This window comes from Eubalaena glacialis, chromosome 9, assembly GCF_028564815.1.
Source record: "Eubalaena glacialis isolate mEubGla1 chromosome 9, mEubGla1.1.hap2.+ XY, whole genome shotgun sequence".
Taxonomy (NCBI): Eukaryota; Metazoa; Chordata; class Mammalia; order Artiodactyla; family Balaenidae; genus Eubalaena; species Eubalaena glacialis.
This window is the reverse complement of record NC_083724.1, coordinates 88,563,929-88,708,107: the sequence shown is the minus strand read 5'-3', so window position 1 is coordinate 88,708,107 and position 144,179 is coordinate 88,563,929. Positions and strand designations below refer to the sequence as shown.

The window sequence follows — 144,179 nt, the reverse complement described above, 5'->3', positions numbered from 1 at the left end:
ATACATGAATGACACATTTTGCAATGTGATAATTCTCAAAAAATAGAGGGGCTGATAATAGAAGAGTTAGGTTTGCCATCCCTGTGACTCGGTTCAATGATTCGAATTTGGGCTCTGCTGTGTGATTTGGGGCAAGTCACTCAACCTCTCTGTGCCTCAGGTGCTGCGTATGTAGAATGCAGATATTAATACCCACCACCCCCAGACTGCTGTGTTGGTGAAATGCAAAACTGTATGTAAAGATACTGAGCACAGTATTTGAGCACTGGTCCATCATAAGTGCTCAAAGTAGGTTATCATTTTTAAAAAGGAGGTTATCATTTGACTGCTATCTTTATGAACATAAATTATAACAACTGAAGGAATTTGTGTTGAATGAGATGATTGAATGAGATGACTGAATGCGTGAAAGATCCTATACATGTGTACACTTGTATACCTGGCTTCTAGTAAGTGTCCAATAAATGAATATTATCATGACTATTAATTGTATGGTGCAAATCATAATTACTGAAGGAATTTGAGTGTTCTTGTTTACTCTGTTAGTTCATATCCATTCTTCAAAACAGTCCTCAGCATACCTCCTCCTGGTACCCTTCTGGACTGGCCATATCCAGTTTCAGTGCCTTAAAGCTTTACCGGTCACTTATCTGGGTAAGCAGAATCTGTCATGTGATGTGCCTGTGTGTCCCAGACCGCCAAGTTCTATTCTGGGGCTTTTTCGTGGCATGCCCTATTTCTCCCATTTGATTGTGGCACCTCAAGAGCTGGGCTGTGGGTTTTCCTCCTTTCACACACCCCCAGGACCTAGCAGTGTGTTCTGTACCCCGTCCTGCTCCGCCCAATCCACATGCCATTCAGCCAGACACAATAACTCTGGTACACTGCCTGCTAACACAGCTGGGAGATAACTCTAGCTGGCTGGCCAGGGGGCTGCAGGGGAGGGCAGAAGGTGGAGGAAGGAACAAAAGCATACCGCTGGAAGGGCAAAGGCAAGCTGCATGGTCGCATTCAATCTTGCAGAGAGCGGTGGGAGCCATCGGTAATACCTGCTCCCACACCAAGGCCCCCCACAGGGCCATGCAGCTGAATGATGGAGATTCGAATGCGGCTCTGCCCCAGTCAGGCCACTCCGTGAGTGGTGGCCACTCCATGCTGAGGGCAGCATTTGTGAATCAAGTTGGTCCAAAGGATAGAGAAGGGCCTTGAATCAGCCAGCACAGCTCTGTTAGGAGCTGTGTGGCTTCAGGCAGTTAACTTAACTTCTCTGAGCTTCTCAGTTGTCTAAACAGCTAATACTTACTGAGCACCTCCTGTGTTCTAAGCATCATTCTTAGTATATATTATTTAATATCACAATAACCCATATGGCAGGTACTATTGTTGTATCAGTTTTACTGATGAGGAAACTGGGGCACAGGACACTGAGAAGTCTACCCAGGTTCAAATAGCCCAAATGTGGTATGGGCAGGATTTGAGTCCATAACAGACACCCACCATGGTCCTAACCTCATACATTAGTCAGGGTTCTCCAGAGAAACAGAACCAGTAGGATATGTAATAAAAGCTTTCCTGTAAGAAATCGGCTCATGCAGTTATGGAAACTGACAGCCCCAAGATCTGCAGGTAAGTCAGCAGCTGAAAACCAAGGAGAGCTGAAGGTGTGGTTCCAGGCTGAAGGCCAGCAGGCTGGAGACCCAGGAAGAGCCAATGTTTCAGTTCAAGTCTGAAGGCAGAAAAAGCTGATGTTCCAGTTTGAAGGCCATCCAGGAGAAAGAATACTTTCTTACTCAGAGAAGGGTCAGCCTTTTTGTTCTATTCAGGCTTTCAACTGACTGGATAAGGCCCACCCACATTAGGGAGGGTGATCTGCTTTACTCAGTCTACCAATTTAAATGTTCATCTCATCCAGAAACACCCTCACAGATGTCCAGGATAATGTTTGACCACATATGTAAGCACCCATGACCCGGTCAAGTGGACACATAAAATTAACCACCGTGCTTCACAAGTGTTAACTGAGAATTAAATGGGACACTATATGTAAAAGTTTTAAAAAAATAAAAAACAAGATCTGGCAAACAATGATCAATAAATGGCAGCTAAAAAGGAATATATATATATTAAATATATATATATTCATTAAGAAAAGGTGACTCAGCTTCAGTTGCTAATAAGTGGGTTTGGGGTTAAAAGTTTGGCATGACCTAAGTGTCCATCATCGGATGAATGGATAAAGAAGATGTGGCACATATATACAATGGAATATTACTCAGCCATAAAAAGAAATGAAATGGAGGTATTTGTAGTGAGGTGGATGGAGTTAGAGTCTGTCATACAGAGTGAAGTAAGTCAGAAAGAGAAAAACAAATACAGTATGCTAACACATACATATGGAATCTAAGGAAAAAAAAAAAAGGTCATGAAGAACCTAGTGGCAAGACGGGAATAAAGACACAGACCTACTAGAGAATGGACTTGAGGATATGGGGAGGAGGAGGGGTAGGATGTGACAGGGTGGGAGGGTGGCATGGACGTGTATACACTACCAAATGTAAAATGGATGGCTAGTGGGAGGCAGCCGCATGGCGCAGGGAGATCAGCTCGGTGCTTTGTGACCACCTGGAGGGGTGGGATGGGGAGGGTGGGAGGGAGGGAGACGCAAGGGGGGAGAGATATGGGAACATGTGTGTATGTATGGCTGATTCACTTTGTTGTAGAGCATAAGCTAACACACCATTGCGGAGCAATTATACTCCAATAAAGATGTTTAAAAAAAAAAAAAAAGTTTGACATGGCTTTAATAGAAACTCACTTGACTCCTTTGTTAAATGTTGTTAAAAGTACAGCTTGGGAGGCCCCCTGGACCAGAGAAATCGATGCAGGGGACAGTAGCCTTCCAGTATTTAGCACTAGAAGCTGAGAGAGAACGGACATCCATTTACTCCAACCCAGTTCAACTGGCATGTATTAAGCACTTGCTGCCTGCCAGGCGACGTGCTGGAATCATCTGTTCATCGCCTGTGATCCTCACAGGACCCCGCGCACAAGTTGCCATCACACCCATGTGGCAGATGGAAAAACTGGGGTGCAGAGAGCTGGCGTGGCTTACTCAATATCTCTCAGCTGACAAGTGATAGAGTCAATGTCAGAATTCAGAACTGCTTGCCTCAAAACAGGTGCCCTCACTTCTATGCCACAGATATCCACCTGGTTTCCAAGGATTTTGCGATGGCACCCCCAAATCACGGAGAAGTTGTCTTGTCCTGAGAGACCATTCACAAACTAACTTTGATCAAGACAAAATAAACATGCTTGGGCTCAAGTTTTGGAAATTGCCACTTTGGAGACTGCTTACTCAAGCAAAGAGGAAAACATCAGTTATTTCAGTAAAAGCCATTTTGCTCATTCGAGTCCATCAGTGTATCCTCTTGTTATGCGGGAAGGAAAACTCTCAGGGAAGTTCCATTCCCTTCCTGGGTGCCTGCTCTACTCCAGGGTCAGATGGATATGTTAGAGAATTTTATTGTCACAACAGCTGTTATTAATGGTAACTGTGCTGTCTTGCCCCATGTAAGAGCTCTCCATGGAGGAGGAGAAAACCTGCGCTCAGAGCATCCCTGGGAGGCGGCCCTCAGCAGGAGGCAGGATGTTGCCTGGCAGAGGCAGACTCCCACAAATGGGGAGGCGGAAATGGCCTGTTCCAGGGCAGAAGGTGTACACAGAGGATCTTTTGGGGGGAGGCTTAAAACCACAAGGCCTTGTAAAGCAATGGACCTTCCAGGGAAAGGGAGTGCAGATGGCCTGATCTGTGAGAGCAGCCTCCCACTGATCCCTGTGGTGTGAAGTGGTCTCAGAGGGGGGTCTGTGTAGCCCTCAGGAGCACATCAAAAGAGGCTGCAGTGGGTTTAAACATTTGGAAGCTAAGATAAGAATTGGAGGAAAACAACCAATGCTGTTCTCTTCTTCTGGGGTCAGTTCTATCTTCAGAGCCCTCCTGGGCCTAATGAATGACCTCTAACTGCCTCCAGAGAGGCCAAGACCAGGAGGGCAAGTGGTCTGGCAAAGACCATGAACTGTCTCCAGAAGGCCCAGGCCGTCTCTTGTCACTTTCACACAGCACGTGGGGTTAACGGTGATATTAAGTCGGGAGGATTCTCTAAGGATAATGAGCACAATATGAAACAGCCCCCTCTAACCGCGCTCAGGCGGGAGAGCAGCAAGGAGGGCACTCACGTTCCAGACTTCTCTGAGGAGGGCAGGAGTCCCAGAAGTTTTATTTCTTTTACTCAGCTTGGAGACATTTTCCCCCAAATCATTCTGTTCAGCCCTTCTTCAGCCACGAACTGGCAGAACCTACAACACGGGTTCTCATGAGCTTTAGAAATTCAGCTTCCTATTTTTTTCCAATTCCAAATATAAAACAAACCCAAAAAAGCATTAAAATAATTTGAACTTCAAAGACTCTAATTCCTAGTGGCCACAATGAAATTAAATAAGAATCAGTCTCTCTCTCTCTCTCTCTCTCTCTCTCTCTCTCTCTCTCTCTCTCTCTCTCTCTCTCTCTCTCTCTCTCTCTCGTCTTCTCCCTCTCTCATTTTTCTCCCTTTTTAAGGAGAGGAAAATAAAAGCAAAAAGGACATGGAGCCCATGCAACTCCAGGAAATGCTTGCACAAAGCTTCTTTAGCTTCTAAATAACATTTGTAACCAAGGATCAGCAGAGCAGCCTCTTGTAATTACCGTTGTTGCCCCATTTGCGGCTATCTCCGCGAGGCCAGTAAATCTTAAAATTACAGGCTGACCACCCCGGAGAACTGAGACAGAGTCAGCCACATCTCTCAAAGGCACTGCCCTGGGCAATTCCCACCCCCTGAGATGACTTGCTCGCCAGGGAGAAGGCCCCGCCTGGGAGCGACTCCCAGACCTCGCTGCGGCTTGGAAATAAATAAAACCAGGGTGGGTGGCCCAGGATGCCGGCACCCCTTGTGAGTAGAAGAGGAGGCCGCTGGTTCACTATCCCTGTCACACCTTCGATCACCCCAGCCCAGCTTGGGCTCCTGGTTAGGCCCCAGAGATGGACAAGAAGAGGAGAGAGCCAAGGAACAGAGAAGAGGAAAGTAGAAATGCCTTGACAAGGAGACATTTGCCTCTAGAAATACTGTTCCTCTCTGTTGAGGAGCACGACACCTGCAGAGGTCAGCTAGCTTAACACACGGGTCATTTTATGTGAATGGAGCTCAAGATTTGACTTGAGAATTAACCATGATCTGCTGACTTAACCCTGCAGATCTTGGGGCTTGTCAGTCTCCATAACCGCATGAGCCAGTTTCTTACAGGAAATCTTTTATTACATATCCTACGGATTCTGTTTCTCTGGAGAACCCTGACTAATGTATGAGGTTAGGACCATGGTGGCTGTGTGTTATGGACTCAAATCCTGCCCGTACCACATTTGTGCTATTTGAACCTGGGTAGATTTCTCAATGCCCTGTGCCTCAGTTTCCTCATCAGTAAAACAGATGCAATAATAGTACCTACCATATGGGTTATTGTGGGATGAAATAATATATGCTAAGAATGATGCTTAGTACACAGGAGGTGCTCAGTAAGTATTAGCTGTTTAGACAACTGAGAAGCTCAGAGAAGTTAAGTTAACTGCCTGAAGCCACACAGCTCCTAACAGAGCTGTGCTGATTCAAGACCCTTCTCTATCCTTTGGACCAACTTGATTCACAAATGCTGCCCAATGCCAAGACCCTAGGATAATAAAGTGCAGTCTCAGTGTTTTGTACATCACATGTGCAGTTCATGATTTTGCCCTTACGTAATGCATTTCATTCAGCTTTTTAAATTTGGCTATAGATACCTATAAATCTGTCTTATTACTGCCTTTATCAATTCTTCTATTTACAAAAGTCCAGCAGCATATGATTTTGTGGTTAATTAGTATAAATAACGCTTCTGGGTCAAACATTAAAATAATATTCCCCAAGCCATTTAGCACCTATCAATGGCCTGCTGTCTAGATGTTCTGTCTTATCTGCTTTTAGCTGGCATCCACCAACCCCTCCACTGATCAGCCTAATTCCCTACATATGTCCCTTTCAACATCTCTAGAAAAGGTGGCTCTGGGTGGCTCTGTGTGTGTGTGTGTGTGTGTGTATGTGTGTGTGTGTGTATGTATGTATGTGTGTGTCTCAGGTAGAGCATTGGTCTTTGCCTCCTGCTGAAGAGAATGACTCAGAGTTTAGGTGACTTGCTCAAAGCCGCAGAACAAAGAAACAAACAAACAGAAACTCAAAATGCTTTCTTCCTACTGTTCTTTCTGCTGCCCCGGAAGGTCAGATGTCTGAGGAGCACCGTCCAGATTTGGACACCATTGCATTTCCATTTCAGAGAAAGAGAGATCCATCAACCAAATTGGTTGCCGCAGTACAAGTTTCCTATACACAGACAAGAGGAAGTTCTGAATTAAGATTCCTACAAAATACAACAAACAAAAGAGAATTACAGAAGAGAAAAAAGGGAAGGAGGGAGGGAAAGAGGTAGGGAGAGACAGAGAGAGGAAGGAAGGGGACGTCGTGGAAAGTCAGTTTTGCAAAGGAGGTTTTAGCTGCTCCAGGGGCTGCTGGGAGGGAAAGGGTGGAAGGCGAGGAAGAATTCACTCACCAGTGGTGGTCAGTTTGGAATTGTTTACAGCGCAAGTGCCCGGAGGGGGCTTTGCTTACACAAAGCAGACTTCAAAGAGCCTGTCAGACATTAACAGACTGACCCTCTACCATTCCCACCCCCAGCCTCAGGGAGCCTGGGGTTAGGACAGCAGTCTTCAACCGGGAAACTGAGGACAAAAAAAGGAGCCAGTGAAGAAACTGGGAATGCCCCCCAAGACTCTGCCACTAAGACCCACTGCTAACATTGCCATCAAAGGTATTGCCCTCATCAGGAGCCGGCTGGCCTGCACACCTCAGTGTTTAAAGGATCCAGTTCTCTTTGCAGCCAGAGATACAGGAAGTCCCAGGTGAATTATAAAAGCCAGCATTTTCCAGGTCTCTTGCATTCGCAGCCAGCAGTCTCCGTTGATAGTGGCCCTTACTAAGTTCCTTAGGACTGGCAGCATCTAGGCATGCCCTCCCCACAACCCCCCAGATATTTGCATCCATTCAGCGCTTGGATTCTCCCTCCGTCTCCTATGCAGAAAAGGCTGCTGGAAACCCAGACACCCTGTGGAGGGGATTGGTGCCAAGTCGTCTGGGGCCCCCTCCCCCGGGAAGCAAGAAGCACAGCCAGCCTTGTCACCATGCCCTAAAGTAGGATGGATGGCCCCGGTAAACCGATCCTCGCTAATGTAACCATAGGTGCTATTTCATTTAAATACATCGACCCAGACATTTCCCATCAGTACAGCGCCTTTCCCTGAGGCCTGCCTCTGCTCCCTCCAAAGCCTCAAACCACCCGGGTTAATGACACGCCCGGGCTGGGGACCAGAGTGTGTTAAGTGTCCTTGCAATGGCAAATGAGGGGCCCGCAAAGTCTTCCCTTTCTTCATTTATCATTTTCTATAACGTACCTATCACATACCCTGCTCCTCTCGCCTTTGCCAAACTAAACAGCCTTAGTCCTGCTAATCTCTCCTCAGATGGAGACCGGGGCCATAAATCTAATCACCGTGGAAAGAAGGCCTTCCCTGACCATGCCTTGGGCGCTCGGCACAGCACATATTATAAAACACACAGCAGATAATGGCAGAACCGCTGTCACAGGGCGCGTTATAAAATGCAGATGTTGTCAGGAAGAATGCGCCTGTTGTGAAGTTTCAACTGTAAATTAGCCAGCTTGCTAAAGGGATAAAGGCCATTTAATTTGCTCATCAACTCCACCCTCTCTCCTCTTTATCCTTTGTCTCCATGGCACATTATGTTTGAATAAAATTCCAGGTAGAAATTGGAAATAGAGGACTCTGGCACTGGCTTTGCCAGGTAACATGAAATTAAATCCCACAAGTCTGTTCTCTATGTCTGTAAGTCTGTTTCTGTTTTGTAGATAAGTTCATTTGTATCATATTTTAAACCATAATGGAAAAGAATAGGAAAAAGAATCCATATATATATAACTGAATCACTTTGCTGTACAGTAGAAATTAAGATAATATTGTAAATCAACTATACTTCAAAAAAATAATTTTTTTTAGAAAATCCCATTAGCTTCTTGAATCATTTTAAAAGGTAAAAGTTAAACATGTTGTCTGTATGCATTTTTTAAGTAATAGAATCCATTCTCAGCCCCCCAGACCTGACTTAACCCCCACCCCATGACTCCCCACCATGACATATTGAGGTGGGCTGCCCACAAACCTCTTCCTTCCAACCACCCCCAAGATGTCATGAACTTATTAATGTCTTTTTCAACGAACACTAAATTTTGTGGCATTCTGCTTTCAGAAAGTGAAAGAAACGGAGTTTTTTTGTTTTTGTTTTCCTTTTTTTTACATCTTTAAAGAAGAACAGCAGTGGGCTAAATCTCTCATAGCACATTGCAGGGATGTTAATAAGGTCTTTAAGGAAGGCAGATGTACTGAGAGCATCCCTTTGGTCACCAAGAAAACTAAATTCTTCTTTTTAGCCCTCTCTTCTCCCAGTCATCCTCAAAAAAGGAGAGTGGTTCAAAGAGACGGGAGATACTAGAAAGAGGAAATATTAAGACCTTTGTTACTACTTATGCTTTAAATGTCTGCCTTGGAGAAAAGAGCTGAGTGTGAGACTTGGGAGCAGTCAGTTATACGCCCATGCCAGTGCCCAAGAAGCAAATCACCTGGCTCAGCTCTCCCCAGGTGGGGCCAGACTGGAACTACGAAACCCCATTGTTCCTCAGGTTGGGTCTGGCCTGGCCCTCATCTGGGGCAGTAAGTAGCCTAGGAAAGACCTAGGTCCCAAGTTACCCCGTGATCCATGCTACTTCAACAGGTCAAGATAAGAATCTGGAGAACTACCAGAAAATCAGTTCCGAGAATAAGCATGGACCATCTTATTGAGCCATCAATGTTATCCAATGATAAGCAATTGAAAATATTAATGTGTACATTAAGACAAGCATATTTTTTAAAGGCACATTTATTTGTGTTAAATGCAAGACTCATATCAACATTTAGGGGGAGAGGGAACAGGCAATGAATTTTGAGCTTGTGACTAGCACCTTCAGAAGTCCCATAGCCCTCAGGGGTCTATTCCCTCCTCTGCAAGTCAAGTTTGAGAAGCACCTTAGTGGGCCATAGCCCATCTCCTAAGAACACAGAGCTGGGAAGGAGGACTCAAAGAACGGAATTAATGCCAATATTGCAGAGGTCTCGGGGGGAAACACAACAGCGAGCTGCTCAGAGGGCCATGGGGCCCAGGATTGGAGTCCAGGTGTTCTAAGGACCATCCCTATGAGGTTCAGGAACCAGGGCAAGACAAATATTGGAAATTGGGACCCTTCTTGTCATAGACCAGGGAACCTTCCTCTCTCTCTTAATTTGAGTTCTCCCAGAAGCAGACCCTTAGACAAGAATTCACATGTAAGTAGTTCATTTCATACGGGATCCTAGGAAACACCAGTGGGAGTGGGGAAGTGAGATGGGGTAAGATAGGCCTCCAATTAGGGATGCATCATCCAGAAAGTTATCACTGTGGATAATTGGAGCTTGATCCCTCTGAGGAATTCTGGAAAATACATAGAACATTTGCCTCAGAAGCATCCCACCAATGGCCAAGGGCACTGGGGTACTTATACACCAACTCCCTACATACTGATGGGGTGTTGCTGGGGGAGGGGAGAGGTCATGAATTTCCCGCACTTCTGCCTTGAATAGAGCTCACCCCAGTAGACAAAGAAAGCCCTTCAGTAAAGAGATGCAGGGGCTAGCCGCTGGAAATCAACATGCACTGAAAGGGTAAGGGTGAGAGGGTATTGACTAGGTACACGTACCTCTGCACCAAAGGCTCTAGTCCTCTTCACCGAGGGTTAAGCACCAGACATGGTGGCTGACCTCAACCTTTAGATAAAAATGACACGCTACCACCACTAAAAGCTTAGGTATAGGCAGTGTGCTAGATGCTCCTTATTTGCTCCTCCCAACAAGCCAATGGGTAGATATTGTGATCACAGAGAAGATAACTGGCTGTCACAATTGGAGTAGCTTCTGTAGAGACTTGCCACTGGTAAGGCTGGGACTTGAACCTAGAGTCCATCGGCATAACCTCTGCCTATGTGGTCAGTACAGAATTCCTGTCCAGCCACACCCCTGCCGCAGGTAACTGCCCTACCCACGCCCCCTCCCCCAGGAGGCACAGTGAGGTTTTTGTAATATGCGATTGAGCTCTCCCATCTTGCCACAGCTTTGGGGACCAAGAGATGGGAAGTTGACCATTTGACAACCCAGGCCCCTGTGTGGCTTGAAAAGGTGATCTAAATAAATCAACTCCTGTCCTGGGATTTGGAACTGGTAACTGGAGACCTAGGAGTCAGCCAAGTAAACTGGGGGGGGGGGGGAGGGGGGGGAGTGCAATGGAGTTACACGTGAAGTGAACAGTCCTTGTTTTTGCCCTGTCATTCCCCTTTCTTCTGGTCTCCTCACTTCTTCACTTCCTTTTTCATTTTTTAAGAACTGCCTTCTCTATTATGCAAGTATGGTGTTAAGAGGTCAAGATACCCTGTCACCTGTGGCTCAAGACACCATTGACCCATGCTAGGATAACTGGACTCCTTCCCTCTCGGGAACTTGACTCTTGAGTGGAGTGACACTAGGATAAAAAGCAGCTGAGATCAATGCTCTGAAGTGATTGTCCACTCTTTCTGAGGCCTAGACATTAGCTTTTTCTTTCACTCCATGTGCTGCCCTGCAGCCATACTGCTGCTATCCTGCCATACCCGCTGGCACCCACTGCTCCCTTACTCACTGTTCCAGTTATCTGGTGTTGCTTAACAAACCACCCCAAAACTTAGCAGAGTAAAACAATAATTTATTATTACTGTGGGGGTTGATGGGATCAGCTGGGTTGTTCTCACTTGGGGTCTCTCTCTCATATCGTTGCAGCCAGTCTAAGGCCAAGGCCAAGTTCATCTGAAGGCTTCTTCACTCACCTATGTGGTATCAGTCTGGGATGTCTGGAGTGTCTTGGGGCTGGCAGGGCATCTCTCCATGTGGCCTCTTCATATGGCTAGTTTGGGCTTCCTCACAGCATGGTGGTCTTGAAGTAGCTGGATTTCTTCGACAGGTGCTGGTTTCTCCCAGAGTAAGTGTTTCAAGAGACTCAGGCATAAGCTGCAAGGCATCGCTTTCACAGTATTCTACTTCTCAAAAGTCACCAGCCCACCCAGATTCAAGAGGACAGAGGAATAGAGTCCTTCTTTCAACAGGGGGATAGCTTGTGCATACGTGGAAGGAAGGAATTGATGAATGGTAGCCATCTTGGAGTCAGAGCCAATAGCCAGTGGCTCTTTACTTCAGGTGCATGCAAGTCTGCCTGAGGACGTTCTCTGGCTGGAAGTGTACTATGCCTGCCTATGGAAGACAGAATTCCAGAGAATTAACACCCCCGGGAGCAGTTCTTAACTACAGATGAATGGGAGTATAAATGCCCCAGCTTCCTCAAATCTGGGTGGATTAAATCACAGGTGACATCTGTATGGTTTCCCAGAGGTCCCCAAAGTGATTGAGCCCTGACTGCCCAGAGTGGAAACCTGCTTCTTGTTATACCCTCAGTGGCTGCCTTCCTTTCCCCAACTTACTTCTCCAGTCCTCTACTTGGGCCTACTGATATCTCCTCTCAAAAAAACAAAAACAAAAAGCAAACAAACAACACCTCCCCGAAAGACAACTTGCACCCAAAGCCTTTTCTCGAAGTCTGCTTCTGAGGGAACCTACTGCACACATACCCCATTATTTTCCCAAAATATTTCTTCCTCGGGTAGGTTAACCAGAGTTGGTTTCTTTCACTTTCAACCAAAGAACAGTAAATGATAGAATGTAGAAAGGGGCCAGAGAGAGGGTGGGGAGCCACAATGTCCAAGTGCCACCCAGGTCACGGCCCTCCAGGACAGTGGAGCCAAACAGCCAGCTGCTCTGCGGAGGAGGATGGAGCAAGCCCACACGGAGAGAAATGCCTCCGCAGAGGCCAGCTCTCTTCAGTCCTCCCCTGTGATCCCACTCTCCGCGGAAGTTCTTGCCCTTGGAAGAATGTGGCTGAGCCCCTTCCATGGAAGCAAGTGATTCACAGGTTTGAAGGGCCAGGTAGAACCATGGAGACGACTCCTGTCAGCAGTCAGGGGTTTCCACAGAAATCTTTTTCCCCTCCCTCTGCCTCTTCACTCACGCCCTACCCCACAGGGCCTGGCCTTACCTGTGAGCTCTGTGGTTCAAATAGCATATGAGATGTCCTCTTGCCCAGAACACCCCCCATTAACGAGGCTTAGGAAGATTACCGGAAATGAGGGCATTCAGTTGCTTTCCTAAAATGCATCTGAGGACCATAAAATAGAGAAAATTTGAACTTTGATGGGATGTAGTGAGAAATATAGTGAGGGCTGATGCCAGAGACTGTAGGAACCCAGAGAACAATCTGAGGGCACTGTATGCCTGGGGACAAGAAGAGACAGTACCTGAGGGAAGGAGAGGGAGGGAAGTGCAAAGGTACCCAAGACCTGCATCCCTGCTTGGGGTGGCTGAGGAAACCATACTTAACTTTGGAGTAAGACCCAATTTGTAGGATTTCTGGTTAGAACTAACGGATAAAGAATTTCGTGGATATCTAATCAATGCTTTCACTCTACATTGAGTATTTATACCTGAGGACCTGAAAACTCTCTAAAAACAAACATTCCTCTCCCATGCAGGAAAACAGTGATTTGAAAAACATAGGAGGCCCCTGGTATGAAAAGGTTCAATGACTTATCCAAATAAAACCAGCAAAATTTGACCCTTTTAGACTGGGTTCATAGTAGATTATCCAGATAATTTATCATCTAAACTAGAACACCTTTGAGAGTAAAATGGAGCACTATTAATAGTTAAGCCAGGATGTCCCAGGTAAACCGTGATATGAGTTCAGGAGCCCCAGGGCATGTTCTACTTTCCTCTACTGGGAGGCATCCTTGGCTAGTGAGTGAAAGTCTTCCATATGCACCTAAATAAAACCTGTAATTCACGTATTCCTCCTTGGTGGATATGGACAGTGGAAAATGCCCTAATCTTAGAACTAAAAGACTTGAACTGGGCTTCCCTGGTGGCGCAGTGGTTGAGAGTCCGCCTGCCAATGCAGGGGACACGGGTTCGAGCCCTGGTCCGGGAGGATCCCACATGCCGCGAAGCAACTAGGCCCGTGTGCCACAACTGCTGAGCCTGCGCTCTAGAGCCTGTGAGCCACAACTACTGAGCCCGCGTGCCACAACTACTGAAGCCCATGCACCTAGAGACCGTGCTCCACAACAAGAGAAGCCACCGCAATGAGAAGCCCACACACCGCAACAAAGAGTAGCCCCCGCTCTCCGCAACTAGAGAAAACCCAGGCAGCAACGAAGACCCAGCGCAGCCAAAAAATAAATAAATGAATACATGTTAAAAAAAAAAAAAAAAAGACTTGAACTCAAGTCCAGCTCCGTCCCTTCCTAACTGAGAGAACTTGAGTGGATCTCTTAACCTCAATCAGCCCAATTTCCTCCTCTATAGAATGGGGAGGATTCCACTCCATTCACAGGTTGTTGTGAAGATTAAAGATTAATATATGAAAAAGCACTTTGTAGGCCCTTGTTCAATAAATGTGTGGTATTATTTGTACATTCGGTGGTAAATCTGGACAACCTCTGGACAATGCATAAAAAAGCTTAAGCCTGATACACGATTTCTTGGAAAACTATGAAAAGAATTGCTCCATGTTTCCATTCTGGCCTCAATATGAATAAATTCTGTTTATTTCATGTTGAGGTATTTCAGCCCACCAGGCCCCTCCTTTCATTTCAACTTGAAGGCGGCTTTTCACCCCTGAACTTTTAGCACCTTTCTCATTGGGGAGAAAGAACAGTTCCACATTTAAGTGAAAACGCATGTATATTCCTTGACTCTCTGCCTGAAGCCACTGAGTTTCACCAAGAACAGGCAATAGGAGTAACTTGTATTCAGCACTTGAACGTCTTCATGGTCAGCTTGAGGGGTAACATGGAAAAACTTATAGGGGCATGAGAATAATAATATGGAGGTTTTCAACTGTAAAAAGAAGACCACACACATGGTCCCATGTGGATTGCACCCTGGACCATCTTCAAAAACATGGAAGTTGCATTCTCCACAGCCATGTGTAGGCCTGGTTTAATTAAATGTAGGCCACAAATGGGCTGCCAAACATGATGCCGAAACGCTGTTGATTTCTGTGGTAGAAATTTCCCATTGCTCTGTGTTCCTGATAAGATAGTACATGTGGAGAGTACAACCTGAACGCTTGGCAGATGGTCCCATCTGTTTTTCCATCATTTTGAATTTAGCAGGAAAACCTCAAGATGTGTTTTGACACAAGCATGCTTTTTTCCTTTCTGCATTTTGAAATGGTTGTGTTTGGAGCCTAATTAAATCCATATGCTTCTGATTCATTTACACTTAACTCATCAAAATGTTGTTTTGTAATAGCCATTTGAAGTCCAAGGCGCCTCTCTTGAGCCTTTTTTCTGAAAACCAGGAAGCTATGGTGTGCCAGCCAGCCAGCAGGGTTCTCATACCAAAAGGTTCAAATATGGTTCAAGACAAGATTTCACAGCCAGGAGATTCTGGTGGTTAGGAATTGTCCTAAAGCATCACTGTCAAGTGTGGGGTGTGACTTTGAATCTTCTGTTACTATCCAAAGATACTCAGTGTTCAGAATAGTAGAAAACAATTTATGAGAGAAAAAAAAATAATGCTAGAATCACTGGACCCAACGGGAAATTTTAGTTTAAATGGCAATTGGGTGGTTTTCCCTTTTTTTTGTTTGTTTGTTTTGGTTTTTAAAGAAGAGTTTTTATTAGACATAACTAGAATTCATAACTGAAGGTTTCATGCCAACTCCTACCCAGAATAAGTAGCCTCTATGTCATATATTCTCATTATCAGATCCTATGTAGGCTTTAAAAAAAATTATCCATAACTTGGACTTAAAACAAAAGTATAACTCCTGCTCTTTCAATGTCATACTAGAACCTTGTCTAAAAAGCCCCCCTAAGAGTCTAGAGTTTGTGATCTTTGTTTGACTCACTATTTACTACTGTTTAGGGCCAAGACTTTGTAAAGTAAGTTATTAAATTGTAGAGTTAACAATTATTTTCATCCACTAAAAGAGCAAATTGTTTCTATCTAGGAAAAAAGATAACTCCAAAGGTTACAGTTTTGTTGTGCTGTAGGATATTAACCAATTTTGTATCTAACTTAGCAATATTATTTCAGCATTTTTTCTTTGATTGACTATATATACCAGTCTTCCCAATCCTCACTCAAACCTGCTTTACCATCCATCAGTTCTCTCATTAATACATTAAATATATGTTTGATACACAATCACTAAATATGTGTTTGAGAGTCATTTAACTTTTTGAAAATTATCCTTTGGAACTGAACAAGTCCTAAGCCTGGCTTACCTGATCTTTCCTCCCACTGGTGTTCATTTGAGTTTTATAACTATGTAAAGCAAATGGGCATTCGAAGAGCTGAAAATTGAGTAGATGCAACACCAGAAAAGGCCCAAGACTCAGCCAAGCAGGGAGAAAAGGGAACTGTTTTGAACACTGAATGAGTTTACATTCATCATCTCCTTTCATCCATGTAACAACTCTGGGAGGGAGGCATCACCCCACTTCCCAGGTGAGAAAAGTGAGGTGGGAAGTGATTAAGTAACTTGCCCAGAATCACACAGCTTGGAAGTGGCAGTACCCAGACTTGAACAGAGACCTGTCAATTCCAAACCCACGTGTTCTTCTCACTGCACCTCCCCCTTTCCTGTATGGTTAAAGGCTTCATGGAGTGAGGCAGTAGAAAACCATAGAAGTGGAGAGAAGGAGCAGACCCAGCAGGGCCAGGACAGAGAGCAAGGCAGGCAGGGCTTGTTCCACAGAGATGTAAGTCAACTCATGTTCACGCTGACATGAAATATGCCAAAACTTCCCTGTGATAGGTCAGTGACTCAGAATAAATGCTTTAAAAAGGTCTTACAAACCCAATGCCAACCTAAATTACTTTTATTGCATTACATAAATAAGTATAAGCATAAAACAAGGGACTGATGGGGGGAAAACATTTATTCCCCTCTTCCCACGATTCCAGGTGGAGGAACATTCATCAACCTAACACTCATAGCCCTGGCTGCCAGATCCTCCCTGGGGAGGAGAAGGACTTATCTGATTGGTGAGCTGGGAAAGAGCAACTGGGCATGCTCAGTGCGGCCCCTCCCTGTGCTGGGGCTGCCCTCCATAGGGGTCAGGATTCTGCTCTGATGTCTGCCTTGGCTCAGTGAAGCTCTTCAGCTCAAAGGCCAGTTGACCAAGTTTCATTCTGGAGTGACATGTAACACATCTAAGCCATGACCCCCAGTCTACCTTTTATCAGTTACAGAGCTGACATTTTGATCATCTGTCTGATTCTTGCATCTCTGATTCCAAACACAGCCAAAGAAAAGAAGTGTAACCACCACTAAAACCCAAGTATAAATAAACTTGATGCTATAGAAATCCCACACAAATTAACAAATTATATGTTTAAAAATCTGCAAAAATAATAGAATTCAAGCTAGCAACACTAATCAAGGTGACGTGACAGATGGATTCTGTTATTTCTTATCTATTAAGCCACTGATGTTCTCATGAGAGTGGCCCCCCAGCCAGCCATGTGACTGCTCATTTCCACCCACCCCCTTTCTTCTCTTTCACACTGATTTGAAACTTTCCTTTAAAGGAGAGCCTTGGTGTTATTTTGTCTTCATTGAGTACAAATTCATTATTACATAAGAAGCCTGCCTCAATTCTTCCCCCATTAACTCAAGATAATTAAAATATTTCTACTTGACATGAATAGGATCCTAAAACCAAATGCAGACACAGGCTTGCACTTACGTAGAGGTTCTTGGGGTATTAGTTATTCATCTAGGTCAGTGTTTCTCAGTTTTTTTCATTATTATCCTCTTGACGAGCATTTTAAGACTTTTTTGTTTTTACGAATCCCCCCCTGCCGTGAAATTTTAATACCATAGGCATACTATATATCTGTTTACATGTTATATGTATATCTGTTATTTAATATATTAAAAGATTACAAATTTTCACCACATTTCCCCCAAGAATCAATTTTTTGCCCCACAAGGCGCAATGTCATCCCCTTTGAGAATGCATAATCTAGACCAGTGCTGTCCAATAGAAATATGATGCAAGCCACATATATGATTTTAAATTTTCAAGTAGCCACACTAAAGAGTGAAAAGAGCAGGCAAAATTAATTTTCATATCATATTTTATTTAACTCAATCTATCCAAAATGTTATCATTTCAGCAGGTAATGAGTATAAAAATTTACTGAGATATTTTATATTCTTTTTTTCTCACTAAGATTTCAAAATCCAGTGTGCATTTTAAGTTTAAAGTACAATTCAGTTTCGACTAGCCACATCTCAATGCTCAACAGCCACATGTGGCCAGGGGCTACCGTATTGGACAGTGTAGTCATTCTAAATGATTCAGAATGTGACTGTATTAATCACTTTAGCCTACCTAAAAGCCAGGCTTATTCTCAGACCACTTGCAAACAGCAGAGACTACGTCTGCGGACCTCCGGAGATCTATAGATTGAAGTTGGAGAAGCCCTGAGTTAGGCATTTCCCACATAATCAGATTGCTTAGTCTGAGGGAAGTTTACTGTGAGCATGAACAGGGAAGTGAGGAAAAACAACCCATCTCGTCAAACCTCATTGAGAAATGGAATGCTATTCCTTGCCAGTCAGCATTTACAGTAGCTCTAGTGGTCAAGGGAGCCTCTCAAAGCTACTTGTCACCTCGCTCAGCCCCTGAGTCCCTGCTTCTTTCTACTCTCTGTCCTCCATCTCTGCACCTCATAGCTTCTGCTGTCTCGTGGCTTCTCATTCTTCTTTCCAGGTGTGAGTCTGCTTCTGCAACTCTCCACCAGATGCCTTCTCTCATCCTAGCCACCCGGGCTGTATACCTCCCATCCCAGCCACCCAGGTGATGGGATCAGATCAGTGGCTCCAGTTTATGGCACCTCTTTGAGGTGGAGCCTCAAAGAGGCTCATCACAACCAACTCCAGGCAGGAAGAAGATGTGAGGGAAGAGCCTGCCTACCCTGCCTACACGATGCCTCCTTTCCACGCAGCTCCACCCCAGCCCCTTCTAGCTTTCCAGGCTGAAGTTCTCTCCAAAGTCTTACCAACAGCCACACTGAGAGGAAAGAGAGACGGGGGAAGAAAGAGAACAAAGAAACATCCATTTCAATCTTTCAAAATTTGCAACTCAAAACTCCACTCCCTCCACAGTGGTCCCATTTTTCATAGGACTCTAGTTTGCGGCCTATTTTCAGAATGCTTCCTACTTGAACATGGAGTTGGGTGGAAAGAGGGAAGAGAAGGGAGCCTGAGCTCACCCTAGAAATAAGAGAACTTCCAAGCATCTGGCGCTGGATTGCACTATAGAGCTCTTTGTGTGGCACCCCTCCCTCCGCGTGCACACATACACATACATACCACCACTCTTTGTCTTTAGGGTAACATTAGAAGCATGTTGCGTTCCTTTAGGACAGTGGTTCTCAATCAGGAAAGATTTTGCTCCCCCTTCCCAAGGGGATATTTGCAACGTCAGGAGGCATTTTCAGTTGTCATAGCTGGGGCTAAGTGTGCTACTAGCATCTAGTGAGTAGAGGCCAGGCACACTGCTAAGTATCCTGCAAGGCACAGAACAGCCTCCATAACAAGGAATTATCTGATCCAAAATGTCAATAGCGCCAAGGTTGAGAAGCCCTGAGCTTTAGGGAAATATTTTTTTCCACTGGTGACGGAACAGGGGAGGACTGAGGCAGAAGAGATAGGAGTGAAAGGTGAAGCAATCTAGAAGCATGTTGGACAATTAGGAGAAAGTAGTCTGTGATTGAACGCATAATCTCCACTTGAATGTTTGAGAGATCTTTTTATTATGTTATTGCAACAAGGTGAAGATGTGGATCGTCAGGATGACTTGGAAGAGACAGCAAAATCTATGCCTCAGATTGTCTGGGTGCCAAGCCCGGCCAGAACCATGACTTATTGAAAGATGAGAGCTTGTCTACACCTCTGATGTACCATAGAAGAAACGTAAAATATTGCGGTGAAGTGGTGGCCAGGGCATAAAAGACAGCTTTTGTTAAACCTCTGACCCAATCCCAGTGAAAACACGGGGTTCTCCTTCTCCTCCCGGGGTGGGTTTGCCCAAAATGTGTGCACAGACCCTTGTAGAGACAGGAGTTCACTGATCCCTGGTCGTTTCCCCAGTCATTCTTCTATGAGCAAGACTTCTCCTATGATCTTTTCAATTCATGATGGGGAAGGCCCTCCTGTCATTCTTGTTTTACAGACGGGAAGTCTAAAGCACAGAGAGGCTAAGTAGCCAACGGCTTTACAGCTGGTAATGTGAAGAGGCAGGATGCAAACCAGGTCTGTCTGACGTGGCCTAACTCAGCACTTGACCGCCAGGCCATGCTGCTGCTCAGCACAGGGACCTCGGTTCCTAGAGGCTGACACCTTCAGATGGTTGAAGTGGGCACATGCAGATGTTTCCACTTGCTGAGCATCTCCTCTAAACCATAGCACTGACCCTTCACTTGACTGGAGAGAGCACAAGAAGAGACCAAGTTCTCACAGGTTGCTGTTCTTCCTTTCTTCCTTTTCCCTGTCTCCAAGGCGCCTCTGAACTGGAAAACCCAGGCACCACACAGGAGGAAACAAACTGAAAGGTACAAGGAGGCGAGCTTGTTCTCGAAGACTCTCTCAGTTGTTATAAGGAGTAACTGAAACTCGTAGTTGACCCCAACCCCGCAGAGTTGGCACCAGGAGGAACACAAGCATTTTATAAATGCTCTTCCAGGAGGGGAGGTGAGCTCACTTCCTGAGGGAATTACTGCAGGGGGTGTCTGGGGGGGCCAGCCAGGCCTGGCTTTCAAACATCTGAAACGGCCCACGGTGTAATCAGGCATGAATATTGATTCAAATAAATTATGCATGTTTATACACTCGTTTATTATTTTATTCACACGCTCGCTCCATGAAGTTAGCCTGGGCAACTGTCATGGGGCTAGTCAGCTCTTGGATGCTGTAAAAACCAGTTGCTTTGAAATATTTGGTGGCCAAAGGGAAATCCAAGTTATTAGTGAAAATTATAACCAAAATGACAGCAACTTTCTATCATCTGGAAGGGCCTTGGTGAGTGCAAGTTGTCAGGGTCAGATGTTGCCCCATTCCTCAGGCTTTCATGTGAAGTAGAAGAGCAAATATGGATGGCTCCAGAGCATTCTAGCAATTATCATTTTAACAAATAGAGCTCTTTTCTAATATTCACATTCCTTTCGCATGGCCTCATGAAAACACAAACATTCACTCCATCCTCAAAAAATGCAGGCGCTCTGGGAGGAAAGAGCTACCCTCTCAGCCCCATAGTCAGGCTGGAGGAAGCAGAGACTGATATCAGATCCTGGGTTATAAAGTTGATTGCTTCTGACTCAGCTGATAAACTAGATCATACCTCTGGGGGCTTGGTTGTGCCCTGTTCTGGGGGCCATTCAGGGGAGGGCATGTATCTTCTGGAAGAGACCCTTGGAGGCACCCGTCCAGAAGACCTGACTTGCATGATTGGTGACAGTAGGGGAAAGTCAGCAGACCTGCCTGTCTGCTCCCAGGTGGGAAGTAAACTGGGCAGAGCCCAGGCCCTAACAGCTCTCTGTGTCTTGATGTGACAGGCTGGGAGTGGGTGCAGACCCTCCATGCAGGAGGCTGGGTTACAATGGTCCAGCTTTGCCCTGCAGATGGAGCTTCCCCCCAAGATCCACATTTTGGAGAGGAAAGAGAGGTAATCCTGAAGCCCTCTGTTTTGAGGACTAAAGCTGATACTCTCCTTTCATCTTCAGCTGATTTCTGGTGTCTTTGTCACTTAGACACCAACCCCAAAGGGAAATAGAATAAAGAATTTGGATTTCCTTAATACATGATCAAAGGAGCCTTATGTACTTTACTGAAAATTGAAATTAACCTCAGTGTGCTATTTTCTCTCTTGATAATTGTTTAAGGAGATACTCATGCCCTGGAAACTTGCATTAAGAGTTATGAATGTTTAAATTAATACATGAATTTACCTCTGTATTTTTATGGGTTATTTTCAAATTTCATTGTCTGAATGAAATGAAAGTAGAGGAAGACCCAAGAACAACAAACTCATATCTGAAAGAGATATAGGGCTTTTCACTTTCTATAGTATGTGTTTCTACAATTTTTTAAAACAATGAGGTGAATTATATGTAATATGAGAAAAACATTTTAAAGAAAGAAAAAAAGCAATACATGAAATTTTAAATACTTAAATTCTTAGGGAAAAGACACAGTACTCCAAAGTTAGGAAGGAAGGAAGAAATGAAAGTTTAAAAATTGTGTGACCATAATCCCAAAGCACAATTCTTACTAGTCTTTCCACTGAAAAGATAGATCATTCTGGTACCATAATGGACCTGACCTCAGAGTTACAATCCTAAGAGCCCAAGATGGTGAGCATCTTCAAGTAGCTGCTCTGCAGCAGCCCATGGGCTAAGCTGCAGCCTCCATACACTAAATATTAATGGAACAAGCATCTGGTCATTTCTGGACACCAGTGGAAAGGAAATTTACTAACAGAAAACTCAAGGTGCTAATAGAAGGTAAAATTGTAACTATGAACCAAATTGAGAAAAAAAATCAATGTTGGGCTGTTTACATCAATGGAGTAGATCCTTCTGATCACAGAAAACAAAGCAGCCAGAAGACTTTGAAGCCAAGTGTCCAAGCAATAGATTAGAGTAAAATTAATCACCAAAATTCATTCACAAACTATGTGTTGAGCAGCATTTCCTCTAAGGATAACTCCTAGCAAGAGTTTCCCCAAGCTTTCCCCACAGGGAGATTCTGTATTTGCAGATTCATCAGATCATGTTCATTGTCCTTGCAGAACCCTCTACACAGAAGGGGAAATACTTGTTCATTAAGTTCTGCATACATTCTGGACTTGGAAATAATTGGTACAAGAGAGATAAAACAGAGTGAGTCAGGACCGATGTCCCTTTACTGCTCCACTCCTTGAGTAAACCTCCTTCTCTTGGTACTCCTGCCATCACATGAATGGGCCAGTGGGCCAGTGCAGAGGAGTGGGCTGGTGTCTACATACACACACACACACACACACACACACACACACACCACACTCTCTACACAAACACCACACATTACGCATACACACAACACATACACATATGCCACACACACACCACACTACACACGCACAGTACACAACACACACACAATGCACACACAAACACCCTACACATACCACACAAACACCACACATACACACACAACACACATACCACACGACACACTATACACAATACACACAATGCACACACACTCTACACATACCACACAAACACCACACGTACACACATATAACACACATACACACACCACATATCACACCTACACATCCCCCACACACTGCACACAACACATACACAGACCGTGCACACACATACGCACCACCCACACAACACATACACACAGACCACACATATACACACATTCAGACACACCACACATACACACATGCACCTGTAAGCCTTGACCGCACAGGTAGCAATCCCATTGTGCCAATCTGTGGTCAGTATCTGAAGAGCAAACAAGGGCTTAACTAGCGCGGGGCCTTACCTAGCGCAAGACCATTGTACAACTGGGTAGCCAAGTGTAACAACATCCTGTGCCCCTTCCAAGTGCACAATAGACTGGGCCTCTGTCAGCTGAGAGGGGAGACATTGTGAGTCACTAATTTTACCAAAACAAAACGGACTGCATTCCTCATTCTAGAAAGTGTGAGTGGCACTGATTATACAAGTTCGAGAAAAGAAGCAGTAAACCTCAACACGAAATGAACACTCTTCTTGAGCATTTCTTAAAAAGCAAAAGCAAGCTGTGATTTGCAATTTTTCTGGGTGCTCCCCATATTTCCATCAGTAAGGGAAGAGTTAAAGGATGGTAAAGACTATAAAGTTCTTAAATAGAATGAGGCTGGTCTCCAAGATGTAGAGTCTAGCAGCAAAAAAATTGAGTGACAAAACGATGCACAGAGTATGATGCCACTTATGTGGAAAAAGAATTTTATTCCCTGGCCGCATACCTGTGTGTGAGTACATAGAAGAAGGACTTGAGGGATCCACTCCAAACTTAACAATTGTTACCTCTGAGGAAGAAAACAGAATTGCTCAGTGAGGAGAAGCAAGCGGTGAAGAGGCCTTTCACATTTTACTCTATGTATTCCTAATTCATCTGTATCGCTGAGAAAGAAGAACGCACTTTGGTATTACTTGCATAATAAAAAAAAAGCAACAAAAATAACAGAAGAGCGAAAAAAGAAATTGGATTTACATCCATAAGTAAGAATCACAATTTTTTTAAAATACCATGCCTCAGTTGGCAGGACACCCTGGATTTTGGGTTTTTTTTTTTTAAGCTGAAGACTTCCAAGATTACTAGTAGAAAGCACTATTTAAGACACCGAGAGCTGCATCTTAAGTCTCTTGCAGGTTCCTAATGCCTGTGCCAAGCAGAGGAGCTCCAGGGACTCCATGGCAGCAGGTGTCATTGCAGGCAGAAGGGCTGGGACCAGATCGTCCAGGTTCCAACTCCACTGTGGCCACTTACTCGCTGGGTGGCCTAGGCCATTCCCTCTGCCTCTCTAAGCCTCAGTTTCCTAGTCTATAGAACAGAGTTAAAAGTAATATCTACCTAGCTGGTTGAAAAGAGCGACAGAGACAAACACCTGTGTCGTACTTAAGCACTTAATGGGACACTGATATATGATAATTATTCTAGAAATATTGACTACTGTGATTAATGAAGCACCACTAGGAATTCTCACCGGAATGCATAATATTATCCTAAACCCAGAATGAATGAGAAGATTCTAACAGCTGAGCCAAGTTTCAAGCTCACACATTCAACACTGAACAAGAAGTTATTGAGCATTTTCTACGTGTCAAACACTGAGGGCACTGTGCTCCAGGAGTCTCCACTCAAAAAAATTAGCAGTGATTACAACAAAGCAGAAAAACAGTAGCTGCCCTGAGAGCACGTGTGTGTGGGTGTCAGGGAACTCAGTCCCATCCTAGGGAGAGGGAATCAGGTCAGGCTTCTCAGAGGAAGCAACATCTCAGACTCAGAAAAAGTCAAGTAGAATGAGAACATGTCCCAGACAGAACTCAGGAGCAAAACTTAGCGGTGAGAGGTAAAACGGCAGGCGCCCAGCAATGCAGGTAATTTAGGTGGAGCTGGAGGTGGGGAGAGTTGGGGGAGAGCTTGTGAGTTAAGCAAGAAATCAAAGACCATTCATGCCTAATAAATTTTCTTCCCCTGTCACATCACACACCCCATAATAGGTTCCCCCAGGTGTGCTGAACACAGCAGCCTGACTCACTGCACCCTCAATGGGAAAACTGTGTCCGGTTGGGGGGCCTTTATAGCACCAAAAGGGCAGGCCAGGGCTGGGGGATAGTGGGAAAAAGTTAATGCCCACAGATAAGGAGAAACACCATCAAGTGTTCATGAACCTCATTGCACAAGCCCCAGACAGGCCAGGGTAACTAAAACGCCCACTGCACTCTCCCTTCATAGACACTTGCAGGTCAAGATTTCCCAGGCCTGGGTCTCAGGGGTTTTCTAATGCACTGTCCTCAGCTAGGCCAACGTAGTAGCAAAGTGCCAAGGTGACATGTAGCAGGGGAAGGTTTTCAGCTCCTTTAATGGTGAATTTGTCGAGCTCTTCAATAGGGAAAGAAATAGACCTACACTTAGAGCTTGGCCGGGTGGACATGGAGGTGGGTGAATTCCTGGTACTAGAATGAAGTTCAGTAAAGTGAAAAGGCAGGTTAACAGACAGAGCTTACCATAAATTCTCTAGAATAGGGAATAAGGCAATCAGTAATCATACCTTACCTTGTTTCCTTTTTGATTAGGTTGGAAAATTATTGTTTTCAGTCTAGCTTTCCTTTCTGTCACAAAGAATGGTCCATGGATTGTTAGGGATTCAGCTCAGAAGAAATAATGGATTGAGGAATCCCAGGGCCCAGCACTCCCACAGGCCCCACTGTCTTCAAAGAGCTAGGCAGCTATGCATTATCACAGGACCTTGGCCTGCCTAAATGATTAGACCCAGGTGTAGCCACTCCACGGACTAACCAAACGGGAATGAGCTGGGCCAATGGGTTCTCACTCTTGGGAACTTGGCTTGAGGAAGGAGAGAATCGGGCTGTGGGAACCCAAGCTGAAGGGATGCAGAAAGAGGAGACACGTGAAGTACAGAAGAAGCCACAAGAGGCCATAAACAAGCTGAAGTTTTAAGGAAACCACGTTATGAGGAAGAAGAGGATATGAGCAGGATGGAGAGGAGCCGGTTAATAAAGATAAGAGAAGCAAGAAGACACAGACAGAAGAAGGTGAGGCCGAGAGAGAGGCCAAGCCGAGGTGGAGGTGGGACACTGGAGAGAAGATGCTGGTGCTCTCAGGAGCTGTGAAGCATCAGGGAAGGAGCCCCAAATGCCCCAGCTCTTAATCTTTCACCCCCAAGAGGCTGGCTCTTTTCCTGACATAGTAAGCTCAATACACCTCACCTCTTGAGCCAGCCTGAGATCGCCTCTGTTCCTGGGATCCAAAGAACCTGGGAAACACAGCTGAGATACCTGAACGAAAAACGTACACACTAGGAACTGGGAGAAAATGGGTATTTTTCACCAGATCTCTGCTGGTTTCTGCGGAACTGTGAATCACAGGCGTGGTGCAAAAAAGATGGATGTGGGGAATTTTGCCTGAGTTTTATAAAAGTGGGCAGGTGGTAGATTCCACCACATCGTGAACTTTGACTCCATGTTGTGCAGGATTCTAGGATAGAAAAATCAGACCAAAGGAGGTGGTCACAAGAGCCAGGAATGGATTCTGAAGAACATTTGCAGCAGATTAAGCACATTTGCTTTTCTAAAAGTGGTGTGGAGGTTCAAAAATCTCCTAGTAGAATATGTTTTTATAAGAGTTGACTTTCTTCACCTTTGCTATAATGTGAAAACCATTCTTTAAAATAAACTTGAAAATCAAACACATCATCAAAGGTGGTGAATTAGGCACTTTGAAGTAAACCTTCTCCTCGGTCCTTGAGCATTGTCTCCTTTGAAGTTGACTTTCTCCAACAATAATGTGTGATTTGTCTGCTTTCCTAAATTCTTCCTGCCCAATTACCACCACTTTCTATTACCAAGACGAGCCAAATCGCTCTCCCAGATAGCGGTAATTGTATTAGCAGTTTGCTAATGGCATCTTCATTCTCTGCTTCCTCCTCCTCCTCCTCTTTCTCCTTTTTAATAGGAAGCAGCTTTTATCAATAGTCTATTTCCAGAAGCCAAAAAGCCTACATATACACTTTCAACTACCCCGTATCCCCAGGATGCCCATTCCCCCAAGCAGAGAGAGGTTACAAGTTGTCGTACTGTTTTCAAGAGGCCCAGTCTTGTCCCCCTCCTCCACACGCATCCCGACTAAGAAACCCAGCAGCAGTTCTGGTTTTTCCATCAACACCTGCTGCAGCTCTTTAGTGAAACCGGTTTAGGGTTGGAGGGGGTATATCAGAGCTCAGGTTTTATTAGAAGCTGAACGATGAGGAAGACATAGGAAGACAGGGACCTAGACTAGCAAAGGTCTCTGTTTTCAGTCTCAGTAGTTTGGATCTTCACTGGTTTCATTGTTCTTTAGGTTTCTAAATCAGATCCAGGCTTTCCACTGCCAGCCATGGGCCCAGCCCTGGAGCCATAAACTTGAGCAGGTTCCTGGTTCAAAAGTTTGAAGTGATCAGTTGGACATTTGCTCTGATCCTATCTACCTCAGGGAATGCAGTTTCTGGTGCAGCGCTGGGATATGTGGTGAGATTGTCATACTAGACATCAGATCATCCTTGAGGAAATCATGGAGGTATTAATATTTTCAGCTATCAAGATCTTTCCATGTTGGACTCCAATTATTGAAACCAATCATTACCCGTGTAATATTGTTCTCTTCATGTCAAATGAGGGATTGCTGGTTCTCCTTGAACCACTGCATCCACAGCTGCAGGCAACACTGTGGTCTCTGAAACAAGGGACTGGTACTTCAGCCACCATCTTGGATCCAAGAATTATTTTTAACTCTGTTAAAATAAAATTCTGTTTTGATCTCTAGCATCTCTTTTTGGTTCTTAGGATTTCCTTCTCTTTGCTTTCATTGCCCATCTGTTTTTGCATGCTGTCTATCTATCCATTAGAGCCCTTAGCATATTAATCATAATTGTTTTAAATCCCAGGCTGCTAATTCCAACATCCCTGCCATGTCTGGTTCTAAAGCTTGCTCTTTCTCTTCAAATTCTATGGGGGTTTTTTTCCCCTTTGGTTTGCCTTGTAATTTTTTTCTTGATAGCTGGACATAGTGTACCGGGTAAAAGGAACTGCTGTAAATAGACCTTTAGTAAGGAGGTGGTGAGGAGAGGAAGCATTCTATAGTCCTATGATTAAGTCTCAGCATTTAATGAGCCTGTGCGTCTAGACTATGAACTTCACACGTGTTTCTCAGTTTTTTTCTCCCCCACCCGCCATTAGATAGGACACGATGGCTAGAGCCTGCTATGTAGGGGGCACTCCTATGGCTGGGTCCCTCTGGAGTTTTTAACTCTCAGAGTCATCTACACTGAACCTCCATCAATTCATCAATTACCATTCCAATTTTCCTGCCTCCCTGTTTCCCACAGTGGTTTCTACTTGTGGATCTCTGCTCCTGCGAGCCACAGCTCCCTGTGTTCACCTGTCTGTCTCTTCAATCTTGAGGGCAGCCGTTTCCCCTGTGTCTTCACTCCTTTTACAGATCCTAGAAGAATTGTTGATTTTTCAGTCTGTTCAACTTTTTACTTGTTGTTAGGACAAAGTGGTGACTGCTAATCTCCTTACATATGGAAATGGAAACAGAAAGTCCCCCCAAAATTTTTTAAGCCATTTTGTCCCCACCACTATCCCGTGAAACAAGAAAGTGAACAGTGTCACCACTATTCACGTTTTATGCTTCTTGTAGTACACTCTTACAGATAAGAACTGCTCTCTAATCCATCAGTTGACCTGAATCAAAAAACCTAACAGAAATCAGGGAAAAGCAAGGCCACTGACCTGAAAGTGACTGCTTGACTGTTTGGTGCCCAAGGGCCTTCCATGGAAAGGAGGGTCCTCAAGTCTACTGGCTTTAGATGGATGCTTAGTTGGGTGCTCTGTGCACAGTAATGTTGAACCAGTTCTGAAAGAGGAAGTGCCTGAAATGACAATGTTTGGGAAATGTAGGCAAGACCCAGGTAATTGTTTCTTCTGAATGGAATTAGTGCTGGGAGGCAGAGACCAGTGATTTGGGGTGATCCTTTCTTTGGGTGATTTTGTTAATTATCTGTGGCAGATACTGCAAAATATTTCAACATCATTTCCAACACTGTCTAGAACGTGTCCCTGCTCTGTAGAGGCTGAAAAGGGAAAGACCACCCTTCCCAGACTCCCCTAAAAACCAATTATTAGACTCAGTTGGAACTGCATTCTCAAGGGAGTGGGCAAGTGTTCTAGACTGTACCAAATAGATGCATCCATGAGAGACTTGGAAATCAGCAGTGAGCAATGGCAGGTGGCATAGTGAGGGGAAGTGGGATCTCCTAGCAAGCACTTGTTGGAATGCTTTTGTTCTATGACAGCCTTGGCCAAGTTTCTCTCTGTGGTCCCAGCAGCATATGATCTGGATAGTTGGCAGTGAGGACAGTGAGGTTTCTGCTAAAAAAACCATTTCATTGTGTGGTTGGTTTTCTTCTGGTTGCTTATTCCTGACTATTTAATATCCAAGCTTAGTTCCCTGGTACTTGTGGAAATTCTGTACTAAATGCTTCACTAGCTGGACTCTTATGGTTGAGAAAGCCTGGCCTCTTCATTGTTTCCAGGCGATGGAGTGGCAGCTGGATGGCCGCATGGTCAGTTCAGTTCACTTCCTTCTCTCTTCTCCAGTGCTCCCAAGCAATCAGACTCCAGGGAATGGAAAGGGATTCTGAAGGACCAGCCAAGAGACCAAAACCTAATTTTAAAAATATACTAGATGAACAATCTGAAAAGTTAGGAATTTCCTCACAAACTCTAAACCAAAAACACTTCTGCTATGTTTATGTTCAAAGGTACAGATCTCAAAGAAATTGATTATATCTTGTATTTTATATAGGAAGCCCACTTCAAATGGCCTTAATATAGTTAAAATTCTTTTAAGAAAAAGAAATTTGAAAAGAAAATGTTGTTAGTCCAATTTATTATTGGAAAGAAGAGTTTGAAGTAAGTTTTTTTTTTTCTGTCACTTCTTTTACATTTCTGAATTTAGAACTTTTTATTGGGTTTTAACATCATATTTCAATGTTTCATAACTGTACTCCTCAAAAGATAATTTTTAAGCAAGTGCACTTTTTCTGAGAATCATGTTTAGATCTGCTATTTTCCCTATCAGGGCAGCCTACCCATATTTAGAATCTGGAGGTTGACTTGGGTCTGTAGGTTTATGTAATAAAAAGAACTCATTCACTAATTCACACCTTAAAACTATGGCCCAGAAGATTTGGACACCATAAGCATACAAATAAACACTTAATAAATAAGTAATAATGGTGGAAGAGGGTAGAAGAAAGACTGTTAAGCTCTTCGTATAAGTGGCAGTCTCTGAAAATAGTTTGCTATTCACTTGACTCGGAAAACTCCACAAAATCATGTAACTCAAGAGGTTCAAATTGTTGTGTTCACTTTAAGAACACCCAGGAAACTGCCCAGAGCCATCAAGGTTATGCATATCTGAAAAGATGTCATTTTACAGAATCAATGTGTGCCATTCCATCCTTACAATGGCAGAGTTGGTGAGTGTGCCAGGCCCAAGAGTGGAGCTGGATATAGGGTCAGTGGCCCAAAAAGAGTGCTGAATTTTTGCTGCACATGCTTAAAAAGGCAGAGAGTAATGGTGAACTTAAGGGTTTAGATGTAGATTCTCTGGTCATTGAGGACATCCAGGTGAACGAAGGCCCCAAGATGCACCACTGAACTTACAGATCTATGTGAGCTCCTACTGCCACATTGAGATGATCCTTACTAAAAAAGAGCAGATTGTTCCTAAACCAGAGGAGGAAGTTGAACAGAAGAAAAAGATATCCCAGAAGAAACAAAAACTTAAGGCCAGAATAAATTCAGCACAAAATAAATACAAATAAAAGTTGTTTTTTTTTTAAGTTTGTTAACAAAAGCTAGGAGACTTCTTTCATTTTGGCATCGAATGTAGAAAGACATTGGAACTACAGGAGGATGTAGGCAGGTCTTAAGTGCTATAAAAGGAATTTGATGTCCATAGAAGAGATTTCCCCATCTTGGTAAACTCCTCTCACCCAGTTTCACAGGCCAGACCTGGGAGTCATTCTTCTTGCTTGTCCCTCCCTCTCTCCTCACCAGACTTCTTAGTTCCAGTTCTAGCACGTTTCTTGAATTCATCCACATCTTCCAAGTCTCCTGGCAGCGTCCTAGTCCAGCTAAACATCTTCTGGCCTAACATCATCATCCTAACTGGCCTCCCTGCTCCCTCACCTGGCCTCCTATAACCCATTCTCTTCACAGTAGCCAGAGCCATCCTTTTGCGCCGCTCAGCAGACCACACCCATGCCTCCACACTCATGCCTGGGTCCTGCCTTCCTCACCAGGCTCACTCTGCCTACCCTCCTCTGCCGTAATCCATCATAATCCATCATTATCCTTCCAGTTCTTCAGCGCACCAAGCTCCTCTCTCTGTAAGAGCCCACACAAGAGAACGGCTTATCTGCCTGGAACATCCTCCACTGACTCTTCACAGATTCACCCAGATCTGAGCTGTCACTTTTCAAGCTAAGCTCTCTCCCGCTCCCTCCCTGAACCTTCATATCTAGGTGGTGCCACCCCTCCCCACAGCCCCTCCTTCTCCCCCAGCACCCTGTTATTTTTCTATGGAACATCTCACAATTTATAATTATATATTTACATGTGTCTTTTCTCATTTATGTCTCTCCCTCATTAGACTTTAAGCTTCTCCAAGGCCAAGATCTTCCCTGTCTTGTTCACCATTGTGTTTCTAGAGCCTAGCACTGTGCCTGGCACATAGCAGGTTCTTATGCATATCTGTTTTAATTTCTGGACAGATCAAGAAATCACTTAGGAGGAGTGATTTAGCAGTAATCAGCAAAAGAGAAATCCAACTTATCAACAAAACTCCAGTTGAAAACAAATCTAGCCATTACCTCCATAAATTGAGGAGAAGGAAATGACAATTAATTACACATAAAGCTCACTCCGTGGTTGTTTCCACCTACCAGTCTGCAAAAAAATATAGATAAAGGTTCTTAAAATTGGACCTGCAGTCACCAGTTTGCAAAACAGCTTGCATTACCTACTACCATTGAAGATAAGCATACCCAGTAATCCCACCCTTACTGTATAACCAACAGAAATGTGTGCAAGAATGCTCAGAGCTGCATTATTCATAACAGTCCCAAACTGGAAACCACCCAGTGTCCACCAACAGTAGACTAAATAAGTAAATTGTGGTTTAGTCATACAGTAGAACACAACTACAACCACAGGATGAATTTCACAAACATAATGGTGAGAAGGAAAAAAGAAAAGAAAAGCAGATGCCAAAGCTATATACTATATGATTTCACTTATATAGAACTTGAAAAACCAGACAAAACCAATGTATTCTTAAATGTAAATGCAAAGGGACAGCAGAAAACTGATTGCCATAAAATCAGGATAATAGTTACCTTTGGGGAAAGGAAGAGACATAAGGGGGTCTCTGTATTGCTGATAAAGTTCTATTTCTTGATCAGGGTGATAGCTACATAAGTGTCCACTTTCAGGCAAATATCGAACTGTTTTTTAAAAAACTAAATATGCGTAAGAATTAGATGTTGAAAATACAGGTTCTTGGTCCCACATCTAAGATAGTCTGATCCAATGAGTGTGACTCAGGCTCAGGAAGCTACACTTTTAATAAAGAACTTGAGAGATTCTAACATATGTGGTCCTCAGGCCAGGCTTGGGGAAATGAAGATTGACAACCTCATAGCTGGAAAGAGATTTAAAGGATGGTCAGAAAGCTTACCCTGATTCCCAATCTAGTGCTCTAGCTTGATCAGCTGAGGGTCTTCAGGTTCATTCCTTCAAGTCCTCTTTTGATTTGGCATGGTACCCATCATAAGGAAGAGAGATACAAAGACAGCTCAAAACCAGAAACAGTTTAGGTAACCTTCAAAACAAACTGAGGGTGAAGTTCAGAATTGCATTTCTGTCTAAGGTCATAGCTGTGTCTCATAAGATTGACCATTACAAAATTTCTTAACTACCTTTGATCACTTTTCTTAGCTTTTAAAAGTGTAGCTATACGATCATTGTTGGGATCATTGTTGGTTATTTGTCATCATAAAGGCCATCATTTTGCAATGTGCAATACAGAACACAAGGCCCCATGCTGACGCTGGCATTAAATCTGCAAGAGCTCGTGTCCAGTACAACTGGGGCCTGAAAAGGCTCTGGTTTTCTAGGGAGACACACCCAAGCGATGCAAGAGGGTGGAATGAGCAGGTCCAATATTTCCTTGACTTTTTGACAATAAGCTTGGCAGAGCTTTCTCTCCAGGCAGTGGCAGCTCCCAGGCCCTAAGCTTCTCCCAGGTGCCCCCACCCCGACCCTCCCCCAGGGCTCTGTGCTTGACTAACTGGTAAAACAAAGCAGCTGTGACACCAGGTGGCTGCAGCTCAGCTTTGCAGCGCTCTAGGCTGAAGTCACCATTGAAAACCACTTAGCCGGAACTAGCCAAATATACCCATTCATCAGAACAATTTTCCTCTCAAAGTTAGGTCCTAATCCCTAATGCTACCCGCCAAAGAAGCCTGTGCTGCGTTTTGTTGTGTTCAAACTCTCCTGGAGACTTGTGATTCTGCAGGCAGCAGGGGCTTCCCTTTCTCTCTTTTCAGCCTGCTCTCCCCCTCAGATTCTATGCATTTTTGAGAACCTACGCTGAGGATTCCTCCAATGTTGACCGAAACCAGACGTGTTTGGGGCACATCTGGAATCCCTATCTTTCTTTTCCTGGACCCAGCAGGCAGCTTTCCCTGAAAACCCCCTACTCTGCTGATCCCACCTGCCACCCGGAATTCACCCACGGCCCATCTCCAGCCCCAAGCTGCCCAAGCCCTGTGGTTTCCTCTATCCTGTGTTTTAACCTTCACCCTCTGTCCACAGCCCACGGGAACAAGCGTGTTTTGGAGCTGGAGCATTAAAATCAGGGAAAATCAGAGGATTGCTGGCTTTGAGGGAAACGATCAGGGGGCACTTCCCTTCCATTACTTTATTGAATTTGGAAAGTCTGTGGAGGAAAAAGAATTATATGTATGCAGGCATAACCTCTTAACACATTTTCCAAGGATCTCAAATGAAAAATTCTTAATACACAAAATGGGAAGAACTGCAACTTTGTGGGTGGTATTGTGGAAAAAGCTTTGGGCCAGGAGGAGAGAGAAAAGGATTCTCATCTCGTCTCTGCCAATAAATAGTTTTGGGCCTTAAGCAAATTGCTTGGTTTTCAGTTTCCTCATTTCTACAAGAAAATATTTGGATTTACCAACAATTTCTCTCAGCTCAAAAATTCTATAAACTTACAGATACATATTCTTCATATTATACTATAAGTAATGACTATATGAGCAAAAACTTGACTTCAGGATTTGACTGTGCTCCTTGTCTCCACCCATCTTTTTCCTCTCTGTCCAAGGCAGTATTAAATTTCCAACAGTGCCTGCCGGGCCAGAGTCCCACCCGCTCATGCCAGGGGTGCGGTCAATCCAGGAGTCTCGCTTTCACCATGCCTGTGGATTCATCTGTGCCCCCAATAATTAGCTTATTTCTCTCCCACCTCATCCCTGGATTACAAAAAGGAACAAACTATAGCATATAACACAGCGTAACAGGAACAATCTGGGGTGGGGAAATGTAAATAAGTCTGGAAAATCCCAACCAGAAAGAAAGACATTCAAGTCTTACAAAGTTGTTATAGTTCAGTCTCGAATTTGGCCCCAAACTTCCTGGAAGCCAAAGAGAAAAAGGCAGCCCTGCAGATACTCAATTAGCACCTTGGAATAGAAAGTTCACAAAGACACAGGCCAGTGCTTTCAGGGATGTGCAGCTTCCCTGTGTCCAGCTTCCAAAAGGCATGTCTGTGGGGCTCTTCATACAGGAACAGAACTCAACACAGTGGACCCTGCACTCAGTAGACATCCCACAGTGAAGTCAGTGGGAGAAAGCATCTAGCTTGTTTTTGTACCGTTTCTCACAAAACCTGTTGTAGTCTATCTGTGACTGCAGAGTCAGGAGATAATCAGAGGAAAATGAAGCAAGGTGGGCAGTGAGTGGTGGGGTTGGCTGGGGGTGCTGCTGGTGTAGAACAGTCAGGGAAGTCCTTTCTGGTTAGGTAGCCTCTGAGCAGAGATCCGGAAGAAGTAAGCAAGTGAACCTCCTGGATCCCTGGCGGAAGAGTGTTGCAGGCAGAGAGGATGGCAAGTTTGCAAAGGGCCTGAGATAGACCACGCTTGGCATGCTTAAGGAAAAGGAAGGAGACCCGTGTGACTGGGGTGGGGTGAGCACCGGGAATACCGATGGGGAGCTGGATCAGAGAGGAAGAGTCCCTGGGGCAGGGTGGAGGGCAGACCGTGTGTGACCAGCAGGGATGTTGGCTTACACCGTAGATGAGATAGAAAGACATCGGAGGGCTTCAAGTCAGACTTGATCTGACTTACTGATGTACAAAGCCAGAAATAAGTGCTGCAGCTTCTTCCTCCTCTGGAAACACCTAGAAGCCACACGTAGAGGGAGCCAGGGCCCCTCCTCCACCATTGATGGGGGTCTTCACCACCCAAACAGCAACTTTCTTAAGGTGTGCATAGCCCTGAGCGTGAGTGCCTCCTTAAATGTGCCACGATTGCCTTGCCCTGGTCCCCACCTTGGCCCCCAGGCCAGACCCCAAGAGGGCTGAGATAGTGGTTTCGATGTGTCTTTGTTCCTTGCAGCCTGTGGGTTGTTCAGAGAGATCCTAGGAGAAGTAGTCAGTGGGCTCTAAGCACCCCACCCCTGCCTGCTTCAACAAGTGCAGTGCTGTTTCCGACTGCGTCATAGCTTATATTTCCTGTCTGAGTCAGTTATCGCCTGGAAAGAAGGATTGGGAGCTATTCAGCAGACTGTTCTTGGTTAGCAGTGGTTACCGTAGGTACATATGGGAAGTTGCATGGAGGAAAGTAGCAGGTGAAGGCAGAACTTATTCTTCTAAATTGTTTCAACTGTGTACAATAACCAGGTGCAAATTTTGTTCACTTTAAAAGAAGCATGATATGAAAAAATTAAAACCTGTAAAAGAAGAGGCTAGGATGTGACCACTGTGAGATGGCTATTGATGGGTGCTGTATAGTCTGGATAGACAGGAGAAGGCTGGAAGGGAGAGAGGAAGAGGGGTGTGTTGCCCTAGTAGATACCCCAAAATTTTCTAGATGTAATAATAAGATAAGGCAAAACTTGGTAAGTTCAGTAAGCAAGTCCAGAGGAAGCATGTTAAATTGGATGGTTGTCTGCTACAGATACAACCAAGCAAAAAGCAGGGTACTGAGATGGTATCTCTGTTAGTCTCCTCAAGCTACCATAGCAAATTGCCACAAACTGGGTGGACTAAAACAAAAGAGATATATTCTCTCACAGTTCTGGAGGCTCGAGGTCTGAAATCAAGGTAGCAGTAGGGTATCTCCAAAGGCTCATGGGGAGAATCCTGCCTTGCCTCTTCCAGCTTCTGGTAGCTCTGGACATTCCTTGGTTTGTGGTTCCGGTCTCTGCCTCTGTCCTCATGTGGCATTCCCCTCCTTCTCCCTGTGTATCTCTCATAAGGATCACTTGTCAATGGATTTAGGGCCCACCCTAAATCCAGGATGATCTCCTCTGGAGAACTTTCACTTAATTACATTTGCAAAGACTGTCTTTACAAATAAGGTCACATTCCAGGACACAACATAGCTTTTGGGGAGCCACCATTGAAACCACCCAAGGAGCACTTCTGGAGACAGTAAAGGCCCACAATAAATGGTGAGTGTTCAGCCCCCACCTCTGGGGAGAAGCAAGGATGCAGCCATTCAGAAACAGGAAAGGCCACCAAGCCAGAAAGCAAGCAGCTAGATGGGGGCTGATGAAGCAGTGGGAGCAGATGTGACATGACCAGCAGATCAAGGATGTAGCTGGCAGGGGGGAGGCAACAGCAAAGTACAGCACAGCAGTTTGGGACCTTGGCTGCACATTAGAATCACCTGAGAACTTTTTAAAAAATATTAACACCCAAGCCCCTACCTCAGAGATTTTGATCTAATGGGTTTGGGTTGGTACCAGGGCATTAGTATTTTTTAAAGATCCCCGGGGGATTCTAATGTGCAGCGAAGGTGGAGAAACACTGGTAGCTGGAAGAGTGCTGATCGGAGAAGTCAGAGACCTGGGTTCTCCTTCAGGCTCTGATGCTCACATTGGACAAGTAAATTCACATCTCCTGTGGAGGTGTGGGCATGGGCTCAGAGATAACAGCCAAGGTGTCCTTTTATTGTGCTAGTTAGTTAAGTACCTCCTTCACATGTTTATCTTAGCTTTGCTACTGCTGCCAGGCCAGTTCTGAGACCCTCCATGAATACACACTGTTCTGACTTTGCTTTCCATCTGCTTCTGCACAACTTGAGTGGTCACGCTATACTCAGGACTCAGGCATAACTAATTGTTCAAATTATTACAAGGTCTTATACAGATCACCAACAGGAACATGAAAAGATGCTCAACATTGCTAATTGTTAGAGAAATGCAAATCAAAACTGCAATGAGCTATCACCTCACACCGGTCAGAATGGCCATCATCCAAAGGTCTACAAATAAATGCTGGAGAGGGTTTGGAGAAAAGGGAACCCTCCTACACTGTTGGTGGGAATGTAAATTGGTGCAGCCACTATGGAGAACAGTATGGAGGTTCCTTAAAAAGCTAAAAATAAAGCTACCATGTGATCCAGCAATCCTACTCTTGGGCATATATCTGAAAAACATGAAAACTCTAATTTGAAAAGCTACATGCACCCCAATGTTCACAGCATCACTACTTACAATAGTTAAGACATGGAAGCAACCTAAATGTCCATTGACAGATGAATGGATAAATAAGATGTGGTATATATATATATACAGTGGAATACTAGCCATAAAAAGAATGAAAATTATGCTATTTGCAGCAATATAGATGGACCCAAAGATTATCATGCTAAGTGAAGTAAGTCAGACAAAGAAAAATATCATATGATATCACTTATATATGGAATCTAAAAAAAATGATACAAGTGAACTTATGTACAAAACAGAAATAGACTCACAGACATAGAAAACAAACTCATGGTTACCAAAGGGGAAAGGGGAGGATAAATTAGGACTTTGGGATTAACAGATACACACCACTATATATAAAATAGATGAACAACAAGGTCTTACTGTATAGCACAGGGAACTATATCCAATATCTTGTAATAACCTATAAAGGAAAAGAATATATATATATATATATTCGTTTTCAGATATATATATACCTGAATCGCTTTGCTGTACACCAAAAACTAACACAACATTGTAAATCAACTATACTTCAATAAAAAAGTATTACAAGTTCTTAACAATTTAAGCAGCTTGTCATGGGTCCTCAGCAGAGCCATGAGTCCATTTGATGTGCATATCTAAGACTTGCGTTCTCTCAAAGCACTCTCCAAATGTCTGCTAAAGGTATTTAAAAAATCACCTCTCCATCCATGGCCAGGGACCATGGTCCTCTGCTTTATCTCTCTACTCTGAGCACTTGCTCCTCTGGGGCCTGAACACTGCTGCAGTGAGAGAAACTCTCATTCTCTTCTTGTTTTTTGAAAGGAAGAAGACACTAACTTAACAGCGCTTTCCATGTTACAATAGTTACTCACCCCTAGGCCTCAGAGTTTTATTACCTACCGAAAGTGTTATGTCAATATCTTGAGACACTAAGTTAAGTGCCCTTTTTAAATTCTCTTCCCCTACTCTAGCAGGTGACCAGTTCTGTGTTCATCATCACAGACGTGCCCTGGCTCCTCAGAGAGCTGCTCAAACATGGCACAGTCTGGAGCATGGCCTCTGTGTCCTCACGAGAAGCAAGTACAACGAGCAACGTCCAGCCCCCTCTGCTCCTAGGTGACCCACTGAGTGCGGCCAAGGAGGTTGTCTATTAGAAATTGGCCATGCCATCTTATTTAGACATTCTAAACACCAAACCTTAACTGAAAAACCGAGCTCCTTTGTGAATGGGATAAATAATCTGTCAGGGATTGAGAATCTACTGAAGACTGAAAATGAAGAATAAATGAAACCATCTTGAGATAGAGAAGTGGTAGAAGTAGGGGTTTTCTGGAATTGGTATTGGCCTAAGATTTGGGTGACTTTTTTTTAAACTTTTTTATTATGGAAAATTTCAAACATACACTAAGGTGGAAGGAGTAGTGTAATAAATCCCAATGAATCCATCCATTAGCTTCAAGAATTACCAACACATGGCCAATCTCATCTCATCTGTATCATTCTCTTGTGAGTGACATTTTTAAAACCATTCTGAGACTCCACAGTGAAATCTCCAGGTTTAAAGATAACACTAAACCCTACTGAGAATGCAAGTAAAAGAGACAGAGAACAAACAAATCTCTTAAATTACTGTGATGTGGTAGAAAAGCATTGAACTGAGAATTGAGATAGCTGGCATTCAGGGCTGATTTCACATTAACTAGTTATGCAACCTTGGGTAAGATATGTAGGCCCCAATTTTTTCACCTATAAATGAGGACGATGAATTACAGGGTTATTCAAATGGCTTTCTACATAAACCATAATTTAAATCCACAGGAGTGAACTAAAAATTAAAAGAGAACTAATATTTATTTTTAGATACTAAGGGCTAGACATTGAGCTGCATGTTCAATGAGATATATTATCTCAATAAATTTTACAAGGTATAATGACCTAGGTAGTTTCCGCACTCTCTCTACCACTTCTACAGCTGAGAAAACTGAGGTTCCTTAGCTTAAATATTTTTTTCCAAAGTCACACAACTAGGAGTGGGTGAAGTTGGGATTGCCCACCTGGCTTTATTTAACTCCACAATTCACTGAAACATGATTCCTCTATAGCTGCAATTTTATTTTTGTGTTTTCATCATTAGTTGGAACCTAGCCATGAAAAACAGTAGGTGCTCAATGCATGGTTTTTGGATGAGTGAATGTTGAATATAAAATTCATTATCAAACTTGCTCACCACAAATCCACAGCACCTAGAATAGCACCTGGCACATAGTAGGTGCTCAATAAACATTTGTTATAGTAGACTACTCTCTAAACACATTAGTCCAATATGCTGATACAGCTAGGAAGACCAACCAGCTCAAATGTTTGATCTGGAAGTATACTGGGAACCAAAGTAAAGGTAGCATATTCCTAACATACCAACAGGCTATGTGCTGTTCACTGTGCCGTGTGGCTGTCTCCGCAAGGTTTTATCTACCTCTGCTCTATGTACCTACATAGAGAGGTGAAGGAGCTGGAGAAAATTCAGAGTGTAAAGTGCTTTTGTGAGTAAACAACCTTAAAACTGACGACTCTTTCTTGTCCAGTGCTCTTTTCAGCCCTCATTTTCTCAGCCAATCAACAGGGTTGCCTACTCTCTCAATCCATGGTCTCCCAGGCAGAAAACAACCAGTCTCCAAGGCAATGTTCATGTTCATGTTCATGTTCAAACATTCCAAAAATCTAAGCTGAAAAAGACAATTGTACTTGATGTGGCACTTAAACTGATTCAAAGTTACACTGAATTAGATCATCACAATCTAATTTTAGAACATTTTATGTCCCCAAAAGAGATTGAAGAGATTTCTTTTGAAATTTCTTCAGAAGAAATTTTAGAACATTTTATGTCCCCTGTACATCCTAGCAGTCTTCCTGGTTCCTGCATATCCATCCCCTACTCCAGGCAAGAAGTATACATAGATGATAGATGATTGATAGATAGGTAGATAGATAGATAGATAGATAATGTTTATTACATATATGTAATACAGATGAGATATATAGATATAGATATACAGTTGACCCTTGAACAACACAGGTTTGAACTGTGCAGGCACACTTTTATTGATACATGGATTTTTTCCAGTAAATATATTGGAAATTTTTTTGGAGATTTGCAACAATTTGAAAACACTCACGGATGAACCATACAGCCTAGAAATATCCAAAAAAATTAAAAAGTTAGGTATGTCATAAAATATATGTAGATATACATTTATGATACAAAATATGTATTAATTGACTGTTTATGCTATAAGGCTTCTAGTCAATGGTAGGCTATTAGTAGTTAAGTTTTGGGGGAGTCAAAAATCATACAGGAATTTTTGACTTTTAGGGGGGTTGGCACCCATAACTCCCATGTTGTTCAGGTGTCAACTACATGTATGTATATATATATATATGGATGGATGTGCATTATACGATATATACTAGGATATGTATCTCCTGTTGGTTCTGTTTCTCTGAAGAACTCTAATACACCAATCTTTTTTCCCTGAATTGATTCATTGTTGAATATCTTATGTCTTAGGTTGGATTTCCTGGGAAAGATTTCTAGGACTCTGATACATGTGGGCAAGAGGTTTATGCAGTAGTGTTCACAGGAGTAACACCCAAGTGAGTGAGGCAGAGTGAGAAATTGGACTGTGGGGAGTCCTGGAGCTGACATGGCCCTAGAAAGTTGTCCCAAATTCAGGCTAGCAGGCCAGGCTTTTGTAAATTGCCCCCTCTTGCAATAGAGCAAGGAAGCATCATCCTTGTGTCAGGTAGCTTTCTTGGGCTGAAGTCAATTCCCAAAGAGGGACTTTTAGCTGTGGGTTGTTACAGCCAATGTTCCCAGCAGATTAGAGAATAAGTATCCCTATCTTGAAGGGGGAATCTGGGCAGCACACTACAGCATCCACTATACCTTGAATGTTTCCACCTTCACCAAATCAATTTGTAATTGTGTTGTTTTTTTGTTTGTTTGCTTACAAAATCAATCAAGAGACAAAATCATTCTTTTTGGTCTGTAGAGATGTCTTCTTTAGCTGTTTACGAGCTTTAGCAAGCCAAGCTGAATAAAAACAAAAAAGAAAATTTGCCCTTGCTAAAGTGATGAAAGAATTCTATAGCAATTGGCAAGAACACTGAGGAGCTAGTGTTTAGATATTAAAACAAAACCTCTCAGGTACTTACACAAAACACTGGCATTCAAAATGGAGAGTCTCACTCACGTAGACAGGCGGGCTGACAGACTGACAGAAAAACCAATAGTTCTCAAGGCGAACATCTTAAGTTACAGCAGCTCTTGGTTTATTTATTTTTCCCATTAGGTACTGCATTCAAAGGACCTTCATGTGGTACACTGAAGATCAAAGTACATTTTTTCAAAGAACCAAAAAAAAAAAAAAAAAAAGCAGAAAGAGCTAACTATTCCAAATATACATATGTTCTGAGTTGTGAATATTTTCCATCCTTTGTTGTAGGAAAATAAGTTTAAGACAGGAAAGAACTAGGTGATAGAATCAATTGTGTACATAGCATTGTCAAGAGAGGATGCCAAATTCAACACAGTGTTAGCCTGTCTGTAAGCTGAAAGTTTTAGAATTTAAAATAATCAGTGACTCCCTTGCTTGGTATATCTTTTACTATATTACACTTGAGACACTTGTAAAAGACAATTTCTTTTAGGAAAAAACTACAGTATACTGAGTGAGTCTCAATATACTGAGAATTTTCATGGTGAGTCTCACTTTTTTCCTGCAGGAAAGAGCTTTTCTCTGCAGAAAGTTATATTTCCCCTTCTATTTCAAGCATACTTTAGATTAAAGGACTCCTACAACATTATCCTAGTACCTCTAAGAAAAGAAAAATCATACACCACGTTCTTGAAATTTCCCCGATAGAGAAGTATTCTAAATAGGACATATTCAGCAACACCGTTCAACACATATTGATTGTTGGCCTTCTATGTGGCAGATATTGTGGCAGGCACTGAGGCTACATCCATGACTAAGACACAGTTCCTACTTTCAAAATGTGAGGAAGACAGGCAATTTCAATGTTAAGCAGGAAATTTCAAGACAACATGTAAAGGAACTATCACACGATGCCCTGGAGATCACCTGGTCCTGTGGAGGGAGTTAGAGAATGAGGGATGGTTTCATGGAAGAAATGTCGCATGACCCTAGACTTAGAAGATGAGCAGGAGTGGCTGGCTGAGGAGTCCTGGGGAGGACCCTCCATGTTTGGGGAATGGGAACTACAGGTGACTCAGTGTTGTTGTATATGAGAGAAAGGAGAGGATGGGAGGAGATGAACTGGAGAGGTGGGCAGAGGACAGTCACAGAAGGCTTTCAATGGCATGTTAATGAGTTTCAGTCATTAAAGAGGAACATGGCCAGTTTTGCTTTTAGACCAGTCATTCTGGCAGCTGCATAGAGGAGGGATTTAAAGGAAACAATACAGGATTGGGGGAAACTAGGAAGGTGGTTCTTACAGCAGTCCAGGCAAGAGATGGTGAGAGCCAACTTTATTAGGCAGGGTCACTTGGGAATTAGATGAGGGGACAGGTGTGAGAACTATTTTAGAAACAATAGGAAGACTGGGTTACTGATAGGATTTAGGAGTGAGAGAGAAGGAGAAATTAAGTATGATTCCCAGTTCTTTGGATTCGGCAGTTGGGTAGGTGGATGGATGCACGGTCTGTTGGACAAACAAGGAATTCAGGAGAGCAAGTATAGAACAAAAGGATAGGAGTTTGGTTTTAGATATCTTGAGTTTGAGTGACCCAAGGAATAATTAAATATAGGTGTGTCTAAATCGCTGAAAAGAGGGCTGAGCTAAACATGGACTTGGGAATCATTAGCACATTCAAGCATTATAAGAGTATGAATTTTTTGTTATTGTTTTTATGTGTTTTGTTCACTGCTTTATATCCAGCATCTAGAACAGTACACACCATAAATATCTGTTAGATAAAGAGTAATTTAACTCATGGGAGTGAAGAAATTGTCCAGGTAGAAATGCAGAATAAGAAGGAGAAGTGGTCAGAGGACACTCAATCACATAGAAGAGATAATTCGTTGGACATCTCCGCTGCTCTCACTGCCAGCACCAAACACCAACTCTCTATATTTCAAGTTTAACAGAAATTATGAAGAATTCCCAAGTTCTACACATCAAAGTTTCAGACTTACCTTCATGCAATTATCTCCAAATTAATAGGAGATAAGAAGAGGATTTTCTTAATCTCCTATGGTGGGGAGAAAAATCCATTTTACGTATTTTCAAAAATTTTTATGAGCTAAAGTGAATACTGTAAAGGGATGAGAAACACACATATGCACTTACAAACATAAACCCTGCATATTTCATCTAATTTTTAAAATCTTTGAAAGAACAAATTATATAATAATGAAAAAGAACATCTTGGTCTCCAGATCTATATACTGCCAGCTCAACCTCTCCATTTAGAAGACTCAAAGGCACTTCAAAATTATTATGTTGAAAAGCGAACTTATATTCTCCCCCCAACTCATGGTGAACACACGACTCTCCATGCAGAGACACAAGTCAGAAAACTAAGAGTCATCTTTGACACCTCCTTCTCTCTTGCTTTCCATAGCTACACCATCCCCAAGCCCTGTCAACTTTACACCCTACATACCTCTAGAATCTAGTCACTTTCTCTCCCCGTCACCCCACTCTATTCCAAGGCACTGTCGTCTCTCCACTGGACTTCTGCTACAGCTTACTAATTATCCATCCCGCCCCTTATTCCCTCTGGCCCTGCCCCCAATGGATTTGATGCCAATCTGAGTTTTTTTGTTTTTTCAAAACACAGACCTGATCACAATTCCCTTCTATATAATGCCCTTCTTCGTCTACCTATGGCTCGCAGGATAGACATCTCCTTAAATGATCTAGAAAGCCTTCATGACATGGCCTCAATCTCGCTCCCCAGTCTCATCTGGCCCTCTGTCTTCTGAGCTATCTGTGCTCAGACCTTCCTTTAGATCCTCATGTAGGCTGTCTCCTTCCCACCCCAGGGTCTTTGCACTTGCTATTCCCTCCTCCTGGAACATTCTTATCATCAACTCCCCACTCTCCAATCCAATGCATTGGGCCTAGGTAACCCCACTTATCCTTCATATCACAGCAGAAACATTGTTTCCTCAGCTTAGGTCAGATTCCACTTTTAGGTGAGTTCATGGAACTCACTGCTACCCCTCAGAGCACAGTCTCACTTTATAATTATATACATTTTTCACTGTATAATTATACATTCACTTGTGCAATTAAATAAATAATGTCTGTTTGCTGGACCATAAGTCCTATATATGTGTTTTGATCACTATTACATCCCCAGCTCCTAGGTCTGTGCCAGGGCACATAGTAGGTACTCAATAAATATCTGCTGAAGTAATGAATGCATGAATGAGTGTGTATATCCATTTTTCTCTAAAATACTTATTTTGTATATTTGGAAGGCTTTGGAATTATTAACCAAAAAATATCTCCCAAAGCATAAGCACTACATGCTTTTGCTCCCACCTCTTAGTTACTACACAAGATTAAACAACATATGCGTATACATAATCCTTGACAAAATGTTTATTTGTTGCTCATTCATCTGATGTAACTATACAAGTTGAACTGAAAAACTAAAACAGTACTCATGTAAAAATGTCAAAGTCCCTTTCCTTAGACACACCTCCACTAAAAAAAGGAATCAGCTAGAAATGTCTAGTCAAAAGCTACTTCATCATTTTACCCTTTACCATAACACATAATATGGACACTTTTTGAAATTGAAATAAAACAAAAATATTTTTAAAATATTACTTTGAACACTCCATATAACTTTGTGGAAAGTTCATCAGGATGTTGCTAATGAAATATTATAGAATTTGAAAAGTGTTAGACAAACTTTGTAAATATATTTCAAACTCACATCTCTATTTTAGTTAGTTTTTCACATGGCTGTTTCCTCAGCCATAGCAGGAGCAGGACTTCCTGTCTTTTTATTGCCGAGGCTCAGGCCCACATGCTCACCACCCACTAGCAATAAAGGCTCCTGGAATAAATAACTGCCAGCTTCAAAACTTTCATTAAATGTTTCCTCTTTTTTCAAAAATAACTAGAAGGCATCCAGTTCAAAATAATCCAAAGATTGAATATCCACTGTTTATACGTATTAGTGTTGGTTTTGCCTCAAAAAAAAGATACCAAAACTCAAAAAGAGTTTTGATGTCTTTGCACAACCTTCTAAAATGAAACCTCTGTTGAAAGGTGAAAAAAACGGCAAATGGAACATCAGGAATTACTGCTGCAAAAGAAACAAATCTGTTTGAAAGTTATTTAGCCTTTTTATTGCAGCAGCTCCTAGAGAGTTTTCCTTTGGGTCAATTGTGCGGCTTAAGAAAAAAAATCATTTGGGAATTCCCTGGCAGTCCAGTGGTTAGGACTCTACGCTTTCACTGATGAGGGCCTGGGTTCAATCACTGGTTGGGGAACTAAGATCCCACAAGCCATGCAGTGCAGCCAAAAAAATTTTTTAAAAAAGATAAAAAAGAAAAAAACCATTTATGACTCAGTTGGTTAAAAGGTCTCAAATCTTACTTGCAAGAAGATTCCTTGTAGGAATTTTGAGACCTGGACGCATATGTATACGCATGACTGAGTCCAACTGAAAATTCTTTCCTCGTGTTGAAGGTGATTGTCTTAATGTATGTTTCCCCAAAAGTGACCTGAGGAAGGACCTGAGTGCGAGTGGTTTATTTGGGAGTGGCAAGTGGGGGTGTGCAGTAGGGAGAAAGGGAAGGTAGCCAATAAAAGTCCATTATTATGAAAGTCATCCCTGCGGATAAATGGAACTCAATCCCACTGGGGAATTCCAGAGTCAGACTTATTCCAACCAAGAGGCAGGAGAGCTGGGGTATTTATACACCAGTCAATCCTTGCTTGAAGGCTATTTCCAGACATATTCATTCTTCAGCTCCTCCAGCCAGCTGTATGAGGACAGCAGAAATGGTTTGGTGGCCAGAGAAAGCCCTCTGGCAAGGAAAATCAGCAAGGAAAAAAAAGCAGCAAGGAAAAACAAGCAGCAAGGAAAAGTTGGGCTGATACAGGCTGTAGTGGTAGGGACAAGGGAATATAGCAGGAGCACCAATAGCATCTACCACAGTGATAGATAGTACAGAATTAATTCCCATTTATTGAGTGCTTGCTCTGTTCAGAGCCCTCTACATTTGTGATTTCATTTTTCAACTCATAACAGCACTGGGAGGTAGGTACTATTATTGAGATTTTACAACCGAAGAGGGAGGGTATTTAACTTCTCCAAGGTCATGCACTAATGTGCAGCACAAGATATCTGGCTCCAAAGTCTAAGTTCTGAACCACTACCCTATACTGGAAGGACTTTCCCTGCACCTCAATAAATACATACGTACCACCAACTCCATACACAGTGGAATTCATGCAAGACCAGCATATCCTTCCTAACTGTCGGGCATTGCACTATTTGCCTTTACTGCTTCTTTCACGTTGGCATCAAGAGCTGTGCCAATTATTCAACAGTCAGTTGACCAAATACAGGACAACTTTGTGCAGAGTAGTGGGGCTCTATGGGCCTTTGACTGAAACTTCCAAATGAACATTCCGTGTGGCCAAGTGCTCAGTGAAAAAGAAGGTCTAATGAATCTCCATGGTGTATGACTAAAAGCAGCACCCGAACCACCCGAGCTTGAATACAATTATAAGGGGGTTGTCCCAGTGCTCCGGGGCACAAAGTAACTCTTATCTGAAGTTGGAAAGGAATTTCCTGAAATAGCTGGTAATTGTACAATGAAGCACACTATAAAAGCTGCTATCCCCCATCATGTGGGCAAAATTGGACCAGTTAGATAGAGCACTGATCTAGACCATGAAATTATTTTCAGAGACTTTCCCTCCAACTGAGAAAAACCTACCTACCTAAAATAACCTCCCTTTAATAGGCTGTTGCAGTAATAAAGGGATTTATTTGATGAACCTTGCTATGTGTACTCAAAGCAAATTTGAACCAACCAAATTCCCATCCTTCTGAGAAATTATAGCAATGACCTCCTATATATTCCTACATTAAAGTCACAACACTTTAATTTAATCTTGAAAAAACCCTGAGTTCTTTATAAGTTATATTTGTAACTTCTCAGGGTTCTCATTTTTTGTTTTATAATTGTTCAAAGAATCTCCCTAAGTTCTTTGTTTCTATGGAAAGCCCACTACAAAGAAAAATAATCATTTGTCCCTAATCCATTTTAAAACTACAAAACTATTCAAAGATACTCGAGAGACAATTATACAAAATACAAGATCATATGTTTAGGAGGAGAAGCAGAAGCTAGGAGCTCAGCTGACACAAAACTTCCAGGTTCTGCCTGATGCTGGTTATCTCTATCATCCAAAGTTATCTACTACAGTTTACACACTCTGGATGCAAAAAAAAAAAATGTGTGAGCAGAGTCCACTGTCTGCGACAATTAATTTAAAAGAGTGTTGCTGCAGAAAGGCATCTGGAACAACTTGAAAATCAAACTGGAGCATGAAACATAAGGGTCTTCCGTATTGCAGCCAATAAGGAATCCCCTGACATCATCTCTTCTAGAGGGAATTTTGTTCCCTTAACATAGACATTGTAAAAGGGCCAATTTATAGTAGATGAAAGAACATTTAAGGAACCCCTGAGAGGAAACCACCAAAAAATGGCCCTGGGAATGATGGTTTTGTTATCCCAGCCACAGGGACCTCTAAGGTTTCTGCAGTGTCCTCCCCCATTTAAAAGGCCACAATCTCCTTTTCTCCAGGTCACAGTGGGCTTCCTTTAGATACATGCTCTTCTGAAGTCTGACTCAAATGCACTGTGGTTTGTACTCATTTTTAAAGGATCCCCTTCTCTACTAAAGCATTCTCATCCATAAAGCAAAAGAATAGCTATAACTGTGAGATGAACTAGGCAGAGTTTACATTAAATAGTAAGACTCCTGAAGACTCAGTCAGAATAAATGAATGTGCATAAAGAGTTTGTGCTGTGAGGAAAAACCCACAGTATTGCCATCCCCATATCAATGTTATCATTTTAATTATGAATTGTGCCTACCAAATTACATCACCTGCTCAGATCAGCACGGATTTGGTGAAAAAGCACTAAGCTGTGCTAAAAAGATGCCAAGAAGTAAACAATTCTGTGTTTTAAAAAAAGGGGGGTGAGGGTTAAGCTGCGGTTTTAAGTAGAAGATAGAGCAGTAGTTTGATAATGCTACCTCTTATATGTCTATAGGCTTAATTACATGCACAATAATCCTAAGAGGTAAACAAAATCACATAATTATGGTTGTCTCTGGAGAAGATAATGGAGGATTTGAAGTCAAGAGTAGAACTAGGATACTTACTCTTCGTTCCATACCCTTTAGCACTGTGTGGCTTTTTATTATGGAAGTGTATTTCTTCTTTTAAGTACTGAATATTTGAAAATGTATGGCCTGCATAGAAAGCAGGAGCAGAGAAACAGAAAATCCAAATGTGTAATCATGGGCAGTGAGGAGAGAATGAAGCTTAATCCTGCAGGGAAACTCTGGGCACAACGCAAGCCTCAGAATTATCCAACCCAGGCTGAGGGAGCTGGGGTATTGATGCACCAACCTCTTCGAGTCCACCTTCTGCAACGGTTATTCTCCACTGTGAGCTGCTGGGGGCCGGGAGGTTGTTGATTCCCAAGCACTAAAGGGCAGTGTGGATTTGGCTGTTGGGAGGGACAAGAATCCTCAGGCACAGTACTATGATCTGGTTCTACTCACTACACTTCTGACACCAAATGTGTGGGTTTTCCACACCAAGCAGTTCTCCACTTCTCTGTAAACACCAACTGGGTGTCCTACAATTTAATTCAATTCTGATACCAACTCCCCAGAGTTAGCACAGACCCCACAGGTTAAATGTGCAGATTGTCCCTCTACCTCAGGAGCCAGTCACAAGTAGTGGGTGCCCAGGTTATCCACACCTCTGTGTGACTGATTACAAATTGGATGGTCCCCACAACCCCTTCCTCAGGTGTGATAATCTGTTATAATGGCTCACAGACACTGCTTTACTTACTATTTCCAGTTCATTGTAAAGGGATCAAATGAACAGCCAGAGGAAATGGTACATAGGGAGAGGTCCAGAAGGGTCCCAAGTGCCGGAGTTTCTATCCCCATGGAGTTGGAGGGTACACTCTCCTGGCACATGTGTTCACCAACCCAGAAGCTCCCCAAACCCTAGCATTTAGGGATTTTGTGCAGGTGTCATTATGTAGCCAATGATTGAATCACTGACCATTGGTGATTGAGCTCAATCCCCAGCCCCTCTCCCCTCCCTGGAGATCAGGACAGGGGTTGGGGGGAGGGGAAGGGGGTTGGGAGGGAGGAGCTGTTTTTGGAAGTTCCAACCCTCTAATCACATGGTTGGTTCCTCTGGCAACCAGCCCCAATCCTAAGCTCTCTAGGGGCTCACCAAGAATCACCTCATTAACACAAACAGGTATGAATGAAAGGGGCTTATTATAAGACATTCCTCTCAACCCTATCACTCAGGAAATTCCAAGGTTTTAGAAGCTCTTGTGGAAGGAACTAGAGACAAAGACCAAATATATACTTCTTATTATATCATCATACCACACACAGAGACACAGATTCTAGCAGCTGGAAACCTGAAGAGCACTCCTTGCTCACAGATGAGTCTGGAAGGTATGGAGAAGCACTGACAACACCCACTGTAGGCCTGATTTTTTGAGGTCAATATAGTGACCTGCCAACCATCACTGAGTATCTCTAGCAGGTACCCTTGGAACAGTTCCCAACATTCCTGGGGCTTGAATTTGCCCGGGTAGAGCTTTGCTTGTGAGTCATTACAGGGCGCCCTGTGGAAAACAACAAAGGAAATGAAAGGATTAGAAAAGAGAGTGAACGGCAGCGCCAGAATAGAAGTGGAAAGCACAAGTTCCACGTGCTGTCTCCCACCCACGGCAGACACAACTAGTCAGTCCTGTCCCTTTCCCTTTGACTTGCACTGGCTCAGAATCCTCTTCAACATAAGATGATTGGCAGCCACTTTCAGGCTATCAAGATTGGCTCTCAAAATTTCAACTATTTGTCATGTCTTTACTAGAGGGTACAAATGGTTCAGCCAGACTATTCAGCATATTCAGCCAGAGAACATAAATAACATTTTTAAAAATGTTTTCTTTCTAAGCTCTTGCGTGTGGTCTCAGGGAACAAGAGGGCAAGTGGGGAAGAAAAAGATAAAGTCCCCGTATGAGTTTCCTGTTGCTGCTGTAACAAATTACTACAAACTTAGTGGCTTAAGACAACACAAATGTGTTATCTTACTGTTGTGTAAGTTAGAGGTCTGACATGGGTCTCGCTGTGTTGGGTCTGACATGGGTCTCACTGTCTCAAGGTGTTGTCAGGGTTTTGTTCCTTTCTGCAGACTCTAGGGAAAATCTGTTACAGCTGGCCACAGTCTTTGGCTTGTGGCCCCTTCCTCCATTAAAGCCAGCAATGGCAGGTGGAGTCTTTCTTACATGGCATTCGGGCTCCCCTCCTGCCTCCCTCTCCTACTTTTAAGAACTCTAGTTTGGATCCTCCCATCCAAATAATCTAGGGTAAACAACCCATGTTTCGAGATCCTTAACCCAATTACATTGGCAAAGTCTCTTTTTCCAGGTAATGTAACATATTCACAGGTTCTTGGGATTAGGACATGGATATCTCTGGGGGACCATTATTCTGCCTACCAGAGGCTCCCAAAAATCATCAATTTTATCAATGCCTTAATTTTTCCTAAAATGTATCCTGATTCCATGCCATCTCACTTATTCTTTTTAATCTGTTTAATTTTTGGAACTCTAACATCCACAAAATGGCATAAAATTCCTACCAAAAGCTGTTTCTGGATAAGTAGGCAGAAGTATTCTAAAGGTTTGATTGGCTATATGTTGTGAAGACTAACTCTAATCACAAAGTCATCTAAGTGTTCAAAGTAAATAGAACTTCCTTGAATATGCAGATTCAGTCAGAATCTATCATCTTCTAAAATTGGATTTATTATGGAGGAGCTGATACCAGCAAACAGTGTCCTAACCAGAAAAAGAAAATAGATAAACCCATAAAATATCTTTGAGCCTACAAAGAGATATTTGCACTTTTACGTTTATAGAGGTGTTACTCACAAAATAGCCAAAAAAGTAAAGGTAACCCAAGTGTCCATCAATGGATGAAAGGATAAATAAAATGTGGTATATCCATACAATAGAATACTATTCAGCCTTAAAAAGGAAGGAACTTATCACACATGCTTGCAATGTAGATGAACCTTGAGGATATTGTGTCAGTGAAATAAGCCAATCACAAAAGAACAAATAATGTATGATTCTACTTGGATGAGATACCTAGAGTAGTCAAATTCATAGAGACAAAAAGTAGAATGGTGGTGATTAGGGACTTAAAGGAGAGGGGAAAGGCCAGTTAGTTAGTGTTTCATGGGTACAGAGTCTCAGTTTCACAAGATGAAAGAGTTCTGTGGATGGGTGGTGGTGATGGTTGTACAACAATGTGTATGTATTTACTGCCACTGAACTGAACACTTAAAATGGTTAAAATGGTAACTTTTATGTTAAGTGTATTTTATCACAATGTTAAAAATTGATTAAAAGAAGTATTTAATATTTAAATATCTTTGAACCTAATTGTTTTAAAAATTATTTGCGCAACTGTTGCATATGACAATATGATAACATAGGAAAATTCTTTCCTGCAAGGAGACACGTTTCAACAACACAGAAACCAGAAAGTGAGGTTCACATACACTTCCGATGCTTAACAGTCTGGAGAGAAGCTACTATTAGCATTGTCTACACTAGCTCCTTTGTCCTTTGCATGAGGAGATTGAGGAAGCCCCAGAAAGTCTTAGAGTTTTTTTTTAACTTCTAGGTTGTGGTGAAATACTTAGGTGGTGATTATTAGTTTCTGTTGTATCCCTCTGTCATGGATTAAATGTCCGTAAAATGGGGTCAAGAAAAGCAGAGAGAAGTCCAGGAAAGAGTTATCAATAGGTAACTAATTCAATAAAAAATATTTATTGAGCACCTTTTTGAGCAAGATATTTTATCATTGGTGATATAAACAAGATGGTCCCTATCTTCAAGGAACTTGCAGGCTAACAGAAGATTAACATGTTATTCTAGATTTTTTTTAGATTGCAAATATCAGAAAGTCCACTTCTAACTAATTTAAACAAAAAAGGGGAATGTAATGGGCCATGTAAATAAAAAGTCAATGCCTGATCCAGAAACAGAAACTGTAATCAGGATGGAATTTCTCTCCATTCCTCTGCTCTGTCGTCCATGATATTGGCTTTAATTTATTATCAGGCCCCAGCTGGTGTTTCTAGCAAAATCCAGATATAGTAATTTTTATAGTTAGAGAAGCTCAGTGGGAAAGTAAGATTATTTCTCTCTCAATGGTCCCAGAGAAAATCTCACTGTGTTTCATTAACTGATTGGTTCACATGCCCTTTTCTGAACCAATCACCGTGGCCAGGGAAATGAGATGCTCCAATTAGCTGGGCCAGTCTAAGGACCTGTGCAGGGGTGTGGGAGAAAGTCAATTCATCCTGAAGCCCTTAGGTGGGGATAGGAGTTCAACAGGGAGAAACTGAGGTGATGCAAGCTGAAGAAAGGGTAAGTGGAGGCTGGGTATCAAAAGTAACAGCTGTGCACTCTGGTCTGTATAAAAGAGAATAGAGGGTTGGATAAGGTAAGTATTGTGGGATGTAAGAGATAAGAAAGCTTATTTCAGTGAGGGACCAGGGAAGTCTTCTTGGGGCAAGTGACAAGTGAACTGAGTGAGTGATAGGAGGTGGGGTATAGAATGTTTTACATAAAAGAAATAGCATAAGCACAGGTGAGAAAGTAGATCACCTAGGAGACAGAGCACCTCAGCTGGGTGCTTCATACTGAGAGCAGAGGAGCTGAGGTTGAGAAGGCTGAGGATATTGGTGGGAGGGTGCTGGTGGCCAGGCTGAGCATTCACCCTTCATTCAGTTAGTGATGGGGAAGTATCGAAGGTTTCTGGCCCAGGAGTTGGTTGAAAAGACCTGTTCCTTAGGAATGGGACTTTGCCATCATGGATGGGATGGACTAGAATGGTTGAGGTGGGAAGCAGGGAACCAGTTTGAAAACTATAACAATAGTCCACATGAGAAGTCCTGAGTATCTAGGGCCAGGGCCCCCATGAGTATAAGGAATGTGAAGGAGTATAAGAGAAATGACAGTGGGAAAAGATGTGGGACAGAAACAGCAGTGGTGACAGCTTGAATTGGAGTAGGGAGTGAGCTGGGCAAGAGAAGAAAATGAAAAATATACATTTACATAAAGTGCCAAGCATGAATGGATGTTGATGTCTCTGTGTGTGTGTGGGTGTATGTGTGTGGGGTGTGTGTGTGTGTGTGTGTGTGTGTGTGTGTGTGTGTGTGAAGAGAGAAAGAGGGAGAGGAACAATATTTTGGTGAGACAATGATAATTTTTATTTTGACATTTTGAGTTTGGGACACCAGTAGACAACTCAGGTAGAAATTATAAACTTTCTGAGTATAAGGGGATTTAAGGACAAGAACATCTGGCTGCACTGTGCCCACAGCCCCACATGGCAACAATGCGTCTGCTGGAGCTAAGTAGTTGCTGGCGTCTTAGGACAGGACTCTGCATTCGCCATACTGTCCATCACTCCCTAGTGTTTCCCCTATATGAAGCTTGTATTTTTCTGGTTACTTAATTTTTTTAATATTTTTTTACCATTCAAAAATGGTTAATTTGTTTTTGCTTAAAATATTTCTTTTCTCTTATAGACAATTAACTTCCTACCTCTGTTAAAAAGGTTTCTCCAATCCGTGGTCATGCTAAATTATATGATTTTTATTATTTTACTTTTTACATGTAAACACTCCATCGAGAACTAATTTTTGCAAATGTTTGAGATTGGGATCTAACTACATTTTCTTCCAGGAGATATCCATTTAGGTCAGCACCATCAAATTTCCCATTAAATCTTTCCCATTGAATTAAATCGCCTTTGTCAGATATTAAGTTCCTGTATTTACTGGGGATCTATTCCTATGTTCTCTATTCCAGTTTACTAACCTCTTTTACTTTCCTTATGACTAGGAGAAGCACGACAAAGCACTAAAAGCAAGTTGGAGGATAAGCATGAACCCGGGTTCTGCCTAGAGAACCTGTCTTGAGGTCCTTTATAGGAAGATAAGCAGAACAAAGGAGGACAGACATATATGAATAGTTTGGAGGTTGGAAAATACGGGCAGTTTTGGTGACATTGAGTTTTGTATTCTTGGGAAGCAGTCATATGGTACTGGCTAGTTTGCCATTGAATGAGAAATCATGAAAGGCAATTGAGGCTGATAATTTGAAACAGAGAAAGCCCTAGCAAAGAAATGAAAAAGAAAAAGATGAAGATTGTGGGCCATAAACACCAACACTCTGATACTGAGACCAATTTCGTTCCATTCAGGGAGCATTTTTGAGTCTTTCTGCTGGGTAAGAAACCAACTGAATATGCATTAAGTCGGTTAGATGAGTGACTGTACCTTGGAGAGAGAGGAGAGAGGTGCAGGTCTTGGCCAAGGGAAGCCCCATTTAGCTACCTACAGAGGCCAAATTCACAATGCAATTGCATCTTCCCTTTCCTTTTTGGCCAGATCTAGACTAATAGAGCTCAAATTTTAACTGTCACCAGAACCACCTGGAAGACTTGTTAGAGCACAGATTGCTGGGCCCCATCCCAGAGCTTCTGATTTAGTAGGTCTGGGGTGGAGCCTGGGAATTCACGTTTCTAACAAATTCCCAGGTGATGCTGATGCTTCTGATTGAGGGACCCCATCCCATATGACTGGTGTCCTTAGAAGAAGACAAGGGACACAGAGGCACACACAGAGGGAGAACACCATGGGAAGATGGAGCAGAAATTGGAGGGATACATCTACAAACCAAGGAATGCCAAGAATTGCTGGCCATCACCAGAAGCTAGGAGAAGCCTGAAACTGATTCTCCCTCAGAGCTCTCAGAAGGAACCAACCCTGCCAATACCTTGACTTTGGATTTCTAGCTTCCAGAACTGTGAGAGAATACATTTCTGTTATTTTAAGCCACCTTTTGTATGATATGTTGTTATAACAGCCCTAGAAAACAAACACATGGAAAATTAGAAATCCATTTATATTATCATAAGACATTTCAATATGAAATTTGTCAAAGCAAGAAAAGTTTGCCTAACAAAGAATTTGTTAGATTCTTTGACTATAATTTCAACAGGTGTAAATTTGGGTTTTTTCATCTTTATTAAGGTACAATTGACAAATAAGATAGTAAGATATTTAAAGGGTACAACATGATATTTTGATATACATATACATTGTGAATATATTGAGTTAATTACCACATCCATGATCTCACATATTTACTTTTTTTTTGTGGTGAGAATGTTTAAGTTCTACTTTCTTAGCAAATGTCAGTTATATAACACAGTGTTATCAACTATACTCACTATATTATACCCTAGATCCTCAGACCTTATTTATCATTGGAAATTTATACCCTTTTACCAGCCTCTCCCTGTTTTCCCCACCTCCAACCCCTGATGACCACTTTTCTATTCTCTGGTTCTTTAGTTTGACTTTTAAAAACATTCTCCATATAAGTGATACTATACAGTATTTGTCTTTCTCTGCCTGGCATATCTCATTTAGCATAATGCTTTCCAGGTTCACCCATGTTGTTGCAAATTTCAGGATTTCCTTCTTTTTAAGGATGAATAATACTCCATTGTAATATTCCATTTATTTATTTATCTCATAATTTTATAATATAAAGAAGATGTAAAATTTCCACTAATTCCCACAGATAGGTGCCTTCCAATCTCCTCCAGTTTATTCCATTGTGTTGTACCAATATTAATTTTTCTATGTGTACCATGACATAAAAAGTTGGAAAGAACGAGAAGCACTAAAGTAGAGGGTATCAAGAAGCATTAGTGGAGTCTGGGGGAGGAGCTTCAAGATGGCAGAGGAGTAATATGTGGAGATCACCTTCCTCCCCACAAATACATCAGATATACATCTACATGTGGAACAACTCCTACAGAACACCTACTGAACGCTGGCAGAAGACCTCAGACCTCCCAAAAGGCAAGAAACTCCCCACGTGCCTGGGTAGGGCAAAAGAAAAAAGAAACAACAGAGACAAAAGAATAGGGACGGGACCTGCACGAGTGGGAGGGAGCCGTGAAGGAGGAAAGGTTTCCACACACTAGGAAGCCCCTTCGCAGGCGGAGACTGCGGGTGGCATAGTGGGGAAGCTTCGGAGACACGGAGTAGAGCGCAGCCACAGGGGTGCGGAGGGCAAAGCGGAGAGATTCCCGCACAGAAGATAGGTGCCGACCAGCACTCACCAGCCCAAGAGGCTTGTCTGCTCACCCGCCGGGGCGGGCGGGGGCTGGGAGCTGAGGCTCGGGCTTCGGTCGGATCGCAGGAAGAGGACTGGGGTTGGCGGCGTGAACACTGCCTAAAGGGGGCTAGTGCGCCATGGCTACCCGGGAGGGAGTCCGGGAAAAAGTCTGGAGCTGTCGAAGAGACAAGAGACTTTTTCTTGCCTCTTTGTTTCCTGGTGCGCGAGGAGAGGGGATTAATAGCGCCGCTTAAAGGAGCTCCAGAGACGGGCGCGAGCTGCGGCTATCAGCACGGACCCCAGACATGGGCATGAGACGCTAAGGCTGCTGCCGCTGCCACCAAGAAGCCTGTGTGCGAGCACAGGTCACTATCCACACCGCCCCTCCCGGGAGCCTGCGCAGCCCGCCACTGCCAGGGTCCCGTGATCCAGGGACAACTTCCCCGGGAGAACACACGGCGCACCTCAGGCTGGTGCAACGTCACACTGGCCTCTGCCGCCACAGGCTTGCCCTGCATCCGTACCCCTCCCTCCCCTCGGCCTGAGTGAGCCAGAGCCCCTGAATCAGCTGCTCCTTTAACCCCGTCCTGTCTGAGCAAAGAACAGACGCCCTCAGGGGACCTACATGCAGAGGCGGGTCCAAATCCAAAGCTGAACCCCGGGAGCGGTGCGAACAAAGAAGAAAAAGGGTAATTTCTCCCTGCGGCCTCAGGAGCAGCAGATTAAATCTCCACAATCAACTAGATGTACCCTGCATCTCTGGAGTACCTGAACAGACAACGAATCATCCCAAATTGAGGAGGTGGACTTGGGAGCAATGATGTATATCTATTTTTTAACTTTTTCTCTTTTTGAGAGTGTGTATGTGTACGCTTCTGTGTGTGATTTTGTCTGTATAGCTTTGCTTTTATCATTTGTCCTAGGGTTCTGTTTTGCTTTTTTTTTTTTTAATTACTTAAAAAAATTTCTTTTCCTTAGTATTTTTTATTTTAATAACTTTATTTTATTTATTTTACTTTATTTTGTTTTATTTTATCTTCTTCTTTCTTTCTTTCTTTCTTTTTTTTCTCCCTTTTATTCTGAGCCATGTGGAGGACAGGCTCTTGGTGCTCCAGCCAGGCATCAGGGCTCTGCCACTGAGGTGGGAGAGCCAAGTTCAGGACACTGGCCCACAAGAGACCTCCCAGCTCCACGTAATATCAAATGGCGAAAATCTCCCAGAGATCTCCATCTCAACGCCAAGACCCAGCTCCACTCAATGACCAGCAAGCTACAGTGCTGGACACCCTATGCCAATCAACTAGCAAGACAGGAACACAACCCCATCCGTTTGCACAGAGGCTGCCTAAAATTATAATAAGGCCACAGACACTCCAAAACACACCACCAGACGTGGACGTGCCCACCAGAAAGACAAGATCCAGCCTCATTCACCAGAACACAGGCACCAGTCCCCTCCACCAGGAAGCCTACACAACCCACTGAACCAACCTTAGCCACTGGGGACAGATACCAAAAACAACGGAAACTACGAACCTGCAGCCTGCGAAAAGGAGACCCCAAACACAGTAAGTTAAGCAAAATGAGAAGACAGAGAAACACAGAGCAGATGAGGAGCAAGGCAAAAACCCACCAGACCTAACAAATGAAGAGGAAATAGGCAGTCTACCTGAAAAAGAATTCAGAATAATGATAGTAAAGATGATCCAAAATCTTGGAAATAGAATGGAGAAAATACAAGAAACGTTTAACAAGGACTTAGAAGAATTAAAGAGCAAACAAACAGTGATGAACAACACAGTAAATGAAATTAAAAATTCTCTAGAAGGGATCAATAGCAGAATAACTGAGGCAGAAGAACGGAGAAGTGACCTGGAAGATAAAACAGTGGAAATAAATACTGCAGAGCAGAATAAAGAAAAAAGAATGAAAAGAATTGAGGACAGTGTCAGAGACATCTGGGACAACATTAAACACACCAACATTCGAATTATGGGGGTCCCAGAAGAAAAAGAGGGAAAAAAAGGGACTGAGAAAATATTTGAAGAGATTATAGTTGAAAACTTCCCTAATATGGGAAAGGAAATAGTTAATGAAGTCCAGGAAGCACAGAGAGTCCCATACAGGATAAATCCAAGGAGAAACACGCCAAGACACATATTAATCAAACTATCAAAAATTAAATATAAAGAAAACATATTAAAAGCAGCAAGGGAAAAACAACAAATAACACCCAAGGGAATCCCCATAAGGTTAACAGCTGATCTGTCAGCAGAAAGTCTGCAAGCCAGAAGGGAGTGGCAGGACATATTTAAAGTGATGAAGGAGAAAAACCTACAACCAAGATTACTCTACCCAGCAAAGATCTCATTCAGATTTGATGGAGAAATTAAAACCTTTACAGACAAGCAAAAGCTGAGAGAGTTCAGCACCTCCAAACCAGCTTTACAACAAATGCTAAAGGAACTTCTCTAGGCAGAAAACACAAGAGAAGGAAAAGACCTACAATAATAAACCCAAAACACTTAAGAAAATGGTAATAGGAACATACGTATCGATAATTTCCTTAAATGTAAACGGATTAAATGCTCCAACCAAAAGACACAGACTGGCTGAATGGATACAAAAACAAGACCCGTATATATGCTGTCTACAAGAGACCCACTTCAGACCTAGGGACACATACAGACTAAAAGTGAGTGGCTGGAAAAAGATATTCCATGCAAATGGAAATCAAAAGAAAGCTGGAGTAGCAATTCTCATATCAGACAAAATAGACTTTAAAACAAAGACTATTACAAGAGACAAAGAAGGACACTACATAATGATCAAAGGAATCAACAGTAACACAATCATAGTAGGGGACTTTAACACCCCATTTTCACCAATGGACAGATCATCCAAAATGAAAATAAATAAGGAAACACAAGCTTTAAATGATACATTAAACAAGATGGACTTAATTGATATTTATAGGACATTCCATCCAAAAACAACAGAATACACATTCTTCTCAAGTACTTATGGAACATTCTCCAGGATAGATCATATCTTGGGTCACAAATCAAGCCTTGGTAAATTTAAGAAAATTGAAATCGTATCAAGTATCTTTTCCAACCACAATGCTATGAGACTAGATATCAATGACAGGAAAAAATCTGTAAGAAATACAAACACATGGAGGCTAAACAACACGCTACTTAATAACCAAGAGATCACTGAGGAAATCAAAAAATACCTAGAAAAAAGTGACAATGAAAACACAACGACCCAAAACCTATGGGATGCAGCAAAAGCAGTTCTAAGACGGAAGTTTATAGCAATAAAATCCTACCTTAAGAAACAAGAAACATCTCAAATAAACAACCTAACCTTACACCTAAAGCAATTAGAGAAAGAACGAAATAACCCCAAAGTTAGCAGAAGGAAAGAAATCATAAAGATCAGATCAGAAATAAATGAAAAAGAAACGAAGGAAACGATAGCAAAGATCAATAAAACTAAAAGCTGGTTCTTTGAGAAGATAAACAAAATTGATAAACCATTAGCCAGACTTATCAAGAAAAAAGGGAGAAGACTCAAATCAATAGAATTAGAAATGAAAAAGGAGAAGTAACAACTGACACTGCAGAAATACAAAGGATCATGAGAGATTACTGCAAGCAACTCTATGCCAATAAAATGGACAACCTGGAAGAAATGGACAAATTCCTAGAAATGCACAACCTTCTGAGACTGAACCAGGAAGAAATAGAAAATATGAACAGACCAATCACAAGCACTGAAATTGAAACCATGATTAAAAATCTTCCAACAAACGAAAACCCAGGACCAGATGGCTTCTCAGGTGAATTCTATCAAACATTTAGAGAAGAGCTAACACCTATCCTTCTCAAAATCTTCTAAAATATAGCAGAGGGAGGAACACTCCCAAACTCATTCTACGAGGCCGCCATCACCCTGTTACCAAAACCAGACAAAGATGTCACAAAAAAAGAAAACTACAGGCCAATATCACTGATGAACATAGATGCAAAAATCCTCAACAAAATACTAGCAAACAGAATCCAACAGCACATTAAAAGGATCATACACTATGATCAAGTGGGGTTTATCCCAGGAATGCAAGGATTCTTCAATATACACAAATCAATCAACATGATACACCATATTAACAAACTGAAGGAGAAAAACCATATGATCATCTCAATAGATGCAGAGAAAGCTTTGGACAAAATTCAACACCCATTTGTGATAAAAACCCTCCAGAAAGTAGGCATAGAGGGAACTTTCCTCAACATAATAAAGGTCATATATGACAAACCCACAGCCAACATCGTCCTCAATGGTGAAAAACTGAAACCATTTCCACTAAGATCAGGAACAAGACAAGGTTGCCCACTCTCACCACTATTATTCAACATAGTTTTGGAGTTTTAGCCACAGCAATTAGAGAAGAAAAAGAAATAAAAGGAATCCAAATTGGAAAAGAAGAAGTAAAGCTGTCACTGTTTACAGATGACATGATACTATACATAGAGACTCCTAAAGATGCTACCAGAAAACTACTAGAGCTAATCAATGAATTTCGTAAAGTAGCAGGATACAAAATTAATGCACTGAAATCTCTTGCATTCCTATACACTAATGATGAAAAATCTGAAAGTGAAATTAAGAAAACACTCCCATTTACCATTGCAACAAAAAGAATAAAATATCTAGGTTTAAACCTACCTAAGGAGACAAAAGACCTGTATGCAGAAAATTATAAACACTGATGAAAGAAATTAAAGATGATACAAATAGATGGAGAGATATACCATGTTCTTGGATTGGAAGAATCAACATTGTGAAAATGACTCTACTACCCAAAGCAATCTACAGATTCAATGCAATCCCTATCAAACTACCACTGTCATTTTTCACAGCACTAGAACAAAAAATTTCACAATTTCTATGGAAACACAAAAGACCCCGAATAGCCAAAGAAATCTTGAGAAAGAAAAACGGAGGTGGAGGAATCAGGCTCCCTGGCTTCAGACTATACTACAAAGCTACAGTAATCAAGACAGTATGGTACTGGCACAAAAACAGAAATATAGATCAATGGAACAGGATAGAAAGCCCAGAGATAAAACCACACACATATGGTCACCTTATCTTTGATAAAGGAGGCAAGCATATACCGTGGAGAAAAGACAGCCTCTTCAATAAGTGGTGCTGGGAAAACTGGACAGCTACATGTAAAAGAATGAAATTAGAACACTCCCTAACACCATACACAAAAATAAACTCAAAATGGATTAAAGACCTAAATGTAACGCCAGACACCATCAAACTCTTAGAGGAAAACATAGGCAGAACACTCTATGACATAAATCACAGCAAGATCTTTTTTGACCCACCTCCTAGAGAAATGGAAATAAAAACAAAAATAAACAAATGTGACCTAATGAAGCTTAAAAGCTTTTGCACAGCAAAGGAAACCATAAACAAGACGAAAAGACAACCCTCAGAATGGGAGAAAATATTTGCAAATGAAGCAACTGCGAAAGGATTAATCTCCAAAACATACAAGCAGCCCATGCAGCTCAATATCAAAAAAACAAACAACCCAATCCAAAAATGAGCAGAAGACCTAAATAGACATTTCTCCAAAGAAGATATGCAGATTGCCAACAAACACATGAAAGAATGCTCAACATCATTAATCATTAGAGAAATGCAAATCAAAACTACAATGAGATATCATCTCATACCTGGCAGAATGGACATCATCAAAAAATCTACAAACAATAAATGCTGGAAAGGGTGTGGAGAGAAGGGAACCCTCTTGCACTGTTGGTGGGAATGTAAACTGATACAGCCACTATGGAGAACAGTATGGAGTTTCCTTAAAAAACTAAAAATATTTTTTAAAAAAACAAAAACACTAAAAATAGAACTACCATACGACCTAGCAATCCCACTACTGGGCATATACCCTGAGAAAACCATAATTCAAAAAGAGTCATGTACCAAAATGTTCATTGCAGCTCTATTTACAATAGCCAGGACATGGAAGCAACCTAAGTGTCCATCAACAGATGAATGGATAAAGAAGATGTGGCACATATATCAATGGAATATTACTCAGCCATAAAAAGGAATGAAAGTGAGTTATTTGTAGTGAGGTGGATGGACCTAGAGACTGTCATACAGAGTGAAGTAAGTCAGAAAGAAAAAAACAAATACCGTATGCTAACACATATATATGGAATCTAAAAAAAAAAGAAAAGAAAAAAATGTGGTCAGAAGAACGTAGGGGCAAGACGGGAATAAAGAGGCAGACCTACTAGAGAATGGACTTGAGGATGTGCGGAGGGGGAAGGGTAAGCTGGGACAAAGTGAGCGAGTGGCATGGACATATATACACTACCAAACGTAAAATAGATAACTAGTGGGAAGCAGCCGCATAGCAGTGCGAGATCAGCTCCGTGCTTTGTGACCACCTAGAGGGGTGGGATAGGGAGTGTGGGGGGGAGGGAGATGCAATAGGGAAGAGATATGGGAACATATGTATATGTATAACTGATTCACTTTGTTATAAAGCAGAAACTAACACACCATTGTAAAGCAATTATACTCTAATAAAGATGTTAAAAAAAATGAAAAGAAAAAAAAAAAAGAAGTGTTAGTGGAGCCAATTGGAATTAATTGTATGTCTGCAGAAGTGGGGGCATGGAAATGGGTGGGCCACTCAGTGAAGGGTAGGCTGGTAGCCTGTTTCAATCCATGAAGGTTAAACAGAAGTGTTCTTCTGTAAAAGTAAATAATGAGCTGCAATTTGTAAGCTGCCTTCTCCTTCACTTCCTCCAGGTCAATGCTTGTTTGTAACTGAATATTTCTTAAGCAGTCTGTCTGTCACTTTATCCATAGGTGAGTGACTTCATAATAAAACATCCTATCAACATGCAAATTCACTATTTTATGGATTTTTACTATTACTCACATTTATAGCGCCTAATAATATTTACAGTAAATAAATGTTATCACCTTATACACAAAGAACCACTGAAATGTCATTATAATATGACCCCATGGAAGGGTTATATATTGACTTAGATAATACAGATTTTTTTAAACCCAGGTTTGGGCCCATAAAGTAACAGTGCATTTGCACAACATTTTCTGACTTGACTTTAAGCTTATATATCCTCATTCCCTAGGAAAAGATTATGTGGGGTTCTAGTCTGTACCTAGGGCATTGTCTTGATATAGAGAAAGCATGAAGGCGGTCGCTCACAGGTTTGACAGGATCAGGTCCAGAACTAGGGGCCTGGGTTCTAACAACAGGATTTGCTCTGGGGTGCCTCTGGCTTTCCCCTGTCCCTTTCCAAGGAGCTCACTTTCTCTCTCCCTTTGATCTGGTCAGCAATCCCTCTTCCTTTCTTCAGTGTCCCCCTCCCCCTTCCCTGCCCTCTCAGGAGGTGGGGCTCAGGCACACACTCCCTGTACACTGTGGCTCCTGCACCTGTCACATATTCTACAGTTATTTGTTCTTCTTCACACCCCACCAGGCCACCAGTTTTTCTAGGGCTACAATGGTGTCTTTTAAAAAAATGTTTCTACTATGAAATAGATCATACATTCAAAAGTATATTTATCACCTGTATGTACATTTTAAAGAACAATAAAATGAATTGTTTTTGAACTCCCCAATCCCTTCACCTCCTGTACCCCTAGAGGTAACTGTCCTTGAATTGGTTATTCACAAGGTATGGGTTATTCACAAGTATTGATTTTGAACTTTATAAAAATGGGATTTATATATGCATTCTCATGGTGCTTGCTTCTGACCTAGGTATTTCACCCAAGATAATGTTCATCCATATTGTTACAAAGTAGCTATTGCTCATTTATTTTCACCTCTTGGTAGAATGTCATTGTATGTATTCTCCACAGTTTATCTTTTCTACTTTGATTGACATTTTGGTCATGTCTAGTGTTATGCCATCACAAACAATGCTGATGTGAACATTCTTGAATGCACATCTTGGACCTTGTGTTTCTCTTAGAGATAAATCTAGGAATGGGATTCACCCTTTCTAGATAATGCCAAATTATTTTCCGAAAGCAATGAACCCAATCTACACTCCAACCAGCAGTGCCCCAAATTTCCCACTGTTTCAGTCTTGCTCACACTTGCTATGGTCAGACTTTTAAACGTTGCCAATCTGATGGGTATAAAATGAAATTTCATGATGTTTTTAAAGAAGACTTCTTTTTCATTCCCCAATTCCTAGCACCTAACAGAGGATTATGCAAGTTAGTGGAAGCTCACAGATCTTTATTTGGTGAATGAACAGCAATAATGCAATGTGACAAGTACAATTATAGAGAAGAATGTTAAGAATATATTTGTAAATTAACCATGTGTCCCTTAGGTCTTCCAATCTAGTTGCACAATGGAATCACCTGGGTATCCTTTTATTTTATCATTGTCATTTCATTATGAAAAAACTTCAAACATACAGTAAGGTTGGGAGGATTTTACAGTGAAAGCATGCACCTAGATCCTCCCATTAGCATTTTACTATACTTGCTCTAGGGGGATTCTTTTGAAAAATGTCATGCTCCAAGGCTGGGATTCTGATTCTATAGCTCTGAAATGGAAGAAAAGAATCTATCTTTGTTTCTTTGTTTTTGTTTTTGTTTTTAAACTCCCCAGGTGATTTTGAGGAGCAGCCTGCCTTGGAAACCACAGCCTGAAGGAACTTGCTGCAATGAATGAAAAAGACAGATTTATAATTAGCCCAACAGTGTTCATCCTTTGTGGTGGGGAAAAAGTTCTGCTGGTTGCCTAAAGCCATTTTCTCAGCTCACCAGCATTCCTGGGAAATGTGTCACCCAGCATCAGTTTTGCAAAGGTGTGGACAGGTTCTTGGGAGGTGGCAGGCCAGGTCCTCTCAGCACTAGAAGCCAAGAAGGATCCGGCTCCGGTCCATCTTGACTCTTCCCTCTGAACATCACAGGCAGAGAGAGGAACTCGCCCTTCAGATGCAAGCCAGCTCCTGTCAACATTTGGGTGCTGTTATGGGCTGAACTGTATCCCCCCCAAATTCATATGTTGAAGCCCCAGTATCTCAAGAATATAACCGTATTTCGAGATAAGGTCTTTAAAGAGGTAATTAAGTTAAAATGAGATCATATGATGGGTTCCAACCCAATAAGACCAGTGTCCTTACAAGAAGAGGAAATCTGGACACAGACACACAGAGTGAAGACCATGTGAAGACCTAGAAGGTGGCCATCTGCAAGCTAAGGAGAGAGGCCCCAGTAGAAACCAACCCTGAGAACACCTTGATCTTGGACTTCTAGCCTCCAGGACTGTTAGAAAGTTAATTTCTGTTGTTTAAGCCACGCTGTTTGTGGAACATTGTTATGGTAACCCTGGCAAACAAATACAGGTGTGGAGGGGAAGGCACCAAGCCTAGAGTCGGGCAATAGGACAGGCAGACCCAGGCTCCTGCCTCCCCAGCTCCCCACAGAGCAGGCCTCCATCCACAACTGGTCAGAGTTGCCAGAGAAGGCGCCACTGCCCAGTGCCCTCCCCATGGGGGCTGCAAGGAAACAGAAACACACATCCTCTCAAGGCCCTTGTTCCTCAGAGGGTCCGTTTCACAAGCCCAAGGAGTGCTGCTGTCTATATACATGAGGGGTCCTCAGAGCCATCAGCAGGCCCACCTGCAGCCGAGCGGCCTCAGAACGCAACGTAATGACAGGCTCAGGGAGGCTTCAGCCTCCCCCTCACACCTCAAACCTTCCCCCACAATCCCACCTGCACCGAGCCTCGCCTTCACACAGCCTCTTTCACTCACAGAGTGGAAATGAAATTTGGCTCACTGCTCCAAATTTTGAATCATGTGGCTCAAGTAAATAAAGTTTGGTTCTGCACATTTTCCCACCAGTCTTAAGACACATGATGAATTCTGAGAAGCAACAACGCTAATTGTGTAAAACAGCACTTTTTGTCAGACAGAAGCTATTTTTTTCAGAGACAGCCAACTTTAATATTTTCATATTTAAATAAAAATATAAATTATACAAGTATATATGAATACATATATTTTCCAAGGACATAGCTTTGTTTTGTATCCCTGTGGCGATAGTGCCATTACCATTACATGCAAAACTGGAATTGTAAGCATTGCCATTTTTTTAAATGGAAGTATAGTTGATTTACAATAATGTGTTTGTTTCAGGTGTACAGCATAGTGATTCAGTTTTTTTTTTCAGATTATGTTCCATTATAGGTTACTACAAGATATTGAATATAATTCCCTGTGCTATATAGTAAATCCTTGTTGCTTATCTATTTTGTGTAAAGTGGTTTGTATCTGTTAATCCCATACTCCTAATTTCTCCCACCCTTTCCCCTTTGGCAACCATAAATTTGTCTTCTATGTCTGTGAGTCTGTTTCTGTTTTGTATATAGAATTCATTTGTATTTTTTTTTAGATTCTACAGATAAGTGATATCATATGGTATTTATCTTTCTCTGTCTGACTTACTTGACTAATTATAATATTCTCTTGGTCCAACCATGTTGCTGCAAATGGCAATATTTCATTTTTTTAAATGGCTGAGTTATATATATATACACACATATATATACATATACACATATTTATACATATACACATTATACATATATAATTATATATATGTGTGTATATATATGTGTGTGTGTGTATATATATATATATATATATATATATATATATATATATATATATCACATCTTCTTAAGCCAATCATCTGTTGATGGGCACTTGGGTTGTTTCCATGTCTTGGTTATTGTAAATAGTGCTGCTATGAACATTGGGGTGCATGTATCTTTTTGAATTAGAGTTTTTTTCTTTTCCAGATATATGCCCAGGAGTGGGATTGCTGGATCATATGGTAGCTCTATTTTTAGTTTTTTAAGGAACCTCCATACTGTGCTCCATAGTGGCTGCAAAAATTTACATTCCCACCAACAGTGTAGGAGGGTTCTCTTTTCTCCATACCCTCTCCAGCATTTATTTGTAGACTTTTTGATGATGGCTATTCTGAGTGGTGTGAGGTGATACTTCATTGTAGTTTTGATTTGCATTTCTCTAATAATTAGTGATGTTGAGAATCTTTTCATGTGCCTGTTGGCCATCTGTATGTTGTCTTTGGAAAAATATCCATTTAGGGCTTCTGCCCATTTTTTGATTGAGTTGTTTGTTTTTTCAATATTGAGTTGTATGAGCTGTTTGTGTATTTTGGATATCAACCCCTGTTGGTTGCATCGTTTGTAAATATTTTCTCCCATTCTGTAGGTTGTCTTTTCATTTTGTTGATAGTTTACTTTCCTGTGCAAAAAGCTTTTAAGTTTGATTAGTTTCCATTTGTTTATTTTTACTTTTATTTTCCTTTGCCTTGGGAGACTGAAACTGCTATGATTTATATCAGAGAATGTCTGCCTATGTTCTCTTCTAGGAGTTTTATGATGTCATGTCTTATATTTAGGTCTTTAAACCATTTTGAGTTTATTTTTGTATATGACGTGAGGCAGTCAATCTAATTTCATTGATTTGCAAGTAGCTGTTCAGCTTTCCCAACACCACTTGTTGAAGAGACTCTTTTCTCCATTGTGTATTCTTGTGTCTTTTGTCATAGATTAATTGACATAGGTGCGTGGGTTTATATCCGGGCTTTCTATTCTGTTACGTTGATCTATATGTCTGTTTTTGTGCCAATACCATGCTGTTTTTATTATTGTAGCTTTATAGTATGGTCTGAAGTCTGGAAGGATTATATTTCCAGCTTTGTTCTTTTTCCAGACAGAGGCTATTTTTTATATTTACCACATTTAATATCTTTTTCAGTCCTCTTAGATATAATTTGAAACTTTTGATTATTTTTCTGACCTGCTTGATTGCAATAAGCTATTTCTCCTGGCCCTGATCTGCTACCATCACCATCACCATCATCACCAGCCAGCCTGGGCACACCTGCCTCCCACAGTTTAAAAATCTCCTTTGGCATTTCATTTCTTACCACATTCTTCGTTTGCAAGGCTGCCCCTGCAGGTCTCCATAGAGGGAATCCTCTGATCAGAGGGAGTCCTATGTGGACATCCATTACAAGAGTAAGCAACTTGGATCAGTTTCATGTTTTGAGGTAGGGGGTTTCACAAGTATCTCTCTCCCTGCTTCTTCCTCTCCTGAGATTATTGAATTATTAAATTATCTTTGATTACTATAACTCCTCCATGTGCCTCCCTACTTGGTAATTTTGTCCCTTAAAGACTTTGGTTTATTACATTCCATGTCTCACTCCACCTCTTTTGTTTCCAAGCTGTCTGTGCAGGTTTTTCTGTTCTTCAATCCTGTTTTACTTCTTGCTGTTGTTTACACAGTTCTTCTTTTTGTGTTTCAGTGTTGCAGTTAGCACTGTAATTCAGTTGTTCATTCAGTCTCCTAATTCCAACCAACTACCTTCAAATATTTCTTACCCTTCAGTCCTCAAAGCCCCAATTCTACAAGTTGGTTTGGCTTGGGGTATCTTCCTGACAGGAAGGGGGGAGGGTAGTCATTTTAGAATGGAAATCCCTACATTGGGCAAAATTGCTTTTTATGAAAGCTTCGTCTGTCTGATCCAGTATTAAAGAATGGCCACACCTAGGGTGACTGACCGAGTATGAGAATGGCATTCATCCTGAGATGGAGAGTTTCTCAAATGTGGACAAATGTTTCTTCTGAACCCTCAGTTATTCATTTGAAGCCCCCCAGCTGCTGGAGGCTGCTCTTAGGGAGGGGATGAGTAAAAGTGCCTAGGCACCCACTTTTACTGGACAGGGAAGAGGGGAGCATAGAATGAAAAATGTACGTGCATGCATGTGCCTTTGTGTGTGTGTGTGTGTGTGAGACAAGGGTAACAGCTGTATCTCAAGTAGCAGCAGATATTCAGAAACAAACAGAGCCAGGGATGATCTTGCCCATCAACAGAGTTGATCATGCCCATGTGGTCTGTTTTCAGACCTGTTTCGAAAGGTCCCTCCATTGTCCCCTCCTCAGATGCCCCACATGTCTCCATTGGGTCCTGCCTTAATGCCCTGAAATCTCCAACTTGGGAATTATCCCTCTGGGCATGGCTGTAAAAGTCCAAGTTAACTTGCAAAAGTATTGTCTAGTAGCCCCTTAAGCCACTAACAAACATCTTGATGCAAATTGGCTTATCAGATTGGGCAGGCTACAACTGAGCTCTGCTGCCTGGAAGCCTTGACAGTCATTGACACCTCCACGCCAAGTGGATTATCAGACTGGGCAGCACTGGAGCTGGCTTTGCAGGAAGGGGAAACACAAGCAACTTTAGAATGGTGGACACAACTGTTTGATGAGAAAGAGCCCACCCACCCTGGCAGAGAGTCTCAGAGAAATGCCAGAAGGTAACAACGTATGGGGTTCTGGGCCCTGGAGAACACATGTCTCAGAATTGATGATTTAACGTTTCTAACATCTAGGAACAGAGGGAAGAGAGGGCATAGCACTGAGATAATTTTCAAAGCCTGATTTCAGAGGAAGGAAAGGAAAGACAAGCTGCTATTGAGCGAGAGCTCTTCAAGTGTGTTCCACTCCTTCCTGAGCTTTTAGGTTCCTACACCAAAGGTTTTATCTCCCTGATTCACTAAACCACCACTGTCCAACTCCAATAATTCACACCCAAACCAAGCTCGTCTTTGCTCCCAATTATAAAGCATTTGACTGAAATATGACATTAATACTTTCAGTCTTAACTAATGGAGACCACAAAATCTGGGAAGCTCTGTAACCTTCCTGTTCTGTACTATAAAGGGGGCAATTTGACAGGAAGCTCATGCAGCTTCAGGGCCCCATATCGCACAATCCCCCTTCCATGTCCCTGTAGTTGATTTTGTTTGTAATTTTGACTTCCTAAAGAAGCCCCCCCCCAAAAAAACTGCATATGCCTGAGACCCCACCAAACCTTGGCCATACTCAAGGAGCACATAGCCAAGTGTGCTTGCATGAGGGTCTTCTTTTTAATTGGGAAAAGCAAACTCCACAAATTCTGCTGGAATTTCCCCACAAAACTAGCTTACCAAACAACTTTATATTATGGGCCGTTTAAATGTCCTTTGCTAAGCTGTTTCCTCTTTTTTCTTATCCCTCTTTCTCTGTCATATTCTAGACCACTCTATTTGGAGATGTACTTATACCTTCCTCTTCCTTGCCCCACCCAAGTTTATAACAGGATATGAACAGAGTCCTTTGATATGACACCAAAATGTAGTGTTTCAGAGGGAAATATTGGTGAGTCTATTTTTCCAATTATTATTACTCTTAGGATCCATGCTCAGCTAATATCCATTTGAGACCATTTTACACTAAAGTCAATTGGTATGAAACGGCTTTCTGGACCAGCCTAATTCATAGGGCTGCGCAGCATTCCAATGTTAAATTACTTAATGTGTTTCAAACACAAACACCCTGTAAACTCAAATGACACTGTTAAAGAATGGTATGTCGTCTTTGGGATAAGGAGATGAATTGTGACTCTTAGGTTTTGTTTTGTTTTATTTTGTTTTAATAACCACGGGTACACACACGCGCACACTGTCAGCCCAGAATGAGGTGAGGAAAGTCTGGCTTTTCTTGAAGATCTGCTAGGTAACTCTCGGTAGTTTCAGTAAATTATCTTACCCCTTCCCCCTGTATCTGTAATTCATCTTTATTCAAAACGGGGTCCATTTAAAATAGCACCTTTCAGTTGTCTGTGTGTGAAACAGTCTACCCTGCAAGTTTGAGTAGATAAAATGTTAAACATTGTAGCAGGGTCTCCTGAATAGGACTTTCCATTTAGGGTAAGAGCCTGAGAGCCACAGCACTTCCGTCTAGCCCAATCACCCAAGCTGGCCTCATTTGGGAAGGCAGCGTGGGTGGGAGTGTTTGGGTGGCATACCCCCAAAACCACAGTAATTGTAAGGGAAAAGAGCAAATATAAATTAGTGATTCCTCAGCCAGCTACCAATCTTGGTTTCCAAGGGACTCCACCTAAGTCTCTTCAGAAGAATCAGCTTCCCAGGGACCTCCGACAGAAGCTGCACGAATCCACATACATCTTAGTACATTGAACATTTCCCCCCCGGGAGGCTCTTGTTATCTGCCCGGCTCCCCTGGCTCTCTGCCTCCCTGTCAGCCTGTGGGCCTGTCAACCAGAATGCTCCCAGCTTCTCGGGGCTTCCGTGGGAATGCGAGCAGGAAAGGGCTTTGAGAACTGCGGACAGGAAGGTGGTGTTCCTCTGCAGAGCTCTGGGCACCCCACATTTCCCGGAGTGCTGGGGATGCTGAAATGAGCTTCCCTGCTCCCCCAGCACCCCCCACCCGGGGGTTCGGGCAAGTGACTAAACGTCAGCAAATAACGTGTGTAGGGTGGGGGAGCAGTAGATGGGGAAGGCGAGGTGGCGAGCGGAGACCCCCCGCCCGGTGGCCCCCCGCAGACAGGGCCGCGGGGGACGGGGAGGGGCGGCCGGGGCTCGCAGGAGCTCGCTCGGCGGGGCGCCTCCCAGGAAGGAGGGGAGGGGAGCGCCTGTTTACCCAGGAGGGCTGTGCTGATAGCAAGTTCCTCGAGTTTACTTTGCTTTCCTTGAGTTTATTGTAAAGGGGTAAAGTTTTCGGATCTGTCACGTGACCCTGACAGGTCCTGCCTATGGCGCGGCAGACCACCCACGCCGAGGGCCATGGAACTGCTTAATAGAAACAGGCTTGTAATTGTGAGTCCGCGCTGCACTCCGCCGAAAGCCTCCGGCGGCCCAGCGCGCCGGGGTTTTTACACTTTCCGTTCCTTTTGTAAAGACGGAGGAGGAGGAGGAGAAGACGAAGACGAAGAAAAAGACGACGACAGGGAAGACAAAGAGATCCGCGGCGACAAGGCTAGGGGGAGACCAGGGAAGACGGGGAGAAGACAGAGGAGCGGAGGACCAGGAAAGGGGGGCACGGGGGAAAAAACGAATTGATGTGAAATCCAAGCGCAGCGTCCGCGCCATCGGCACCCGCGCTCCGGGCAGGGCTTGACGGCCGGCTATGGTGAGTGCAGCCGTCTTGGCCGCCGCCGCCACCTCGCCCTCGCGCGGCGTGCGCCCCGGGGACGCGGGATTGCGGGGCCGAGGCGCCCCGCGCGGCGGCCGGAGGGCCAGGCGGGCCGGGCGGGCGGCGCGCCGGGGCCGCGGGGCTGGGTGGGCTGCGCCGGCGGGGCGCGGGGGCGCTGGCTCGCGTCTCCCAGCTCGCTCGCTCTCTCGCACGCTCCGGGCCCCCGCCCCCCGAGGCCGGCCCAGCGGGGCGGGGAGGGGGCTGGCTGCGGGGCCCGGCCGAGGAACGGCTCCGAGGGGAATTCTCACGGAGGGGGTCGCCTGGGATCCCATTTTCACGCTTGAAAGGGTCGCCACCTTGGCTTCCGCTCATCAGCCTGGTGGTGGCTACTGACTGCCAGCGGAGGCAGAGCTGGGGATGGAGGGCTGGTGCGGAGAGTGACAGCGCCGGGGGGAGGGTGCGGGCCGAGAGCGCGCGCGCACCCGGGCGAGTTCTCTCGTCTCCCGGGAGCTCGGGGAGGTCTGCCCGAGGGGCTGGGCACATGCTCTCGCACCCACACCCGGTGCTCTCGGCACCCGGGCCGGGACGCTAAATGAGTGGGACGCCCAGGGCTAGGAGAGAAGCACCTTATCAAAACCCGGAGCGCAAACATCCCTCTCCTGGCCGCAGTTGGTGGGAAGAAGAGCCAAAGGGGCTTTCCTGAGTTCAGGAAGGGGCCACGGGTAGGAGAGCTATGTGTTGACCCTTGCACCCACGGAATCGGGCATTCTGGTGCCTGCCAACCATTAAAGAGGTGGGCGGCTAGCCCAATGCTGAGAGGGCTAAGTGTGGCCTGAGGAGAGCCCTGAGGTGGGCCAGACTGATCCAAACCGATTTAGACCCGGTGCCAACACTGGGACCACAGGACTTCCAGAGACTGTACCTTGGGGGTGACATATACTATGTCTCTAGGTATTTAAGTCCATGTTAAAAATTACCCCTCCTTGGTGGGTGAAAAATAACCTCAAAGTTTTCAGATCTCAATTTCCATCACCTAAGAAGAACTATATGGATTGATGTCTATGGAAGACACCTAGAGACCTCTATTTTCCTAGACATGGGAGAGAAGACCATCTTCTTCCCTTTCTATACTTCCTTCCTCCCTAGGGAGGAAAAATATAAAAGAACCAGAGGTAAATTATAAAGACCCACCATGGGTGGCTCTAAGTATTTAATAATTAGATAACTGAGGTCTTGAACTACTACAATAATCCTTTTTCAGCATTCTGTGTGTTCGATTTTTTTTTTTTTTTTTTGGCTCTAGTAGTTCAACATGCAATTAATTGCCTCCACAAAGAAAGACAATGCTTTTTGATATTACCCTTTGTCACTGTCACTTATTATTTCTGGGTGGTACCTCAGGATGAATTATTGCCTCAGGTGCATTGTGTACCCATGTTGTAAAACAAGGGCTTTCAATTGTGAGTTTGTGTGTGTTCCAGTTGTCACCCAGCTTCCTTCCACAAGGCTATAAAACACCTTTGAGTCCAAGATCTTTTTATATTAAAATGTTGAATCAAGGTAGACACCAATGGGCCCATTCTGAATTTGGGGTATTAGCTTCATTTCAAACTCACTGAGAAGTGTATCTAATTCCTGGTTATAATCTTGTCATAATGTAACAAGCTATTGGAATAGGAGTTAGCACCATTTGGAATTATTTTGTGAAAAAAAAAAAAGGCTGTTTTTTTACAAATTATCTTCAACTTTCTAAAGATAGAAAAACTAATGAGGCAAATCAATATGTATGGAATGGATTAAAATATCTGTCTTCCCTATTTTATCCTCCTCTCCCTCTCTCTCTCTCTCTCTCTCTCTCACACACACACACACACAAACACACACACACCTTTTATTTTCTCCCGCCTCTGCCACAGTGTATAAAGCCCTATTGAGACGTGTAGGCGTGATGTGTAAACCGGATTAGCAGTATGAAAGAAAGACACACAATAAGCTGGAATTGTTTTACTTCCCTTTCATTTCTCATGCCTATATCTCTAATAAATTTGTTGCTCCAGCAGTGGGTCAAAGGGATCATGTTGCTCAGCTTCTTTTTCATGTAAGTCCCGATGGCAGAGATCACGGAAGTGAATGGTGTGCCTTCTGCCAAATGCAGAGCTTGATATGGATATATTAGATGGGGAGACAGAGACGAGGAGAGAGATGCAGGGAAAAATGTTCAAAGTCTAGGTCTTTCCAGATACATCTCTATTGCTTAAAGTAATGTGGCTAAGAAGATATACAGACAAGGGAGGAAATCAATATAAGGGTCAATGCTGTTCTCTTTCAAGTTCATTGTAGACTGAACATTTTCTCTGCAGTTGGTGACATTCCCAGCAAAAGAATACCAATAGCTTTGGCACTGCATAAAGTCTAATTCCCTTTTTCAAACTAGTATGTGAACCTGGAGTAATAAATGTGGAGATTTCTGGGAGCTTCTCAGGACATCTTCCCTCTACCACCCCCTCCCCCCACCAAGCTCACTGTAAGCTCAAAAAATGCCAGTGCTCCCGGGTTTGTGCTGTAGACCCCTCATTTACTCTTTTGTAGAATTGGGAGCAGCTTCCCATTAAAGGAGATCAGGGGTAATTAGCAGCATTATTTTGACAAGTTGGCTAGAGCTGTTCCCTTTCCTCCAGTTCTGGGCAGGGGGGATAGGGGAGGAAACAGAAGATGGAAGGGAGAAGAGGAGGGGAGTCATGCTTAAGGGGGTTACATTCTGTGACTGCTGAATCGTTTTTTTCCCTCCCCCTTTTAGACTCATTTTCTACCATCACCTTTAAGCAAATACAAAAGCTGCCAATGAGAAAATAATAAGGCATTCTTAGGGAGCCAAGAAATGGCTTGAATTGAGTCAACTCTTATCCAAGGTACCTGCTTTGAACTGCTCAGGCTCTGGGCCATCACTCATATCCTGTACCCTGGGCTCTCCATCCATAAATAGAATATTACATCAAATCCCCAATTCTTCTCCCCATCATAGCCTCTCAACAGGAATACTTGTGGCACTTAACGTAATGTTTGCAATTCTTTGCATTTGTGGAAAATAGTATTAAACTCAGTAGACAAAATTATAACATGGCCCAAGGGTCAAATTACTAGATATATTTACTCCTTCATTCATTTGTACTCTGCAAATATTAGCTAACTTACATTACATTTTAAAGACCCAATTAGTTGGATCTGGGAAACCAGTGAAAAGTCAAGTCCTATCGTGGTTTTTCATTACTCCAAGTGCAGCTCCCACAATTGCTTATCACTGGAATGTCCAAACACAAAGGGCAGATGTTTTATTTCAGTGTCATCATTTGGATAATCAGATGTCATTTCTGAGATGTGTGTAGCGTGGCCATGGCTGTTTGACTATTGGAGCAGAGAGAAGATATGAGGGAGTCATATTTTAAGAGTTTAAGGAATGTGTTTTGAAACTACAAATTCCAATGAAGTCTTGGATCATGATGGGGAGACCAAAATGACAATTAATGCGTTGAGATGGACTTTACTTGGAAAGGGGAAATGGGATACTCAAGAAAGAGGGCCAGCAACTCCTGCTGGTTGAAAAGGCTACAAGCTTCTCACTTGTTGGGTAACTCTCACGGGGGAGCCATGCTGCAGAAAGACCATTAAAGGGACTTTTCCCAGCAGACACCTTCACAGCCCTGGCTCCTCCGGTCAGCCTCATCTCAGGTCTAGAGAATACTAGTTGAAGTTAACAAACCCGGTGTGGCGCAGCGGTCCCCTGCACAGGGCATGCATATTAAAGCCGACAATGCTTACAAATGTAAATAAGGGCAGATTGATTAGGAACAACATTATCACTGGGAATGTCGAACTCACATGCATCAGCAATGAGGCAAATTGGGGGCAGGCTCAGCCCTGACCACCCAAGTCGAGCAGGCTTTTACACTGGCTCCTCTTCCCTTTCTTAAAACGTTACAGAAACAAGGCCAATTAGATCCTCAAAGTAATTCATCTCTGTGTATGAAAAAAGCAGACCACAGGGGAAGCGGCGGGTGGGGGTGGGGAGATTAAGATAGCGCTTGTTAGAGCCCAGGCTGGGGATTGCGTCCTGGAACCGATGGGTAGAATTTACAGGCCGAGACCATTGTCTGAAATGCTGAAAAGTTAACCTATCAAACAGCGGGTGAGGGAGCTCAGGGAGCTGAAAACCCCAGAGATCAATGTTCAAAACGTTTAGGAATTAAGTCAAACCCAGGGAAATGAGCCCGAGTGGAAGAGGCTTTGCCATTGAAATGGTGCACATGTAGCAGCGCCAAAACAAGAGGATATGCAGCTGCGTGCGGAGAGTAATAGGGAACCATTATGTGTACATAGCCTATAATTTCATTTTAGAATTCCATAATCTAAGTAGCTATACTGAAATTGCTATAAATAAAAGATTGGGTGGAAAAACTAATATTTTGGTCTAAAACGTTGTAAAGAATTTTGTACAGACACAGCACCCTGCCTATAGCTACATGGTTACCTTTGCTATACAGCACGCCTCAACTATAAAAAGACTGACGTGTCTTTTTAGGGGTTCCACCCCCAATCTTTAAAAATTAATTTCCAGCTGCAAGCACAAAATGGTTTGACTTGAAACGTCTGTAGAACCTTTCAGTGAGAAAAACTAGAATAATAAGTCACGTTTCCTGATTTATACTATTTACCAAACATAATAAAGAGCAGGATATTGCTCAAAGATTAAGCTTGCTCTGTGTCGAGCCCAATATTCCTGGGATATTATTTATTAACCTACTGTCATTTGAAATGCACGCTGCTTGTCTTCCCTTCTGCATTTTCACAGCCCTTCCCAGAGCCGCGCACAAAATCACGTGCTCCTTCGGAGTTTGAGTTTTGAATTTCTGCGCTGGCCTGGTACTCCGGTCCTCCTCCTGATCTCGTGAACACCCCCAGACACTTCTATTCTCTTTGTCTCTTTATTCTGCAGGACACCCTACCCTGCCCAGGGTACTGCACACGTTTTGCCGGTTTGGGATTCAGAGGGCAGGGCCTCCCAGTGAAACCAGGAAGGAGAAAAAGCTAGAGGGAAGGTGGCGAGGCTGGTAGGGAGAAGAGAGATGGGGGAGAAAAGGGGTGAAAGAGGAAGGAGAAAGGAAAGGGGAGATTGAAAGAAGGAGGCAGGGGGAAGCCGCCGAAGAGAAAGTAAGGCGGCGGGGAGGGCTGGCCAACAGACCCACTGCGGGAGCCGCGTGGGTCGCCCGGGTGGCCGGCGCGCCCGGCTGCAGTCCCTTTCGGTAGAGGGCAGCTAAATGGTAAGGGACCCGAGCGCTCAGCGATTGGCCGGCCGCGGGGAGGCCGCGCAGGCATTGGGTAACGTAAGGGGGCCGACCGCCTTCAGGAATGTACTACGGCGCGTTCGGCACGTCCGTCCGCGGCGGCGGGGAGTGCGCCTCGCCTGGGCTCTCAGGAGCCAGAGCTGGAGACTTGGAGCCCGCCTGGCGCTAGCCGAGCGCAACGACTTCCCTACCTGGTTGACCAGGGCTGAGCGGGCGTGGGGAGTCCGGAGCTCCAGCGCGCGCGCAAGCTGGCGCACTCGGACACGCGCGCGCGCGCGTAATAGGCCTCCGTCCCCTAGAGCGCGCGCCGGCCGGGCCCTGGGTCATGTGGTCGCGTGGGCTCCGCCTTCTCCCCCGCTCCTCCCCCTTTCCCTCCATCTGGGTTTCTTTCTTTCCTTTCTTTCGTTTTTTTTCAATGAACACACACCGTGTGCATCTTAAAGCCACACTGCCCCATTTCACGGCTTCAGTCGGCTACTTGCTGCCGAGAGTCCCTCTGCAGTTCAACCCAATTTTTAAAAAAGAAAAAAAGGAAAAAAACAAATACTAAAACGAGACAGAATCGAGGGTTTGTGGATCTGGTCCCCATCTCAGGGAGGGACTTAACTTGCAAAAGAAAAATACTCTCAACAAAAAATTTTTTTACGTAAAAATCGGAGCTGTGTAAACAGTTTAATTTGTCTCTGGCCCCAGGATCCACCTCAGAGTCGCGTGTTTTCTTCTCCAGGGGAAGCGAATCCCCGGCATGTCTCGGTGACACTGGCTGCAGTGTCCGGACAAGTCCTAGCAATCAGCGCACAATTTGTTTCAAATGAATCCAGCATCAAAGCCTTTATTCTCCTTTATGTCACGCTACTATTAAATATAACAGGATGCGTACCAGTTTGGGGGGGGGAACGTTTAAAACAGACTTTAAATAAATAGGGACTTGTGGTTAATTAAAAGGGGGGGGGTCCAAATGAATCCAAAATAATAACTTTTCTCTCTTTCTAAAGAAAACATTTCTGTTTCTCCGGGTTGTTAAAAGGATTCTGTTGTTTCTCCTTTACCTATGTCGCATTAAAGATTCAAATAAAAACTCCTCTGCCTCCATGAGACTACTTCGGTGTCTGGATTCCACGTTTATAAAACACTGACTCCTTCAAACCAGTACTGTGCTGCCGAGGGGTTTTGAGAGGGAAAGGGGCGGGGCGGGGGGGGAGCGAACTTTAAGAAAGGTGGCTTTTCCCAATGTCCCTACTTTCCTCTTTAACTTTCCATTTTGTTTATCTTAATGCGAGGCGTTGTTCCCTGCAAGAGCCTAAGTCTTCTCTTTGGTTATAAAAGAAAAGAGAGAAGGGGAAAAAAAAAAATCTGGCACACACTGGCGCACTATCCACCACCCTGTCATTATTGGTGCAGGCCTGGGAATTCAAGCCGGACCTCCCAGTATTTGCTGCAGCTTGAGGCCAAGGTGCCTCTGAAAGGGTTTTCTTTGAGGAATTTCTGAAATTGTTTAAGTGCTTAAAAAAATATTACATTTTCCCCCGTGTCTATCGCGAGGCAAATGCTCGTGGGTGTCTGTGTGTGTGTGTGCGCGCGCAAAAAGCATCTTACAAAAAGAAGACACTGTTGAAAAGAAAAGGAATAAGAAAGAAAGGGAGGGGGAGCATTCCTTAATGGAAGTATTGCATGCGAGAAGGTTGGCGCTCTCGGAGGCTCCCCCCGAAGCCGGGGATGCACACACTGGGGTTGCCTACCTGGGTGGTCTCTCTACTTTGGTGAGCTGTTGCTAAGCAGCTAATAATAGTCATGTTTGCTGAGTAATTTCTGCCCTCCGCGAGCCAATCATGTTGCAGAAACCCAAGCCATCTGACAGCCCCGGGGGCGGGAGCTCCAGCCTTTTTCTCTTTCGCTCTCTCTCTCCCCCTCCACCCCCTCCCCTCCTCCTCCTCTTTCTCCAAATGGAGAGAGTTCTTTTTTTTCTTCTTCCATCTCATCTATTGAATCAAGGAGCTGCTGCGGCCGCTGCCCGCTGCACACACACAGAGCGGAGTCCCCAGGTCCCGGGAGCGAGAGAGGCGCGCTGCAGTGGGGCAGAATGGTCCAGCGGGTCAGCGAGGAGCACAAGAAAGCAGAGTCCGGGACCAAGCAGCCACCGAGAACCCAGCAGCCAGAGCCCAAGCAGCCCGAGCAGTCCGAGCAGCAGCTTCAGGAGCCGCCACCGCCAGCAGCAGCTGCCGCAGGAGCAGCGGCGGCGGCGGCGGCTGCCCCGGCCCGGCAGCGCTGAGACCCACCGGGCGCCCACGGACCCCGCGGCGGCGGCTCTGCGCTTACCTTCCGCGGCCGCTCGGGCGACCCGTGAGACGCCGAGAGAGTCAGCGAGGCCGGCGGGAGCGGCGGGGATTTGCTGGCGCTTTCTGCAGTGAAGGGGTCGCGGCGCGGGGCGGGGGACGGGTAGGGGGAGTTGGGGACAGCGAGGAGCGCCGCGCGAGCGCCCGAAGGACAGGCTGGCTCCACGCGCCGGCTCTCGCTCTCCGGAGAACTGGATGTGGGCAGCGGCAGCCGCAGAGACCTCGGGACCCCCGCGCAATGTGGCAATGGAAGGCGCAGGGTCTGACTCCCCGGCAGCGGCCGCGGCCGCAGCGGCAGCAGCGCCCGCAGTGTGAGCAGCAGCGGCGGCGGCAGCAGCAGCAGCAGCAGCAGCAGCAGCAGGTCTGTCAACCGGAGCCCCAGCCCGAACAGCCGGCGGCCAGCAGCGTTCTCGCAAGCCGAGCGCCCAGGCGAGCCAGGAGCCCGCAGCGGCGGCAGGAGCGCGCCGGGCCGCCCGGGAAGCCTCGGTTCCCGCGGCGGCGGCGGCGGCAACATGGCCTCGGCTGGTAACGCTGCCGAGCCCCAGGACCGCGGCGGCGACGGCAGCTGCAGCGGGGCCCCGGGCCGGCCGGCCGGTGGCGGGAGGCGTAGAAGGACCGGGGGGCTGCGCCGCAACGCCGCGCCGGACTGGGACTATCTGCACCGGCCCAGCTACTGCGACGCCGCCTTCGCTCTGGAGCAGATTTCCAAGGTGCATTTCAGACTCTCTCCTCTCCTCCCACTCTCTCTTCCCTCCTCTTCCTCTTTGGGATCGTCCCCGCCACACACACACACACACACACACACACACACACACACACACCCTTTCCAGGAAAAAAAACCAGACAAGTGGGGATTGAAAAATTCAAACCCTCCCTCCGGTCCTGGGAGGAAAGGGCTGTCTGAAGTCCGCAGGGGGTGGAGGGTGTGTGTGTGTGTGTGTGTGTGCACGCGCCCTCCCCGGCGTGCCTTTGCCGGAGCACTGGAAAGCGGTCCACAGTGGACCACCTCCAGGGCCGCCGCAGCGCGGCACTGCCCTGTACCCCCTGCCCCTGAGCCCCCTACTCCCGCGCCCCTGCCCCTATTTGCAGCCTAAACCCCTGTAATACTGCCACATTTCTTAACCTCTTGGAGGGGGAGGCGGAGTGGAGAGAGGCGGGGGGGGGGAGGGAGCCGAAATAAAGGTGGTTTCCCTTTTTGGCAGCCGGTTTTGCTTTTGTTGAGCATGAAATCTCTGCTCCCTTAAAAATTATCCTCGCAAGAGGGTATCTCCCCTCTTCTTTTCCAGCTTTTGAGCTACTTCTTCTCAGAGCCTGTGGGGAAAGGGAAAGTTGTAAACAAATTGCCACCTTAAATCCGCGGTGCGGGTCTGCCGAGCGGCCGGGTTCATTGTGTTTACGAGGTTCGCTGAAATGTGTGGAATCCGGGGAAGGCGAGCACCCAGACAGGGGCCGGCCGGGGCCGCGGCCAGCGCCGGGGAAACGCCACCGCCGGGAGCAGCCAGCGCCCAGTCAGGACCCCCGCCTGCGTCGGCCCAGGCTCTTCCCCTGTGCATTCTGCTGCTTTTCACGTTTAACCAGAAGGGAAGGGAGAGGAGGGAAAGATCCATGTGGCTGCCCTCTTCCGATCACAAATATTGTCGTAAGTTGCAGATGGCTGCCCCACTTCCTAATTCAGCTCACACGGCGTCTCCCAACGCTATGGAAATACGTCGCGAGTGAGCTCCGGCGCCCACGCTCACCACGTGGATCCCAATTTACTACCACGTCGGGCGGGGGATCAGGATGCGGGAGCCCGCCAAACATTGTTCCCAAAGTGCTCTCGTCCCCCAGCCTCTGTCCTCGCCGGAGCACCCCGAGAAGGGTGAAGGCTGGGGCAGGACTTGCGGGGAAGGGCGCTGTGGTTGGCTGGTTCTTAAACATTGGGCTCCATCGCGGGGTTTACGCAGACCCTCCCTTCCCAGGTTGGTGTGAATATTGCCTGTGTTGAATGGTGTCTCTCCTCTTTGCCTCGGCTTCCCCTTGTTCTTGCAGCCCCTCCCTTCCCAGGTTGGTGTGAATATTGCCTGTGTTGAATGGTGTCTCTCCTCTTTGCCTCGGCTTCCCCTTGTTCTTGCAGCCCCTCTTCCCAGACCTCCAAGTCACACTCGGGGAAGCTACGAAGGCCGCGCGTGGGGGCGCCCCTGCTGTGACCAAGGTGCAGCTGCCACGCTGCAGCCTGACTTTGATTTATCACCAGGCCCCCCAACGCCGCTCGTGTTTCCTTGGGCCGACCTGGGTTCCAGCCCGAAGGGCACCCCTCACGGCTGTCGCGGGATGCCGGGCGGGTGCGCGGAAGCTGGCGTGGGCGCGCGGGCCGCGACTCCCCGGCGCTCACTCCTCCTTTCTGCTTCATCCTCAGGGGAAAGCTACTGGCCGGAAAGCGCCGCTGTGGCTGAGAGCGAAGTTTCAGAGACTCCTATTTAAACTGGGTTGTTACATTCAAAAAAACTGCGGCAAGTTCTTGGTTGTAGGCCTCCTCATATTTGGGGCCTTCGCTGTGGGATTAAAGGCAGCTAATCTCGAGACCAACGTGGAGGAGCTGTGGGTGGAAGGTAAGAGATCCAGCGCCCGCCGCAGCGCCCTCTCGTCCCCCACCCCGGGCCCCCTGCCCTTCCTTCCAATTGATAAAGATATTTGCCAGTATACACCTAGATCCTTTCTGTGAAGAGCGAAAACCCCCTGCCCGCACCAGGGGGAATTGTTTATTGTTTGGGCGCCTGGCCGGGAGCCAGGCCCGCCCGACAAAGGCCGCGCTGTAATCTACGCGGGGCGCTGCGCTCTGCGAGGTGTTGTGGGAGAGAGTGGCGAGGGCGGGCCGGCGGGGGCGCGGGGGCCCCTCCGCGGGACAGACCACTCCGCACGGCCGGGGGGCCCCCAGGTCCCGCCGCCACCGCCGCTCGCTTCCGCCGCGCGCCGAGACGCGGCCAGAGGAAGGCCTCTCGGCTCCGGACTGTACTCCTCGGTTTCCTTCCCTCCCCCACCCCCACCCACCGCGTCCAAAGAGAAAGGAGGGCGTGGGGGGGGGGCAGAGAGAGGCCACCCCTCCGGCTGGAGGGAGTGTGCGCGCCCCCGGCGGCCACGACCGCCGCGCGGAGGGCGGGGGGCGGGCACAGCGCGGGCCTGCGGAGGCGGCGGCGTGTGTGGTCCTGTTTTTGGACAGCTTTCAACTCTTGGGGAAAAAAACATTTGTCTCAAGGTACAAAAAGAGGGGGGGGGGTGGAGGGAAAGGAGTTGGAAAAAAAGCAGTAAAGCACAGACTAGAACGCTTGTTTGCAAAGTAGATTAATGTTTCCTCGCGGGTGGGGGCTTTTAAAATGGAATTATGCTGGGGGAAGGCTGCGTTTTGGAGGCTGAAAGAATAAATGTGTTTTAAGAAAGCGGGTTTGGACGGAGGGGCCGCAGGAGCTCTCCTAGGGGTTATGCCAGTCTTTTATCCACATTCCTCAATTTGGGGGTTCTTGAAGCCTTTTTTTAAGTGATTGTAAATTTAAAATAGATCACACCTCCCACCCCCGACACCCCAGACGGAAACATTTTACATTTTTTTTTTTGTAACTCTCTTGATTCAGGGGTTTTGTTTTGGGACCGGTTGTTTTTATTTTCTGTTCGTTGTTTTTTTATTCTTTTTGGAAAGTAACAGAGTTGCTGTTTGGAAACATTTTAACCCCTAAACACTGCTTAGGGAATCTCTTACAATGAGCTGGGAAAGAAGGATTGCCGTAATTATGTAGATATTTCACACCAGAATATCTGAGGCATTCCTAGTGAAAGCTATCTAAGACAAAATCTGGAAGCCTAAGAGTTACATGCATAATTGCATAATTGATCCCTTTCAGAATGCTGCTGGAGAAATAACCTTGGAGAATATTTTGTTAATCTTGCCTTGTTTGTGAAGATTCAGCTTTCAGTGTTTTGCAAGAATATGGTGGTGTCTTCCGTTGAGTAGTGACAAAATAATAGTCCAAATAATTAAGACCAGAAAACATTCTTGCCTTAAGAAGCTTGGTAATTAATACAAGTGTTCTTTGGATTGAATCCATGGGGTAATTTACCTCAACTCGGCACCTCATTGTCATTGATAGATAAAGAAGGGTTTTAATAAGCACCTATGATGTCCTAGCAGCAAGTTTACTGAGCATCTATAATGGCCCTAGCACTGTCTAGGCACTGTAAGTGACACTAAAGATGTGAGACACTCCAAGTGCACAAATTCATGCACTTAAAACTACTAGAGTTGAATGTCAAACTTGCACTAAATTTGAGCTCACAATTGCAGTAGGCCATGAAAGTTAAATGGAAAAAGGAAAAAGCTTCCATGGAGGTGGTGAGGCAAATTAGAGCGACCTAGAGAGTGGAGGAGGGAGGGAGTTCTAGGCAAGAGCTCAGAAAGGGGGTCAAGCAAAGGCCCAAGCTTTAGTGGACAGCCGGCAGTGGGAGACCCCCAGTGTGGCGGGGATAGGGTGCAGTGGTTCCATTGGGCCCTGGGCAGCAGGTTGGGCCCTGGACCGCAGGACTGCAGTTTGGAAATGATGTGATTGGCTAGACTGTGGGGAGCTACCACAGGTTCTAACATAGAGCAAGTGATGAGCAAAGGGGGCTCCCAGCTCTGTCCAAATATTCACTTTCTGCTACTTGGGCCAACAGATTTGTTGGGTGTCATGATGATGACAAAAGACTATATCTTGTTGTTTTGAGCAAGACTTTTCAATAGATTGTTAATAAGTTTAAAGAGAACTAATGTAAAAAAATAAAGAGCTAATGTAACTTATTTATGTAACATTTTATAAATATTTCTAGAATTAACTATGTTTTTGCATTACACAACTCATGTCAAGTCCTGGGAGGAGAAACATGCTTATTAGCTTTCTCACTTGGGCTCTAGCTTAGTGACAGAGTGTTGGGGAGTGACACACCTGAGATAAGACTCATTTTGCCTACTTTGGGCCTCTGAGCTATTTTCCTTCCCGTTCTGTTTTGGCAGTTTCAGTGTGGCGCACTGGTTCTTTGGTCAAGTATTATTTACTCAATACTATCACTTGTTGAGCAACTACCCTTACCATTTATTATATATTATTACATGCTTTATCACTCAGTAAAGTAGCTGTCTATTATTATCTTTATTTTTATAACCTGATAACCTATGTAATATTTTTAACATGTAAGTGAATTATTGTCCCATTTTACAAATGAGAAACTATGGATCCTCTATATCTCCATGTCCACTTTGCCTACTAGTGACTTAAGTCAACCTGGTCTCCTGTTGCCTTGACCTTGATTTCTCATTCATTCATTGCATGCTAGATTCTTCCCCTGTAGAAGAAGCAACAGTTTCATAAATGCAAGTAAACCCAACCAGGGAGGCCACCATACCATTTTATAATTTTAATTTAAATTCAAAGTAGAGGTAACAATGAGGAAGTCTTGTTCCTGACATAGTGAGCTTAGTGTTCATGTCAACAGCAAGTAGTGGAAGCATTTACTTTTCAGAGTAAGAATGCTCTGCTATCCTAGACTTTAGTAGAGTAGAATGAGAAGCAACGTGGAATTTAGGTTAATTGTGTACTTTAATGTCTTAGATAAATTCTTCGTCACTATCAGCAAAGAAGTCTGTTAGATGGTCTTTTCTTAATAGAGACTGCAAATGTTCTGGACATAAACAAGTGTGGTTGCTACACTAAATAAACCAAATGAATAGAGGTTGCATATTTCCTTAGTTAAAAAGCAACAGAAGAAAGGAAAGCATAAGAGATTTTAAGGGGAGAGAATGCTGAGGGACAGTTTGGAAAATGCTGTTTCTCCTGTGGGTAAAAAATTGACATACATATACACAAACACAAAGGCAACTGTGTACATCTATACTCAGATACATTCAGAGGACTTCCACCCAGCAGACACACAGATAAGTGGCAGGATGGCAGGGTCACCTTCCAGGACAGCCCTGAGGGAGAGTGACTGAGTCAGGACCAGGGCTGGAGAGGTGAGGGTGGTGGGGCATTCCAGGCCAAAGGAACAGCCTGGGCAAAGGCACAGAGGACAGGGGTGTGGCCTCTGGGAGAACTCCCAGTGCTTGCCTTTGGTTGGGGCATCAGGTTTGATGTGGAAAGCCTTGAGACTTGGAAGGTCCAGGAAGGTCTCTGATGTGTGCAGGGTGTTTGGCTGAGGGGGCTGCCAGCTCTTCCTTTTAGCCATTCTTTGCCTGCCTCAAGATTTACACTGGTGTATTTGGCCTCCAGCGCCCTCCCTGGTACCAGAGTGCTTCTCATCCTTTCGGGCACAGAAGGGAAATGCCTTCTTTTTAACCTTGCCCATTTCTCTGTTGGCTTTTCATTTTTGCTTAGCACTTTTATGCTTCTGTCTCACTTAATATCTACCCCCCACTCCAGCCCTCTCTCAGACACAAGTTTGTTGTCATGATTCTCCAGTGACAGAAAGTTCATTTATCTTTTTGAGCTTTTTGGTTTTTTTCTCAAAGCTTGCCCAGCCCCCAGCCTCCTTTACTGCAAAAAATAACAGCCTTGAAATGAATCCATATTGCCTTGTGTTTGGTTATTAACATCTCTGGAGGCCAGTATCAAGAGAGGACACAAATTGTGACTGATTTTTTTTTTAAGGGAAATGGAAAGTTTTTTTAAAAAATGCTTGCTTGATGTTTCTAAGTGCTCTCGAGTTTGTAGCTAGAGTTTGTAGTTGCTAACATAAGCCTTCGGTGTTCTTGGCTGTTCTTGGCTCTAAGTCAGGCAGTTAGAGGAGATAATTGAGCTTCACCATCCTTTTCAGTTTAGAGCAAGGTTTCTCACTATTGACATTTTGGGCTGGATAATTCTCTGTTTTGGGAGCTGTCCTGTGCATTGTAGGATGTTTAGTAGCATCCCTGGATTCTACCCACTAGATGCCAGTAGCACTCTCCCAGTTGTGACAACATGTTTCTAGTCATTGTCAAACGTGTGTGTGTGGGGGGGGAGGCAGTGCAAAATTGCCCCAATTGAGAACCACTGGTTTAGATAATAGATTTCAATTGGAAGCCCCATGCTGTGCAGATGGAAGGCTTTTATTATGACAGAGTTGTGGCTGCTAAAGCATTGCTATAAATGCAAAAGTTTTATTTTCAAGATAACCCTCCCTCCCCATCCCGGTATTTACTGACCCAGGTAACTAACTTTTTTCATGCAAATAATTTAAATTTTTGATTATTCTTAAAATTACATTACATAGCAAATAAAAACATCATGAAGTTGAGAGAGAGTGGGTGGGGGTAGGCATAGAAGAAAGAAGAAGTGTTATATTCAAATACTTTTTTTTCCTTTTCCTTCAGGTAACTTAATTTTGCAGATAGACCTCGGTGCATTTCAAACACAGTAGGCTGAAGGTTTTTAGCATGAACGTGACTTTGTAAAAAACAATAAAAGACACCACTGGACTTTGTTCATACTGCAATAACAGCTCCTTTCCGAAGCCCACGTAGCACATTGGCTCTTTGGTGGTCTAGTTCTCCAGATGTTCCTGTCACACACCACTTTTCCCCAGGTGCTCTTATGCAGCAGAACCAAAGAGACAGCGAGGGACTGAGGCACGTCAGCCAGACAGGCAGTGCGTGGGCTCTGCTCTTACTGCCCTTTCCAAGGTTATCACCCAGTTTCTGCTTTCTGGGGCTGTCAGTTTGGGGTTTTGGGCATTTCACAAGGGACAAAAAGAATGAGATGCAGAAGCTCCTTTCTACTCCTTGGTCGCCTAGGCACTTTTTAAAATCAAGAATATGTTTTTTAGATAGGTATTGATTAGATTCTGATAGTGGACACATACATACAGGTGGAAGCAATTGTGGCATATCTTTCATACCTGGAGAAAAATGATCAAAAAATTAATGCCCAACAATAATTGCTTTAAAAATAACAAATAACCTCAGATGCCTTCCTCCCAGGGTAGTTGACCCTGTGAATCATCGTATCTCTTTGCTGCCTGCCGACAAGTTTAGAAGTCAGGTTGGGTGATGGGGTGTTTCAGATACACGGAACGCTGCTTGGAGGCTCCAGAAGATGACAGTTTCCAGATGTATGAACCGCCGGATCGGTTTGTTTGGATTATGCGCCACAGCTGATGGCGAGATTAACGCAGGCTGGACAAGCTATGGGAGATTTGTCTGGTTTCCACAATGCCATGTTTATATTTCATTGGGATTTCTCCTTCAAAGTTGACCTCCCTGTGACCCCTGGAGCTCTGTCCACTCGGGCTGAGCTGTAACTTGTCTGCCCTCCTTCTCTTATTGGGGGGGGTCACAATTATGCAGTGGAAGGGGCCATTTATATGGCTCCCCCCCTCCCACACACTTTGTCCATGCCAGCAATCTGCCCAGATTTAGCCCCAGAGGAGTAGTCTGTTCAGCTGGTTGAGAGGAGGGGGTTGCTTTATTTAAAAAAAATTTTTTTTGGCTTTTAAAACAAGTATGGAAATATTTAAAATTATTTGAAAGGAGACCAGATTTAATAGAAGCCACTTTGCAGAAATACAGTATTTTAACTTAGCACTGTTTTGACACTATTTTGAAAAAAAAAAGTTGAGGGAATTCCTGCTACGTGAGACATCCCTAAATAATCGCCATACCTGTATGATTCTATTATTATGATACTGTTATCTCCTTTGCTGCTCATCTGTTCCCAGAACCTTTTCTCCATTCTCCTTCTCTCCTCCCTCCTTCCTCACCTATATCCCTTTGCTCACCTCCCCTCCTCTCTTCTCTCCCTCTGCCTCCCACCCTTCCCTCTACCCACCTATTCATAAACTGCCCAAATCATTTCCTCGCAGTGGATCTCTGGAGTTACTAGTGTGAAATCTGAAATGGTAGTAAATCTGGTTAATCACAAACTGACAGGAAGAAATTAGTAAATGTATTATTTCAAATCAGCTGTAGGAGATTCTAGATGCAGAGCTGCCATTTGCATCCTTGGGGTTCTTAGGTTGGTGAGGGTTTGTTTCAAGACCATACTCTTTGATGGGGTCTTATCAGCAGATGTGCTTCCCCTATTGAAGAGTCATGGCATTTTAATGAGCTTTTGAGGTAACTTTAGAATCCATTGACATGTGGACTGTGAAACAAGTCTCGGTCCCCTGTGCTTAATGTGCCATATGAAATGTGGAAGAATTGGGCCCCATAGCATTTCTGAGATGGTAAGTGAAACGTGCACCATGACATTCCAGCCCAGGTGTTCCACCTTCAGGCTTTCCCTGGGTGAAACCCACATCAAGACCTAAGGGAACATGGAGCTTAGATCGAGATGGAAGAGGACAGGTTTCCACATCCAAATTTTGGCAGATGCCACAGTATTAGATGGTCCATCCACATGAGAAATCTTGGTTGACATCCCAGAAAGCAGACAGCTTTGCTCATGAAGGCGTTTCTGGCAGTCCAGGAGGAAGGAAGCTCCTTGGGATTTCCTCAGTGGAAACCTCCCTTGACTACAGAGATATCATCAGGGTCACCAAAATATAAACACTTTTATTACTCTTTGCTTCCAAACTCTGAATTTAGGTGCTTTATGGTAATACTTCTTAGATTTTTTTCCCCTCTTAAACTGGATTTAGGATTGTTGTTTCCTTTACACTGCAATATCTCAGTTTTTCTACATGTATCTTTAAGTTTGACAGAAGAAATAAGCTTTTCAAATCATTAGAATGCTGCCATTGAGAAACTGCTTGACCATTATGGAGATTTTTAGGAGTTGTGTGTACAGAAATATGCATCCTGTCCTCAGTTCCTTCAAGACTGTGACCATTTTGTTGTATTGGGGGTTTAGAGCATAGTTGGAAAAACAGCTGTCATGTGTTAAGGAAACTGTATTGTTGGTGGGCAGTCACGTACCTGCTAATGAGTGACAAGTTTGTTGTTGGAGAGATTTATAATGTGGAGGCAGGGCCTTATTACTAATCCCGAAACCCAGGTGTGAGTTGGCCCAAATAATCCACACTGCCTGTGGGTCCCAAAACTGGCTATGAAGGCAAGGCTAGTGAGAAGCAAGTCTCTATACCGCAACACAAGCTTTATTTATTATAGTTAAAATAAATGAAAAACAGTAGACTTCCCCAGTTTATCAACCAAGATAGTCTTCAGTTATTGATGAAACATGTATGAAAGTAAGCAAAAGGAACTGGAAGTGGGCTTTGTTAAGTAAATATGCATGATTTTTTCCCCTTAAATCATTGCTTAAGGGCTTCTGGCCCCTAGCTCAGGAATCCTGCCCAAAAATGCCAGATGTATTACACAGTCAAGTACTGCAATGTAAACACTGCTCTGTGCCATGAGGCAGGGTGGTCCATCTTCTGTTTAAGAAGAGCAGGAGATTGAGAGGGAATGAGAGGGGTAAGCCCTCTGCATTGAGCCCAGTAGTGATCGTGTCATTTGTATTTTTGGCTGCATAGTCAAGATTTGAAACTACAAAAACCCAGTTGAATTAATACTTTGGACGGGCAAAGAAAAGCAACTTGAATTGGGATGCCAAAGAGAGCAAGATGTGGCTTGGATAATGTTGCTTCATTGGGTCAGATAAGTTTATAAAATGTAGAACAGAATGGTGGGGTGAGCTGACAGAAAGAAAGCTGTTGTCTTCATAGCGGCATCTTCAAGTTACTATGAGCATCACCCTTTTTATCAGCTGTGAGTTAAATTGAAAGCTGAGTGAAGCAAGGCAAGTAGAGGCCAGCTTCTTTCACAGTCCCTTCCTGCTGGGTCCGTACACCTTCTGTGTGTAAACCTGAGATTTATCACAAAGCTGCTCTGGTGTTTTGTAGCATTGGGGGGAGGGTGACCCAAGTTACGCTGCAAAATGAATGGCCTTCCAGTTTGCTTCCAGTTTCTAAATTTAAATAAAGAATCTAATGATGATCATTTGGAGGTGAGAAAGTAACTAAGCACTTTGGGCCATCCCTCCAGCAGAATGTGTCTTATGTGCTGTGGAAATTGGAATGCCTAGACATATCTGTACACCCAAATAATCAAATACTAAGCATTCCTTACGATGACTAGATTCAGGGTTTTTAAAAATTAATAGGGAAGTATTTTGTGAGTTAGGAGGAAATGGGGTTTCAGTTTGGACTTGGGGAATTGTTAAAACAACCTGTAATAATATTATCTTGATTTTAGAAATCCATTCTATAGAATGATCTGAGAAAATTGCTTTAAGAAACATTGATGATAAAACAGGAATTTTGAGGTTAAGGAAAATGTAGACTTTTTTACTCTCTCTCCCTCCCTCCCTCCCTCCCTCCATCCCTCCCCAACCACTTTTTTTCTTATTTTGAATTCTCCCATCTTCCCCACCCCTATTCCCTTGATTTCTTTTGCTCCTTTAGTGGAGAAGCCAGAAAACTTCACAAAATAGATGTAAATATCACACAGTGTCTTTTTAAGTAGAAGCTTTCTGAAAGATAAAGTAACGAAATAATTTTCCCAGACTACCTAAGACATTATTTCTTTCCTCTTACCTGATTTTTTTCCCCATGAGGTTCATACAGTGTTGTAATAAGTTAAGAAACGATACCATCATTTTTGTCACACATGATCCAGAAAAAAACTGCACATGTTTAATACCTTGCTTAATTGCAAACAAAGCTTGCAATTTGAGAGAATTGGGATTAGGGCTAAATATCTATTAACTGCTCTTTCTAGAGATTTGGGGAATAGGATGACCCTTTTTTTTTTCTTTTTTTTTTTTTAAATAGGCTACAGTTTCACATGGCTCCCAAAAGAAATCTCTCTCCCTTTTTGTTTCCCACACCAATTGATTTATCATTTTGCTTGCAAGCAGATCCAGAATGTTAGGGCAAGAACACACTCACTTTTTTCTCGTAACTTTTTTGTTGCGGACCGAAACCAGTTGACTTGAATAAATTTTTCTGAGGCCTGAATGTAGCCAGCAACGTGGAAAAATCTTGCCATTCAGGGCCGTCTGAATGTACATTTCAGCCACACAGTAAGCTGCATTGGTAGGCACTGGACTGCTAAATACAACCATTTTTCGCAGCAGCGAGTTAGACAGGTGATTAGCATAATTAGCACCGAGCAGCTATACATATGGTAATGCTGAGTGTGTAAATGCCAGCTGCGGTGTAAAATTTATGTCAGGGGTCGGCAGGGCTGTGCGAAAGTATTGTGTTCCAGCTGCAGGTCAGGGCCGCCAAAGCTTACCTCCTTTTCTCTTGTTGGTGAATACGCCAAACAGAAGAGAAAGACAGAAATATAACAGATACGGCTTTGATGGAACAGCCCGGTTCTGTGCAAGAGGGACTATTCTATAAAACACACACACACACACACACACACACACACACTCACTCACACACACTTGCAGAAATCCCATTACTTTCTCTACAAATTGTGTTTACTTCATGCAGGGTCCACATGAGTGGCGGCCAGGATGGGAGGTTTGGGTAGGTGAATGGGCCAAATGATTTCCTGGGAGGAAAACTTTCAGTTGGTGAATTTTTAAAAGGAGTTAAGAGTTGTGCCTCTGGTTTTCTCCCCATCCTCTTGTTCCCCCTGTCCCCCTCCCATTCCTTCCACTACTCCTGTCCATATTGTTTTCCTTTTAATTAAACAGGGGAATCCCCCTTAGGTGAGCTAGTGCAAGCATCTTTAGAAGAATGAGAATTGACCATTGTGCAGGTGTTAGTTCGCCTCGAACATAATAAGGTTCCAACAGTTTGACTCTCTTCCCAAACTGCTTGACTGGTTTTAGCAAAGGGCTAGAATAGAAGTTCCCTTGTGTCTTATGGCAGCTATGCTTACCATTCCACCTACCGCCACTCTCAGACCCATGAAATTCTTTATGGGTAAGAAAAGAATCCTGTAGGTTTCTTGTTTAAAAGGGAGACAGTCTTCAATCGTTCATGTCCTTCGAAATGCATGATGGGAGAATTTATTGCTATGAGGAGTTCATGCATTTTTGCTCTGGAACCATTTTTTCTGCCACCCTCCCCCCAGCCCCACTTTTCTTCGGTTGGTGGCCATAAGGAGTGGTGGTGGTGACAGAACATAGTTCACACCATGCTGACCTAGTAACGAAACTTCCTCACAGCACCAGGGGGTCCTTATGCATCAGCCCCTAATCCAGCTAATCCTGATGGCCACACAATCATGAAAGTGGCCCCAAGTGACCAGTGACGTGCGTCTCCCCACACAGATGCAGAGGGAAGGGTCGGTGCGGGAGATAAATGGGGCCAGCATGGAGTTCCGCAGGGGCCAGGGAACCTGTATGCGAAGGTGGGGACTCACATTGTCTCCCCGCTCCCCAGGCCACTCAGGTAGGAGGCCAGTGAAAAGAGGCCCAGGCTGGATCATGGCAAGAAGACTGTTCAGAGCAGAGAGGTGATATCCGCCCCACAGAAGCTGGGAGAAGGGAACCGGGGTTAATGTCATGCAACAGCCTGACTACTAGATAGAGAGCCCACAGCCTTGCAAGCATTTGGTTTTGTTGTTGTTCAGTTGCTTTGTGTCCTTATGAAGACATTAGGAGGTCTTCACTAAGAACTTAGAACTTGATAACAACATGCTGTCTTTGGTCCCTGGGTTCTGCTTCCTGGTCCAGCATTGCCTCTGAGCAAGCATGCTGCTCTGTGTCAGACCCTCCTGGGCTTGCTCAGCTCCTGCTGAAGGACAGGACTGGGGTTTGCGTCTGCTTGCCCATAGCACTTGAGCAATTGGGTGAAATCACGGTAGGACCTGGGACAGTTCACAGCTGGGCAAGAATGCAGTTAGGGATAGAGCCGAGCTCTACGCTGCCACATTCTGCTGGAAACCAGGAACATCCTGGGGTCTGCAGGCTCGACTTCACTCAGCCTGTCATAGGTGGGGTTGACCCCAGCCCTGATTTGCCACAGTAGCAAGTGACCAGTGAAGAATGGGCCTCCTGACAGATGCAGTGTCATGTTGGGAGCTGGTGGCCCTGTGAGAAATACTGGGTCGGGGGAGCTGTGGCAGGCAGCAGGTCCAGTGTGGGCAGAGTGCTGGGCTGACCTGATCGTGTCCGACGGGGCGAGCGGGCGGCTTCAGGGAACGCCGTTCAGAGGAAGCAGCCCGGGTGGGAACAGATGGTACCGCAAACAGCTGGTGCGGGGGCTAGTAGCAGGCACATGCTCAGAGCCGCTACTGCCACTGCACTTGGCCCTCCTCCTCCCCCCTCACAGTCCCTGGGGAGGCGTCACAGTGTGTCTGTCCTGCTCTTGTTTTTGCTGTCTTCATCGCGCTGGGCTCACTTCATGAAGACAGATTCTCTTTGGGCTATATGATTCTAGCATTTTCCCATGGCAACGCCCAAGGGCACAATCCCACCAGGAGAAAAACAGCCCAGAAGCTTAAGCAGCAGTTGGCTAGTCATGAATAAAAGAGATGGGTGGAAGAGTGACTAAAACTCACAGCCCAGGAGTTCTCAGCCAATTGCCCAAATTACTGAATCTTCATTTTTTTCAGTTTAGAAAATGAGCTGGTGCTAATAATTTTACAGTTACACCCTTTTAGAGATTTGCACTTTTTCATGCTCACAATAACTAATCACAAGATTGAAAGAAGGACCTGAAGCAACTAAAGGGGGGGGAAAATCTGTCTAGAGGCTGTTAGATAATTCATGGGATTAATCAAATGCAAATGCCCCACTTGCATATACACAGACCCCATTTTCCTAATTGGACTCTGAGTGGGTACTTTTCAGGCTGAAAGGGTCATTTGTTTTGACTGATTGACTTTTGAGGCTTTGGGGAGAATTAATATCTTATACAGATGACTGCCTGTTCCCAAGGCTCTGTATTGAGGCTGTTCATTCATTTATTCATCCGACACACTGAGTGTGCACCGAGGTGAGTGGGCAGCGGACAGTGCCTCCCTGAAAGGACTTGGAATTTATTGTGAAAAACACTTTGGTTGGTCCTTCAGAACATCTTTATGTGAATCACAATAAGCTTTTGCCAAAAGCTTTTTGCATGAATGCCACAGATGTTTATTAAGCTCTGTGTGAAAGGCCGTGCTGAGGAACAATCCAGCAGAACATCATGGGGACCGTCTGGTGTCTACCATGGATTGGAATGTCATTGGCCTGGGGGTATGGACCCCTGAGCGGAATGGTTTCCTATGTTGGCCCCTCTTCACCTTGGAAAACTATACTTGGTTTGATTTGCGGAGGAAAGGATCAGCAGAACTTGATCAAGAGCTTTTTTGCAGAAGTGATGCTTTTTACTCTGCCTCTTTCAAAGAATTGGTTTAAGCCTCAGATTTCTGGAAAACAAAATGGCAGAATTTGTAGGTAAAGAGGCTTAGGGCTGCTTGTTCTCTGTGTGCTCTCATCTGTCTGCCCCCTCTAATACAGTCACCTCTGAGGACCAGAGGGAAATGGGGCCTGTCTACTACTGCCCATGGGGCCCTATGGGAAAAAAAAACTATCTTTTCAGTGGTGGTGAAAAATCTGAGAGGCAACATTGTTGTCCTTTAAATAAAGATACCAGTTATTTGTCCTGTGCAGTACTTTTGTGCATTCTGAAAACTCTTTATCTGTGAGCTTACGGTAGTCTGGTATGTGTAATTTGGCGCCCCTGAACTCATAATCTCAGCTGGTGCACAGAAGCCCTGAGGCTTGCAGGACAGTTGGGCTCAGAGTTAAAGGTTGATTCCACCTCGTATCAGCTGGTAACCTTGGGCAAGTCACCCAAACTCTGCAGCTCTGTTTCCTGCTCTGTAAAATAAGGGTGATGATACATGCCCTGCGATAAACAAATAAATGAATGGATGCCTGCTCAGCTCCTGGTTAAGGGTTTGGGAAATTTCATATAATTGTCAGTGCTAACACCATCCTATGAGGTTAGTAGTATCATTTTTATTCCACTTTACAGAGAAGGTTACTGAGACTCAACTGTATCCCAAATTTCAGTGCCTCGGGTGGCAAGACTGGAACTCAGAACCCAGGTCTTCTGATCTCTGTTCCCGTTGCCTGTCCATTCCACCTTGCCCCATCTTGACTGGGGAGTAGCAGTAAGCAAAATGTTTAAAAATAAGTAAATAATGAGTGTGAAGGGCTTTGCAAGTGGAAAGCACCACACACATATAAACGTTTATTTTGTGTCCGGGATCCTAAGTAACAGTTTTCCTGAGTGTTGTTCAGAAAGCTTGGTTGTTATTTTGTTGTTACAGTTGTTCAGTTTGGAAGAAGGAAAAGAATATCAGAGGACTTCAGAATATGATAGAGACGTATAATATTTTTGCATTGAGTTTGTTTTTAATTCAGATGACTGTCAAGTAGCTTTTGTATTTTTCTCTTTTTGTCACATGGTAGTCTTTAATTATACGTGTTTACTGCAGAAGGATTAAGAAATAGAGATAAACCCCAAAAAGGAAAGTGGGTAAATATTATTCATAAACCACTGCACAGTAATAACCACTGTTCACATGGCTGTATACCTACATCTATATCACAAATGCTGGATCTTATGGGTCATTCTGCTCAGTAGTCAAAAATGACTATGCAGTATTTCATAAATATGAGATTATTTTTAAATTAAAAAAGAAGGAATTTGACCTTGAAAATGGTAAAGAGAAGGGAGCAAACCATTTCCCCCAAACCACACCTGTAATTTCAGTACTTGAAAGGGCTTCCTGAGACCATAGCTTCACACTCCTGCATGGTAAGGAAGACAGCAAGATAAGGAACAGCTCGGGGCCGTCACTCAGCTGTGATGTAGGATAGGCATTTGCTAGAGTCACAAAAGTCAGTGAATCTGTAAAATTACCGTGTCCAAAAGGATTTCTGTTCCTGGTAACTTGTTCTAGAGTGACTTGGGTGAATACTGATGTAGGACCATATGAATGCTGTGCAGTTTATGACACAGGTACACCTGAGAAGGAGCTAAGTCTACCAGTGCAACCAAGTGAATGACATGATTATGGTCTCACCAAGCTCCAGCCACTCTTGCCTTCTTTCTCTCCCTGTGGCAAGCCAAACCTGAGGACTTTGTGGTTGCTAGTTCCTCTGGCCAGAATGCTGTTTCCCCAGCTCTTCAGAGTCAACATAAGTATCTCTTCCTTTTAGGTCTTCCCTGGCAACTCCATTTGAAGTGGGCTTTCCCCTGCCCCACCACCCAGTAACTCACATGGCATCGCCACCTTGATTTCCTCCATAGCACTTGTCATGCCATGAAACTACCACATTGGTTTGCTTGTGTACTGCCTGTTTGCTTCACTGGCCAGCGAGCCTCTTGGAGCTGTCTTATCTACCACACACCCCAATACACAGCACATAGCATGAACCCCACAAATGCTTGCTGGCTGAATGAGTCATGTTACAACTATTTATCAAAGAAAGTGGATATCAACTAAACTTTTAAAAAAGTTACTGAATAGTTTTGCAGAAACATTCATATTTGTTTATAAAAGATGAAGTGTTAAGTAAAATATGGTCATGTAATATGGAAAAGTAAATCTAATTTAACAGTACTCAAAAGTAGGATACAGCATAGCTGGTTGTGGAAACTAGAATTCAGGGTCCTTCAACTCTAGTTGCTAAATCTACCAATGATAATAGTCTTGTCTTGGTTGAAACTGGTTGTCACGTTAGCAAAATATTCATATTTATCACTAGCGTAAAAAGGGGGAAGAGCAAAAAGATTTTCAATTCTAGAGATGTGAAAAATGTACCCCTTTATTAAAATATAGGTGTTTATTTAAATATACATCTTAAAAACTCTAAAAAGTTGACATTATGGAATCCCTGAGGTACATTTTATATCTTGTAGGAAATAACATCATTTCTGAAACCCCCTGAGGTAAATTAATCGAACCATTATGAGATTGGTCTAGAAGAGTTTAGTTAGTTCTTAGCAGCATGAACCTTGCGTTTGGTTTTTATTTCTGTGTGCACTCCTCTCCTGGGTCATCACCTTATTGGTTATAGTTGTAGGCAGCTGCTCTGCTGGGCAGGGCCGGGGGGTCAGTGGGCCGCGGGGAGGTCTATGGTCCTGCTTTGTTGGTGGTGGTTTCTACCTCATGGTCTTAATTCACCTGGCGTTACGACTTTGTCAGCAGCATGAGAAGTCACGTGCTATGCCAGTGCTTAAGGAGGCAGGTACAGATGATTGATAGGCACGGGGCATTGATGTCTGATAGCCAGAAAAAAGGAGCGGTTGAGCTTTTCTTCGAAAAGCCTATTTGGAGCTCCTTGGTGTGCAACTGTGTAGCTTTTCAGGAGTGACCTCTGGACTAATAATTGCTTTTTTTGAGGGGGGGGCCTCAAACAGCTTTTCTGTCTCTAGAGAATGTGGATTGAGTATAATTCAGTTCACTACTTGGTTGACATAATACATAGTGATTCCTGCCAGAAGGAGCCAGACCCTGCCTGCAGGCAGCTTTTATGGAGCATCCTGAGAAGGCCTATGGCGTTATGTAAATTCATGCTCTGTTGCAAGTTGTTTCCTATTTTTTCCTATGGTCTTTAACTTCAAACTGATTACAGGGGCCTCAGCAGTTCCCTGGGCTATTTGCCAAAGTTTTCTGCAGCATCTAAATAGTTTTTATAGCCAATGATCATTTCCCTCTCTCTTCTCCTACACCTCCCTTCCCCTCCCCCCCCCCGCCCTCCCTCTTCCTCTTCTCTCTCCAACACACCACAGTATGTTCAACCTCACCTCACAGTTCCACGGTGGCCTTGGCCATCTGTGTGAACCTGCACAGATGACTCTGCCAGTCTGCGAATCTGGACTAGTTTTCCTAATGAGGGCATTATTTGCTTTTTAGCTTGCTCCCTTGTTTATAAAATATGCCAAGAGAACTAAACAACCCGCTGTTCCCAGTACTTATTTACTTGCTCAAACCAAATGTTTATGTCCTTGAATACTAAACTTGAAGAAAAAGGATTTCTCCTCGTGGGAAAGCTAAGATGATCCCTGAGGGTTCTTTCTAAAAGATAGAGCTGAAGGCCTGCTTTTCAGTAAACATTCAGCTTACATTGCCTTTTGGAACTTTTGGAGTGTGTAGGGGTGAGGGTGCTCAAGGATTCTCTTCTGTTAGCTGTCCCTGCAGGCCTTCCCTCAAAGCCCTTACCCTTCGCTGTGTTGAATCAAAGCAGCCTCTCCAGAGCTTCATTTCACAGCTCCCATCAGGGCCCTGTTGAGAAGTAAAACTCCTGTCCCTCCATATGTCCCAGACAGTGCAGCATCCTGAGCTTGGCGTGTTCTAAAACCCTAATTGAAATACAGCCTAGAACCCGAAGAAGAAGACAAAAAAGCAGTTTTTAGTAACAGCATTACTCGTGCTTTGTTGTGCTGGCTTCTCTCATGCCCAGCTTTGGCTGCCTGCTGGAGAAGCTGGGGCAGCGGTTCAGAATCACCAGGAGAGCTTCCAGAACACAGGCAGCCCGCCCCCAGGTGACTCAGAACCTGGCACCTGTGCTTTCTGGATGCTGACCAGGTGAGTCTGAGAGAGTAGGTTCCAGGGCCTCCCAAGACAGCCATGGCTGATACATTTGGTTCTTCTCAAGTGGGATTTCCCCTTGTGCATCTGACATAAATCACATTATTTATCTTCTCCTGGCAAGTTTTGTGCTAAATACACATTTGCCACCTTTCCTTGTTTCTTTTTCCAACAAGGAGAAACATTTCCTTGTTACCTTTGCCAGATTATTTAGGAGAAGAGTGTAAATTGAAGCCATTTATCTTGAAATGTGCTGCAGGGGCACATTGTTTATACAAGTGAAAGAAATTGTAACAGGGGTATTTGGTCTGGTCTGCAAGGAAAAGTGTCTCAAGTTTTCCTTCCCCCTCCCCCTTTATACATATGGTGTGTTAGTTAGAAGGTGCACAAAGCACTCACGCATTAGGTTTGCGTGTGTGACAGGTAGGACCATTGTTAATAGGTTTAGTGAGTATTTTTTATATGTTTGTTATTGGTAGAGTTAACATTGCCAATCATAATAAAGTGTGAATGTTACCCCTTAAACATCAGCCATACATTTCCGTGACCAGAGTTCATTTATTGTGTACCCTGCTCCTGTTAGTGAGATAACAGAATGTGAATTTGCGGGGATTTTGATGTTCTAATTGAAACCTGTACATGTTTACCAGTTGGTGGGCGAGTAAGTCGTGAATTAAATTACACTCGCCAGAAGATTGGAGAAGAGGCTATGTTTAATCCTCAACTCATGATTCAGACCCCCAAGGAAGACGGTGCTAATGTCCTGACCACGGAGGCACTCCGACAGCACCTGGACTCGGCGCTCCAGGCCAGCCGGGTCCATGTATATATGTATAACAGGTAAGGTGGTGGGGAGAGGCTGCTGGTTTAGACCCCTTTGTTTTAGCAAATAAAGTTGCCCTGGAAATACAGCGGAAGTGTTAATTCAAACAGTTTTCTCGTGAAATGATTTTTAAAATCTTGATTTGTCTCTAAAGTTTAGTAACATATGAACTACATTACTTTATAATGTATTTTCAGTGAGTATCTTGGCACTATACCCAAATGAGTATGGTCCTTCAAGCAGCCATTTGGATGGCTGTCCACCCGTTCTGAAGATGTTTCACTGCTTAACCTGTTTTTGGAACAGTTACATTTTGAATTGCCTTTAGTCACCTCACAAAGAATAAGAAAGAAAAAGAAGTTACTTCTCATTACTTTGTATTCATTACAGATGTTAATGGTTGGTATGTGTCACCAAAAAATAGGGGGTTGAGCCACGGTGGTGAATTCCTGGTGACAGGTAGGCAGAGTAAGGTGGATTCACACACCTTCACCAAATACTACCCTTTAGCTTTGTAGCTAATTTAGCAATGCTGTGGATGTAGTAAAAGCATAGGAAGAGTTCTGGAATGAAACCACCACAGCCTAAGTTAGGGAGAGGAAAGACAATACAGAGAAGCATGTACAAAGCCAAAACACAGGCGGTCCCTCCTACAGGTGCTCCAGTGTCAAGAAGGAGAGCCGACCAGCATTGCTTTGGGGTTCAAGAGAAAGGGGTCACTTTCAACAGCACTGATCAAAGAAAGCTTAGCAAAAAGGTGGCATTTCAGTGGGGCACTGAGGGATGGATGGGAAGGTTCCACAAGGAAGAGGGCGAAGTCCAGAACGTTCTTTTGGGTGACTAATAAAAGAAAAAAGAGACCAATGAAACAGAGCAGTCTAGAAGGAATTTTATATTTTTTCTTTTCCTGGAGTTCCCATCCCCACCTTTTCCTAATTTTCTCTTTTTTCAAATTAGACTCATTTCCCTAATACACTTGGGAAGGCCTGGGCTTATATAGCACTCTTCTAGGGATAACAAAACGCTATAATAATAGATGATGGATAGTAGAGGTAATTGTTGATCAGTATATTTGATATAATTTCTGTAGGACAAGAATAGACGAATATAAAATGGGAAACAAATCTACCTGGTAATGTTCTTTATAGCATTTGTGGTTAAGAGCAGGAAAGTTCATTTTGAACACTATCTGTTAATAAGGACATAATCTACCAGTAAAAAAAGTAATATTTTCCCACCTCAATATATGTTAATACATTATAAACCTTACTAATTTAGTCCCCACCTATTTTGAATTTGTGATAATTCAACTCTGAATTATCTGCTCTGAAGTTGTTTAATGTATGTGGAAAAGCAGATTAATGGTGTAAACAAGATTATTGGGAGAACACTTAAGAAAACAAGACTTTTCAAGTACTTTGGTAGCATTCATTTACATAAACACCCCACATGTTAATTACAGTTGAGTATTATCTATTCATTAAAGCAAGCTTGTTGAATCTATTTGGCAAAGCTCTGCTCATTTTGACAGATACTGAAAAGTGATCAAAATTGCAGTTCTCTATGTTCTGTAGTTCTGATTTTCACACATTTCCTTTATTACAATAAGAAACTTTTGTCTCTGCTTTTTATTTTAATAGGCAATGGAAATTGGAACATTTGTGTTATAAATCTGGAGAACTTATCACAGAAACAGGTTACATGGATCAGGTATATTTTCTTTTTGTTTGCAAAAAATTCTCAGAAATTCTCAAATAGCCCAGTGGTATACATTAGCCTAATGCGTGGCCTATTCTTTTCAACTTTGACAGATAATAGAATATCTTTACCCTTGTTTAATTATTACACCTTTGGACTGCTTCTGGGAAGGGGCGAAGCTACAGTCTGGGACAGCATACCTACTGTAAGTGTGTGATCTTGTTTTCTGACGTCTGTGATTTCTAAACTCTAGAATGTTTCTGATGTTACCTTATCATTGTTTATTCTATTTCAGTTTTGAACAAGAAATAAAAACATTGAAATTCCATGTGCATGTTTTGAGTGAATAGTTGGGGGAGAAGGCACTTCGGCAGAATGTTTCTCCTCTTTTCAAAAAAAGTTCTGTAGGCATTAAATTTCATTCACTTTTACCAGCCTATTTATATGCAAATAAAATGCAAATTATTTCAGAGTATGTGTGATTTTTAACTCTTTAAAATATTTGCAGTTTTGCAGACCAAGCACTTAACGTAGGTTTAGCTTATTTTTTAAGGAGAGAATTTATTAGTGGGTACATGTTGAAGTTCAAGATCTTCCTGTTAAGTGAAATGCTAACCTTTCTTTGGATCACATTAATGGCATTTAAGAGGGAAATCCACTGTCTTTGAAGGTCATGGTAGGGGATGCTTCACAGTTTAGCAGTTGAATATTATGTATACCGCATCATTTAAAGAATAATTGTTAATCAGTGTAGACATTTTCAGTTAATTATGCAAGAGTTAGTGCTTGGGTTATTGTTTCTCTCCTAGCTTGCACATATCTGCAAAAGCAATTTGCAGTGGCCATACCCTGACCTTCAGTGTACAGTTTTAGGTGGGAAATAAGGGGTTTTGTGTTTTCTGGTTGGGAGATTCTGAATAATGACTTCAGCCTGGTTAAGCAGCTACAGTGTGGTTTGAACCACATAACAGGCAGCCAAAAGCCTTTCTGGTCTGTCAGCAGCACAAATTCAAAAGTGAGTGTGGGGGGAAGTGGCCTTGATGGCGGTGATGGCAGAGGCAGCAGGGGGCTTGTGGGGTTGACTGCCAGGCTGTCAGAGAGAGCTCATAAGTATGGGATTATTAAAGGTAATGGAGATCAAATATTTTGATTGATGACATTTACAAAGCATTTATTAGGCTGGCAAGTGCTAATTTGACATTGTGATTTCCTCTGCGCCCCCCCCCCCTTAATTTTGGGTCTCAGTTTTCTGCTTAGAAGCACCCATTTGGTTGATTTTGGTTTTAGGTATTAAATATACTATATCAGCAAGTTAAGATTCTTTGGTACTTTTGTTAATTTATAAGCTCTCTGTTTGCCATATTCATTCATGAATTATTTTCCTGACTTAAGTTTGCATATAGGTATACTGGAAAGGAGCATTTGGTTTTTGTGCCAAGGTCCCAGAATTAACAGTTGTATCCCCAAAAAGCATCATACAATCCAGATGCAATAGATTCAGTCTTGTTATTTTACTAAGGGCTTAGAAGCCTCTTTTTCATTGTCTTGCCTCCTAATTTCTTTCACAGAGGTAAGCCTCCTTTGCAGTGGACAAACTTTGACCCTTTGGAATTCCTAGAAGAGTTAAAGAAAATAAACTATCAAGTGGACAGCTGGGAGGAAATGCTGAATAAGGCTGAAGTTGGTCATGGTTACATGGACCGGCCCTGCCTCAATCCGGCTGATCCAGACTGCCCTGCCACAGCCCCCAACAAAAATGCAACCAAAGTAAGTACAGCCATTGATTGCTCCTCAGGAGGGGAAGGGAGAAAAGCTTGATATTTGCCCCCATTTTTAGTTCTATTATTTTTATTTTTTAAGATTTCATTCTCAATGACTTTTTTGGTCTATGGAACTAAGTTTGTTTAAAGAGCTAAATTTTGCTGTAAGATTTGCCATACGCCTCTCATTAGCCTTGTTATTAATGTTCTCACTGAAACAAACAAGCCCTTAATGCACTGGATTTTAACAAGGCATGTGACCTGCCTACTAATTCCTGTAATTATGAGGCTGTCTTTTTATTTTTAGCCTCTTGATATGGCCCTTGTTTTGAATGGTGGGTGTCATGGATTATCCAGAAAGTATATGCACTGGCAGGAGGAACTGATTGTGGGTGGCACAGTCAAGAACAGCACTGGAAAGCTTGTCAGGTAATCCAGCACACGGAGGAAAATCCAAGCCATCTATTTTTTGTCCTTGCCTCAGAAACCACTTCCCTTCTGACGTCTGCAAGTGTATTTGTATTAATACGTAACTGTTATCCTAGCTAGCTGTCTGGTGTAATAGAACATTAGGAAATATTAGTGGACTAGGCCAGCTCAAAAAAAGCACCTTATGGGGAATTTTTCAAGAGCAGATTTATCATTTTCATCGAGACTGTAGTTAGTGATTGTAGGATTTTAGAAGATCTACCCATGATGTAGAAAATTGGGGCAACTGTAAAGTAGGCAAGAGGAATTGGTCATACCATGTGGAGTTAAATGATATGAGCTGAACTCCCATCACAGACTGTTAACGGGAAAGACCAACGACTGACGGCTAAATAAGAATTATCCTCTGTGCACTTGTGGACTCCTCTCCGTCAAGTGTCAGGCACTCCGTCTGAGATTTCTCCCTCGGGAGAGCTGTCGTCTGGGATTTCTGCACAAGCAGGCGTGCAGCGCTGAGCCCAGCATATCTGATCAGGCTATCTACTCCACTACCCTTCCTGTTTCGTTGACTAGAAACTGAGAAAGGAAATTGCCTATTAATTTAATTTGGGGGTGTATCTGTAAAAGGTTTGTAAGGTTACACCTTTAGTATGGTACATCAATCTATTAAATAAAATAACCATCCAGGTCCCATTTTAATGGAAACATGTGCTCATGTAGGACAGAATGGCTGCGAGTGAGTCGGGGGTGCTCGGTGGGGATTTTGCACAGTGAGAGCTGCTTCCTGGGGATGCTGATGTTGTGCCTTTTCCACCCCATCACAGTGCCCACGCCTTGCAGACCATGTTTCAGTTAATGACTCCCAAGCAAATGTACGAACACTTCAAGGGTTATGAGTATGTCTCGCACATCAACTGGAACGAACACAAGGCAGCAGCCATCCTGGAGGCTTGGCAGAGGACGTATGTGGAGGTAAGTGGGTGGCGTTCTGACGCCCTTTGAATCTGAGTACAAACCCCTTAGTTACTAAATACTTCATTTTAACGTTTTAAAGCATTGTTTTCATTAGAATTTATTTTCAGAACTGATTGTAATTCTGGGAACTTGGTGGGATGAAAACTTTTTCCTTTTCTTTATATTGAAAATCTCATTATCTGGGTGATGCTAATTCTAATTGTGATGCCCTGAAACATTTTGAGTAACCAATTGTGAACCCCAGAGCTAAGGCATAACAGTGTTTAAAAAAACACTTGGTTAGCAAGAAAAGGTGTCTGGAAAACATTAGCAAGGCATAGAATCTGTTCACAGCTGCAGTCCCCTTGGTTAGGTCATGTGACAGGAGCTGGCCTTTGTTTCCCAAGCAGTGACCTCTACTGAGCTGCATGTGACCTTTTAAAAGTGGCCAGCAAATGAAGAGGGGGAGGAGTGCCCATAAGAATGAGTTGTTTTGGATTAGGGGGGAACTGATGGGCCCGCAAATCAGTTGTAGAGTTACGGAGAGGAGAATAGTAGTCTTGGACATAGCATAAATAAGGCTGTCGGAGTAAACTTCAATTACACAGGCTGACCGGCTCACCACAGCACCACATTCTCACTTGATTAGCAATAGCCTTCATTGTCCCAGGCTCAGGTCCTTCAACGTTAGTCCAAGTTCAAACCCCAGTCATGTAGAGCTCTTTTTCGAGGCATCAGAAAAAAGTGGGGCTTGGGTAAAGGGGACATGTCACCTGAGGTCTGTGCTCCTGAAGCTCATTGTAGCTTTAATCCCATCTGGGAATTTATCCTTGCGTTGTGACCGCAGGTAGTTCATCAAAGCGTCGCTCAGAACTCCACCCAGAAGGTGCTTTCCTTTACCACGACGACCCTGGACGACATCCTCAAGTCCTTCTCCGATGTCAGCGTCATCCGAGTGGCCAGTGGCTATTTACTGATGGTAACAATCAATTCAGTTCTCTCAGGGGGCGTCTTTGTTTTGTTTTTTAGTTTTTACCTTTCCATGACTGCCCCTGCTTTTTAACTGCTCTTAACACACACGTGCATCCAAGACAGAGAGAGCTCGGCTTCGTAACGGTTTAAAAAGTGGTCGTGTAAAGCATTTATTACCATTTGCAGTTTGCCCATCTTTGACTCGTATCATTTCGTATGATGTCTGTAATGTAAATTTTTGTCGTTGTTGGATTTAATAAGTTCTACCTTTTGATTTGGGGTGATGGGTGGGGGAAAACATTAGAATCTTTACACATTCTAATGTTTGGCTTTTGTTTTGTGTCTCCCCCTTCCTCCTCTCCCCCCTCCTCCAATTCCCCTTCATTCCTTCACCTCCCTACCACCCTGCCCAACTGTTCTGCTTGCAGCTTGCCTATGCCTGTTTAACCATGCTGCGCTGGGACTGCTCCAAGTCCCAGGGTGCCGTGGGGCTGGCTGGTGTCCTGTTGGTTGCACTGTCAGTGGCTGCAGGATTGGGCCTGTGCTCATTGATCGGGATTTCCTTTAATGCTGCAACAACTCAGGTACTAAAGGAGCCATCCGTCTGCTGTTCATTGACAAACACCCCTCTCCGGGCTTGCCCAGTTGGCCTCCAGTGTGTCCATGTCACCTAAAGGGTCTTCCAGCCTTTTCCACTAAGATGCCCCATTTCTCAGGGGGTTGCTGTCTCTAAATGGACCACTTGACAGTGGGCAGGTCTGAATGGGCTTGTTGATTAGTTAGAGATGCTTCATTTATCAGTGGAATTTAGATCATTTATTCGAGCAGTGGTTCTTAACCTTGAGTGTGCATTAGCATCACCTGGCGGGCTTGTGAAAACTGATTGCTGGGCCCCATCCCCGGAGTTTCTAATGCAGTCCATCTGGGGTGAGGGTGGAGAATTTGTATTTTTAGCCAGGTCCTAACACTGCTGGTCTAGGCATCACGCTCTGAGAACCACTGCTTTAAATGAGTTAGATTCCTTCTCATTTTTTTTTTTTTAACATCTTTATTGGAGTATAATTCCTTCTCATTTATTAACTTAAAAAAATTATTGTATGTGGAGCTTAGAAATAGTAATGGACAAGATCTACTGTGAGCTACAACTGCTAGACTTTGGGGTCTAACTATCAGATAAAACTAAATTCTTCACATGAGTTCATGTAAGCCATCCTTTGGGTAAGCTACTTGGGGTGCTGGTGGCAATGTTTTAAATAGCTTTGTAGAATTCTCAGAATTGGACCTCATGTGTCTAATGTCACTGTGCTGTGTTTTCACTACAGGTTTTGCCATTTCTTGCTCTTGGCGTTGGTGTGGATGATGTTTTCCTTCTGGCGCATGCATTTAGTGAAACAGGACAGAATAAAAGAATCCCTTTTGAGGTAATAGAAAAACGAAAGAAGAAACCTTTGAGGACAGCAGAAGCCCCTCTCTGTTCCTGAGAGTTTGTCCTTTCACTTTTCTCAATCTGGCCCAGTAAATATTTCAGTCCCAAGTCAGATGACACGTTACTGACTCTAAATAAGTAAAGTAAGTTAAAAGCATCTCAGGACACTTGTTCCAAAGTGCACATTTGTTTCTTTGGGTTTTTTGGTTACTTTGTTCTCATTTCTCCTTGCCCCTTTTTAATCATATTAAAAATTGACTTAAATCATTATCTTGCAGCTTTGTGCTTTGGGTAGTAATAACCATGAACAACACATGACTGTATAGATAGCACTGAAAACTTGAATTTCAGTGTTGGTGTTAGAGGGAAAGGCAGAGATATCACTTTCTTATCCCCTCACGTCAGCATTGTAAACTACCAGTTGTCTTATTTTGCCACGTATTTGAATTGTTCACACAGTCTGTGGTCTGAGGGGACTCCGCCCTGTGCAGCTCTCAGCACTGTGGTTTCTCATCCTTAGGACAGGACCGGGGAGTGTCTCAAGCGCACGGGAGCCAGCGTGGCCCTCACATCCATCAGCAACGTCACAGCCTTCTTTATGGCTGCGTTGATCCCGATTCCCGCTCTGCGGGCATTCTCCCTGCAGGTGAGTTTCCAGTGACTAGATCTGGGGGGATCTGTGAGCGCTGCACTCAGCAGCGAGCCTTCCAGGTCTGCTTTTCTCCAGTGATGTGCTTGCAGTACTACCACCATGAAGTAAAGCAGCATGCCAGCTTTTGGGACTCTTTCTTCTGGGTAGATGCTTCTTGAAGCAATAACCTTGACACTCCCTCTGAAAGAAAGTTCTAGGGTTCTTTCTTTCCTTTAAAACCCTATAGCTCAGAAGCCTGAGGCCTGGGTATCCTCATGACCCAGTGCCTTGGGAGTTGCCCTTTCCTTTATAGTTAAACTAAAATGGTACCGGGGCCACTCCATGTGGGATGCCTATAAGCCCGTACTCCAGATAATCAGGAGTCCTTTGGATTGGGGCCTGGTGCAGCCAGCTCTTGTTCGTCCCTGCTTCTAAACTCCACTCTCAGTTTCTGTGCTCACCCCCTTCCCCTGCTGGCTACCACCTCTTGATTTCCCTAAAGCAGCCCCCAGCACAAAGCCGCTGCACAGAGCAGACTTCACTGATATGAGGGTGAGGTTGCAGTGTAGCCCAGGCCATAACTTAAAATTGAGCGTTAGATTCCTCACTGTGTGAGGAGGGATTGGCCAGCCCTTACTTGCCACCTCTCCTTCCTTGTTCTTCCTGGCCCCTCTTCTCTTTCCTTTTGGTTCCCTACCGGACTCTCAAGCTGCCCAAGAAAACACAGAATTCCTCTCCCTTTCTTATGCAGAGCAATTTGGTCCATCATTGTTCTGTTCTGTCCTTCCAAACCAGGCCCTTTCACATCTAGAGGCCTCTGAGATATTTTTCCAAAGAGCCAGCTAACATGAATTGTAAGAATGGAGAGTTCCCGCGACTGGGGATGTAGCTATGGTCAGTTCTATCCTTGGTGTTAAAGTACTGGCATTGCTCTTCAGCTGCTTGAAACTCATGGGAAATCCTGAAATTGGTCAACGCAGCAGATAAAGAAGGCTACTTGCCCAGTTTGTGGCGTGGTCTTCCTAAGCCTGAAATGGTTTAGGGTTTTGATTTCTCAAGGATATTATTGAGGTTTTGTGAATTAAATTCAAATTTTAAAGCTCCAACTGTTTTCCAAGGAAGATTAAAGGAGCAGTGGCTTTCCCTTTTCCTTCTCTCTTACAATGTGATAGTGATTCATGAGATGGCCAGGTTTTTAAAGGAAACTATTTTTGGTGTCACTTTTTAAACTGTTGTTACATCCATCCAGCTTATTCATACTGCTTTACTCCTTTTAATCACCAAAAGGTTCTAAGGATTGTGACCAGGAAGAGAAATTGACAAATCATAGATTAGGTTTCTATTTATATTTTTGTCAACACACTCAGCTCTTTTTTTAGCCTTCAGATATGAATCTTATTTCACTAATTACCGATAAAGGCCTAAGCAGCTAGTGATCTTACTGCATTTGGGACACTAGACTTGTGTACTATTTGGTGTAAGATTTTGTACCCATCACTATGACCACCAGGCCCCCCAAAAGAAAAATACTAAAAAAAAAGCTTATTTTCATTTTATTATAAACATATAGAAAATAGAAATAGAAGTAGTGAGTGAATAAATGAATAAATTAAATCTGAAAGTGGGACCAAAGTTCAAGGAAAATGAAAATATATCTAACTGCTCAGTAATATGGAAGGTAAATAAAAGATGCCCACTAATTTATTGGTACAACTGAAGTTTTAGGATGCCTTTTGCACAGGCATGCATGTGTGCAGCACCCTTTGATAGCCTGCTCTTGTCTCGTATACAGCAGATTCTGGTACTGAGAAACTGTCCTAGAGTCTTTTAACAGTGGGACTCTCCCTCCTGCCTCTGTCCTTCTCTGCCTGCCTTTTCCCTCGCAGTTCTTTATCTGCTTTACCTCACACTCCTTCTTTTCTTGTCCCTCTCTCTCATTTTCTCCTCTCCTCTCTCAGTACAAACTGATGATTCATCAAGGCATACTCTCCTTTAATGATATCCTATGGTGTGGTGGTCTGAAAAGCTACATGAGTTTTCCTTACGCCTTTTAGAAAATCCAGTACGCTAAGTTCTCCCAAGGTAAGCACCTTACTGAGATGAAATGAATACTGTTGGTTTTGCATTTCTATTCCAAGGCACTGGAGTATCACTTTAGAAATTGCATCTACAGCTTCTAGAAGTTCTCATTTATTAGAGAATGGCTTCCTGTGATACTGGTTCATTCTCTGTCAACAAACAAACAAAAACAAAAAGTAAAAAAAAAAGAATAGAAAATTTAAGAAAAAAGAGCATGCCATGATTTTTGCAGTAGCCATCAGAAATTTTACACTTGGTTCCCTTTAAAAGGTATTGACATTTGAAATTGACCATTATATAGTTTCTCTTTACTTTAGTAACTGTGTCAAGTTGTAACTTTGGGTATTCATTTGTATTTGTATTTTCAGGATACTATAGATTAAGCATCAGAAGGACATATCCAAAATGGTTCTGTCCAGTAATAAACCCACGTTTAGAACTTTTCCTTGTGGAGCCTTTCCAATTTTGTAACCTTTGTAGCCAAAATAAATAGAATTTTTTCCCAAAGAAATCTCCTTGTCAATCTTTATCCATCTGTCCAAATGCCACCTCTATACCAGAAAGCAGTGGCACTGTCTATAATTCTTTGAGAACGAATGCCCTACACTGGGGCTTTGCTGGTAACTGAATGGTATTTGTTCTTCAATGAAAAGTCCCAGAACAGAATGCCTTATTGTTCCAAATGGTAAGAGGGTTTAGACGAGGGCCCCTCTAGGCAGGGCCAGTTCCTCTTTGCTCTGCAAGTGTCTCAGTGGGGCCACCCATAGACACTTTGCAGGGGAATGGGACATTTCCTTTAAGCACAGCAATTAGAATTGATTGACGGTGCAGGATCATCCCCGTCATCTTTTCAGATTTACTTGAAATTTCTTAAAGTGCTCTTTGCTCTAGCAGCGACACTTCTCTCTAACTGAGAAATCCTTGCTGTTTGTTTTTATTATTTCAGTGCACTTTAGAGGATGTTGAAGTTCTACTACTTTCTCATCAGTAAATGTCCTACCTATATATGTAATAAACTGTTGGACAGTAAGTTTAGATGGGAAGCTACCTTGGGTTTCTTCTTTCATTTCTCCATTTCCACCACAAACAGACCAAGCAAGATGCCCATCAGATTTCTCTGATGGATGAGGCTGGTATCGGATACATTCCCCAGCCACGGCAGAAAGCATCAGTGTTGTTTTGGCCACAACATCTGGGCCACCTGTATACACCTGCATGGCTTATCTTTTCACAGTCTCTGTCCTCATCCCCAGGAACTTCTGTTCAAAGTGAGATGCCCAGAGTTTCTTGTCTGCATTACACTCCTGAATTCTAAGCATGACTGTAATAAAAAGAAAAGCTGACAGGATTCCACCCCCCAAGATTATGTTTTCCTGGAAAACCCTTGAGGATCAGACGCATTCTCCCCTATGTTCTGATTGGTCAGGAATCCTAACCCTGCCCCCGTGTCTGTCCCTTCCGGAGGTGATCAGATCTAACAAGAACTCCCAGGTCCCAGCTGGGCTGGGGGCTTAGGCATCAAGCCTGTGTTTGAATCCGATTTACTGGGAACCTCAGGCAGGTGACCTTCCTCTGCACCACGGGTCTTTATTAGGTAAAGGGTCGACAGCAGGACTAACGTCTGCCTCCTGGTTGCTGTAAGAATCGAACGGATCGTGTGTAACTTAACTACCTGACCTCCCATCACTCCTCCTCCTCCTTTCTCTTCCCTCAACAGAATTTTAAACCCAGCAGTGCTGCATAGCTTTTAAACTCAGACACGGCCTATCGGATTTCCTCCATGCATCCTTCCTCCCTGGTCCTCCCCAAATCCTTTTTTGTCTTCTCCATCTCCCAAGAAACCTTTTCTGACCACTCTCCCCACCCCCATGTGTACCCCCACCTGCATGCTCCTCCTCCTCTGAGCCACTCTGGAACCCTGGCATGCTTCTCTTACTACATTTGTCAGCCTAGATTGTAATTTGTTTATAGTTCTGGCTGTGTCTTTCCTTGATTTTGTCTTATTTGTGTCTTCCGTACCCAATACGCTGCCCTGACTTTTCTTTTTTGTATTTGCCTCTTAGATAAATCCTCTAGTCAAAATAGTGATTTGCTTATAACATGTTATGCAGGTCTTTAAAGTACCTCATATACATTAGAGTGGCCAGTTAACATGTTTCATATATTTTGAATTGATGAGGAATTTTCAAGGCAGACTAAGAAGAGAGGGGTTGGGTCATTTTTAGGAGACTCTTGGTTATTTTTTGATTTTGTAGACTTGACAGGGAATTAATTATCGAAAAAAGCATCTCTCCAGAACTTGGGCTTGCTATTTCACCTCAAGCATAAATTCACAAATTACTATCCAGAGACCTTTGCAAGGTTCTCCTCTGGTATTGTTTGGTACCAGTTGTAATCAGGTTTTCTTTTCTCACCCTGAAATGTTTACCCAGTTTGAGAAGGTTTTAGAACTAAGCAGTTCTTTGAAAAACCTTGTAAGAGTTTTTATTTTTCAAAAAAACTTTCTGATGATTTCTTGGTTACTTAGCATTCCAGTTGCATTTTTCATCATGCTGCTTCTTTCCATGCCTTTCTGTACGGGAGAGCCCTTTCAACTGTCCTCTGTTGACTTTCCCCTATTAACAGCCCAATTGTGTAATTTTTACTAGGTCAGCAGGAGATTTGCCAAAGCGCTACAGAATCTAGCCCTGTGTTTATTCTAGGTTATGGAGTGACTTTTGAATCCGTACTTATTTATTCTGCATGCTAGAATCACACACAGGAATTTCTGCTTAACTCTCCTTGACCTTTTATGTTACTGCGCTCGCACACCCCACAGGCTACTCCAGAGGCTATTTGGAATGTGCCTATTAAAAACCTCAGGGGACGTGTTTGAATTTTTATTTTGTGTTTTAAAGGTGACATTTGGATATACTCGATCCACTTTATATATAAATTTTCTAAGTGTAAAATCAGGGCTACGTGAACTCTTAGAAATGTTCTAAGAGGGAAATGTTTCTTTTTATCTTAAAGTAAAACATCTCAAGCATATTCTCTGTTCTGCTTTTGTCAGTTTGGTTTAGTTTAGTTCCTGTGTTTGTACCCTGTGGGCTCATGGAATTATTAGAGATGGAAAGGAATGATGGGAGCCTCTATTCTAGTCAAATGGTCTCTTAATGAAGGACGAGAAGCAAAGTGATGAGAAACTCCAGCATCTATTTCAGGCTTAAACACCTCAGTTAGGAAAGTGAAAGAAAGATTTTGTTTAAAGCATCTTTATTTTCAAAGCAGTCCTCTGACTGGGAGGAAATGTATTAGTGACCTCTACATTTTTTTTTCTCCCAGGCGGCTGTAGTAGTGGTATTCAATTTTGCTATGGTTCTGCTGATTTTTCCTGCAATTCTCAGCATGGATTTGTATCGACGTGAGGACAGGAGATTGGATATTTTCTGCTGTTTTACAAGGTACATTTTCTGTCCCCTGTGGCCTTTATTTGTTGGGAACAGAGTGGTAATGTTTAGAGAAATTTTCAGTCTGTGAACTTAGAAGGAAGCGTAGTTAACAGTGTGATGAACGCAGGGGAGATAATGGACAGAGGATGCTTCCTCTGGGGGACATCGGAGTCACTGGGGTTCTCCCCTCCCTCGACTGAACATTCTTACAGCCCCGAGGTTGTGATACACATGATCATAGTTTACCACACACCAATATTGCTGATTGTTGGGAATGTGTTGTATCTCTATGGATTAGGGCAGAACAAAGGTTGAAAACCACCATCTGGAAAACATATCACCCTTTGGGTGGTTTGGTTTTGGGTTTTTTTAAAGGAATTATGCATTAAGAGGTTCATCAGCATGTAACTTGATTTTTGTCAGCCAAATTCAGGATCAACCATCCATTTGGCCTCCTTTGATTGACTCATGTCTGTGTCCAGATAGATAAACCGGATGGTGTTTGTGGAGTTCAGTGCTATGTTTTGCTCCTAAATCAGAGCTGTGTAAAGTGGATAATATCAGTCATTGGCAAAAATGAAAGCGCCGTTTCCCTGTTTCGGTATACCATTACAACATATTTCCCCCTCTTTCAGCCCCTGTGTCAGCAGAGTGATTCAGGTTGAACCCCAGGCCTACACGGAGACTCACAATAACACCCGCTACAGCCCCCCGCCCCCCTACAGCAGCCACAGCTTCGCCCACGAAACCCAGATCACCATGCAATCCACGGTGCAGCTTCGCACGGAGTACGACCCACACACGCACGTGTACTACACCACTGCCGAGCCGCGCTCCGAGATCTCCGTGCAGCCCGTCACCGTGGCCCAGGACACGCTCAGCTGCCAGAGCCCCGAGAGCACCAGCTCCACGAGGGACCTGCTCTCCCAGTTCTCTGACTCTAGCCTCCACTGCCTTGAGCCCCCCTGCAGCAAGTGGACTCTCTCATCTTTTGCCAAGAAGCACTATGCCCCTTTCCTCTTGAAACCAAAAGCCAAGGTAATTACCAAAACAGAAGACTCGTACTGTCTGCAAAAAATAACAGAGCAGGCACCTTTGGAATTCATCAGATTACTTCCTCAGATGTGATGTATTTCAGGCCTCCTAACGAGTCAGTCCATTTAGAGCTTGAGGCCATTGTAATGAGCTCATCTTCTACAGGAGTGCATCTCTATGTGGCAAATGTTTCTTTCAGTTTACATCAACTCCTTGCATTTTAAAGATTTTATTCTAAATGAGCTGGTTTAAAAAATACGATTACCATGATTTTATGTTTTTTCCTCTGGGAAAACGACCCCTACACTGTACATCTGGACAGTGTGATGGTAAGAGTGAGGTATAAACCAAACTGCCCATCTTTGTCAAGGGAGAGTCGGTTATGTTCCTCCGGGTCTGACCTCGGGCCCCTTATTCTGTTGCAGGTGGTGGTGATCTTCCTTTTCCTGGGCCTGCTGGGGGTCAGTCTTTATGGGACCACCCGAGTGCGTGATGGGCTGGACCTTACAGACATTGTGCCTCGGGAAACTAGAGAATATGACTTTATTGCTGCACAGTTCAAATACTTCTCTTTCTACAACATGTATATAGTCACTCAGAAAGCAGACTACCCGAATATCCAGCACTTACTTTACGACCTTCATAAGAGTTTCAGTAATGTGAAGTATGTCATGTTGGAAGAAAATAAACAGCTTCCCAAAATGTGGCTGCACTACTTCAGAGACTGGCTCCAAGGTAAGATGCTGCTGGAGGGCCCTTGTCCTTTGTAAACATTCACCATTTGGTCTTTGGTGTGTTCAGCTTCTACAAGTTCCCTTTGTTCACTTTATTAAAGTGTTAGATTATAATGTAACACTGACATGTTTCATTGACTTCTAAGTGTTGCTTAAAATTCTTATATAGACTCTTTCTGGGGCAGCTCCCAAATCTGGTTTTTACCTATAAAACGATGCAAACAGTTCAAATGGCTGATTCAGGAACTTCTGTAAGAATTTATGAGTACACAGAATAAATGAACAGATGTTCTTAGAATCACTGAATACATCCATATTCAGTCAGCAGTTAGGAGCAAGTTTAGGCCCTCTTTCTCTCCAGTTGACTACTATTTCCTAGAAATGTTTCTAAGAGCAAGGTAAGAAGCTGAGAAAGGCATTTTAAAGCAGGAAATGGGAAAGTAGGTTATAAAATATGGAGCTGGATGCTTCTAGTACTCTTTTTTTTTTTAATAGTGGCTAGTTTGGTGACCAAGTGAAATCCAAGTGTTAATGGAATTTCTAGGCTGACTCACTGCCAAATTGTAACTTACTACATCAGTAGTTTTGCATCATTGGTGAATATAATTTAAAATTCCATATTTTGACCATCTTTTGACTTAACATATGGAGTAAGCTTAATTGCTTGATCACATCGCATAGTATATCATAAATAATCAATTTGTGCTTTAAAATGCCTTTCTTAGCTTCTTACCTTGCTCTTAGAAACATTTCTAGGAAATAGTAGTCAACTGGAGAGAAAGAGGGCCTAAACTTGCTCCTAACTGCTGACTGAATATGAATGTATTCAGTGATTCTAAGAACATCTGTTCATTTATTCTGTGTTGACACATGCAAAGTAAAGTGGAGAATCAAGATAATTATCCACACAATTCAAGCAAAAATACTCTTACTGAAATACCCAAATAATTATGGCCCCAACATTTTTTGGCTTAAGTTATCCAAATGATTGTCTTAATTTCCCACTTAATTAGGCTTGTTTAAACACAGATTTAAGTGCCTTTTTTGGTCTTAAGTCAATACACTTGTATGTAAAAATTAAGCAGCCAATTTCCCTGTGAGTTTGCATGAAATGGTAAACAACTTGAATTTGATTGAAAATTCTTCAGTACAGTTTCTGTCTTTGACTCGTGTTCCTAGAATTTTGTTCGTGCATGTATACCAGATTTGACCTCTTTTTCTGAGGAAGGCAAAGAGAACTACATGACATTAACATTATTTTTTAACATGCTCGTGAGATTAACTTGAATTTGTTCCCAGTCTTATTTTTTACAGTAGTTTGGGAAGCAGTGGGTTTTTTTTTGTTCGGATAATGAATCAAAAGAGGAAGAGAAAGTTGAGAGATTCCCTGCTTTTCATTTTTCCCCCTTTGGCCAAAGACATGCAAATAACTTGCCACAAATAACAAAGAGATCTGCAGAGCACTGCCAGTATCTGAGCAAAGGAGGGTTATCCTGGAATTGATTTCAATGTCTTCGGCCATTCCTTTGGATGTTCAATATGGCATGTTAGGCGGAGCTTCGGAAGAGGGTAGAGGGGCATTGTCTCCAGGCAGTGCAGAGGGCTAACCTTTTTATAGCCTATTGTAAATTATCCCCATGCTTTCATCCCTTTAAAGACCTAAAGCAGTTGGACTTGGGAATCTTTTTAAAAGGTGCGTTTGAATCATGTTTTGATTGCTAAGTGAACAGCACCCACCTAGACCAAGTAAGATCCATTCATGCCCACTGGTCGGCGTCCCAGCCAGCCCTAGACCTCTGCATCTGACTCTGCCAAGGTCCAGCAGAGCAGTGTACACGGAATGGCCATATACTGGGACCACCAGCTGCCTAGACATTTTTCAGGCCTATTGAGTGGTTGATTTGGTCTTTGAACATTTCCTCTTAGGAAGTAGTTATCCTTGAGTCAGCTTTCCTTCAAAGCACTTTGTGTGGTTGCTAAGTGATGGGACCCTCATTAGTTTTTAATGGAATGACCATTACAAACCATGTCATCCCATTGGTCTTTAGCAACATTCCAGTAGTTTTGGGGGGAGGAGGGATTTACTCATAAAAATGTATAATGGTAATACAGAAATTACCTCAAATGTCACCTTTAAACATACATGCAAATAAGGTGACCTTGGAGATAAAAACCACACTGTACAAGTGGTAGTTGTTTATATTTCACACTGAAATATGCAAATAAAATTTAGATTAGCATTTTCTTTTTAGTGTCCTGTATCAAAGAAAAATTGGCAATTGAGATAATTAACTCAGAACTTCACACTAGAAAATCATTTCTAGTATAAAATATTTTAAATGAAAAAGGTCTAGCTAAAACTTTCATGTTTTGCCATAAAATAAGTGAAACGTCACAGTTCTTTCCTACAGTATGCATGTGTTGGAATGTGAAATATTTGGCCAAGGGAAGAAGCAAATCCTTGTTCCTTGTTTTGTGTCAAGACTGTATAGTGTGCGTGCACTTAGGCCAAACCATTGTTACTTGAGCCTTTTGATAATTAATCAGAAAATAATACACTAATTATAAAAGAACTTAACTTTTCTGTGAAGTCAGTGATTATTTCTCATTCATCGTGAAGCCCCAGCAGAGTGAATGGCAAGTAGGGGGCCAGCAGCGTAGGTGATGAGTTGAGTGGAATTGCCAACAGGGTTGACCTCCCCAAATCAGATCTTTCTTTCCTTGTTTCACTCTAGGGTGTCCCCAGAGTCTTAGAGTATAAATATCTTAAAACCACACTCAGATTTTTGGGGCCCCCTATTTGCCACCAGATGTCATTGGTGCCCACGTTAACTCTGCTATCTTATTCTCGTGCCTTCAGCAGATGTTTGTTTCCTGGGCACCATAGTGCATTCAGGGCAATTTAGAGCATCTGTGGTTCCAGCTGACTCTGGAAGAGGCTGCCTGGGTTCAAAGCTTAGCTCCAGCACTTACCTGCTGGGTGGCTTTCCTCAAGTTACTTCACGTTCCCAAGCCTCATCTGTAAAGTGGGAACCATAATACTAGTAGGCTATCTCCTGAGGTCGTTTTAAGAATTCAACGAGGGGTAATCAATGTAAAATGGTTAGACAGCCCCACACTCACAATAAGCATGAGCTGCCCCTCAGGATTAGCAGGTCAAGAGGAAAGGGTTAAAGTGCCATACAAGCCACAAAGTGATGGAAATTCTATTATGGTGAGGAAAACAAAACAGGCCTCTTTTCTGGTAGGGGTTGTTTTTTTCTCTCCTGTTTATTTTTTTCAAAAACAGAAAAAAAAGGCTTTAGGTAATAAAATAACATCTGTTCAATACTGATGGTTGTATGCATGCCTCGCTATGAAAAACCGTCTGTGTGAGAGGGGAGCGCAGCCATCCCGGTGGTCTCCCCGCCCGGCCCCGCGGCCACTCCACGTTCCCCAAACAGGGCCTTCTTTCACCACCGAGCCCAAGGCCCTCATCCCCAAATTGTTCCTGTGAAAACAAAGCCCACAGCAATGTCGGAAGGAAGGCTTAGTTGGGACAGAGAGAGAGAACGAGAGAGAGAGTCCTGTGTTCCCTTCTCCCCCCAACTCCAAACCCCAAGAGTTTAACCATTTTGAGCACGAACGGAACCAGTTCTGTATGTTGCGGGGAGCGGGGGCGTGTCATGAAATGAAACAAACCCTTCTCCCTCCTTACTGGCCACGTCTAACCCGTGCACGTGCAGCTGGTTCAGAAGATGTGGCTTCCTGGGCTGCTGGGGCTTGGGAGCTCAACGTGGGAGGTGGTTTGGGGGAGCAGGGCGACGGAAGAGGGGGGGTGTGTCAGAGGAGAGTGTGTGTGAGCCAGCAATTGCTCAGACCCAAGGGCCGGGTCACCAGGGCCCTGTTTTCTCTTCCAACACGCTTATCTCTTTACAGCTGTAGCCAAACCGTCAGGTCTGTAATGATGGTTTTGATTACAGAGGCCAAGCGCAGCTGTGTGTGGTGGGCTGGTGGGCGCCCATCCCCCAAGCCCAGAAAGCTCTTTCCTTCCCCTCCTTGGCCTTGCGGTTTGTCATCTGTTCTCACAGAGCCCCCTTCTATTGGCCTGTGGCTTCCTGTTCTCAATCTGATCCAAATTTACCCTGTGAGGTATTTCCCTGCACACACATGCACACAAGATCCCTCCTCCTCTCTCCTCCACACCCCCTCTTGGAGGAAGGGTGGCAGAGAGGAAGAGAACAGTCCAGAGTGAATAGGTGTCGGCTGTGATCTTTACACAACCTGGCAGCCGATCCCACAGCTTGTATTAGCTCCACAAGTCGAACAGATGGAACAAATTGACAGAATCATGTTCACTCACCCTGGGCTGGAGAAGCAACTGAGTTGCCGTTTGAAGTTGGGAGTTTGAATGTGTTTTTCCTGCTCTGAGTGGAATTTCTGGTTGTATCGGGGAACCCATGGCTTAGCACCTGATGTGGCACGAAACAGTGAATGGACCTGGTGTGTCTTTCTCACCCAGCCCTCTTGCTTTCTTTTGTCATGCGGGAGAAGAAGGGGAGTTTGGGGGGCTTTTTGAGGTAAAATGTGTATTTGTTTCCTAGAAATGAATATTCTCCCCTTCTGCCTTTGAGACAGTGATTATCAGCAACCTGAAGTTCATTCACGAAAAATCTAATAGTGTCACATGAAGTGAAATACAAGTAGAATACAGAGTGTTTGGGGTTGATGGCAAACACTCCACTGTCCTCAGCGCACCCTGTTAGGACCAGGATCATTCTGGTTAAGAGTTATAATGTATTACACACATTTGCCTTTTCTAGGACTTCAGGATGCATTTGACAGTGACTGGGAAACTGGGAAAATCATGCCAAACAATTACAAAAATGGATCAGATGATGGGGTCCTTGCCTACAAACTCCTGGTGCAAACCGGCAGCCGTGATAAGCCCATCGACATCAGCCAGGTACACTCACTGCCTTACACCATGGGAGCTTCGGAGGGTGTCGTGGAGCAGGGCTTTGGGGCAACTGCCACTGAAGACTGCTTGACAGCATGCAATCCCAGCCTGTGCTCTCTGCAGATCTGAGGCATCGGGGGCTGGAAGAATGAATATTGAGTTGGCTCTAATTCTCTTCATTCCACCAGCAAATCGTGTGACTGCAGGCAACCCAGAGAGACTCACCTTGCTCATCTGTCAAGTGGGGCAAGTGTGTTACTTACCTTCAGAGCAATTGTCAGAAGAAAGTATAGTTGAGGCAATGCAGACTCTTTCAGATGTTAGACTTACTGTGTTGCATTGTTCTCTTTTGAATTCTAGTGCTTGTTACCATGTCAGTCTTGGTTTTATTCAAACTTGGAAAGGTGGATCCATTGGGGAGCAGAATTTGAAAGAATAGAATTTGGGGTGGATGGATGGGTTAGGAGAGGTTACTAGAAGGATAGGAAGATTTGTTATGTTTGATTCCTTTGCATCACTGTGGCCTAAGGGGTAGAGGAGGACAGACAGATTGCTCTCTCATGAGCGAGACAGATGGAAATGCAGATCCTTGGAATCTGAGTGGACTCACTGTTTTGCTTACCCCCTAAGTAAGAAGAACTGTTTCTATTTGGTAATCATATTCTCCAACTGCATTTGCCTCTTCGCTGTGACACTTGGATTCCGGCATATCCCTTTTGATTCCTTGGGCATGCTGGGGAGGTCGTTTGGACCCTTCAGATTTCAAATGAGTCCAGCCCCACTACTGGCTTCCCCAGGTCCTATTCCCTCTGGTCTTTGTAGCTTACTTGCTTACTTACTTCAGGCAGAAAACCGTCATGCTAATGATCTTCCTAGCAGCTCTGTTTATTGTCTCCCCTTTTTTGCTGGCATTAAAGGTGACAGATTTACAAAGTACATTGTTCAGAGTTATTATGAAGTGTGAACTTGGTGCTTTATGGCCACATGGGGCATGCTGTCTGGTTTGACAGGGATGCGGGCAGAGGCGTCTGTCTGAGAGATAGCGGGGATGCCCGGGGGCTGGGTTGGGTTTTAGGGACCAGGGACACTATGGAACAAATGTGATTGGGCCAGGCCCCTGGACATCATTTCCTCTGCCTGGGAGGGATAAGAGCGTGCTGTGTGCGCGGAGGCCGTGAGCTGTACTATGTAATTCCAAAGACGGCTTGAAGACGTACAGTTGTTACATATCCTGTGGATTAATTGAATCCAGATCCCTAAAATTTAGTTCTCTCACTCTCCTCCACTTTCTTCCTTCACTCTTTCTCTATTAACTTCTGTCACTGGTGTTTTCATTTTGTTAAAAAAGACCGAAAGCATTGGAACCAGTTCTCAATCTAAAGTAAAGAGGAAAAAGTATATGCATACATACGTGTGTGTCTATGTATATCTGTCTGTTGATGTTTTTCACCTATGCAAGGCCCACAGACCCACTTTAGAGGGAGCATAGTATTTGGCTTCCTCACAGGATGTGGCGTACTATGTGTGACCACCTCTCAGAATAAGATTCCCAGAAAGACCAAGGTTGTGCACCCGTCCCTTCCACTTTCTGGCGATGGGCATTTTTTGAATACACAGGTCATAGGAGGCTAGTGTTAGCAAAATTTATACAGATGTTGTTTTATTTTTATAGCTCTCCTCCATTTACTGGGTGGCATTTCCTTTAGTGTTAACAGCAGAGGTTAACTGCACACAGACGTGTATGGGGATTCTTGCCAGGTTTTTTTCCCCCTTCCTCTCCTATAAATATGTTTCTTTAGCTTGTTCATTCTCCGCCTTGGCTGCAGACAGTCTTTTAGCATTCAGATCTAATTGGTTCAGTCCATTCCTGGGCCGTCTGCAGAACTGTGTGTGTGTGTTATAAACATGCCGATTATTGCATCCTCTGATAAGTGCATTTTGAAAGAAACCAAAGGTGTACTGATGGGATTTTCTGTACTTGCAAACAGTGGGCATTCTCTCCTCTGCTGCAAATGCTGGTGCAGAGCTCCACTTCTATTCTCTCTAGGCAGGAGTGTGTTTACCCCAAGCACCCCTCTGAAAGGCTTCTGTTCTGCCCATTTTGCAGCTGACTAAACGGCGCCTGGTGGATGCAGACGGCATCATTAATCCCAACGCTTTCTACATCTACCTGACCGCTTGGGTCAGCAATGACCCCGTGGCTTACGCCGCCTCCCAAGCCAACATCCGGCCTCACCGTCCTGAGTGGGTCCACGACAAAGCCGACTACATGCCAGAAACCAGGCTGAGAAGTAAGTAACCTTCCACTGGGCCTGCAAGCTTATGGGGCTCCTTACACCCCATACCTCCAGGCTCAGTCACAGCCCTCATCCGTTGACACTACCCAGGGTTCAACAGTGTAAACAGAACAATATATTTCTTTTAGTTTAAAACTCTGCGAGACAGATGAGGATGTGTAATCGAATGCAACTCATGCTCTATCACATTGAGAAATAAGAGTCTCTAATCTCCCTTCGTGCCTTTGACTCTAATACATCCACCAGGCCTCTCTCTTTAATGCCAGCTGTTCCATGTGAAAGTTGGGGACGCCTCCAGGTTGAGTGTTGTTTTACTGTTGCAGAGTTTTATCGCTGGGGATTATATGTTTATCTTAACTTTGTCAACTCTGGTGTTGAAGGGATTTTTGGCAAGTTGGGTCATTCCTATAAGCCACCAAGCACCTGTACTCTGTCAAAGCTGTTTAAACCGGAGCAGAAAAGTCTGTATACATCAGCGTCCTCTTCCTTTCACCTCTCAGCCCCGACTTTGAAAGGTGGTTCTGGATGGATTTAATTTGCATTTGTGGTAGAGATCTTAGTAGCGTATACCTTGGGTACGAGGCCAAGGGAGGACGTGAGAAAGAAGACAGGTCCCTTTGCGAACATGGCTGGAGAGCAGGCGGGTTGTGCTTCCCTGTATCTAAACCTCAGAGCCTTGTGGCAAGCAGCCAAGGCTTGTCTTAATGAAAATTTATAGTTGAGATTATAATAGGGCAAATCATGTTTAGCAAGTCAACTGAATGACCCCAGAGGGTCTGGAACACACAACGGCAGCAACTAAATGCTTGTTGTATAAGGATTTCTTCCCCTGCTGCTGAAGACTTAGCATTGCATTAAAAAAAGAAGCATGGAAGGTTTAAGTGTGTTAGATCACTAAAAGGATAAGAAAGTCAAGCATTTTTCTCAGTAAAGCATGGCTTTCGAGTTATTTTGTTCTCATAAGTGATTGAGTAAAACAGTTTGAACTTAGTATTTTCACTTGTGTCAGTTGAACAAAAAAAACGTTCCCACAATTGAATTCTTAAGTTGTTTAGACCCATTACAAAGAGTGACTGCTTCTAGAAGATTAAAATCTAAGGGTAAATCAATACACAGATCACAGGCTCCTCCTCCACCCCCCCCCCCAAAATCAGAGGTTGATCATTGTTTAAAATTTCTTAAACCAAAGATTGAAACTGTAAAGAGCTGAAGACCACCATTGGTATTGTTTGTCCTTCATGTTGAAAGAGGTGCAGTTAAGTGGACTTTCTTGCCGAGTTCTTTCTCTTCTCATTGCAATTGTGGAGAATCCGGGGATGCACATCTGGGATGGCTAACAGTGGGAGCTTGCTGCATTTCTTCCACCCTTGGATGGCGTCCGTTTGCCTTTCTCAGTATTGCCAGGAGCCCCTGACCCATGGGCCCTCTCCCTGTTGCCTTCTCTCTCCAGTCCCAGCAGCAGAGCCCATCGAATACGCTCAGTTCCCTTTCTACCTCAACGGCTTGCGTGACACCTCAGACTTCGTTGAAGCAATTGAAAAAGTCAGAACGATCTGCAACAACTACACGAGCCTGGGGCTCTCCAGCTACCCCAACGGCTACCCCTTCCTCTTCTGGGAGCAGTACATCGGCCTCCGCCACTGGCTCCTCCTATCCATCAGCGTGGTGCTGGCCTGCACGTTCCTCGTGTGTGCTGTCTTCCTCCTGAACCCCTGGACGGCCGGGATCATTGTGAGTTTATTCTAAGGGTCTTTGTGGAAGTCAAATTCCTTTCAGCATAGCTCTTTCTGCAGCCGGGAAGTTTTGTTTATGTCTGGGCCTCTGGAGGAGGGTATAGATTGCATCATCCATACTGTATTTATTCTACTGGAGGTGGTGAGGTTCATGGTTAGGTAGAGCCGCCTTTAATGGCCTTAATCTTCTGTCCCCTCTCCTTTAAACTTTTTGTGTAAAGATAGGGGAGTTTTTGAGCACACTTTCCATAATTGAGCTGAGCATTTATTAAATACAAACATGCAAAGCATAACTGTTTTTTCAATTCAAGTGTCATTTTGTTACTACAACCCAGACCAAATATAGAGAAGATTCTTCTAAATGGAGGGATAATTCGAGAAGTTAGGACGGTGGTATATGGATAAATGGTTTTAGGGATGGTTTTGTGTGGTGTGTTTGTTTTAACTCTTGGGCAGAATTGATAAACGAGTACTACCAACCTATTTTTTGCATTCTTTCTCCAAGTATAATACTCTCAGATTTGAAACAAGTTTCGTGTAGAGTCTAATAAAATCATGGCAGTATTTAAATTCCATGAACTGTGGTATAGCCTTCAAAATGCCAGAATTATAAAAACAGAGACCAGGTCTTGTTTCTGCACCATAAGTCTGTGCAACAGGTATGTTTAAAGGTAAATGTTTAGTCTATAGGAGTTTTCATGGTACTTAAGCAATTGATGTTATCCATCTTTCATTAGCTTATTAAAAGAAAGCAAAGGGAACTTTTATTGTACTTGTCTGTCCCCCCTTCACTGCCTGCTGCCCTCCAGAAGGAAAGATCGTTCTCTCCTTCTTTTGTCCTTGTGTAGTTTATTGTTTTATTTGTATTTTCTCCTCTTTGGCCCAAAAAACTCCAAAGTCTGCCACACAGATTTTCTTTCCATCCCCCTAGAAATTTTTACAAGGCAGATGAAAGGAAGGCAAATAAAAGCTTTTCCTTGGATTTGACTGTTTGCTTTGTCCACCCTAGTAACTCCACATTTCTTCAAAGTGAAGGGTCTGTAACCTGACCCACATCAGCTGACCACACGTCCCCTTTCTCCCAAGTCATCCTCACTCAATCCATGGACTCTCCAAGCAAAAGCAAAGCTACTTTTACGTAAAAGAACTTTTATTCACCCCGTCCTATCAGCTTTCTTTAGGATGGAGGGCAAGGCAACCAAAAACTCTAGTTTCAACTCAGTTATAAGTTGAAGGATGGTCTCTGATGGTTAAGATCAAAACAGAAGGAAACACCTTGTTTTAAACTATATTAAATTTGTAGCCAGCAATGAGTGCATGTTTCTATAATTCCTTATAGATTGCGCTCGGGGAATAGTTTTGAAAAAATGTTTGCAACACCTAGAGTGTGTTTGTGCCCAGCCACTCATCCTGTGTGTCTTTTTAAAGGTGACAGTCTTGGCTTTGATGACGGTCGAGCTCTTTGGCATGATGGGCCTCATTGGAATCAAGCTGAGTGCCGTGCCTGTGGTCATCTTGATCGCTTCTGTCGGCATCGGAGTGGAGTTCACTGTTCATGTTGCTCTGGTATGGGAGACGTTTTTAGTGAAAGCTATGAAAAGGCAACCTATTTCCTCTAGCTCTTTTTAGTTTCCAAGTTGGGAACCTTTTCATTTTCTCCAACATCAAGGAACACACCTGACACACATCACAGCAGAAAGGCTTCAGAGCACAGACATTCCCTGGGAGTGGCTGAAGTTCAGCTGGACTCCTTTCCCTCTGGGGGAAATCTAAGAAGAAGGGTATCAAAGGTGAAAGCCAGGCCACGTCAGCAGTAGGCAGTGTCCCTGGTGTGTCCGAGTCGGCCAGGAAGGATTCTGCTTATTTGGTGTTGTCAATTGTGTCACCACGGGTCCTGAACTTGTCTGCTGTTCCTAAGACAGATGGTGTATACGTGTGCATGAATACACACAATTTTTAAAATCACAGTAACAAAGCAGGGATAAAATGAGACCACACTCACAGATTTGGTGGGGATGGCATAGTGGAGGGTGAGGTGAGTTGGCAGCTGAGGAAATACCCTGGGGCTGATGAACTAGCTCTCCCACCTGAGCCCACCCAGCTCCTTCGACCTCCCAGCCTCCAAATTCATGACGGCAGAAAGTAAGAGAACTAGTGTTTCTCTCAATAGGAATTTTTCCCCCGCTCTTTCTATGCACAGTCCTGTGAATGCTTTGTGGGAGAAAAGTAAACTTCAAGAGGAGTCTAACCCAAGAAACAAGCCCATCGTATACATTTATCAGAGAATTATTCAAAAGCCCTATAGCAATGTGTAAATTATGTTCCGTCCACACTTGTGTTTATAGTCTGCGTCCTTGGGTTTATGTAGGCGTTCAGTAAATACTTACTGACTGAATAAATACTGATGTTTGGAATGCTTAGCTAGGAAACCAAGCATTTGACTTGGATCAAATTACTTTGATTGAGTAAAGCCTTTGCTCTTGCAAAAAGCCTTGCTTTTGCAATCTCTAGCGTTGATTTTCTTTGGGCTCAACACATGGCACATGCATATCTACACATATGGGTGTCTAGACAGATGCTTCTGCCTTCTACCTTCTGTTGTCTTCTTTCAGGGCCGTATTTATGCTACTTAGAGATTATAAATGTTTGTATTTCAGAAGGAATGTTTTGTTGCAGTTAACCTGTTTTTCCCCCAATGTATAATAAAAAGCTGATAATATATAGAAACAGTTTTCTAAATTTTGAGCCTACCCAAATTACTTTCCTCAGTTGAGCTGGGAAGAAGGAGAGGGGATTTTTAGAAAGAAGAGCCTAGAGCTTAGAGAACACATAATTATGATATCATTTCTTTAAAAAAGGAGAAAAATTACACGTGAGCTAAAAATCCACAAATCATTTTATTCTGATGTGAATGAAAACCACTCTTCTTGGTAGCTAGCATTACAAACAAGGGTGGTCCTAGAACAGATTTTTGCAGTGGAAATGCTAATGACAGTCTTTAAACTGTAGCGGCACCTTGGATCTCTTGAGGTCGTATGAACATAAATATCCATACTGGTGCTGAATAAACAGTGAAGGAACTCCTCTACTCCTCATGCAAGATTTAATCCTGAGAATTTAAGGAGTCTGAAGAGCCAACTTGGCTTTGTGCTGCTAGCCCAAGTCTTCATCAAGAGACTATCCACACACAGGACATGGTGTTCTTACCATGTCCTGTATGTGAAAGTCGTCAAGGAATCGATGGGTGCCTGGCAGTTTACTGTTTTAGTAGCATAAGTTATATGCAAGAAGATCAACCCAACTTTGACCCTTAGGGCCTCATGGCCCAAATACAGCACAGAGCGACATGGTTCCAAACCATCTTGGTGCTTTCCTCCCAGGAGAAAAAGACAACTACTTTGACCCTAAAGTCTCCCAACTCTGAAAGAGCATCCATACATAGACCCCACTTTAGAGAAAAATATGAAAATTCACAATGCACCTTTGCATACTTTTGTGTAATTTTATTTCTTCATCCGTTAAGTAGAATAACCTCCTGTCCTTCCCTAGTGCACATAATGCCACCTGCAAGGGCCCCAAGCCCTCTTCTCAGCACATCCCAGAAGCAAGCTTCTGCCAGGCTCAGCCCTCCCTGTTGCGTCCCACTGGGGGAGCAGGCAGGGTGTAACAGTAACTAAGCCACATTAAAATGGTCCTGGGTCACACACTCAAGCCAATAGTCTGATATACCAAGATCTCCATAAAGTTCCCATTTGGTATCAACAGTGTCCTTGAACTAGAAGAGCTTTAGAGAATGCATAAGAGGTGAGATATATCCACACATATTTAGAACAGGCTTGATTGAATTTACAGCTCTGTGTTTTTCTTGTGATACCTTCATGGTACTTACATGTACTACAAACACATTAGTTTGAACACAGTGACAGAATTTCTAACCTCAGCATAATAGTGAGGAAATATGTATTTAGTACCCAGGTGCTAAGCCCATTTGGAAGTAAGATCTTGACCTTTCAAAAAATCGGGCAAAATGCTGTCGCTTTCACGACTGGAGGTCTCCCATATGAATGATGCTAGAGCATTTAAGTGTGGGGAGTAAACTCAAGCGTGAGTAACAGTGAAAAGAAGGGAACATTTTGCTCATTTGTATAGTTTTGGCATGGTTTTTAAATTTAAAGTAAATATGCTTTTCTTCTTTTATTCTTGTTGTTCAAGATTTACATCAATACCAAATACAACCCATTATCATGAACAGGTCAATTTAGTGTAAGCCTAGATTTAGCTAGTTGAGCAGCCCCAATTAAACATTCCAGTAGCTAGAGGGTAAGATCTGAGAGGTTCAGTGGAGGCAGATGAAAGTGGCTAATAGCATTTAAGACGAAGCTGGCCATTGACCAAGTAAAGTCCAGGAATCTGATCATCCAAACTCTCCTCGTTGCGCAGGCCTTTCTAACAGCCATTGGCGATAAGAACCGCAGGGCCGTGCTCGCCCTGGAGCACATGTTTGCACCTGTTCTGGATGGTGCTGTTTCCACTCTGTTAGGAGTGCTGATGCTTGCAGGATCCGAGTTTGATTTCATTGTCAGGTAAGCATTAGTTTCTAATGTGATCTCTGTTGCTTATTTCCTTCTGTCTCTGGAAGATTGCAGCATGTCTTCATTGTGACTCTACTCCACACCCCTAACCCCGTATATATTTAAGGGGGTACAATATGGTGGTTTGATATATGCATACATTGTGAAGTGATTGCCAAAAGATGGAGGGTTTGGGGCTAGCAACAAAGGCAACTCTACAACTTGAAACCGATATCCCATTTATTGCTATTGAGGTTAGAAATACCAACAGAAAGAAATGACCTGGTTCCCATTAATTGACTGAATTTGACCTTCACTTCTCCTTCAAAACTGTAGAAGGGAAAACGTACAGAAACCTAAAATTTTCACATAGATTTTATTCTTTTAAGAAGTGAAGATGACATGCCTTGATTTCACATTTGAGTTGCCACTAAGATTTAAGAAGCATTTAATGTGTGACTTAACACCAAATTTTTGAAATCCAAGCCTAGTTGGATACATCTTTCAATTTGGATTTCATGGCAAGCAGTTTCTGGTGAATTTAATTAAGGATTTGACTTTGTGAAGTATAAAAGGAGAGCAAGTTTTCCTTTTGAAAAGAATTTGAGAACTGAAGGGAAAGACCATTTTCTTCTCTGAACAGCCTCCGCAGCTTTTTGACATAGCTGCCCTTGGAAGTAACCCTGCTGCTCTGTGGAGAGGCGAGGCCAGAATCATCAATAAGTAAAAGATAGTCCAGAATTAGGACCATGGTAAAGCAGAATGAAATGTGAGAAATGACTTGATCGTTAGGAACATTTCGATAATCTAGAAAGAGAATCTAAACAGGCTTTTCTGATGTGTATGTTGCGATAGGCCTTTCAATTCCAAGTGAAAAGAAGAGGATTTTAAGTTGTAGCCAAAGTTTCTTTATTACGAGAAAAGATCAGTCCCCTGGTCTGTGACGTACCCCATTGGGCGGGTCTGCATCATGGAGATTTAGCCTTGCTAGAATGAGTGCCAGGGTTGGCTCACTGTCGCTTGGGTGGAGAGTGAGTGGAGAGGTGTAGACCAGTACTTCTCAAACTGTAACGTGCTCATGAGTCATCTGGGGCTCTCTGTAAATGCAGATCAGACTTCACTGGGGGTGGGGAGCAGAGTCTGCGTTTCCAGCCAGCTCCCAGATGATGGCCACGTTGCTGATCCTCTCAGCACAGACGACTGATCACTTAACAAGCCAATTCGTACACCCTGTTTGCCAATATCAGGTAGACATATGCCTAAACTAGATGAAGGTTTTGGTCTGGGTTTTGTTTTAAGCTCTTAATTTGATTTTGACTTTTCCTTTATTCGGGCATTAGTAGTTGTTTCTCTGTGATGTAAAAACCCTATGTCAAATAGAGTTTCCTTTGTGTAATTTCTCATTCAACACAATGTAGTGAGCACCTCATAAGTGCCATTTCACACAACTGCAAGTAATGTAGACCCCATCCCCCTCTACATAGTTTACGGTCTATGGGGGGAGAGACAAGGTCACAGGCAATTCAAAACCATGGGAAACAGAGTGTGATGGGATCTCAGAGGATCTAACTCAGCCTTGTGGGGGATGCCAAGGGAGCCACAGAGAAGAAACATAGCCTGAATTAGAACAACCATCTGGGACCTGGGTGGAGAGCAGGATCCCAGCTCTCTCATCTAACCCATGGCGTCTTGTTCTCTCCCAGAGATATCAGGGTTCTTGTTTCAAGCACTTAAAAGGGCTTCCCATTTTCTAGAACTGGATGGATTAACCTGATAAAGCCCTCACTGAGGTCGACTAAATGAGCAGACATTGTATACACTAAGCTGTCAGAAATCTAATTGGTCTGTTTATTCTACAGTTAGATGGATGGGATGCAAATGTCTTAATGCCTGCTGCTGATATATGCCTCAGCCTAAAGTTGCAGCAGTTTACATTAGTGCAAGACATCGGCTGCTTGGTTTTTACTAATGCAGCTCAGAAGTTTCTGATGTTTACAATAGCTGCGAGGTATTTGTATTTTTATAGGGATTCTCTCTCCTTTCATCTAATGTTGAAACATATATAGGCACAGCAAAGTTTGGTGCCTGTTCCGTTTTATGATCAAGAGGACCATTAACAGATAGATATCTTGCCCTCCCTCTTCCCAGAACATCCTGAGCTGTCCCCCACCCCAGCCCACTTCCAGCAGAATTGCCCTAGAAACCGTTAGTTACAGAAACGCATGCTTGCGTGGAGCCCGCTGCCTCCAGCTGTGTGCAACATCCTCCAGCAACTCTCCCTGGCTGACAGGTTCACCTTAGTATTCGTGAAGGATCCCAGACCTTAGCCCTCAACGGTGGGAAAGCAGGGCCACTTGTGCACTCTCCTCTTCTTCATGGTGCTGCAGCCTTTATGTTTGAATTGGCTGACGCAAAACAAGAGTATTCAGAGATGCTAAATTGTTCAACAAAAGATTGGCCGGCAGAGCAGCCCGTCATTGTGGACCGCCCTCCCCCGAAAATGCCCCAGCAACCACAGAATGGGCAGTGTTTTCTTTGCCGAAAGCTGGTTCCAGTGTTCTAAAAAGATTGCAATTGGAGCTATTTGGTAAAACTAGAACTCACAGAATTCTAGGCAGAAAGTTGCGGTTAATGAAAGCCCAGGGAAAGCCTTACCTGCTACGCTGGAGACTTAATTAGAGATTCTGCTCTAAGATGCAGAAGCATTTCACAGTGGATTAGCTGCCTGCAGAAGTGGGCTGCTTTTCCTCCTGGGCTAAATTGTTTAAATTCTACACCCTTCACTTCATTTGTTTGCTTCTGCTGGGTTTTCATGAACGGGGCCCCTCTGCATTGTATTTGTGCTTTCAGTCTGCTCGGCCATTCAGTTCACATTCCATATTTTTGTGTTTGTGTAACACATTCATAAATAACATTACATGCCATGAGATTTCAGCAAATTAACAAACCTAATTTTTTTTCTTCCCTTCATGAACTAACACTTTGGGTTGTAGAATGTAGGCCTCAAAGTCATAAGGTTAAAAGAAAAAAAAAAAAAAAAACTAGTGCTGAATTTGAAACGCAGTGTTGTAACAGCCTTTTCACTGGTGTGGGTTTTGTTAATTTTTGGCTCTGGCGTTTGGGCACGTGAAGGGTAGCTTAATTTACTTTTGCCATGGTAAGTGTTCCTGTTTCCCTTTTATCTTCAAGGTATTTCTTTGCTGTCCTGGCAATCCTAACAATCCTGGGTGTTCTCAACGGACTGGTTTTGCTGCCGGTCCTTTTGTCCTTCTTCGGACCGTATCCTGAGGTCAGTGATTGTTGCCAGTGTAATGTGCAGTCCTCAGGCCACCTGAATATTGTTTTTCCTGGTGTCACTCTTAATTTAGATATTTAAGTATATCTACATTTGCTGGTTGTTTACTTTTTCAGTAAACAAATAACTATGGCTTTTTTCCCCTTCAATTTAATAGTGTTAGGGGATGTAGGGGGAATGGTTTGATTTGGTTTAGGTTGTTTATTTTTGAAACCTAGTGATTGGCAACCTGAGTCTTGTAGGTCTCTATCAATGAAGCACTTTCCACTCAAGAAGAATATCTGGGCTTGAACAGGAGTAAAAAGGGCACAGCCTGCCTTTCCAGAGTGTGAAAGCAGAGGGCAGTTCTTTCGCTCCAGCTGTCAGGCCCAAGGGTCTTCAAAGTGGCAGGGATTGGGCCAAGTGAATACAGGGTAGCGTGAGAGGCCGGGAGGGGGAGCAGGGGAGGGGCAGCGACCCCTGAACAATATTGTGCTTTGAACCTTAAGTGTAGCCACCAGGTAAATGGTTGATAACACCTGTGATATTGAATCCCCTTAAATAGGTGTCTCCAGCCAACGGGCTGAACCGGCTGCCCACCCCTTCCCCTGAGCCGCCCCCCAGTGTGGTCCGGTTTGCTCTGCCCCCTGGTCACACGAACAACGGGTCTGATTCCTCGGACTCGGAGTACAGTTCTCAGACGACAGTGTCGGGCATCAGTGAGGAGCTTCGGCAATACGAGGCCCAGCAGGGCGCCGGGGGCCCTTCCCACCAAGTGATCGTGGAAGCCACAGAGAACCCTGTGTTCGCCCGCTCCACCGTAAGTCATAAGTCACCCCAGGAGGCAGCCCCTGCCTGCTCTGAACAGCAAATCACAGACAGCATGCCAAAAAAGGTATAGGTTAGGTGGACTCATATGAAATTGCCAGTATTTGGCTCTTCTTAAACTATAAAAATGTCAGTTTCCTATGGTTGTGTCTCATACAGATTGAAAAGGGCAGGGACCAATATTGGTGGCTACACAAAACATCCATCAGCATATATCTTGTTTGAGCTAAATACAGTTTGAGCTTAAGGACCAGAGGTAAAGCATGCCTTGCTCCCCCTGCCCCTTTTTTTTAAAAGCTACATATCATTGTAGGATGATAACCTATTTTAAAATGTAATGGTATTTTTATTGCCAGCAGAAGTGATTTCTTTTCCCTTCCACTTCTGTTACTTTTAATTGCCCTTGGTATAAAATTATTTCAATCGTTATTGTCTAAGACTTCACCAGAAGCTTTTGTGGCTCCAAGCTTCTATTCTAGGTGGCTGGAAGGAGCAGAGAAGCTGAGAACCAGCCTTCAGTAATTCTGGAAAACCATGAGCAGCCCGGAGCCTCTTCTCAGAGGCCCTGAGAGCCCCAACTGCATTCTCCCCTCTCTGTGCTCCCCAGGATGTCCTCGGCCCCCCAGGCCTGGAGCACAGCACACAAAACCCAAGGAATGTTCTTAGGCTCATGTTGCTCTGACTGGGGGCCTCCTGCTGTCCCTCCAGGAAATGGGTATTCCAGTCCCAGGCTGGAGCTGCCCTTCCATGAAAGAGAGAGAGGCCAACCAAATAACCTAAATTTTCTTCCTCTTACCCCCCGTGACGATGCCTGCTGAGCTGCAGTGTGAATCTGGTTTTGTTCAGCGGGAGCCTAAAAATAGGTACAAGCTGAACGACTTTGAAGTTGGTCACGGTCCTTTTGATTGATGTGGCCACTGTGTTGCTCCATGCTTTGTACAGAGACACAGAAACCAGATTCCTAACAACAGGACAGAGCAGCACTGCCCGGTAGAACTTTCTGTGACAGTGCAAATGCTCTCCAGTGCAGTAGCCACTGCCCACGTGTGGCTGTTGAGCACTTGAAATGTGGCTAGTGCGACCTGAGGGGCTGAATTTTGAATTTTAGTTAATTTAAATGTAAATAGCCGTATGTCCCTAATGGCTACCATATTCAACAGTGTAGGTAACGTCCGGGCAACGTCCTGCATTTGGGCGAGCCAGGGCCAGACGTTTAGTCATTTTAGAAGATGAGGAGCTCGAGATCTGATTCTACCCAGCAGGGTGGGGTGGCGGACTGTGGGAGAGAGGCAGCTCGGGTACTTAGACCACAGCCCTGCATTTATGGGCAGCAGCCATATGTGTCCAGCCAGCTGTGCTGGAGAAAGCCTAGGCATAGGGTCCAAGCAGGGCGTACCTCTGCCACGTCGTTGTGGGTGGAAGGCCCCTGTTAGCTCCCTGGGGCGCTCCCAGCCATCTGTGGGGTTGACTAAGCTCTAGTTCAGAAAGAGCTGTGTGTGGGTGGCCAGCCAGGAGCCAGAGCCAAGAAGGGAGGGCCGGGGCAGCGGGGGCCGATGCCCAGCCTGGGATTAGCACCCGGCCTGTTTCAACCTGCCCTTGCCCTCTGCAGGTGGTCCATCCTGAACCGAGGCAGCACCCACCCTCCAACCCTCGACAGCAGCCCCATCTGGACTCAGGGTCCCTGCCACCCGGACGGCCAGGCCAGCAGCCCAGGAGAGAAGCCCCCAGAGAATGCTTGAGGCCGCCCCCCTACAGACCGCGCAGAGACGCTTTCGAAATTTCTACTGAAGGGCATTCTGGCCCCAGCAATAGGGACCGCACGGGCCCCCGGGGAACCCGTTCTCACAACCCTCGGCACCCAGCGTTCACTGCCACGGGCAGCTCCGTGCCCAGCTACTGCCAGCCCATCACCACCGTGACGGCCTCGGCGTCCGTGACTGTTGCAGTGCACCCCCCGCCCGCCCCCGGGCCTGGGCCCGGTCGGAACCCCCGAGGGGGGCTTCGCCCGGGCTACGAGGACTACCCCGAGACTGACCACGGGCTGTTTGAGGACCCCCATGTGCCTTTTAACGTCCGTTGCGAGAGGAGGGATCCCAAGGTGGAGGTCATTGAGCTACAGGACGTGGAATGTGAGGAGAGGCGCCGGGGCAGCAGCTCCAACTGAGGTGGGCGGGGCTGGTGGGCAGGCGGGTGGGCCTCAGAGGCACTGCTCTTCAGTGACCCCTCAGGGACTTGGAGGGACGCAGATGGCTGCATCCTCCTGGAGCCCTGGGCACTGATGTGTCCCCTGCTGAACCGCAGTGACCTCTTACCCACAGGCAGGGTTGCCTGTCTAAGCTTCGTCATCCTTGGAGAACCAGTTGAGTTCCAGATTGGGTCTGTCCCTCACAGTTAGCCTGTGGAGGGTTAATGCATCTCAGCAGAGACCCTGACAGCTGCCCCTTTCACCTATTTTTCAGTCTTTTAAAGCCATAGCAGGTATGTCTGATGAACGCACAGCTCAGTGAACGGTCACAAAGCGAGCACATCCCTGTCACCAGCCCCCAGGTCAAGGGAGAGATCATGACCCACCCCTGGAAGCCCCTCATGCCCTCACCCATCCCCCACCATCCTGATTTCTATACCCCAGACCCGTTTTGCCTGTGTTTGTGCTTTATAAGTAGGGACTCATAGACCTGTTACTTTGACTTCCTTTTTTTTTTCTTTTAAAGGGTGAGTAAAATCTGAAGCAAAGAGGCCAAAGATTGGAAGCCCCTCCCTACCCCTACCCTGCCCCACCAGAACTGCTTGAAGAGAACTGCGGAGTTAGAAAGGTGTGCTGTGCCAGATAGCAGTTCATTGTTACTGTAACTGATTGTATTATTTTGTGAAATATTTCTATAAATATTTAAGAGGTGTACACATATGTAATATACGAAGGAACGGATGTAAAGTAGTGTGATCTGGGTTTTCTCCACTCCTGCCTCCAGAGCAGGCAGTGGGGAGACCGCAGCGGAGCCCCTCCCTATTTGTACATTGGTCTCTGTGCCACAACCAAGCTTAACTTAGTCTTAAATTTCAGCATATGTTGCTGCTGCTTAAATATTGTATAATTTACCTGTATAATTCTATGCAAATATTGCTTATGTAATAGGATTATTTTGTAAAGGTTTCTGTTTAAAATATTTTAAATTTGCATATCACAACCCTGTGGTAGTATGAAATGTTACTGTTAACTTTCAAACACGCTATGCGTGATAATTTTGTTGTTGTTTAATGAGCAAATATGAAGAAAGCACGTTAACCCCGGTGGCTTCTCTAGGTGTAGTTGGATGAGATTCTCTTGTTTGGCTGTGTGTGTGAACACGTGTGTGATTTCCCAATGTACTGTACTGTGATTTTTTTTCTTTTTTTCTTTTTACTGTCTGTGAGTGACCCGTGGTGGGCTCTACCTTAGGCCAGAAGAGTCAGGATATCTCTAGTGCTAGCCCTGGTGGAGGGCTAGCCCTAAACATCTCCTTATCCTTTTGCCAGACTCACTTCAAGTTCAGGGCATCTCTTAAGATCACTGGCTGCCATCCAGACACCCCAACTCGTGCCTCAGAGGAGATAAGTTCCTTCGCATGGACCATTGTGGTGGATGTTGGAACCTCAGGGTACAGAGCTCACATCTCTTCATCTTCATTGGTATTAAAGACCTAGAGAACATGCCTAGTGGGAGCCTCAGCTGGGCCGTGAGCGTATCCTCTAAAGTATGCAGCCTTCATTGTACCTCTCTTGTAACCAACGCACAACACACACACACACTTACACACACCACCACCACTATCACCACCCAAATTTAAGAGTGGATTGGAAATCTTCTGGAGACAATGACCTCTTAATTCTGGGTCCACAACAGACCCAGAGGTGATGTTTTGAGTTGCTACAATTTAAACTCCCTCTCTTGCTAAATGGCACGGTTGGGGCTTTCTGGATTTGTTTGCATCCTCTTTAAAATAGTGAGCATCCAATATGGTGATACGGAATCAGAAATTCTATAGGATATGAGCTTCAGAAGGATGATCCTCCAAGTGTTAATATTAACATTATGGGTGCACGCTTCCTAAGTAACTCATCCCCCTCTTCTCACCATCATTAGTATTCTTTCAATGTGACATTTATTGAAGAGCAGGAAGATGCTAATTGCATAACCCCCCACTGAAGAATGTATATAGAGACATATCTCTCAACCAGGCGTTATTTTTAAAGATTTGGCTTCCATATCAATTCTGTTTTCTTGCTCTGAGGTTTGGTCTTCCTAGGCTCTTAGCCAGAGACCAACAAATGTTGGGGAAGCACTCGGTACCCAGACTAAGCTACTGTAGGAGTGCACAAGTGGCAGCTCCCATTATGCCTCCTGTTTTACATGGAAAATCTTATTCGAAAGGCAACGGCCCCCAGTAGTACCAGCAGTGTAGTGACCTCAGACTCTAAAACTCGCCACAAGACTGTGGCTACCAGATGTGTGTGTTAATATGCCAGGGGCCCCAATGGCCCCACTGCTACTGTTTGGTGCCTCTGTCAGCCACACTGTCTGTCTACCTAACACTCAGCTCTGCTCAGAAAACGTATATCCCACATTCAGGAGAGAGATGATGCAAAATTCAGAGGTCTGCTTCCCTCTGGCTCGAGGAGTGCCCTCACTCCTTTCCTGAGCCCAGCTTGCATGGTGCCTGACTGCTTGCCTGGCCCCTGCTTTCTGCACAGCGTAGAGCTTTCTCCAATAGTCACATTGGCAAAGGGAGAACTCGGGGGCTGGCAGGCAACCAGAATTTCTCTCTCTCTTTTTTAAAATAGTTTTATTTTGTCTGTCTTGTTTGTTCATTTGGATGTTTTAATTTTTAAAAAGAAAATCTTTGCTGATATTTATAATTTTGTATCATAAGAATGTTTTCCTACAGTATTTGTCATGCCAGTTTATAACAGAAAAATGCAGGGATTTTATTTCTATTGGAAACACTATTACAGCTATGTTTTACCTTTGAACAGAATTTTTATTTGTATAGAGTGCTTACTAATGTTAAATAGTTCAGAGTATATAACATTTTCATTAAGGACTCATGGTAGGTTTTAGTGTAAGGAGTTTAAAGGAAATATTCAAACTGGGTCTCATTGTCTGCCAATTTTGGCAGAAATGGGTTTGTGTCATTTCAATTACAAAGATAAAAGTATGCCATATAATTTATTTATATGAAAATTTATTTTTGTAGTGTACATAGTAGTCATCAAGTCTTTTGACAGAAGTATATTTTTAAAGAATTTATATGTGATGAATCCATAATGTCTGGAACTTTGCTGAGACATGAGTGGGGCACACTTTTCATTGTAAAGTACAGCAAGGAAAAGAAAATGTTTAACAGTGTTAAAGAGAGTGAGATTGAGTGAATATTCATGCAGTTGTGGAATGTGTATTAGTTACCATTTGTGACCTAGTGTGGTTCTCATTTTAAACCTCAGAAGGCAAAAATGTACAAACTCTCTAAATATTAATGTTCAAACACTGATAGAAATTCTAACATGAATAAAAAATAATATAACTTGTTGGTTACATCTTTGTTTATGGAATGGTTTTTAATTAAAATATTTTATGAAGGCAGTTAGTGCGTCACGCCGTCATAAACTTTGTTGTTTTTTGTCTGACTAACCTTGTTAAATACTCATTTTTTTGTTCTCCTTCATGGAGGCATTATTGACATAGGAAGAGTTCTACATTTTTATTTTCTGACACGAAGAAAGTTCCTAAATTACCCTTCAAAATGATTCCTTCTGTCATCTTTTAGCCTTTTTGTGTTTTTTTTTATGTGATACCTAATAATTCAAGGGAGTATTTATAAGTCCAATTCAATGATTATTAAAATAAAGGAAGGTGTTGTGCTTAAAAACAGTATAGCTGACAATATGGGACTGATTGAACCTGATACAGAATGTTTTTTCTGAGTGTTTATCACACCTTGTCTTCATCATAGCCATGGAGCAAAGTAAGACCAGGAATAGCATCCCCATTTTACAGCTGAAAGCAAGGAGTGGTGGGGAAGAACTCAAATTCTATCAGCATGGGGTGAGGAGTCAGCAAACTGCAGCCCTGGGGCCTCCTGTTGATATAAAGATTTATCAGAAGACAGACACGCTCATATGCATGTAGCGATCGTCCACGGCCACTTACCAGCTACATCGGCAGAATTGAATAGTTGCAGCACAGACTGTACGGCCTGCAAAGCCTAAAATATTTGCTAACTGGCCCTTAAGAAAAAGTTTGCTGACCCGTCTTAAGACAAGGTTATCATAGGCCAGTGATACTCATGTGGGGTGCCTGTATCGGCGGCACTCTCATGCTTTGGAAGTTTACTAGAAAAGCAGGATCTTCAGTGACCTACTGAGTCAGAATCCTGGGACTGAAGCCCAGGAATCTGTGCTTTCATGAGCTGTCCTGGTGGTTCTGATGCACCAGCAGAGGCGATCTCTAAATTCCTTCCAGCTGAATGTGGCCTTGGTTCTATAATTTGACTCAGGCTACACAGCCAATGCAGGCCAGATCTGGAAACAGCATAGAGATCCCAACTCCTCTGTGTGGTCTTTCCACAAAAACACATGTTCATCTGTGGGAGAGTGGAGACCCGTGAACTCTGCGTTTGTGCCTGGGGGTTGAGAGAGGAATTCCCTTCTTAGTGCTCTGCCACGGCTGTGGGGCAGGCCTCATTGGAGGGTGTGGGCCAATGACCTAACAGGCCGGGGGTGGGAAGGGGAGGTCCATGCCAGGCCAGACCCTCTTCCACCCTTCCCACCGAGAGGGCTCCAGCTGACCAACCGTGACTTGGGCAAGTCGTTTGAAACCTTGGGGCCTGTGTGTCCTCATCTGTACGTAAATTAAAGATGATGCATGTCCCTCGCAGACTTCTGAAGGTTGAAAGCAATGGTGGTTTTGAAGAGGTCTGGACCAGAGGGGATACAAAGAGTCAACTGAAAGACTCAGAAGAACCTCTGGACCCTGCACTGAGTTTGGTTCAATCACCACCTCTCAGCCTCCAAGGCAACACAGGCCCTCATACAGAAGCATGAGAGTAGCTAGGGGAAGGTTTTCGGGTATACAGTACACCGACCAAGGAATAAGGTGCTTGGGTAATACAATGTCCTCCTTAACGGATACTTTACCTGGAAAAAGTAAAGTATTAAGCAGGGTTTTCTATCTTATATAACCTCATCTTCCTACCTCCTGGTATAATCAGCTACCTGTTCCTCAGCCCTCCAGTGGTGAATTTCATCCGTAATGCTCTCTTGGTTCATTCAGAAGTCATGGGGAATCTGTACTCCCTGAAACTGAGCATGGAAAACACTAATTGCATTAATTGGGATTCATTTTTTTTAATAAATTTATTTATTTTATTTTTGGCTACGTTGGGTCTTCGTTGCTGCGCACGGGCTTTCTCTGGTTGCGGCGAGCGAGGGCTACTCTTCGTTGCGGTGCGCGGGCTTCTCCTTGCGGTGGCTTCCGTTGTTGAGGGGCAGGGGCTCTAAGCGCACGGGCTTCAGTAGTTGTGGCTCGTGGGCTCTAGAGCGCAGGCTCAGTAGTTGTGGCGCACGGGCTTAGTTGCTCCGCGGCATGTGGATCTTCCCGGACCAGGGCTCGAACCCGCGTTCCCTGCATTGGCAGGTGGATTCTTAACCACTGCGCCACCAGGGATTCAAACTGAGAGACACTTTCTTTTCGATCTGTTTTTTATACCACTAAAATGACCATTCATTGCCATTCAATTTTATATTCTTTATAAATTACATACACGTAAGTAAGCTAACTTAGTTTTTAATATTGGCCTAAGGAGAAGTTTTCGATCAGATTTATGTCCCAAAATCCACCACATTTATTCAGGACTTAGGTAAACATAAGGCCCCACTTTTTTTGTCACAACAGACATATTTAACATCTTCGGGGATGCTGTGTGCTGCTAAGTTTCAGGCAGCAGCCATGTTGATGTAAAGGCAGGTGTTCATTTTTGGTACTGGCAATGACCTCCCAAAAGGAGAAGTGGAGATGACCTTTTAATCATCCAACAAGAATATTTGCCAAGTTTTAATTACTTTTAATGAAGCCTGCAGCTAATGAGAACATGCCTCGAACGCGAATCTGTTTAACTGTTCATATTGGAAGGCATGTTGGACACCTTTTCTGCATAGGTTCCCTGCCAGGAAATTACAACTGCCATCAGAAGGATCTTGAAAGAACATTCTGGTCTGCTGGGAACATGGTGGACCTCAGGAAAACAGAGGGACATAGGGAACTCTGCTACAAAAAGAAGTGACCAATAGAGATAACACAAACTCAGCTTGGCGTGGCCAAAGCAAAACATTCTACATGGCAGGGTGTTATTATCATCGATTTATGCCTTCTCCCTTAGGGATTTCCTTGTGACAAAGGGAACGAGACCTTTCAGCCAAGATGCTGTGAAGGGAACCAAACCCTGTAGAGGTAGCATTTGCTCTGAGAATGAGACACACCCCAGCGAGCAGTGGCAATCAGAAGAGGCAACCACAGCCAAATCTTTCTCAAAGTCAGTTAAACCCCTTTATATATATTCCTTTTTTCCCTGGGAAGTGTCCTCTTCATTCATCTCCTTCCTATCCACAGGACTTGAAGGTATAGGAGTGTGATGTAAGCTACCAACAGGGCAAAGAATAAAGATAAGAGTTCACACTGAAGTAAGCCCGGGAAATACCTCTGTCAGCAGCAGCACCATCTTTGTACACAGTGGACAACAGCCTGTGTTTTTGTGGAAGGGGGAGTGGTAGAAAAGAACCTGTTTTATTTTTATAAAGAAAAAAAAAATCGTACAGATGGAGGAGAAATTGATGAGCAAGCTCTGACTGCTGAGTTATTATGTAATAATGAGGAGTGCAGCATTCAGCCCAAGATGCCAAAAGAATAATCTTTGTAATTACAAAGTTCAGCAGCAGCGGCGGTAGGTAGACTCCTGGTGAGAGCCTCTTTTGAGCAAGAGAAGAAGCGAGATGAGGCAGGAACAGAGAAAAGCAGGAGGCTCCCTGCTATGGATTGCGAGAGAGAACAGCTATCCATCAGAGGGGACGTGGTCAGATGTCCAGAAAGTGAGACCGATACTATGGAAAAGACCATTAAAATGAGGAAGAGGTATGAAAAGGATTGAGTGGGACAGATAGTCAAGAGATGGTCAGAACACCCATGGGCTACAAGAGCAGTTGCCAGATGCTGAAGTGTCAATAAGCTCACTTGGCCCTTCTATCAGTGGATGCTTTATCTTTTCCTGTACAGCTCCCACCTTACATGGAATCATGGGAGGTTATCATGAATCATGGGAGTTGTCCATGAATCATGGAAGACTAAAGCTGTATGAGACTGTTGTCATCTTGTATCCAAGAAATCTGGAGACTTCATCAGGTGCCTAACACGAGCCAACACCTTCAGCGGTCAAGTCAGATTTAGAAGGTGGATCTAGTTCAGTCAGATGTTCTTATTCTCTCTTATTGCCCTCATTCCTTCCCCTACTTGTTTTATGTGATAATTTCAGAGGTATGGGTGACTGCCGTCCACATAACTACTATAACCAAAGAGCTCTGGGCCTCTCGTCCACCATGGGTACATGCATAATCATGCACACAGAGTATATGTCTGCACTAAATGCAAACAGCTGCAATGGGGGAAGCAGTTAGCAAATCTCTGAAGTATCCTTCTGATTACACTTAAATTCCAAAAGCTAAATGGCTAAAGTGTTCCTCCTTAATTAGAAGAAATTACTATGTGAAACTAGGTTTGCATTTCACAAGAGAGTTTGCATTTCATGATTGAAATCTCAGAGTTCATTTACTAATGGTCTCTAATGGCCTGTAATCATAAGGCGCACACAATTAAGGTGGGCTTTTCAAAGTGTAAGGGAGGATGCCTGTATTTATGAATTATTCTTCCACTGCTGAGGACATAGCTTGCATCCACCCTGGACTGCAAAACACACATCATGCATGCATGTGCTTGCCCAAACATACCCACATGCGTAGGAAGTCCTGACCTGTCAACTTTGACCCCTTCTGAATTCCTTCCTCTCTACTCTCATTCTCCCTCCCATAAGAAGGTTGTCCTCTCACATACTCAGTGGAGTTAGACTCTCTCAGCACCAACGCCAATAGAAGTCTATCCAAAATACAGATGCTAAAGGTGGAGCTCTACCCTGGGT

The 144,179-nt window shown here is 43.8% G+C and overlaps 1 protein-coding gene across 3 annotated transcripts; it reads left to right on the top strand.

The window, feature by feature from the left end:
- The first annotated feature begins 81,036 nt into the window (after positions 1-81,036).
- Positions 81,037-139,480, top strand: PTCH1 (patched 1). 3 transcript variants are annotated; one of them, XM_061200584.1, is made up of 24 exons: positions 81,037-81,587; positions 83,276-83,468; positions 100,999-101,188; positions 102,812-102,881; positions 102,983-103,074; positions 104,438-104,636; positions 104,937-105,058; positions 105,883-106,030; positions 106,860-106,991; positions 107,413-107,568; positions 108,307-108,405; positions 108,931-109,056; positions 114,445-114,563; positions 115,187-115,589; positions 116,012-116,321; positions 121,123-121,265; positions 123,367-123,550; positions 125,007-125,287; positions 126,718-126,855; positions 129,730-129,872; positions 133,050-133,149; positions 133,700-133,954; positions 135,572-136,091; positions 136,674-139,480. In XM_061200584.1, exons 1-24 carry the CDS (start codon positions 81,390-81,392, stop codon positions 136,676-136,678), a joined length of 4,326 nt encoding a protein of 1,441 aa, XP_061056567.1. In that variant the 5' UTR covers positions 81,037-81,389; the 3' UTR covers positions 136,679-139,480. The 3 variants fall into 3 exon arrangements, with proteins under 3 accessions (XP_061056567.1, XP_061056566.1, XP_061056568.1); XM_061200583.1 differs by having other exon boundaries at positions 135,572-136,127; XM_061200585.1 differs by lacking the exon at positions 107,413-107,568 and having other exon boundaries at positions 135,572-136,127.
- Positions 139,481-144,179: the final 4,699 nt, after the last annotated feature.

Bases quoted from the DNA above. Each gene is read 5' to 3' on its own strand.
- PTCH1 (XM_061200583.1), top strand. From the start codon at position 81,390: ATGGCCTCGGCTGGTAACGCTGCCGAGCCCCAGGACCGCGGCGGCGAC. The intron at 101,189-102,811 runs GTAAGGTGGTGG...TTATTTTAATAG, and splicing joins CATGTATATATGTATAACAG to GCAATGGAAATTGGAACATT. The intron at 108,406-108,930 runs GTAATAGAAAAA...TCTCATCCTTAG, and splicing joins ATAAAAGAATCCCTTTTGAG to GACAGGACCGGGGAGTGTCT.